A 144179-nucleotide genomic window follows, 5' to 3' on the forward strand; every position below is an offset into this window, starting at 1 on the left:
TGATGATGTACCTGGTCACACACTCATTTGTATGACTGGCACATGACGAGCACCTCTTTAATTAGCTGCAATTTACTGCTATGACTTACATAATTTCACCAACTCTGGAGCAAAAGCCCAACATGATTCTAGCCATTTCATATAAGCAATAGCCCTAAGATCTGTTTTTCTCCAGCCATTCTAATCCTCTGGGGAATGGAGGATTCTGGGAGCTGTGGTTCCAAAAATTAATGTTCTGAATTTACCAGGGATTAAGTTCCATTCAGTTTCATACACTTGCTATCAGTAGATACAAGCAGAATTATACTGTACATGGAATTAATTCCTTGTTGTGAGCACTAGCCTGCTGAAGCTAAGAGAAAACAACAAAGGAAACTCATACTTTTCATGTCCTGCCAGAGAACCTTTCTTTGATCTGAATTCCTCCAGATGTGCTGGACTACAATTCCCATCACCCCAGGCCTGGGCCCAGAGTGGATGAGTGTTGCAGGCCAAAACATCTGGAAGTATCCAGCTGGCCCTTCTTGCCAACTAAATGCTGGACAAGATGGTTTTCCGGTTTGGCTGGATGAGGTCCTTTTTATGGGCTTAAAAGCTTTCTTTTTTATTATGGCTATATTTCAAAAGGATGTTCTGCAACACTCTGATGGGGAAAGCGACACATCCAGAGCCTCTCAAAGGACATACTGTGCTATTTTGCAACATGGTCGTTCTTGCTTCTTGTTCCCAAGTCACTTTGGGCCCTGCAACTGATCCTACTCCTGTGTAAAACCCCTGCATCGTATGAAAGTATTGACGTTCACCAAATCTGTTTAGGTTCCCCAAAGACAGGGTCTAAACCCTATGGTTGGAATAGATTCAGTCGGTCAATGAAACGTCCATTGGTTATGGCTCACCAACCTCCTAGTGGGTCTGATTCAGTGGGACTCACAATTGGGCTTGGGTTTAAGTGCTCTTCAGAGGCCCCATGAGAAAATTCATGCAATACTTTGAGACCACCACAAAACCTTCGTGACAATTCTGGGCAATTCTTCATGAGATCGCTCTCTAAGGCAGTGGTCCCCAACCTTGGGCCTCCAGATGTTCTTGGACTTCAACTCCCAGAAATCCTGGCCAGCAGAGGTGGTAGTAAAGGCTTCTGGGAGTTGTAGTCCAAGAACATCTGGAGGCCCAAGGTTGGAGACCACTGCTCTAAGGGACAAACAACATCTTAGAATTGCCAGTCGCCTAAACCACTGAGCTATCCACAGCATGCTGAGTTATCCATAGAAGGTATTTAAAAATACCACACAGTCATTCATTTGCTTTTAGCTTTGGTTTCATGGGTGTTTCCCCCCCCTCCCCAATCCTCTTCTAACAGTTTGCACAGCAGAGCCCCAAGCCGAGCGGAATGGCTGCAGGAACCTGCCAGAAACCTCATATTTTCCTAAATCTCACAAACCGTTTCCTGCACCTGCTCGCCTTAATTCCTCATAGGGCTTCTCGCGCACCAATGGTGGGCAGTGAGGTGTGACAGGGAGCCCCCAAAATACAAGGGGAATGTTGAGGAGGCTGGGGTGGAGTGAGCGAGGATTTCTCAGCTACATTATGTGCGCCCTCTTCCTTATGTAGGCCCTGCAGATGCTCGGCCGGCTGTGTTCCAGATATTTCATTTATGCAGAAGTTGGCAGCTTCTCATGCTGATGGGAAATGAGCTAATGACACAAAAAGCAGCTTGTCCCAAAGGATGGTATTCTTTTTCCTGGCAAGCTGGGCACTCATTGTTAAACTGACTGCATTCCTATTTTGCACTGGCTCCTGATTCAAAATCCCCCCTCCAATTCAGTCAGAACCCAGAGATCAAGAATCCCAGGCCTCAGTGATGAACTGGGCTGTCCCAGAGCCCTAGCGATGCCTTAGTATTGTCCTTGGGTTTCCCTTGATAGCCGCACCCTCTTCCCTATGACACTGTCCTAGGTTGGCTTCTCGTATTTTCTAATGTTTTCCATTCCGAAAGATGAAATGCCTCTTCCAGAGCTTACCTACTGGCAGAAAGAGCTTTGGTGAAAAATGCTGATGTATTTGGTTCTACCCATTTGCACTGGGTGGTGCCCACCGACTACTGGCATGCCCTTCAAGCTGATATATCCAGAATGACATTATCCATTTTTATGCTGATCAATGGCATCTCAGATTCGTAATGGATTTTAGGGCCTGCCTTCTTGGATGGTAATATGTCGTATGTCATGATGGGAAATATAACTTTAATGGATTTTGTCTCCAGATTCCCCTGCTGTTCATTCTCTCTATTGGGACCTTGAACACATGCCTCCAAGCCTTCCCTTCATAGCATCATTATGAATCATCTGCATGGTGCATCATAATGGGAACCATTCTTGCTTGGATAGGAGGAGGTAAAATAACGAACAGATGCACTGCCATAAAGACAAGAAACTTGTTGTTGTTTAGTTGTTAAGTCCTGTCTGACTCTTTGTGACCCCATGGACCAGAGCATGCCAGCCCCTCCTGTCTTCCATGGCCTCCTGGGGTTTGGTCAAATTTATGTTGGTCACTTTGATGACACTGTCCATCCATCTGATCCTCTGTCATCCCCTTCTCCTCTTGCCTTCACACTTTCCCAACATCAGGGTCTTTTCCAGGAAGCCTTCTCTTCTCATGAGATGGCTAAAGTATTGGAGCCTCAGCTTCAGGATCTGTCCTTCCAGTGAACACTTAGGGTTGATTTCCTTCCAAATGGATAGGTTTGTTCCTCTTGCAGTCCAGGGGACTCTCAAGAGCCTCCTCTAGCACCACAATTCAAAAGCATCAATTCTTTGTTGGCCAGCCTTCTTTCAGCTCTCACTTCCATACATCGCTACTAGAAAAACCATAGCTTTGACTATGAGAACCTTTGTCGGCAAGGTGAGGTCTCTGCTTTTTAAGATGCTGTCGAGGTTTGTCATCACATTCCTCCCAAGAAGCAAGTGTCTTTTAATTTCGTGGCTGCCGTCACCATCTGCAGTGATCATAGATCCCAAGAAAGTCAAATCTGTCACTGTCTCCATATCTTCCCCTTCTATTTGCCAGGAGGTGATGGGACCAGTGGCCATGATCTTGGTTTTTTTTTTTTTTTTTATGTTGAGCCTCAGACCATTTTTGGTGCTCTTTAAAGAAAAAACAAAATTTAGCACACAAAATACACTTCTGTTCTTTTTTTATTCTCTCTTGGGACTGCAGAATACCAGCAATGGGGACTCATATTGCAGGACTGGCTGTCAAATTGGATTTAAGTCACACCTAGTAACTTGACTTGGACTCAGCTCAAGAATTTTTTTCAATGACTCAGTCTTCACTTGCAACTCAGAACCCATCCACTCCTCTCTTTCTTCTGGATAAAAAGGCTGGTTTTTAATAGGGACACAGACTTGGGGCTTGCGACATGGGACATGGTACCACTGACTTGGAGTCAAACTCAAGACTTGGTACCAAAGACTCGGACTCAGACCCAAAGGCTTGCCGACATCCCTGCAGCATGCCAAGAGATCAATGGGCTCCAGTTTCAACCTTCTCTTCTAGCCACTCTGGAAAATTATTTTTTTTCCTCCTCTTCTCTACCTCGTTGTCAACCGGAACCCAAGCTTGACTTCTCTAGAGTAAAACCGCTGCACATTGAGTTTGAGTGTCATTGAAATGGGCAAGGAAGCCCCAATCTGAGAGTCCACAGACGTTTCTAGATTATGGATGAGGATTACACAGCATCCCAGAAGCTCTGAAAATGATTCGTGGAACACGCGGAAGACCAATCATGCTCCAGGCCTGCCATCGTTTATGGGATAAATTCATGCTGTGCAGACAGCCCCTCTGAGCTGAAAGGCATGAAAACCGATGCACTTTTTATAGTTCTGTTGAAGGCTGTGTCTGAGTGGAAGGGCAGAGAGAAGCTGAGCTATGCACAGCCTGTAGCATGTATGACAAACCCGACTGAAACCATAAAGAAAGCTTCAAAGTCCTGCATTTCCAGATCAACAGTAGAGTGTCTCTCCCATATGCAAAGTAAAAACCATATTGTTTGAAAGGAAAGGTTCGTTAGCCTTTATAGCCCAAATCTGAGAGCCCATTGGAGAGGGACATAAAGCTGTTTCCGTCTTCCATAAATCAGCCAAATGTTTTAAAGCTCCCTCCAAGGATCTCAGAATTCAGCTTGTGGCTTAGTAATGCACGTGGGCAGCTGGTTCCATGAATCAACGGCAAAAACCATGTATAGCTTCAGGTTTTGAGTGCTCGTGTGGATTGGTTTCTCTGCATCAAAACATCACGCTCCTTTCCAACCAAACGTTTCCATGAATGGAGACCTTGCGTGCAGTGAGGAGGACTTTGGTTCTTATCATGTTTATAGGCTACTGCCTTCAGTAAAAGGACTGCATAGAAAGATATTCAAGGTGATGGTTCTTACCTATGAAGCCCTTCAAGGTTCGCGACTTCAGTATCTGTGAGAGCATCTTTCCCCAGGAACTTCCACCTGCCCCACACCTTCAGGTTGCAACTCCGAGGGAGGCCAGGAAGTCATCAGCTAAAAACAGGGCCTATTTGGTTGTGGCCCCATGCCTTTAGAATGGGCTCCTGGTACAGCTGCGTCTGGCCTCCCCCCTCTCAGTTTTTAAAAGGATGCTCAAAACAAGACTGTTTAGTGAAGGCTTTGAGAGCATTCTTTCTCAAAGAAGCACAGATTGACCACCATTATTTTGCCTGTCAGCTCTTAATTGGGTTTTTTTTTTTTTTGATTCATTAGTTCTGGGCTGCTTTATTTGTTCACTTGTGGTGTGAATATTTAGCATATTATTTAAGATTCATTTTATTTTATATTTGTTTTGTTTAGCATGTAAAACACCCAGTGCTAACACTTCATGTATAATTCATGCAAAAGGGCATTTTGAGAGCTGCAGAGCTACACCACTAACAATGTGTGCAATCCATGGGGTCCACTAAACCATCTTCTAACATCACATTTCAAACGAATTGAATTTTGGTTAAAGCTGCGCAGCAGAAGTGCAGGGACTCACAGAGCAGAATTAGCTTCAAGTGTCCCCAGAGCAGACCACATCTTTTTGTCTCATCAACTGTTCCTTTAAAGTCTCTGTAACTCATTCTGAAACATTGGTAAGAGAAAGAATAAAAAGATTTTGTTTACTCACAGTTGATCAGAACACCATACTGGGAAAAAAAATGACTGCTTACAACAACAGGCCTCAAAAGACTGACTGCTTCTAGCAGAGGCTTGTAGGCTACATCCTTATAACTGCATACTCTAACTGCTAACAGACTAAAAGAGAGGAGAAAATACTCTTAAGCAGAGAGGTATGGCTCTCCTTGTAATCAGAGGCAGGGAAGAACAACTAGTTACTGCTGAACTGATTGACAGTCAACCCAACCCAGAATGGTCCCTCCCAGCCAAACCTAACTAAAGGCAGCCTGCAAGGTTGCCAAAACTCCTTATTTCTAGCAATGTTGCTTGATAGTACTGTATTAGTTGCCATGTTCTTTGCTCAGTGCTGCTCTGCAGGAGCCAACTTTATAGAATCCCTTTAATGCTGCAACAAGCAGAGTTCTTGCATGCTCATCTTCAGACTGAACTGTGTTATTTCAAAGCTGAGCTGAGCTATGTGATGTTAGCTAAACCCTCTTCATAAACAGCTCATTCTCTGAAAAAGGATGTTTGTGTCTTTATGCGAAAATCATCAGCTGAAAGGGCTTAGAGGTGAAAACACATGTTTTCCCAAGAGACAAAAGAATTTTTAAAGAAATCAAAGTGGAAGAACTTGATACCAGGGGTCAATTCTACCAGGGCCAAAGTCCTTTTTATAAAGCTGAGCACTTCATTATGGGCTAGGGTTTAGGAAAGCTTTGTTTAAAAACATGCCCAAATTCAGCAACTATAAAATTTGAATTTTCTTGTTGGAACAGTGAATGGAAATTATATTTCTAAAATATTTTCCTACGACATGAAGGGACAATCTTTTCTTATTTCACTGATAAGTAAAAGATATTTTCTCATGCAACATTCCTCTGAAAGGATGTTTCTTGAAACAGCTTTGATGAGTGGTGAGTATTAAGTATGACGTACCCTAGCTGCTGAGATTGCCTTCGCTTTAGAATGTAGTGGGTTCCTGCATGTACAACTTTTCTACCTGTACAGATATTGTAAAAATCTCATGCTCCCAATATTCTCTTTATTAGGGCTATCATTTTATTTATTTACAAATATGAATACTTGGTGGCTTCACAGTCAGGCTGTATGCATAAATAGAAATTAAACCACTCTTGATTTAATATAACAGAGCCCTGAGATGCATTATCAGTTTAAACTGACTGGCTGCAAGAGAACAGGTTAGCTGGACCTTTATATGCAGTGGGAGATGGTGTTCTTGATCAGCCAATGGGCCACTGGGCAACTGATGACCACATGCCATTTCAGCCCAGAACTTTAAGCTGCCACTGCCTCCCATCCTCAGGTCCCCATCTGTAATACAGAACGAGGAATGTGAGAACAGAAGAACAGCCCCACTAGATCAGAGCAAAGGGTTATCTAGTCCAGCCTCCTGTTTCCTACAGGATGTTGCTGGGAAGGCCATAAACAGGACACAAGGAAGGGAATAATCTAGACTTAACATAGATGCGAGAGGGGTGGTAACAACAATCTGTTTTTAAAACTTCACTTGGTAGCCATTTACTGGATTCACAAGAAACTGATACATATCTTTTGAGGTCTGTTGTTTGTTCATGGTGCTTTGTTTGCTAGACATGGGCACGACCCCATGTTTGGAGGTTCGATGCAGTTATAAAAAAGCTGATCTGTGGTTCAATGGTGGGTGTCTGCTCAGTCCCTGCCCATCAAGATGGTGCCTCCAAGTGGGTGCCCACCAGAGAGGGTGGGGTGTCAAACTACGGACAGGTTCTTTGGCCAGTAAACGAACCACGCCGAACCTCCGAACTGCCAGTTTGTGCCCATCTCTCTTTGAGACTGCAAGCATTGTTCAAAACTGCCGTCTGCTGTGCCCTCTCCTGTGGGTCAGGCCTCTTGAAGCCAGTGGGACTGACCTCTGTACACACATGCATGGCATGATAGTGTAGCTGTGTCACTGCGCTGTATTTACCCTATCATATCAGCGTTGCTAATTTCCCTTAACGGGCACTGCCCACTTTTAGCTCCAGAGTCACTTCACCCTCACTTTAACGGCAAACTGATTTATTGGCTTATCATTGATTGCTTTTCTTTCCAACATGGCCCTCAGACCAATGTACAATAAAAATTTAGTGCAAACAGGCTTTGGAAACAGATTGAAAAACCATTTAAAAAAAACAGGGAAGGGAGTTCCTTAAAAAAAAAAAAAGAACATCTACACAGAAAGACTTGGTGGAATAATGTAATTCTGACCTCCTTCAACAAAGAGAAAACCAGAATTTCCTCCTTGCTCTCTCTCTCTCTCTCTCTGTGTGTGTGTGTGTGTGTGCTCGCACGTGTATTCCATCAATTGCTTTATACTGCTGTGGTGGGAATATGTCTCCACATACTGTATGTGATTAAAGTCGGATATGCAATTTTCTGGCCCCAAAGAAAGGACCATTTTTCTAGAGGCTTTCCAAGTGCCTGACACACCCTCTCCAAACTCAGTGCCCCTCTCCCACTCAGTTACACCTGTGTTTTGCTAACATATGCCTATTTTAAACTGCCCCCTGCCCCCTCCCCCAAGAATGGGATGGGAAAGGTGGAATTTCCTGACTCACATTAATTCCCAGGCTCCTTATCTTCATCTCTGTTGGCATTCTTAGCCCTTGTCCTCAAAGAGCAGTGGAGAAAAGCTGCATTCCTGCATTATCACACTTGTACATTCCCTCCCTTCCTCCTCCCTGTGGTGCACCAACGCTAGCGAGCCGGGTTATGCAAAACCTCCCTGAGACCAGTGGGAACGGCTCCCGGAGAGAATCCGAGCCATTTCGGAAGCTTATCGTCCACCACCTGTTCTCCCAGGGAAAGGGGAGAGGGAAAGAGAAGGAGGAAGCAGAGTGGTTGAAGGGGGGGAGAGCATGGAGGCAAAAGCAACAAGAGCACAGGAAGGGCTCTCGATCTGTCTCATCCATCCAGATGCTGTCCCTCAACAACCAGGGTCCCTCTGTCTCTACCATACCAGAGAAACTGATGGAACTGAGATGCTGAAAACCCTTCCCTGAATCCAGCAGCAGAGCTGTCATTAGGATGGAGGCAAGTGGGTTCTGGCCAAGGATGCTGGGATTTGGAGGGCACCAAGATGCAAACCTGCCCACTCAAAGGACATGAACCCACCTGCCCTGAGTGGGTGCATAATCTCTAACTCCCCCTCCCTCGCTGAAGAAACTAAACAGGCATGGTTGGTGCAGAACCAACATTGGCTGCCATGTTCTCATCCTTAGGCATGTAATCGCATTCCTCTGTCTTCTTCTCAATTATGCTTCTCCCATGTGACCCAAACTCAACAAAGAAGACAACCCCACAGGCAGATACCTAACTCACCAAGCTATCCAGCCAGCTATTGGCACCAAAACTGGTAGGTATGTGACTGTTCTTAGGTAGAAGGGAAAGCCATTGGATAGTTAGGCTTTGATCCTAAGAATGTAGGAATATGCGGAGTAGAGTATTGGTCCATTCATCTCAGTGTTGTCAACATTGGCTGGCAGCAACTCTCCGAGTTTTCAGGCAAGAGTATTTCCTAGCCCTTTCTGGACCTGTAAGGAATTGGATCTGGGCCTTTCTTCATGAAAGGCATCTGCTGTAGCCTCTCTCCCTAATTTTACACTCATCCCCCCCTAGAAGTTAGCCCCACTGAATTCAATGTGATTTACTTCTAAACCGCTTTCCAGGACCGGGCAATCAAACATCACTTTTTCTTATTGAAAGTAGAAGGGATGTTAATCATTTACTTTATGGCTATTCGCAGACCTGCAATATACCGTGATTTATAATCTCCATAAGGTTGAGTTGTAATCTTTAAACATTTTTTCATTTCAACTAAAAAAGAAAGAAGAAATTGGCTGCCTTAATGCACTGTTGTAGAATCTGATTACGAGTGGTTTTTTTTTTTTTTTTTTTTTGCTTGCAATTCATACAATTCCATGCAACATTCTTCCAGTAAAGTGCTGGTTAGTTTCCCCATAAAAGTAAGCTCAAAATCAGTCAAAATGATGGTGTTTCCTCTATCTGCTCTGCATTTGTTCTCCATTCAGGAAAGCCCTCTTCTGCAGAACAAGACAAATATAAGGAAAATCTAATAAAAAATTAATCAAAATGCATATTTTGTTGATTGAACCATGGATGACGAAGACTCTCTTCCCTGAGATTTCAGGGCTGTGCTGACTTAGATTTCAGTCTGAGACCAAAGGAGGATACTTGTGATGTTATAAGAGGAGACCCTTATAGAATGGGTATGCGTGTGTGGTGGTGTAGCTACTCAATGATTAATTTAAAGGCTAATGCGCCAATTCTAGCACCAGGAGGAGCTTCAGACAATGAGAATGAAAGAGGCAAAAGTGATTCTGAGCATGTCTAAATGGCATGCTCTGATGCCATGAAGAATAAACTCTTAAAATTTAAGGTCACCAGGCCAGCACATCATTGCCTGAGATTCCAGGCCCAAAGTCTGGGACCTACAGAAAGGGCCTTAAAACCTGAGTGTCAGGACTGAAAGCAGAGATAACCCTAGGTTGAGCACTCCTCTTGTGGAGAAACAGACCCTAACAGACACAATTTGAATGAATATGCAAAGCACAGGAAATCTTCCCTTGAAACACAGATTTCTTTAGGTATATGAGGATGTCACAATTCAGGTAATGAGTGATCCCCAGGTTTGGGATCTGTGTCTTTGCTTTTCTACTGGAAGCAGGCTTTCGGGTCACACTAAAGGTTTCTTTGGGAATTGTTACGAAGGCTGGTTGTGGAGCCAGAGGTTTGGAGTTGGATTTCCCACTGTTCCTTCAGGGAGGAAGGTCTGGCCTGTGTCGCCTTGGGCAAGCTCATGACATGCCAAGCAGAGCTTGATAAAGTTGCTTTCTTTGACTGCAGCTCCCACAATTCTCCTAACCAGCCTAGCCATTGGTCAGAATCCTACAATGTCATAATGAGGTCACAATCTGGTCTGTTTCTCTGTAAACTGAGAGGCATTTAACAGTCAGGCTGAGCCTTCATCTGGTCAGGATGGATCTTCCTGTAAGGTCAAGTTGTGGGTTGAAGGTGGGTTATTATATGACATGTTTACAGCTATGGTGTCATAGTGGATAGAGTGTCAGGCAGGAATTCAGGAGGCCTTCAGTGAGGATCCTAGAGGAGTGGGCAGGAGCTTAAAAATATCTTTATTCTGAAAAGCTTCAAGGCACCCTTGTATTAATAGTCAGCTACCCATTTTCTTTAAAGATGCTCCTGAAATGATTAATTCCTTATTTTCAATTAAGCTATTGGTAGGGAGCCGTGTAGGTGGGACTCGTCAGCCTGGGAAGGCAGTCCATGTAGGAGAAGGAAAACTCTGATCCCAAACCTCCACTGCCTTGTGGCTATATCCACCGATGGAAAAGGCTTCAGGAGTAAACCTTGAAGCAAAATCCAGAGCCAGAGTCCCGGAGGCAGTTCGTGTCGTTCTGGCAACTCCTGTGACATCGCTGGAACCAGTTGTATTGGCTCTTGCCTTTCCATTGGATTATTTCAGTGATGTGGAGAGGGGGGATTTGCTGCTTGGGTAACAGCCTATCCTCCATATTATTTTACCCAGGCTTTGTGCTCTGGAGAGGACACTGCAGCTTTGCATACAGCATCAAAGTCCTCCATACAGAGCACGTTACCATAGTCTCTCGAGACTGAAGGATGCCTATGAATGAAAAACGGGGAAGAAATGCAGCTGGCCATGTCGTGATACCAAACTTCATTTCCTTGCTTTGGGTCCTGCTCACTTATGTGTGTTATGTGACCCTGAGTTACTTTCAAGTTGCAGGAACCCTACTGTAGAAGGTTCCATCGTTAATAGTTCTGCTCTGGTTGTATAGACTAAGGGCCCCACCCATCTCATGTTAGATCTTCCGCTTTTCCGATCACCTTCCAATTTGCCTAATGTTACAGTCTTTCCCAGTAACTCTTATCTTCTTGGAAGATGCAATTGCGATCGCAAAACAATGATCTGAATGGAGGAATTTCGCTTTGCGATGATCGGTTCCCTGCTTCGGGAACTGATTCTTCGCAAAACAACGTTTTTTGAACAACTGATTGGTGGTTTCAAAATGGCCACCAGGTGATTAAAATGGCTCCCTGCTGTGTTTAGGGATGGATTCCTCGCTATACAGGCAGCAAAAATAGCCGCTATATGGAGGATCTTCACTGGACGGTGAGTTTTTACCCCACTGGAACGCATTGAACGGGTTTCAATGCATTTCAATGGGTTTTTTATTTTCGCTTTATGATGTTTTCGCTTAATGGCAATTTTCCTGGAACGGATTATCATCATTAAGCAAGGCACCACTGTATGGGTAATAACACTGCAGGTCAGTCCCAACCTGTACACAAAGTGGACTCTTTTGGTCCAGCTCAAGGCTACTGTTATTGGGGGGCGGGCTGGGTAGGAGTGATTCCCAGATGTACAGAAGGGTGCCTTTAAGGGAGGTCATTCCCAGAAAAGTGATCCTTCTTAGTAAGATCAGAAGCAACCCTTAATCCTTTCTTGCCACTTGATCACATCTTCTTCTACCCAACCACAGTTGGCAACTGGACTGCAGACTCAGGAAGAATCACAAATCACCTGCTCAGAGGTAAGTTACCGTAAACTTCTATTTAAATTTTGGGACTCATTTCTCATTTGGTATTTCTACCTGTTATAAAGGAGTGTATGTAATTTGATGCAAACTGGTGTTCACTCTTCTCCATTTTTAGTCTCAGCTGATGACATGTAAATGGCCACCGATGTCATCCATATAAGAGGTTCTAGAAACCACCCACTTACCTTGAAGCTGGAGATGTATCAATAAGGCGGAAAAGTGGTTAATTTTGTTTAGCTTTCCCAGATGGAGCATAGAGTACTTTCTTGAAGGAAGCCCGGCATTGAGGGAAACATTTTCCTTTTTAAACCATTATAGCTGTGGTTCAGATGAACTGTAACGGGTGACTTTAAGTCTCCAGAACGAAGGATTTCTCGCTTTCCGGTAAACGTCAGTTGCTATGGTGAAAGGCCGAAGAACAAGCCAAATGTGAAACACTGGAAACTACACCCGGACCGACTGCAGCCATATCAAACAGCTAATTAGAACTGCTTTGCCATCTGTTTCCCATTCCCTGGAAGGGTTTGAATCAATTGCCCTGTGATTTATCACCTGTTTTCTGTGCTAACATTTCGACTCTGTTCTTGGTGCATTTGTTGGAAAAGGGATTTATATGGCTTGAGAAAGACAAGGAAGGGACAACAGAGAAGGGAGCTCTTAACTTTTTAATGATCAAATTACCAGCTCCCACCTCAATCAAGATTAATCTGTCCACAGTACAACGTGTCAATGACAGAACATCTCGGGATCCCGACTAGGCACCAACCGCGCTTTCATCATAGCTGGAGATGCTTTGATATCACAGTTATATAGAACTTTGTGTCTTGGGAGACATTGTAAGGGAAGTGGATTACGGTACCAAGATGGAAATTTCAGGTGGCCACTTTTCCTTTCTCAATGCTGATTCATTTTTCACTATGCCTGGAGCTTGTGCAGAGCTGGGATTTGTAGGCAAAGGGTCCAACTTTCCATCTCAACATCTCTCTGTGTGAGGTAGTCCCCCCGCAAGCTGCAAACTCCTTGAGAGCCAGCAAAATAGTCGTGGGGATAATGCAGTGACATGGATTGGAGTTAGAAGGCCGTTAGAGGCAACATGGAGCTGCCAGGTTTGGAATCAAATCAATATTTCCCTAACCTGTGAAATGAGAGCGAGACCTTTGCTAGTTTTGAAAGGAGTCTGAGCCTGCTTCTGCTCCCCTGGCTTCTTCTGCTGTCCAGATTCAGCAGTATTGATCCTCCATGAATGGGGTGTTATGGGAATGGAATGGATTCCCTGCAGGTGGGCATAGGAGCAAGAGCACAGGTTTCCATCCTGTCCCTTCTCAGTCTAGCAGCAGTGTTCAGTAGATGTGCTAGATGCTATTAGCTGTGCCTGTTCCATGTTGCAAATATTGCTTATATAAAGAATGCAGAACCTCTAATTTGGGGTCCAAAGTTGGACCTCCAAACCTTTCTATCCACAGCAGTAGATCCTTCAAAGTCCATGCTCTTGCTAGACCTACTCTAAGCCATTGAAACCATTGGCTACATTCTGCCCTACCTACTGAGTACAAAGCACAACATGGAGAACCAGAATTCCCAGATGCAGACATGGAATGCTTATGCTTTCCTGCACATTCTGCAGCTGTAATTCTGTCTGCTTTTGCTTGAGTGGGTGCTTTATTGAGCTCTCTACCTGTGTGCTTGTAGGACTGAACTCATTCTTCTGGGTGCCCACCCAGATGTTCTTCAAAGAAGGAAGAGAACTGCTATTCTTTAGGTTCTCTGGCAGCAGAGCTAGAGGTTGGAAGATCGATTCATCACTGTGCCTCCTTTACGATCCATAAGATCCACAATTCTAAAATGATGGTGATGATAAAATCATTGTACTTCTGGTGGCCGGCTAAACCAGATCTAGAGCTGGGAAATATACTTTCGGACCCCTTCCACCAATATGACCAGTGGGCATCATGACTGAAGGCTTTTGGTGGTTACAGTGCACTACCCCAAAAAAGGAAACTTTGCAAGTGTTCTTATGGCCCTGCATTCCCCCCCCCATGTCTTTGTAGTGTGTGGGAAAGATATGTGCATTTCCCTAAGGACAACCACTTCCCCAGGACAGAAACCAGAGAACAGGCTAATATTCGCCTTATATTATGCGAATATATGCCTCTGTGATGACCATAGCTGAAATCTTGTTGTGCAGCTGCACAAAAGGTGTAACTTTTAAATGCAAATTGCTGAAAGTTAAGAAATCTCTGTAGACATGATGAGTTATGTAGCTCAGTGCGCAACAGATAATGTCTGCTGAGATGTCTTAATCCACATCTATACGTGTCTGAAAGTTATGCCAGCTCTATAATTGCAGAACAGGATTTCAGCCACTGTAGTGTGTTCATGTCATATATTAATGTCAATATCCATCTTAACCAGAGGGTAGCTAAAGTGGTACAATTCAGAGCTATATCTTAGTGGAAACATGTCAAGATTTCCAGAGCTGAACAAGGGAACTCCTGCCTAAGTGCTGGCACTTAGCCTACGAATGGCTAATATCACAATGTTTAGCTCTATATAGTATTTTCTCTGGTGCCCCGATATAGCTATAGCTGTTATTCTCAGCTTAATGGTTTAGCTATCAGGTTGCAGAAACAGAGGTAGGGAGTTTGATTTGCCTCTGGGAGAAAAGCAAGCCTGTGTGGCCTTGGGCAAGCTGAATAGTCCCAGGGCACCCCCAGAAGAAGGAAATGGTAAGCTACTTCTGAGTACTCTCTACATAGAAAATGCTCTTGAAGGGCCACTATAAGCCAGAGTTGACCTTGATGGCCTGAAATTATTATCATGATTATTCTCCTCTCTCACTCTTGCTCTGTTAAAAGTTTGTTTTGATTTATGAGCAGAAATGTGCTGGTCTATTTTTCTGCCATGATAAACACTCGAAGCATGGATTTAGAGAGGAGAAAATGAATCACTTTAATTATTTTATGTTCCCACTGCTTGCATATCTCTAGAACAGTGTTTATATCTAGTAAACAGTCATTACAGCTCTTGAAATTGCTAGTTCCTTGCAGGCAAAGACTACGTACCATCATCATATTTAAGCGACGCCAGCAAGTTGATTTTACGTTTCTCGCCGTCTCCAGCCTGTTCTCTAGTGTAAACATATGGTGTTGCTAACACTGCCAGATTTTGTAACTAGCCCTGGGTCTTGTGCTTTTAACAGCCACTTGATCTGTAGACATGAGCAGGAAGTAACATTTCTTTCTACAGTGTGGAAACACCACTTGCCAATTTCTGCATTGCAAACTTCTGCTGATAAATGCATGCATATATTTTTCTTCTGATCACTTGGCAAACTCAAACCATACTAGGTAGATGTCTAGGAGAACCCAGGAGCTAGCAACCAGGTTTTGTGTCACTTTAAAGATTAAGAGTTTTATTGGGTGCAAATAATAGGAGGTCAAGAATTTGATTCCTCTTCATTTTCTGTTGATCATGCTAGTAACTAAGTAATCAAGCGTTCATTTGAGGTAATGACTGGTAGAACCAACATTCTTCACTGGGTATTACCGGATCATTAAAAAAAAAAAGAATTAAAAAATAAAGAGCTTCAGATTTCTCCAGAGCTGTTCTCCAGGGGTAGATGAAAGGAAGTCTGAGATAGGGAAAGACGCCAAAAGCCCAGAAGAATCCAGCCTGAGCTAATGGCCAGGGTTCTTGAAGACAACCTGCTTCTAATGCAAAACAGAGGTTGCAGATTCAGTGAAAAATGAAATTGCCAACATATCAGTTTACTGCTCTCCATTCTGCAGATAAAAGCCTGGCTTGGACTCCTGTAGATTATACCATGAACAAAGCATACGGATCCCTTGTGTTGGCTTAGTGCAGAAACATGGAATTGATCTCGGCCGACATCAGCTTGGGGAGCTTCCGCCATTTTGAGATGGAAATTAGCCTTTGAGGAGGGGCAAATGAGGACTTTAGAACTATTATTATTATTATTATTTATTTATTGTATTTATACCCCGCCTATCTAGTCATTTCGACCACTCTAGGCAGCTTACAACATAAAACATAACAAGTTCAAGAAAAATTTATAACAATTAATTAATTAAATGATTTTGCAATGGGAAAAATACAAAATAAATCAAACTCATGCCGTCCCCTGCCTTAGACCACTTCTGGACATGTATGAACCTCGTCGTTCCTGCTAAAATGAAGCCACACCTTCCCCCTCTAGCTAAACATGGAACCAGAGGATAAGACTGTAGGGTCCCGACATGAGGCTCCCAACTGGTCATTCCATTTTTGAATCCCAATTCCTAAATTTGTCTTATTTTTGAAGAAAGAACTGATCACAAACATCCTTTATGTGTGTACGTGTGTGTGTGTATATATGTATATGTATATATATTTAAATGAATAAATCAAACTGAAAGCCTGTAGTGCTGTCTGCTCTGAAGCATTGCTGGCTGGGGATGTGGTAAATCAAAATTCCCTGCTACGCCTCTGAAGTCTTGAGGCTGTGTGTAGCTTTTCAGTTTATTAAAAAAAGCTATGCGGGTTTGGTGTTTTATTAATTTTTAACAGGGTATTATGTGCATCCCCCGCACCCCACCCTTTTCGGCTGTTTGTTTCTGAAATCACTCCTGGGGGACCGATCCATTTTGGAGAGTTTGGACGCCAGACAGAATGACATCAGATAGAAACTCAGAGAACCAGTAAAAAAAAAAAGAGAGACGTGGAGGGGCATAGGCTTATCCTTAATAACATTCTCTGGCAAAATGTATCTTGTGAAATGAAACACACTGCACAACACTGATCAGGGAAGAAAATGAAAATGGAGACTTTTTTTCCATTTAAATCAAGTGACCAACACACAGAGAGAGTGAGATCTCACAAGTGAAATGATTTGCCTGTGTCTTTTAGGAAATCTTCATTATTCCTAATACGTTTCTAGGACTCCTGAATGACCGGAACATGTGGTAGCTTACTTTTTGGTTCACTGTAACTCTTGACTTATGGAGGCTCTCACAACTTGTGGACAGTATGTGTTTGAACAACAATTCACAGAATCCTCAGAGGGAGTTGCAGTGAAAACCATAACTTTGCAATTTTTTTTAAAAAAAATGTTATTTATTTGTTTGGGCTTATGCCCTCATTTAGTGGACGAGCCTCTAAAAATAACAATAATATACAAACAGAATTAAAAGGGACCATATCCTTCCTCATTGCTCCCCCAATCTCGGAATAAAGATGTGAGACAAATAATATGGGTTAAAACATGGGCCACATTTTATTGATTGTAATTCAAAATCTGCCAATCATTTGGCAAAGGGGGGCCTGCTGTAGTGTGGAAACAGGTAAATCACAGAGGTATCCAAATACCCCTTAATCAACATATGAGTGAGTCCCTGGCCCCAGGTTATTGCGGTCTTAAAGACAGCAGGAACCTGGCTGGCCACTAATACACAACCCCAGACCTTGACCCATCTTTACTTGATGAATGTTGGTCTGGTAGTGGCTCAGTGCATCTTTCTCCCCCAAGCACTGTAATCGCATGATCCACAGCACTGGGAGGTCCGATGCGCTGTTAGCTTACCTGATCTTACAGTGGGACTCACCGGAAAATACCTGTTTTTTCCATACTACCCACCAGTGTGACCAAATTTCCACCATAACATTGCCAACGACCCGTACTAGTGTAGGATAGGCAAAAAATCCCCCCCATCCTAAAGCCAATCAGGATGAGGGTCAAAAATTCCTATCTGGCCCCCAAAGGCGAACAGAAGAACTCACACTAGAATTAGGGCTGGTGGGTGGGTGCCGGGTAGAGGGGGGAACACCTCTTATATAACCTGGCATTCCCGCTTCCAGATACCGTAAGGTCTCACGCCATCCGTGGTGGGGGCAAAGAGTGAGCCGTGCTGCCCGAAGCCTTAGCTGGGCAGTGACTCCAGCAATCTGTTCTCAGATAGCTGGCACAGTGTATTCTTGCTTATCTCATCCACAAGGATGGTGGTTCTCAACCTCAAGGCCCTTCACCACCACCTCTCCTGGCCAGGTTTTTTGGGAGTTGTAGTCCAAGACCATCTGGGGGCCCGAGTTTGGGAACCATTGCCCAAGGACACGGAGTCTTTCAAAGATGCCTCCTTTCAGAAGAAGACTGATGGACTGGATCAGGCTTTCTGGAAAGTAAAACTGGAGAAAGCCGCCCTTAACCCAGGGAACTTTTATTATTGGAAAAGAAAAGGCTGTTGCCCATGGGATAATTTTGACCGTATGAATGGAAAGCGGGAACAAAGAAGACTTTCTCCACATGGATTTGTTCATGGTTCTCATAGAAGTTTCCTTGCAGACCCCTTTTGTTTCCGCAGGCAAGGATCACAAGCGCTTACGAGCCCCCAAGCTGCCATTCCCAGTTCCCTATTTAAAAAAATCATGACATTGCTATCTTATAAATAATACGACCATTATGTAAGCAATCGTAAATCAGAGCAGGGGCGAAAGTTTGATCCAGAGAGTGGAGAATGTTGGTTCTTACTTCTTAAAATTATTATCCCTCTTTTTTTATATAAAAAACACCCTTCTCTTGTTTTTTTGGCACATTTTTTGTTCCCAGCCTTCAGAGAGGGAAGAACGAAGCCCGTTTTTGCCAATCCTGCATTATCACCACAAGTGTCCATTTGATACAGTGTGAGCTCAGTGTGGGAACTGGTCTTGCAGCTTGTTACCGTCATGGAAGTAAAGGAGAGCGGGCGTGAGGGTAGACACGACCTTCCCAGCAACATATTCTGGCAGCTGGAGGGATGATTGGAAATGCCCTCCTGACTTCCACGAGAGCTGGAACCAGACTGGATGGATACACTGACAAAACCTTATCTGTGTTCCTTTGAAGCAATGAGTATGTGAGGAGAGGGACTTAAGAAATACATGAACACTTGGAGGCTGTTCTTGTTGGGGAGAGTTGTTTGTTTGTTTGTTTGTTTGTTTGTTTGTTTGTTTGTTTGTTTGTTTGTTTGTTTGTTTGTTTGTTTACTTACTTACTTACTTACTTACTTACTTACTTACTTACTTACTTACTTACTTACTTACTTATTTAATATGTCACCTTTCTCCCCATAGAGGACCCCAGGTTGGCTCACAACAACTAAAACTACGAAACAAATATTTTGAAAAGATTAGATAAATGTAATATTTTAAACCTAGCAGTTCGAAAGCATGTAAAAATGCGAGTAGATAAATAGGGACCATCACGGTGGAAAGGTAACAACATTCCGTGTCTAAGTCGCACTGGCCATGTGACCATGGAAACTGTCTATGGACAAATGCTGGCTCTATGGCTTGGAAACGGGGATGAGCACCACCCCGTAGAGTCTGTCTGTCTGTCTGTCTGTCTGTCTGTCTGTCTGTCTGTCTGTCTGTCTGTCTGTCTGTCTGTCTGTCTGTCTGTCTATCTTATTTATATAAAATAAAAATTTATCTTCTAATTGCAGGGAACCTGAGGCAGTTGACACCAACTAAATTTATAAACAAACTATAGTTTTTAAATACTATATACATATTATATATAAACCATTCAATATATTTAGGTTAAAAACAATTTGAAAAAATTCAGAAATCTGTAAGTTGATAAACAAGCATTCCTGAGACACCTACTGCTTAAAAGCCTGCCTGAAGAGGCTTCAGATCATTACCAACTCATATTTTACCACACAGATTGCTCAATTATTACACCGAAGTCCTCTGCATGTCATTTGGAGAGTAAACCCCATAGCAAGATTTAGTCCTTTGTCTATAGGCAGTAGGCATATCCACTAATTCATAGGGTCACCACCACTGATGATACATAACAACAACATATATTTACAAAATGGTTCAGAGTTCTTCATTTATGTTCACTCCCTAAAGAGGAGGGGGGAAGAAGGATCAAAGCTGGGTTCCTACTTGCTACACTCAGCACTTCTGACAAGAACCCAGTTACATGGGTGGGTGTGGAGAGACCCCTGACATCAGAGCGTGGCTACCGTCCCTGGAAACATGAAGCTGTAGAGGGCTGCCAGCTTGGCACCCAGAAAAAGTTCCCTACCCATGGTTCATATCTATGTTACATGAACATCTTACCCCTTTGCTATGTCCAGGCATTAATTTCCATACCAAATTCAGTATACAGTGGTGCCTTGCAAGACGAAGGCCTCGCGGGATGAAAAACCTGCAAGACGAATGGTTTTTGCGATTGCTGTGGTGCCTTGCAAGATGGCTTCTTCTATGGCCGTGCTTCACAAGATGATTTTCCCCCCAAGACCAATGGCTTGCAAGATGAAAATAATTCATTCATCTTGCGAGGTTCCCATAGGAATGCATTGCTTTTCGCAAGATGAAAATTTCGCAAGATAGCGATACTCGCAGAACGAATTACTTTCATCTTGCGAGGCACCACTGTATTGTGAAGGAGGCAGAAACAATGGCTTGACTGGAGTTTTAATTGTATTTAGAGTAGATCCATTAAAATTAATGATTTGTATCCTATTTCCAGCCCCAACTAGAGTAGGCCTCTTGACTTAATGGAACTTACATAAGTGTCGATTTACCAGTCAGCAGCTGATCCCATGGGCCTTGGTTGGAACTAGCAAAGAACAGTGGTTAACTGATTTAATTAGGTATGCATGCCTCACTCTGGAACCAACACACATATTTGCCCAAAATCTGTGAAATTAGCATAATGATCTGAAAAGAAATGGTTTTGTCAAATGTTTTGCTCAATTTTGTTTTAATGAACAATATTTTGACCCTTGCCCAATACACATAGTTGTGAGTAAAACTCACTGTTAATTTCTACATCTATACTGTACTCTAATTCTTTCTCTGTCTTTGTAAAAGATTTTTTGTTCTTCAGGTGCTGGCTGAAAACAAATTTATTTGCACAAGTTTTTTCAAACAAACAAGGAAGTGTTCAATTTTTCTTTGCTGCTTATTTGTATTTTTTTCTTATTGCATTTTAACCAGACGATTTAATTGGTAGCTTCAGATAATTTTATAATACAGATATTTTTGAAATTTTAGATGCGTCTCATTTGAGATTCCAGGTGGAGAAAACTGTCTTGTCCCTAACTGTTGTATTTGTTAAAAAAAAAAAAATCAGGAGCTTCTTGGAAAAAAGAAACATCACCTCTATTCCAGCACTAAAACGTATGAATCTCCAGGGATCTAAACAAATCCAAGCTTTTCAGAGTTAAGCAGTCAATGATAGACAAATCTGTCAGCTGTGTCTTCTTTCATATATGATTTTCTTTGGCAAATTGAAATTCTTTCATTCTCTTTATGAAATTGAGAGCACCTAGAGACACCAAAATCAGAGAGAAGCTTCCCCTGACTCTCTTATACAACCCCTCCAAGTTTGGTAAAGTGTAGACTTTGGATGACCAAGTTATACACCCTCAAAGCAGGAAAAAACCCTCCCAGGAAAGTACCATTTAACAGCTGGACTGGGAAAAATTCCATCAGTGGAACCTGACACAGGGTGTTGCTTATTGAGAGGTGGACTGAAGAGGGACAATGCCCTTTCCCCAAGCCCCATGGACAATGCCATGCTGGAGGTCTGCGCTGAGGTACAGAGGTGGTTGTGTTGTCAATGGGGGAGGGGGGGAGAGAGAGACAGGCTACCTGACAAGGGAAGTGATGTGTGACCGTAGATCTGAGCTAACCTGGTTCTCAGGTAGCAGGGTTCCTTTGACTAGCAGAAGTGGCTCCTGTGAATTGGTCTTATCAAGAAGGAGAAGCAACTCCCCCAGAGACCCTTTGGCTGCTTGACCTGCCAATCCCATAGTCTCTGGGTCCCTCCCAGGGCTACCTAGTTCTTATGATTGACATGAGTGACATGTCAGGGGTGAGGTGGAGTAAATGGGCAAACAAACCAAAAATCACTAAAAAAACTTGTCATTTCCTTTTGGTTTGTCCCTTTTGATGGGTTTGCTTTTTGGATTGTGTCCATCTCTAAAAGTGTTCTTTTTAAAACAGTGGTTCCCAACCTGGGGTCCCCAGATGTTCTTGGACTACAACTCCCAGAAATCTTGGCTAGCACAGCTAATGGTGAAGGCTTCTGGGAATTGTAGTCTGAGAACATCTGGGGACTGAAGGTTGGGAACTATAGTACTTGTTTAAAAACATACTTTGGGGCAGCTAAAGGTGACAGGGGTGGGTGTTCCTGCTATCCAAAACATCACGCCCAGTTTAAGATGTCACTAAAAGACCGCCGACAGTTACACCTCCATCCTTTTATAGAGCAAAATAACTGATCACATGGGGAAAAAAGATCCTTCCAGTAGAAGCAAAAAGGGCTGGTCTTATTTGAATCGGTCTTTGTGTCATGTGATCAGTGAAAAAAAGATGAATTCATCCGTTTTACACTCACAGCAAATCCCACAGCATTTGACCATGTAGTCTCTATTGATTAAGAGATTCTTAATTTTTTTAATGCACCTCTGTGTGAAGTCTTTGGTTGACAGATATTTGGCAAAATTCTGATGTTGCAATGTGTTTTCTGTTTTGCGGGGAACTGTATATTTTGATAAGATAATCTCAACAATTCATTATGTGGGACATCTTCCTGGGTCTTCCCTGGAGTAAACAGAAGATGCTACTCACTACAGCTGCTTATTTTCTAAATGCCCCAGATGATCATATATGATTATTATTATTATTCAGTATTTCTGTCAGATATTCCCCCACTCCCTGTGTATATACAATATTCTTCCCAAACATATGAAAACCACTTAGTCTCAATTCCATTATATTTTTCCATCCTCCATTTTCTTCTTGTCCTTGTTTTGTACCAGTTTGCAAGATTTCATTTTTCCTTCTCATGTTGATATTTATATGCAATTTTATTTTATTTTTTAAATGTGCATTTATTGATACACAACTCTAGCTAACATAGACTGCTCCCCTCCCCACTGAATAAATCATTAGTACATATTTTTTCCTATCAATTGTATGCATATTAAGCTTTTCACATTTAAGCTTTTCATGTTTTGTGCACACGTCCTTATTTCGAAACACAACCTCATCATTGTGCACGCCGCTAAGGGGGCATTGATCATCCTCATGGGCCATGGGAGGTACCAGCAGTGTGTTTTCACCAATATGGCTGATTCAGACAGAATTCTTTTCCATCCTAATTTTCCCAGACTTCTGTTTGCTGGAAAGGACAGTGTTCCAGGCTGAGACAGGGTGAGGATGACCAGTCCCTTGTGGGTGTGGGTTCCTAGGACTTTAGCCTGGGCATCACCTGATTTATCGGACCAATCACTGAAGGAAGATCAGCCACAGCAACCATGGTTGGTTTTTTTACATCCAATGGCCATGGCTAGCTCTAAGTGCTGCTTGGTTGGTTTGCAGGGTGCCCTGGGGAGCTTTCTTACTGGTTCCTTCCTTCCTGACAATGCCTTGGAACTTGACTGAAACTCTGAAGCACTGTGTAGGGTTACCACTGCTATAAAAGCCTTACGGAAGGAAGGAAGGAAGGAAGGAAGGAAGGAAGGAAGGAAGGAAGGAAGGAAGGAAGACCGACTGACCGACCGACCGACCGACCGACCGATTGACCAATCGACTGACTGACTGACTGACTTGCGGTTTCTAATTCTCATGGATGAGAATCAAAATTTATAGCCCCAATGCATAATGCCTAAAGCCGGCTGAGTTATTTTGGCCCTTGCAGCAGGAAATCTCACAAACACCTTTCTCCGTGCATTGCAATAAAATAGCAAATGAAATAATTAACCCCTGCAGGATATCTGCTGCTTGTATCATGCACTTCATTTTGCCTAACGGTAGTGCCGGTCTAGGCACTGAGTATCAAGTTAAAAATGTCTCCTGAGGAATATTGGCCCAGCTCTAACATGAACACACGGGGCATGTGTTAGGGAGATGTGAGATTTCTGCTATGCAGAAGGAATGGAATCTCTTCTTTTGCATGCCTCTGCAAATTGTTATTTTTGAAAACATCCCGTTGTATAAGGAAGCTTAGGAGCAGATCATATTCCCCATTGAGTCTGTCCCACCTTTCTTTCTAGTGGGCTTTTAAAGGACAGATGAACAGGTCTTTATTTGGCTGCTTGGAAACGAGAAGGAATTCTCAACCTCAGAGTCTCTTGGTTTTCATGTCGACTGCTGTCACTCATTCGTCCAATGCCAAGAGGGAATAACAGGAATATTAAAAGACAGGGGGCAGCCTCTGAGAGGCAGGAGTGGGAGCCCAAAAAAATCACTAGTGGCTCCAGCCCAGGAATAAAGTTGTAGTTTACACTGGTACATTCTACACAACACATTACAGTGGGCTTCAGACTTCCAAAGCCAGTCATTGAGGTTTAAAACTCCATTGCTCTGTGAGCCAGGGAGAAATCTGACATCTGCTTTTTTCTTAACTACCTCCTCTTTTCAACTGGCTCATAAACTGTTCACATTAGATTCCTTTGGGGGCAAAAAGTTCTCCATGTTTGGACTGTAACCAAGAGTGCATTTTATTGTTTGAACAAAGTCAGTCCAGCCGTTTTGGAGTTGTCTAAGATTTCCTTTTACTCTCTCTTTCTCTCTCTCTCTCTCTCTTCCCTTTCTATTTTTTGAGACGTATTAAACAGACTAATATCCATATTGAATCTAACTCCATTTGTAACCCAGCCAGGAATCAAATGTTGTCATTTCTTTGCTGGGTGGGGGTTGTAAAATATGTAAATAGACAGCACACACACACACACACACACACACACACACACACACACACACAGCAAAGCAACCACACACACACTATTGACAGTCTCACAAACAGAGCTAATATATATATAGCATGGAGTCACTCACTATACAGTGGTGCTTCGCTTAACGGGCGCTCTGTTTAGCGCTGAAATCGCTTAGCGATGACTTTTTCGGAGCGTTTTTGTGCTTCGATGGTCCCTATGGGCGATTTTCGCTTAGCGATGGTTGGCACCATGCTTCGCATAGCAATTAAATTTTGGGTCCTCTGTTTCGCTTAATGATGGTTTAAACAGCCTCATGTTTGCTGTTTTTAAAATGTTTTTCTTTTATTTATAAAGTTAAAGTTTCCTGTTTAAAATGTTTGAAATCATAAAGTGCACTTAATAAACCCTTTGTTAACCAAATTTGACTTTGTTCTGACTCTTTTTTAATTTGTTGTTGTATTTTTTCCCCCTATTGAGATGCATTGAATAGGTTTCAATGCATTTCATTTGGGGAACCGTGTTTCGCTTAGCGATGTTTCCTATGGCGATTTTCGCTTAAGGATGACAATTCGTTCCTATTGGAATGGATTATCCGGTTTTCAATGCATTTCAATGGGAAACCGCATTTCGCTTACTGATGAAATCGTTTAGCAGCAATTTTTCGGAACGAATTAACATCGCTAAGCGAGGCACCACTATACTGTATATCTCACAGCTTATGACCTGGCATATTGTAAGCTAAAGGGGCAAAGGACTTCCGCTGGAAAGGGTGTGACCTAACAAACCAGGACGAAAAAGGACAGGAAGAGGCCCAGCCTCACAAGAAGAACTGATCCTCTCTGCCAAATAGGTAACCCCATTTTCTGGACAATTTTTCTGCACCATCCCTGAAGGGCATGGGCTTAGAGCCTGAGGAAGTGGATTTCACACACAAAAGCTTGCTCTTTGTTTTATTTTGAATAGCGCAATAAAAGGTATCACCTGCTCTTGTCCCTGGAAAAGGTCTGCCTGTGGCTAAGGCAGAGCTTGGAAACATTTCTTTTTTGGACTACAACTCCCAGAACCCCCTGCTAGGACAATGGTATGGGGTGGCTGGGAATGGGTGATGTAGTTCATGTATTTATTGGATTTGCAGCCTGCCTTTCTGCAAAATTGGTGCTCAAAATAGTGCTATTAACATTTGTAAAAAGAATTTTAAACAGAAGAGCCACTAACGTATTTCTCTTTTCCTTGATTGCTTTCTTTCTTCCTCCTTCCCTTCATTGTCACCATCATTATTTATCATTATCAAAAGAGCATAGATTAAGTTGGGAGGCCAGTGCATGTCCTCAGTGTTCAATCATGTCTGGGAGGCTGAATGCTTGTAGCCACCCCTTTCGTTTCTGCCTGGCTGTTCCTCTTTAACACGTGAAATCTCGTACATGCCAGAACTGAATTCAACCAGCATAGAAAAAAAATAGTTTCATTCATTTTGCTCAGCACTTATCAATGTCTTTGTATTTCTTCATGAATGGGATGGAAAGAACATGATTTTTTTTAAAAGCACAGAGAAAGCGAAACACAAATTCATCTGCCCTTGATCCGCCATAAATACTTCCTCACCAAAACAGCGCAAGAGGACAGGTGCCTTCGTGCCATTCTTCCAAGCATCCTCGGAACATCTGGGTGGCCACTCCTGTACCTATGATCATTGACTAGATGGTCTTTTGGCCTGACCTAACAATGCTTTGTTTGTGCTCCATTCAAGTGCTTTGCACACCCTGAAGCCTTCAGCACATAAAAGCTTCACTGTAGAGGCAACAAAGGGCGTTATTTGGCATTCATGTTCTGTACTTGTTACACAGTGAAAATTCTTGACCTTAGGGGTTCTCAGCTGATAGTACCAGGCTTCTGACTGTTTGCTGGGCAGGCGGGAAGAAGCCGTGCATGCACCCATTGACTTTCCACTCCATCTACCATCTGCAGTGATTCCTTTGGGAGTGCGTAGTGCAGGCTACCCACTTCAGCTAAGAAAGAAGAGTTACTTATAATTGCAATAGTAGATAATCTAGTGACAATGACACCCAGGCAAAATGGGGCTTATTAGCACAGGGATGTCTACTATTTTATGTATTCCACCCGCTCTGACCACCAGTAGTGAATAATTGGACAGTGTTACTTAGCCTGTGGTGTAGATATTTGTATTCTTAGCGGGGATTTTTAGTGGGTGGGGAGTGTTTTTATGTGTGTGCATGTGGATCTGGTCTCTGGGTGTCTGTGCGAATTTCGTTGTATGGGTATACTATGTACTGTATATACTTACGATGACAATAAATTTATTTGATTTGATTTGACAATATGAGGTTCCCAAAGTTTTGAAAAGTTCTGAGAGATGCTGTTTTAAAAATGCTTTATTTCTTTTAAAGTTTCCAGAAGGCCTTTCAGCAAAGTCTTTCCTCTGTAGGCAGAGGAGAAGAGACTTAAGACTGAAAGTCTCATGGGACAGGAAAAAGTTCCCAATTCAATAATCAGGTGGTGATCTTTAGCTCTTGAAGGTTCCCCCACCTCCTGAGGGCTTCCTGAGGGGAAAAGGGAACCTTAGGGAGCCTCAGAATCTGAAAATGGAAGATAGGAAGCTTTGGATTTGTTCAAATTGATTGTTTCTGGTGCCCAGATCTAGTTTATGTGGTGTAACTCTGTGAACAGGATTTTCCCCGTTGAATTTCAGGAGGGCTGCACATGACATCCCTCCTTACTCTCTGTCATCCCTTGCTTCTCACTACTACTTCTGTTCTTTTTTCTTAACAGGAAAATTCATTAAGGAGTAAAGAGGCAAGTGCACTGTGAAAGGTCTCCTAACTGCTATCACAAGGAGCCCTTTGTCTGGAAATGACTACAATAGTAAATGTGTTGTCCTCATACTAAATAGCAACGGCATGCTACTAACATTATCTTCCTCAACCTCCTTTTTTTAAATGTCAAAAGCAGCCCCAGAAGGCTATATAATTTTGAATGTGGGTTCATGTCTTGTCAACTTAATTCTGACCTATGCAGAATTAAGGGTTTTCCAGGTACTCAGAAGTGGTTGACCATTCCCTTCTTCTGGGGGTTCTCTGGGACTCTACAGCATACTCAAGGCCACACAGGCTGGTTCTTCTCTTCAAGAGAATCAAACTCCCAACCTCTGGCTCCACAGCCAGATACCTAAACCACTGAGTTATCCACTTAGGGAATGTGGGTTAGGGATGTAAAAATCTCTCTCTCTCTCAATTTCATTGAATTTCTTTGAATCCCACCTTGACTTTCTTCTTATTTTTGTTTTATATCGGGATACAAGAGATTGTGTTTTCTTCCTGAACTGAAACCTAACTATATTTCAATTCATTTTCCTAGGTAAAGGTAAAGGTTCCCCTTGACAATTTGTCCAGTCGTGTCCGACTCTAGGGGGCGATGCTCATCTCCATTTCCAACCCGTAGAGCCAGCGTTTGTCCAAAGGCAATCTTCCGTGGTCACGTGGCCAGCGTGACTAGACACGGAACGCCATGACCTTCCCACCGTGGTGGTACCTATTTATCTACTCACATTTTGCATTTGCATGCTTTCGAACTGCTTGTTACATACAGCACTGATGTTACCTGTCTGTCATGGGTTTGGAGGGAAAGTTCCATCCTATGGGGAGTGGAAGGCGGGACATCAGGAGGAGGGGCTGTACTGTATAAATATGTGGAGTGTGTGTGAAGAGTTTAGGAGATACTGAGAGATGCTGGGAGACACTGGGTTGTGACGAAGCAGCAGCTGGGAAGAAGAAGCTGTTGTGGGAGTCTGTGTGTCAGACAGGGTACTACTGTGTGTCAGAGTACCAACCTGATAGGTTCAGGTGTCTGTTGGTTAGCCAGAACTGATAGGTTCAGGGTCTGTGCTTCAAGTTAAGGGTTCTGTGTGAACCAAACTGTATGCTTGTATGAATGAGACTAAGCCACGTTACTTTATCTTATTCACCTGATGGTTTTATTTTTCCCTGTGTGTATTTAAATAAACCTTATTCTTTTATTTGTTTGAAAATCCATCCCTGGTCTGTGTGACTTCTTATAGGGAATGGTTGGTGGCAGCTTAGTTAACGTGTGGCAGATCCCAGTAGGTCTGGGTTTGTCACATTGATTGGTGGCAGCGGTGGGATACGACTGGTCCAGTTGTCCAGCGGTCCAGCAAAGCCTTGGCAAGTGTGCCCAGAGCAAGGGGGGTCTAGTCAGGGACAATCTGAGAGCACGTAGGTAATCTTCTAGGTGTACCTCAAGGGGAGGTGCGCTAGTAGAAGAACGTGTAACCTCAGATTGGGGACTAGATTAGAGTGCTCTGAGGCAGCCTGGTTTTGGCGGGAAAAAAGCTGAGGCAAAACTGTGTAGTAGCAGTGATTTAGCCTGCCAGCTGAGAGGCCTAGCAGAGGGGGGTAGGCTCTGGCTCGCAACTGTTGCAAGTTAAGTGCTGAAGGACAGCAGCAATCTCTAGGGAAAGCTGGTTCTGAGGCAAAAGGAAAAAAAAGTGGTCGTTTTATTTTGAGGCTTGACTTTTTAAAGCAGCTTGTTCTGAGGGGGGATTATGCCCTTGACTCGAAGCCAAGTAGCAGAAATGAGTGAAGTGAAAGACCCCCAGATTGACCAAGGTTCTGAGGATGAATTTGGCTCAGTGCAAGGTGACAGCACAGGAGAGCAGAACCCAGAACTTAGAAAATTGCTCATAGCCCAACAGCATGAACTGAGGATGAGGCAATTTGAAGTGGAGGAAAGATTAGAGAGAGAAAGAAGGGAGGAAAGGGAAAGGCAAATTGAAATGGAGGAAAGGGAAAGAGAGAAACAAAGGCAATTTGAATTAGAGAGAGAGAGAATGGAGAGGGAAGAAAGAATGGAGAGAGAGAAAATTGCTCTGGAAAAAGAAAGAATGGCGTATGAGTTAAGAAAATTGGAAATGATGAACCAGAACAATAATAACAATAGGGATTCTGAGGGAGGCCAACTGTCTAAAGCTGACCTGAAGAAATTCCCTGTGTACCACAAGGGAGATTGTCCTGAGGTATTCTTTTCCTTAGTGGAAAGAGCGTTTGTGGACTTCTCAGTGAGGGAAACTGAGAAGATGACCATCATGCGATCTTTAATCAGTGGTAGCCTGGCTGAGGTTTATGCCGAGATGCCTGAGGAACTGATGAAAGATTTTGCAGAGTTTAAAAAACTGGTCTTTGCCAGACATGGGATAAATGCAGAGCAGCTGAGACAAAGATTCAGGTCCCTCACCAAGAAACCAGAACAAACTTTTACCCAAGTGGGGGCCCAATTGGTGAGGCTGCTTGAGAAATGGCTATCGCAGGAAGGGACAGAGACCTATGAGCAGCTTAAAGACTTGATAGCACTGGAACAGTTCTATTCAGTCCTGCAAGGGGAATTGAAATTCCAGGTGAGGGAAAGGAAACCGAAATCTGTGGCAGCAGCCGCAGAGATCGCAGATTTTATTTCTCAAATAAGAAAGCCCTTGGGTGAGGGGAAATCTGTAGGTAAACCCAAAGAAACCTACAGCAAGTACTCTCAGGGACCAGGGAAAAGCCAGCAAGGGGGAGGGGCCCATGGTGAAGGGAAGCCCTCAGACATGAAACAAAGACCTCAGATTTTGGAGGGAAAACCAAAACAAGATGAGAGAGAATCAAAATACACCAGAAAATGTTATTTCTGTCAGGGAAAGGGTCATCTAATCTCAGAGTGTGAGAAATTAAAGCAGCTAAAAGGAATGGTGCCTCAGAATTCTAGCGGGACCAAGCCAAAAGCTGTGTTCTGTGTCCAGAAAGAGCAAGGCTCATTGTCACAGAGGGAGCCTGTTGCTATGGCTACTCAGTCTGGAACAGCTATCTCTGCTGATCAGGCTGAGGAAAATGGTCCTCTTGTGGAGGTAAAGCGCTGCTTGCTGATAAAAACAGATTCTCAGTTGTTTGAGACAGCCGGGGTGGACGTAGGAATACTTGACCGTCAGTATAGGGGGCTGCGGGACACTTGTTCCCAGGTAACCCTGTGCCATCCAGATATTATTCCTAGGGAGTTTATAATCCCAAATGAGAGCATGAAGGTGGCAGGGATTGAGGGGCAGGTAATCTCTCTGCCAGTAGCAGAGGTTCCTGTCAACTTTCAAGGCTGGAGGGGGGTTTGGCGGCTAGCAATTTCATCGACTCTGCCAGCAGCCGTGCTCGTGGGAAATGACCTGGCTGAACATGTGAAACGGGTGCTAGTGATTACACGCTCACAAGCCACCACAGGGACAGTTCAGGGGGGTAATGGTGAGCCAGAGACGGAAGCAGAGGGGAGTTCAGAAGCTGTGGTGGAAACCTTAACCACAGACAGCAGATTTGGACAGGAGCAAAAGGCAGACGCCACTCTCCAAAAGTGTTTTGAACAGGTGACTGACGCCCAGCTAACACCTGAAACCCCAGTGAGATTTCTGGAGAAAAAGGGGATTTTATATAGAGAAACCCTGAGGAATGTCTCAAAAGGGGGAGATGGGATCAGAAGTCAGCTGGTGGTACCTGAAAAGTATCGCCCCATGATCTTACAAAGGGGTCACTCTGACATGTTTGCTGCACACTTAGGGGTGAAAGGGCCCCTTGATTTGATCAAGCAAGATTGGGAGCAGATCACCCAGGATGACCCACAAGACGTTGTGACATGCATAGACACCTTGATGAATGACCTAAGGAGAAATCTAGAGCTGGCAGCAGAAAACCTGCAAGCTCAGAAGGTCAGACAGAAAACATGGTATGACCACAAAGCTAGAGAGAGGCACTTTGACCCAGGGGAGGAAGTGCTTTGGCTTAGGCCCTGCAGAGAGAATAAACTGCAGCTCAAATGGGCAGGACCATATAGGGTCATTTCCAAGATGTCAGACCTGAACTACCTAATAGAGCAGGAGGAGAACCAAGCAAGGAGGGTGGTTCATGTGAATGCCCTAAAACCCTACTACAGAGGGGAACAGAGGGTTTTATTCGCGATAAAAGCAGCTGAGAGTGAGGAAGCTGAATTGCCCTTCTGGGAGGGTAGAGGGGAAGTAAAATACAACCCAGAGGAGGTAAAGATCAGTCCTGCACTCACCAAAGACCAGCAGCAAGAACTAAAAATGCTGCTTAGTAAATATCAACAGGTGTTTTCCAACAAGCCGGGGATAGTGAAGGGAGTGATGCATCGGATCCACACAGGGGATGCACCCCCGCAGGCAGTATCCCCATACCGAGTAACGGGACCCTATAGGGACAAGGTGCGAAAGGAGCTGGACGAGATGCTTAGGGAGAACATAATCGTCCCCTCTTCTAGTCCTTGGTCCTCTCCGATAGTCCTTGTGGACAAGCCTGATGGGAGCATTAGGTTTTGTGTCGATTACAGGAAATTAAACCGTGTAACCACTCCTGATGCCTACCCAATGCCCAGGCTAGACAACCTGATTGAAACCATAGGGGGTTGTCGGTTCATCTCATCATTGGACCTGGTAAAGGGATATTGGCAATTAAGAATTGATCCCAGGGATCAAGAAAAGACTGCCTTTTGCAGCCCTTTTGGTCTCTATGAGTTTCGAGTCCTGAGCTTTGGTCTCAGAAATGCACCAGCCACATTCCAAAGGCTGATGGACCAGACCTTGGCAGGGCTCAGTGACTTTACAGTGGCCTACATTGACGACATAGGGATCTTCAGTAATACCTGGGAAGATCACCTGATACACCTGGAGTTAGTGCTGCAGAGGTTAAGTGCAGCAGGGCTAACAGTAAAGGCCAGCAAGTGTCAGCTGGGTAGCCCAGAAATAAAATACTTGGGTCACATGGTAGGGGGAGGAGTGATAAAACCCCTGGAGGCCAAAATAGAAGCTGTTCGTGATTGGCCTAGACCCAACACCAAGAAAAAAGTCAAATCATTTCTTGGGTTGGTGGGCTACTACAGAAAGTTCATCCCGAGGTTTAGCGAGATTGCGGCTCCGCTGACCGATCTGACGAGGAAGAAGGCTGATGACCGCATCCCGTGGACCAGCGACTGTGAGGCGGCGTTCCAGAGGTTGAAGGAGGCGTTAATCAACTATCCTGTCCTGCGTGCTCCAGACTTCGACCGGGAGTTCATCATCTACACAGATGCGTCTAACAGCGGGGTAGGAGCAGTTCTGTGTCAGGAGGATGAGAATGGTGACCAGCATCCAGTATCCTACCTGAGTAGGAAACTTCAAAAAGGTGAGAGACATTTGGCAACCGTGGAGAAGGAGTGTTTGGCCATAGTCTACGCGATCCAGAAGGCCAAGCCTTACATCTGGGGAAGACATTTTATTCTGTGTACTGACCATTCACCATTGCAATGGTTAAAGACTATGAAAACCCACAATAGCAAACTTATGAGGTGGGCTTTAAACCTACAGGACTATGACTTTGAAGTGAAGGTGGTCAGAGGGTCAGTGAACTGTGTTGCTGACGCCTTATCAAGAAGACCTGAAGAATGAAGACGGCGAAAGAACATGGACTATGTGTATATAATGATGACAAAAAGTAAAATGTACCTGTTTTTGAATTGGTTTGTATGAATAAAGGTAAATGGATGTATTGTATATGGTAAATGTTTAAATGCTTAATTGCTATGGTTAACTTAGAGTGTAAGGATAAGTAAGTATAATATGGTATGTATAACTGTTGTTGTGTGTTTTATCCAGGTTGTTTTTTGGTGAAAAGCACCTTAGCTTTCCCCCTACAAAACAACTTATAAAGAGGGGATTTTTTAAAAAGCCTCTGAATGTTGCTGAAGCTGTATATCGTGGTGCTATTTCAAACCCCAGAATTCATGGTGGTGACAATGAGAACTGAAGACCGTTATGCTGAGTGAAAGGAAAACGACTGCTCTTCGCTTACTTGGGTGCTTGTGATGGTGTACTTTATAGCAGAGGCTGTACAAGCTGGCTGGGATATGTCACACTGCTAGGTTGGCAGGAGCTGGGACAAGTGACGGGGGCTCACTCCGTCGCGTGGATTCTTAATAGGAAAAGAATCTTCTGCAGATCTTCTGACCTTGCAGCACAGAGGCTTCTGCAGTTTAACCCACAGCGCCACTGCATCATTTTCCTAACAGATGTATTAACTCATGATTTTTACCTAATCTACACCCCTTGACCATAGCATGTTTGAGCATATTCCACCCTCCATTTATGCCATTTGCAACCATTATATACAAAACATGCACATAATTACATTTCTTTTAAAAGGTAAACATAATCCTTATGTGGGAAAACAAAATCCTTGACATAGCTGGAGGTATAGCTCTAGTGGAGGGATAGAAATGGGTTTCCCTTATTTGTTGTTGGTGGTTTTTTGCTGTTCATCGTCCCTTTTTGCTTTTTCGTCCCTTGAAGGCCCAGCTATTTTCCCAAAGGAGAGAAAAGCAACTGAGAATTGAGAATTTTAAGCAGAGAAACATGGAGAGGGCGGAAAGAGTTAAGAGACTCCGTCATGGTCCTTCTCTGCTCCTCTGTTCCAACTCCCATCTTCCCCGTTCTGCTTTTAGTTATAACAATAAAAAGAAAATAAAACACCAGGAAGAAGATCTGTGTGACTGCATCTCACACCTAGTTTGAGCCTTAGCTCCAAAGCTGAGTGCAAGAGGTGTGCAAAGATAATGCATGAACACGAGATTCCAAGAAAAGAGTGAAGACAGGATATTACACACGAGTATGACTTCCAAAGAAAGAGGTCTGGAAAAGGGGGGGGGGAGAGTTGGCAACTCTGGAAACAAAGCATCTGGCTTTTTGTAATCTATTGACTGTGTTTGTGAAGGCTTCCAGGGTAGAAGTGCAACAAGGCATGTCCATCTCATGTGCTTGTAAGTCAGAGAAAAACCCTTGAAAGAAGAAGTGGTCTAATTTGATAGAGAAGTAGAGAATCCCTAGAAGACTACAAAGGAAAAACAAGGTAGGTTAGATAGCTATGGCTTCAACCCTACACAAAAGAAGAACGTAAGGAGAGTCATGTTGGATCTGATCAAAAGCCTTCCCAGCCTAGTCTTCTGGTCTCCTATACTGATCAACCAGTTGGCGATAGGGAACCACCTAAGCCCACATCCCAACTGAGGGTTTGCAGACCAGCTTCAGAACTCTTGCCCCATTTCCCGATTTCTCTTTGCTGACTCTGCTTTCTCACTTGTCCTTTTCAGGCACGTGAGCAGCGAGGGGAACCAAAGAGGTGAGGAATGAAATGGAGAGCTCATCCTGCCTATACGGCCAAGTGAGGCAGCTTAGGAAGCTGATTTTGGTTGTCACAAAAGGGCACCACACTGTTTGCTTTTAAAAAAATAGGTTCTTGTTTCTAATGTATTTTAGTGCTTGTGAGAAGGAGGAGAACATATCTTTTCTGCCTCAGGTGCCAAAATAAATTGACCTCCATCACTAAAACATCTCAGACCAGACATGCCTCCTGGTCAATAAGAACACAGCTCGGACTACAAGTCCCAGGATTCTGTGGTTGTATCTCGCAAGTATAATCCAAAAATTAAGTTTCTAAGCTCTGGCTGAGAGGAAGAGGGTGGGTGGTAGTGAACGGAGGAAGCCCCACTGTGGAACTGGATCCACTAAAGGCATCTTGACCAGCGGCCAACAAAACATGGAGCTAATGTTGAGTGGAGGTACTGTGCAGAAATGTTGCTTGGCTCCTCCTCTTCCTCTTCCATATAGCTCACCTAATTTTTGAGAAGGATAAGAATGGCTGCTGATCCAGCATTTGACTTGCTGGAATGTATGCCTGCAAAATAAATTGCTAATCCAGGCTTATACCGTGGCTGAAGAACATGTTGTGGGCCTCCCCTTAAAATCTTCCATCTGTCCTCACCCTGGGTGTTTCTGTCACACCCCCATTATTGATGGCACTGGCTCTCAGTCATGATGACACTTCTAATTAGCAAGTAATTACTTCCATATTGTATGAAAGTATGTCTGCACTCCAGCTCCTTCACCTCAGCGTACCCTTTATTACTGCCATGTTACCCAAGATGGCCTATCATGGAGTATGATTGATTAGGGCTCTTTGAGAACCATGGAATCCTAAACTCATGGGCTCCTAATGGCCCATCAGGGCTGGTTCTATTGTGGATGTTTCTGCCATTTATAGATTTACTGTGCTTGTAATTCAAATACAGGCAGGCTTCAGTTAAAACAGAGCTGCAACCGGCTCTCTCCATGGTATTCTGTCAATGATTTTACAGTTTGCTGGCTTGCTTTCACACAAACTGTAAACTCACAAAGCTTTTGAACCATGACAAGCACAAGCTGGACGGCTTAATTACCTTTCAGTCCCTTACCTTAAGGACCTGTCAAGGCAGCATCCAGATATAAGGTCCTGCTTCTTCTCTCCCTTTCTCCCAAAAGTTTGTCAGGAAGACATTGTGATGGCTTTGAAAGAGTCTGCTTTCCATATTTTTATACTCTACACAGAAGATACTCTTGGGAAGCAGAAGCTGTAGGAATATAGCAACAGCTGTCTTATGCTGGGACAGACCTTTGGTGATTTAGCCCTGTACTGGTGACACAGACCATCAGCAGTTCTCCAGACCTTTGTGCAGGATAGAACCTGGGACCTTCTGTAAGTGAAGTGTGAGCTATGGCACTTCCGTAGGTCCCTCCTTTCTAGGTTTAAGGGTTAAAGCTATAATTGGTGGTAAGCTTTCAGGTACAGATGGAGAATAGTTGACTGTATGGCCTCCTGCTCTGTGCCATTTTTGTACGATTTTACAGATTATCCAATCCCACTGAATCTATATATTTTAAAACAAGTTTAATGTGTGCTTCCTCTCAGTATACTTCCTGGCTAAAACCCTGTTGCTTAGTGTGGTAAATCACAGTAGAATAAATTAATGGGGATTTGGTGAGTCAGCTCCTCCATAAGTTCCACTGATTCCAACTCTAGTGTGACATGCTATGCTAAGCAACGGTATTTTCAACTATTGTGTTTTGAGACATTTTATAGAAATGCTATACTAACAGGAAAGGTTTACTTTTAAAGAAAACACACCTGTTGCACTTTTTCTCTGGCTAAGCATCTTACATCAAAATTGCCTCGCTGTGCACCTTTTCAAGCAACATTCGCTTATTCCCACAGATTGTGGGGCTAAAGCCACCTGCTGTTGTTGCTTTTTGCCTACCAGGCGCCCCCTCACTTCACGTGGTGTTCTGGCTCGATTCTTGTTGGCTTCCTCCAACATCTGCACAGATAATAACCGGGACCTTAATCCCATCTCTTCCCTATCGGAATGTGCTAACTCAACAAGAAAGAGACACAGAGATATTGTGAAGATTTGGCCCGGGGCTCTAAGAAAGGCAAGAGTCATCCCCTAACTCGCTCAGCAACTCCAATGGGATGAGAGGAGCTTGACAACAAGAGAGAAGAATGTGGGGGCCTTAACCATATCTGCATAAGCAAATAAGGTGGGTTAGGAAGGGCAAATCCCATTCCTCTTCTTTGCCCTCTTAGGCCCCAGACAGGAATACCCCTCCATCTTCACTTATGGGTCAGATTCAAGCATCATCACATGGAACTTACAAAATCTGGTGACAGAGCCAGAAAGTGAAACTTGAATCCCCACAGTTCATATATTAGGAGCCTTCTCACAGTATGTCACCCTAGAAGATCTGCATTGCCGTCTGAATCTGGACCCATGATTTATTCTCTCTCTCTCTCTCTCTCTCTCTCTCTCTCTCATTGCAGAGCTGCCACGATGATTTAGGTAACATTATTCACTCGGCTGATAGGGAAGGAATGATTGATCCCCACTGGCAAAGCAAGACAAGGAGGAAGTGAGCCTGTCCAAAAAATATGAGATCAAGAAACTCTTGTCTGTCTTTTGCTGGAGTTTAATCAGAAACATGAACCCCGTACATTCAACTTTCTTCATTTGTGCCGGCGGTATCACGATCCTACACAGACTAAATCCAGCAGAAGGTCTAGGAAATTAAACAGATGGCTTTGATGTGAAAGGACCAGGCAGCTTCTCTCTGTTATTACCTCTCCCTCTTGCTCTTTCGTCTTATTTGCCAAATAAATTTAATATGGGCTAATCCCTTAGCTTCCATTAAAATGGGCAGATGGATTCACAGAAAGAGAGAGAGAGAGAGAGATGCCTTGAAAGATAAATGAATTACCTGGATAAATAACACCACCAGCCACAATCTAAAAAGGTCAAAATAATCTCACATCTAGGCATGAAACAACATGTATTCAAAACATTTTTTTAAAACGCCCTTTCTTTTGGCCACAATTACTATAATAGCCAAGTGATTCCAGGAATTGTAAGCCACCAGCAGGAATAAGACAAATTTCCAAAGATCTGTATACTTCTCTCTCTCTTTCTCTCTGTGTGTTATTTGAGACAAACAGATGATTTCTTGCAAAAGGGAGATCTGATCATAGACCCTCCACTATCTTGTCTAGTTCAATTGAGAGAAGCTTGTCTCACAATCTCAGGTATCCATACCTTGAATGTGTGTTCAGAGGACACAAGCAAGCCTTGAACACACACAAGGTTTAAAAAGAGAGAGATTGAATTTATCCTGAGCAGATCTTTGGGAAATAGCTGTTGGTTGGCCAGTCAAGCCCAGCTGAGAAAGAAAGGAGAAAGACTTTTGTAAAACATAAATTTTTTTCTTTAGATACTGCCTTTTCCCTGTTAAAATACAGCACTTTACTAAGTAAATGATGGCCTGCAGTGAAGAAAGACAAGTAGGAAAGCTTGTGGCTGTACACTAACAAGGTCTCTTGACTCCTCCATTTGGAAAAGATCTGGAATGTCTCATTTTCTGGGCCAAGTTTGATAAAGATGCTCAGTCTCCAAATTCCACCAAGCACCAAGCAACTTTTCAAATATTGGATTTTTAAATCTTGTTTTTTTGCTGTAATTTTTTTTAAAAGATCCACAAGCAGCTAGATAGCTCAGTGGTTTAGGTCTCTGGCTGCAAAGCCAAAGGTTGGGTGTTCGATTCCCCACGGTGCCTCCTTGTCGGGAGCTGAACTTGATGATCCACAGGGTCCCTTCCAGCTCTACAGTTCTAAGATCATGATGATGATGATGATGATGATGGTCTCCCCCCAATATTCTGGTTCATATGGGGAGCCTAGTCAGAGTCAGCAGCCTCCCACTGTTCAGACTGTCAGTTTGTAGGTTCAAAGCCATGAAGTAAGGCTATCAAACTCTCCATACAAATTTTTGCAAATATTTGCAAATTTTGGAACCACTTGCAGAAGGGTTATGTTAATGAGGAATCATGGGCTGCCACTTTTTTTTTCCCTAAGAGGCTCCTCGCTTTTAACCCATGCATGGCAGCCAGGGACTTTATATGAGGATAGCTATAACTACTTAATTTAGCCAGTGCAGAAAGGTGGAAATTTGATTTAGCAACATTCATAAATGAAGTATCTTGATACTTAAAAAATGTGAATGTGGAAGAAAATGAAATGGATGGATTTTCACCACCTGTTGGCTAGATCTTTCATCTTTAGGATGGCAATGTAGCAGCACCCAAAATTAAGATACACAGAACAGTTTGAAAAATGAGGAAGTTTGTAACATGGGTGCTCTTTTCAAACAAGGCTAACCTATTAATGAGGAGCCTTGACATGGGAGAACTAGTTGATTACTGGTCAGAATTTAGTGATATAGCAGATATTTTGCATGGAGAAGCAGCCCAGGTATCTCTATGATGTAACATAAGAACATAAGAAGAGCCCTGCTGGATCAGGCCAAGGGCCCATCTAGTCCAGCTTCCTGTATCTTACAGTGGCCCCGGCAGATATAACAAGTATCCAGATATACTCTAGAGAGTGGCTGCCAGTCAAAGCAAACCATCATAGATTAGGTGAACAGTCTGACTTGCTACGGAGCAGATTTCCATATTCTTATCTTGTAGAAAGTGTTCTCTTGGTGAGGACGTGGTTGAGTCTCTGCTTAGTCATAAAGCTCACTCAGTGGCCTGGGGTGAATGCTTTTCACAGGGCCAGCCCTATCATTGGACAGAGTGACACAAATGCCCTGAGTGCCAGGGACTGGAAGGGACAGCAGTGGCTGCTTCTCAGATGTTCCTCCCAGACTTTCAAGATGTTTTCCCCAGATTCTCTAGTCTTAGAGAACAAAGTGTGCCACTCAATGTGTCCTGGGTCTCTAAACCAGACCTGGGCAAAGTGCGGCCCGAGGGCCACATACGACCCGCAAGCCACTCTTGTCCAGCCCACCGGTCGTCACTCCAGTCCGGTGTTCAAGCACTTGTTCAAGCCCAGGACAGATTGGATTTCTCTCACTGAACAAGTTGAACATCAAAACCATTCATAGCTTTTTGTCTAAAGTTGATCAGTGCTTATGTTTAACATGCCGCAAAAAAAACCAAAACTCTTTAGTATTTGTCATGATTAATAAGTTTAAAATAAAAACAATCACAACATTACTGTTTCATTTTATTTTTAAGTAAAGTTGGTTCGGCCCCCAAACATGGTTCAGATTTTTCATGTGTCCCCCTATAGAAATTAATTGCTCACCCTTGCTCTAAACTAACTTGACACCTTATTTATAATGGAGGATTCTGCCCAGCCCCACTCTTAAGAGAAGCTGGCTTGTAGACCGAACATGGATGTGCTTTACCCCAAATCTGAAGAAGGCTCCCAGTGTTATTCACAGTATCAGCATTTCCATAATATATACTTTAAAAAAAAAAAACATATGCAGCGTCCCGTAATGTTACATGTCCAAATTTTGAGCTGAAATGGAGCTGAGATTTGCATTTCAAACTTCAGAGAAGGGTACAGTTGGAAGCAAAGCTACTGCCCAGTCTGCACATACACCCGGAAAGTAGAAATTAGGTGCGTTCACTTAAAAGTGGAGACAACACCAATTTTCCCCTCACCCCTGGTAAGAGCCTGATTGACTTTGTGAACTGACACGTAATCAAAGTTAAGCTGCATTTCCTTGGGCTCAGAAAATGTGACATTTGCTTTACAATGGCCAAAAATGATGTGTAGACCTACTTATTTTAAAAGAACCTTCACTGCGAATCAAAAGGAACCAATGACCAAAGCAAACCCACACCTTTCACCAGGTTGAGATTCATGAGCCAAAAGTTAATGCGCTCTCCCTTCTTGTTCAACTCAGCCACCCGCTTTACTTCAATGCATCCTAAAGTGCTGGAGAAGGGTGAAAAATCAAAGGCCTTTTGAAAGGAAAAGAAAGACTTGTTTTCTGATGGAAAATACAGACAGATTGGCCTGGCCCGGCATGGAAACATGGAAATGCTGATGCCTGCAAGAAACCTAATTAGCGTCTCCAAAGGCACCCACAAACTGTGTTGTGCTAATTGCCCTGTAAAGCTTCTTCCACTATAAAAATGAATTCTATTAATGTATGGATTGATTTAGAGCTGCTTAATGAAAGAGCTTTGCTCCTAAGCATAGCCAAGAACAAGGAAACGGGTTGTTCTGACGGAGCCAAACGTTCTCGACAAAAGCCTTTTCAATCAAAACTGGGGACATCAGAGGAGTTGGTCTAGACTTGACCAAATGGCTACTTAGCCCGGATTATGTTCACAGAGTGCTTCGTAAGATGCTGCAAGGAAGTTCAAAAGCAGAAGAGACAGTAACTAGTGCTCCCCAATGAATGAATGAATGGTGACCCTAACTGAAAACCACTGGTTCGATATGTATATTCCAGGTAAACTGTCACTGGAAGAGGGAATTCCTTAACTCTTGGTTGTGGTTGATTGTTACAGCAGGAGCCTTCTCTTGCTCTGTAGTCTGTGAGTTAACCTGGTTTGTTTTGTGATTGGTCATCAAGACATCAACATGTTCTTCATGAACAAGGCACTGATTTCTCTGATATGGAAGTCTGATTGAATCCTCATCCCTGGAAAACCAAGTGTGATTTTAGCTGATCTATCATTTGGCCCACTGACAGCTGAAGCATCAATAAAGATGAGAGTATTAATGAGGTAACGGTGTTCCATGTCCAGTCACGCTAGCCACGTGACCATGGAAACTGTCTTCAGACAAAGGCTGGCTCTATGGCTTGGAGATGGGGATGAGCACTGCGCCCTAGAGTTGGACACGACTGGACTAAATGTCAAGAGGAACCTTTACCTTACCAAATGAAAGTGAGCCTGTAACATGTGCTTTCTTGCTCACACTGTAGCCTCCATGACATTATTTACTTACTAACAAGAGATAATAAAAATGGTAGGGTTTCCTCACCAAGAGCTGAAGTCTCTGCAGCATCTCTGTGTGTCCTTTAGGCATCTGTGAAGAGAAGGGTAACGGGAAGAGCTCCATTAACACTCTTTTAACAGAAAACACAGACCCAAACTTATTCCCCTCACCAGCAGCATTTTGCTCAGTAAGGGTATGTTTGTGTGCTTTTATGGGATGGAAAACTCATAACATGGAATCGGTGGGCACTCTAATGAGGTGCAACCAAACAATACAACCTCTCTCTCTATAAACTTTCACAAGTGTACCGGCATATTCTCCATCCTATAAGACTGGAGAAGCAGCTCCAGATTTATCCTGCTAGGAAACAGGGAAAGAAGCATACATGCATTTATTTAGAAAGTCTTCATCTCTTTGATAAAATAAAACCTTGTTCTCTTTCTTCCCCCATTAAAATCACCACGTACAGGTCTATGGTTCCGAGTCCTCCATGTACTTCTTCTAAAGCAGTGGCTCCCAACCTTAGGACCCCAGATGTTCTTGGACTACAACTCCCATAAATCCTAGCCAGCATAGCTAGTGGCAAAGGTTTCTGGGAATTGTAGACCAAGAACATCTGGAAGTCCAAGGCTGGGGACTAGTGTTCTAAAGGGTCTCTGTGAGATATTTGTGAAATTTTATGTTATCAGACTACTAGGATCTCCTGACACCTAATTGTCACTACAACTTTCACAAATATTGAACTCACTGTGGCTCTTAAGTTTGGACTAACAGTATGAAGTGAGCCTGAAAGAAGCTGGTTCTCCGATTTCTAAGAGCTGGCTATGGAATGTGCAGACTGGGTTTTCTTGTGTCTGTTCCAAAATTATTACCGGTTTCCACCAGGCTGTGCGAAATTCTTCTTGGCTGTCTCTTGCGGAAGTAGTGATGCCACTCCCCCACTCCATCATCCCAAACTTTCCATTTCCTTTTAAGGTCTAACCCCCAACTGAGCAAGTTAACCTTAGGGGGAAAACAAGTTAGAATTAAAGCAGACCATGGAAATCCAAACACCTCACAAATCTCACAACAAAGAAATGTTTTAAATAAAATTAAATAAATAAACAAACTTCTATTTATGGCACAGACCCTAAGAAAGGAGTCCCAATTAAACTGTCTGCATTTTATGGAGAAAGTAACTACACCAGTTTTATCCATACATTACCAGTTCTGCTTGTTGGAGTTTTTACAACCTCACATGTTGCCAGGAGAAGGTGTGGCCGGGAGGGACTTTTCTGGATGGGATGACTTCAGTCCGTCCAGCACTAACCAATCACGCTGTCCCTGTCTCCGAACTCAAAGACAGCCCCGCCTCTCTACTCTAGGTCTCTTTTCTTCTCTTTAGTTTGTTGAAATCCATTGTTGGAAACAGTCCATTTGTTTGTAACTTTGCTGTTGACTTCTTCAAAGCTGTAAATAAAGAAAAACAATTTTAATTCTTCCTACTATTAATACCTCAGGGTGAGTTATTGAAAGTGTCAGTTAATGAGAAAAGGGGTGGACTACTTTGGGTTACTTGAAGCTATTCTGCTTTGGGAAAACCCAACACTTCTGCGGTGCATCTAGAGAAATTTAACCCAAATTCAAAACTCTGCAGCACCACCTTTCTCCTCCTCCTTTACTGCCTTGTAATTCTTTTTGTATGGGATTTTTTAAAAAAACCTGCATGTTTCCCCTCAGGTCAGGACTGTCTCCCTCAGTTACACCCACTCTAATTTTAATCAGAGGAAAGTATGTAAGCAGAAAACAAGCCTCCATTTGATTTCCCTTCACTGGGGGGGTTTACAGTTTTATCTTCCAGAGGTCTGTTTGTTGACGCAGCAGATGTTTCATAGGTTGAGGCAATTTTATAGCTTCACTCCCCCGCCCAGCCTGTCTTGTCTTTTTGATTTCAGTGATCTGGGAGCAGACAGACAGACGTGAAGAGCCTGGATTCTGGATGCAAAGTCTTCCGGGGTCATTAAGTCAGAAGCAGATTTGGAAGTCAGAATACAATGCATTGCTCAAAGGTTACACTTCATTGTGTCTTCATTCTGCCACTCCAGCGAGGGTCCCAGAACAGTATCTTCACATGAAGTGTGACTTTTAGAAGAATTATTATGCATAAGACCGGGTCTTTAGTACTGCTTGTGTTTACCATCTCTCAGAGTGGTATTTGTTTGCTTCTTTTAATATTTGTATGCTTGTTGTTCTTTAATACAGTGGTGCCTTGCTTAACGGCAATAATCCGTTCCAGGAAAATCACTGTTAAGTGAAAACATCGTAAAGCGAAAATAAAAAGCCCATTGAAATGCATTGAAAATCTTTCAATGTGTTCCAATGGGCTAAAAACTCAAAAGTGATTGCAAAAACATCGTCATGAAGCGGATTCGTCGTAATGCAGGGTAATCATAAAGCGGGGCACCACTGTATTGTCTATTAAGGATTTAAGCTGCCTCTTTATACTCATTGTTCTTAGCTTTAAATATTATCTTTTAATTATGTTAACCGCCGCTGTATACTCATTGTTTTCAGCTTTAAATATTGTCTTTCAATGGTGTAACTCACCTTGCATCCTTTTTTTAAGGAGAAAAGGTGTTTTTTTAAAAAAATACTTACAATAAATAAATTACATTATTAAGAATATTAGCCTGAGTGATGCCCAAGAAAATTTCATTAAGCCTTACAAACAAGCAGAGATCTTAATTTGAGTGCTTCTGGTCTCAGTTGAAATCTCTAACAGCTATAAGGCCACATCAACGTGCCTTCTTGCACAATTGGCTGGAGGCACAAGGCACATCATCCTCAAGAAGAAAAGAAACAAGAAGGAAGCAAAATCTTGTGGCACAGTTAAGATTAACAAATTAATTTTCTCATGCACTTTAATGGATTACAACCCACTACTTAAGATGCACTTTCAGCATTCAAACCACAGTTTTATATACAATTGGCCCTGATTACAGGGGATGGATCAGAGTGAAATGGGATATATATTTTTTTCCAAATGACAATTGCTTTATGGATGGGGACGAGACTCTGCTACACTAACCCAGATGTTAGCTCTGTTTCTGCATCTACTCTGGCCACACCATTACAGTTCTGAACAATGTCACCCAGGACATCAGAAATCCATTCTTTTTCTTTCTTTCTTTCTTTCTTTTTTTTTTTTGATTTTCCAGTTTCATGTATCCTACCTTCTACCTTCAAAGACCCGCAGTGTTCTCTATAAGGCAAATAGGAGAGAATACATGGATGCAAATCTGACAATACAGACCATGTGATATTATGCATTAGTTTTTCATTGGGAGGGCACCTTTTGCGGATGATAAGAAGGGGCCTCTAAGGCCATTGGGTCCAATCCCCCGCTCAATGCAGGAACCTGAGTCAAAAGAGATCTGACAGGTAGTTGTCCACTTTTCTCTTGAATGGATAGGGACGGCACAAGGAACCTCCATCTCTGGAAGTGTAATCAGGATTAGGGGTGGGACTTTGGTTTTTTTTTTTTTTTTTTTTTTTTTTTTTTTTTTTTTTTTAACTACAAATCCTGGGTTTTTCTCCCAGGCGAGCCACATTTAGGAATCCACAAGATGTCAGGCAGAACTCCCAGAAGTGAGAATTACAGGATTTGCAATCTGAAAAATCCCAACATCCCATCAGAAGAACCAGAGTATATTAAATGGTTTCATTTCAGAGCAGTTGTTGTTATGTCTACCCACCATACCGCTGAAATGATTGCCCACCTTATAATCTAGCATTGTCCCCCAGATCCACAAGAGTGGCTTCCATATTTGCCAGGTCCAGATGGACCTGTGTGGTTCAACTGGGACTCCTCGCTAGTCAGAACCAGTGGCCTGAGCTAGTTGGCAGGTTGCTGTTGGTGGGTCAACATCATCCCATTTGCTTAGATTCGGGGACCAAAAAGCATTTCCCCATTGGAATGCATTGAAACCTGTTTAATGCATTCCAATGGGGAAGAATCATCGTTGTCTAGCGAAGATCGGCCATAAAAAAGCTGCTTTGCAAACCACCAATCAGCTGTTTAAATCGCTGTCTTGCGAAGCTTAGGTCCTGAAAACACCTGTTTTGCGAGTGTGGAGGAATCTGCCAAAATCGTCGTCTAGCAAAAAGGGGTTTGCGAAGCAGGGACCAAACATTGTACAGCAAAATTCCCCCATATGAATCACTGTTGGTATAGCAATCGCAAAAACTGTCTAGCGAAAAAACTGTCATGCGGGGTAACTGTCTAGTGAGGCACCACTGTATATACAGCACCCATGTGCTATGGAGCTAAGGCTCACAAACGGCATGTCCATGTGAGTAGGGTTTGGCTATGAGTCTCACAGCAATCTCAGGTCGATAGCACCTGTCGTCTGTATCCCATCTCAGAAGAACATGTTCAGTTAAGTACAAATGTGCATCCTCAACCTCCCAACGCTAGTCCAGACTTGGTTGTTCCCATTGTTAAATCAATTTCAAAAGCATCTTCTCTAGGCAGAGACTGGCAACTGAAGCCGTTTTGTGGCTGGGAGAGAAGAATGAAGACCTCGTCTATGCAGAGAAGATGCAGCAGTGAAGTCGTCAAGAAGAAGAAGATTGTCTGGGTTCTCTGTGGGAAGACTGCCCAGCACTCGATGGAATTCGATCCTGCTTCGCTAACATTGCCAAGGTCTCCATCTTTTAAAAATGCATCACCTTCTTCATTCTCTTGGCAAAAATGTGCATGAAATAAGCCAGAGCCTGGAGGCTTTTGTCTCCTCTAAAACACAACCTGCTCAGCTTCCTGGGGGCTGGGACCACTCCTTTTTTTTGGAAAGTAACATGCTTTCATAGCAGACTTGCAAAAATCTAGGTGGGCCTTGAACTGAGAGGATTTGTGTTTGAGAAAGGGGGGGAGAAGGATAAAGGGGGGAAGTATATATGTATATGATTTCGCCAAGTTGCCATGTTTGGGTTGGCTGCATCCTTCGACGAGGAATTAACACATATGACATGAACCTCCAAACTCACACACAGGAGAGTGAAGTGAATTAAACAAGGTGGGCGGGAGATAAAATGCTTGATGCAGCTCCAGAGAAATTCAATATGTGCGAGAGAAGGGCTGATGGGTCTTTGACTTAGTGGGAAATGCACATCCTTTGGAGGTTGCTGCTCTATAAATCCCATGAGCTCCAGACAGTATAACAAGAGGTGATGGATGACAGAGGTTGCAGTCCAGCAGCATCTGCAGGACCACAGGTTGCCCATTTCAGATGGAGACAACAGGGTGGCCAAAGTCACCACCTTAAGGTGAGTCTTGCAGGTGTTTGACAAGTGAATGCCGTTTCTGCAATAAACGTGGCTTTGGATGTATCTCCAATAGATACAGGATATGTAGATGTAGGAAAATAACAATAATTATGTACTATCTACAGAGGAGGGGCAGGATCTGTTCTTGATCCTTACAGAGTACAGGACACATAATAATGGGCTCAAGCTACAGGAAGCCAGATTTAGGATGAATATCAGAAAAAACTTCCTAACTGTTAGAGCAGCACAACAATGGAACCATTGTACCTCGGGAGGTGGTGAGCGCTCCAGTGCTGGAAGCATCGGACCACCATCTGTCAGATCTGCTTTGATTTGGATTCCTGCCTTGAGCAGGGGGTTGGACTTGATGGCCTTATTGGCCCCTTCCAACTCCATGATTCTATGATCCAGTCAATTCCAATTAACAATTCCAACTCCTCAGGGTTTTCTAGATATAAAGCAAGTAGAAGTGGTTTATCAACACCCCCCGGCGATGCTCTTGGAATGTGCAGCTTGCCCAGTGCTACACTGATGGAAGAGCACATAAACCCATCATCCACGCACATTCTGGGGCATTTTGATTGGCCCTCTCTCCCAGAGCGCCCACAGGAAAACCAGACTCCTTACTCCTGGCTCCTCAGCTAGATGGTAGTTCAAACCCACGGAACTATTATCAGCTTTCAGAAGTAGGGCGGACTTGTTATGTAGCCTCATTTCCACCCTGTTATCAGAATCATGTTTGCCTCTTTGTCCTCCCCTCCCCCCACATAATTTGGAAAAAGATTTGCAAGCTTGGAGCATTCCAGAGGCTATAATCCTCCAAAGTAACTTTTCTAAGCACTCTGTTTTCCAATTTTAAATAAATAAATAAATAAATAAATAAATAAATAAATAAATAAATAAATAAATAAATAAATAAATAAATAAATAAATATGACTGCAGCTTTCTGCTGCCTTCTAACGGTCATGATAATGTCCCCTGGAAAATGTGAGGAGTTCTGCTATCCCACCCAACGTTTCTCAAAATCCCTGCCCTTTTGCAGGAGATGGATGTCCAGGCAAAACTGTGGGAAGGCATTTTTGGCCCAGCACACAGTTTCTTAGTATTGTTATTCTGGGAGAGAGAACTAAAGGAAGAAACCAGCTTGATTTGCAGCCTGTGTCCACCGCTACCATCATCATCAACACCTAAAGGTCTGATGTGCCAGTCAAACAGGAACACCGGTGAGAAATCTTAGCTGGGAAAGGAATAGCCACCAGCATATGGACTCATCCTGTTTATTCAGATGAAAACAATTTTCTCTCACTTGCACTTTTCACGAATTATGAGCTGGAGGCCTCTGCAACTTCATTGCCAACAACAACAAATGGGAGGGTCTGACTGGACAAAGAAAGGTATCAGTTTCCAACAGGTTTTGGGATGAACCAGCATGGACACTGAATTCCCCTTCTGCATTTCAAGCAATAGTTTGCAGATTTTGGAAGACACACACATATATATAATCTCCAACATCTCTCTAAATAATTATTAGGTGGTCTTCATGTGTATTTTTCTTGGAAATGGTAAGAATAGGAACTTCCTTGAGAAGTGATTCAGTGGTCCTACAGTGCATTGACCATCATCCACACCCTATGATGTTGACAAATGTCAAGGACCTCTCCCATAATTTGAACCAGATTGGGCTGTGTGGACAGGATGAGTTGATGGGAGGTCCTACCTACAACTTGATCTCTAATATATGGGGGGGCAGAAGAGACAAACCACTGATTTAGGATGTACAGTACAGTGGTGCCTCGCTAGACGATGATAATCCGTTCCTCTGAATTCACTGTTTAGCGAAATCATTGTCTAGCGAAAAGCATTTCCTCATTGGAATGCATTGAAACCTGTTTAATGTGTTCCAATGGGGAAGAATCGTTGTTGTCTAGCAAAGATCGGCCATAGGAAAGCCGCTTTGCGAACCACCAATTAGCTGTTTAAATCACTGTCTTGCGAAGCTTAGGTCCCAAAAATACCTGTTTTGCGAGTGCGGAGGAAGCTGCCAAAATCGTCGTCTAGCGAAAATCGGTTTGCAAAGCAGGGACCAAAAATTGTCCAGCAAAATTCCCCCATAGGAATCACTGTTTTGCGAATCGTTATAGCGATCACAAAAAGCCAATGTCTAGTGAAAAAACTGTCATGCGGGGTACCTATCTAGCGAGGCACCACTGTAATTAAAAAAGGAGGGCCCTTGAGGTTAAATTTGTGTAACCTATTATGTTTTTCAGCTCTTGTGACTGGGAAAACATTATGCATTTTTGTGTGTGATTAGCCATCAAGTAAACCTTTTGTGTGTAGGTGTCATAAAGGTATGCTAATCCTCATCTGTAGGAGGGAAAACATTGTCTCCTTCTGGTTACAGAAGATATGGTCCTATTTGACTTGCCCTCAGAGCTGTAACTTGTCATTTTGGCACCCCTGGCAAGTAATACTGCTTCCCAGCCACTTCACCCCGAGCCATGGGCCTGAGCCACCCACCTGAAAAAAGAAGGAGGAGAATATGATAAGGATGTTTCTTTGACCCCTACATTTTAGTGCCTGGGGCAAAACCTGACTTGTTTCACCTAGTTACAGCTCTGCTCAGCATGGACTAAGAAGCAATAAATCAATCATTCCTCTGCTCCTTTTCTCCCCCCCCCCGCAACAAAACTAGAGACCACTTGTGTTGGAATTTGGATTGGATTGTTAGCCTGAAATACATAGCTTCTTCAAGTTTTGAAAGCCCCAACTGGAAATACTGTGGCCTGGTATAAGTCATATTCCTCCTCCCTGAGCAGTTCAAAGGTCATAGGGCTTACCTCGGTTGATTTCCTTTGGAAGGAAGCCACTAGACGCTTTATGGCAGTTTGTAAAATTTGCTTTATTTATAAATATTCAGGTTGAGAATAAATGAAGACACACAGCTCCGACTTTCCAGAAGATAGTTCGCATGCATTTGTTTGCTGAAAATGTTTATACATCACCCGGGGTGACATTGTAAACCTCTGAGTGACTTACGGATATATAGAAACAAAATTAACTGATAAATATCACTATTGTAAATATGAAAACAAATCAGTCAGAGGATGTAAAGATGTTAAAATATTAGAATGTTGAAGAGTTCGGTGCTCCAAGTCTCAAGGGAAATAATCAGCCTCCTAAGATGCTTATAGATGCTGAACTCAACTCTTTATGCCTGTTTCCCTGGGATTATCGGCATTCAGCTAAATGTGTGATGGTCCTAAATGTGCACGGAGTATGAGGTTGCATGCATTACTTCAGAGGTTATAAAATTCTCTTGCTTTGCTACACTGGGATAAAGCTGGTGGTGTGCGTTTTGTGGGCATATTGCCTCAAGTTAAGAAGTCAATATAGACATTATCTGTCCGCCCAAATCCTGTTGCTTAGCATAGTAAATCATACTAGGGTGCATCCATTGAATCAATGGGAATATAGTGAATCAACTCCTCCATAGGTTCCATTGATTCAAATGGAACTTCTCTAACTGAGACTTCCGTTAGCACAGTAAGCTGCAGTTAGAGAAGGCCCATTTGAATCAAAGGGAATTACAAAAGAGTTAACTCACCAAATCTCCACTGATTCGATGAGCCTGTTTTAGTGCAATTTATGATTGGGAGCAAGAAGATTTGGGTCACTGTGTACTAAGTTGGCTTTAACTAAGCAAACAGATTTGGGCCTTTACATTTTTGGACTATAGCTTCCACAACCCTAATTTGCACAACAAGAAGGCAGCTTTTTCAGAAAACTCCACCAGTGGAATATTACACATCACCCATCATCAGAAGGACACTAACCCCAAAATCTAACTCTGTGGGCTTTTAGTTGCAAGAGAACATTCAGCCTCTTCCAAGGACTGGTGATGGGTAGGCTTTCGAGCCACACATGGAAATGTGTATGGCACATTTATTTTCAGTAGAGCAGCCAAGAAATAAGCTTTCCCTCGAGAATAGCCCTAAAGTGCTCCCAACACTTTTTGCCTAGATGACCCCAGTCCCAGATTTGAATATTTTCCGTGATCTCAGATAGCATCAATGCCTAGAATGCTGTTGCAAAGCCAGGGACCAGTACATTACGCCTTTTCTTTGAATGGGATCACCGTCTTCCTTAGTGGATCCCATGATCTTTGGCAGTTTTTGCATATATACAGTATCCAAGTTCTCGAGACCAACCTAGCCTTTGGATTCAGAAATCTTACCACCTCATCCTTACACCAGTGGCTCCCAACCTTGGGCAATCCAGTTGTTCTTGGACTGCAATTCCCAGAAGCCTCCACCATCAGTTGTGCTGGCCAGGGTTTCTGGGAGTTGCAGTTCAAGAACACAAAGGTTGGGAACCACTACCTTACACCGAAATCAAAATCTCCTCTATATTCTTCCTTGAAACAGACACATGCAGACACACTGAAACACATGCACAAATGCAGACCTCAAGTGCAGTATCTCGGCTGTTAAGAGACTGTTCTTGTATATTTGTTTGCTTGCTAAAGATCAGCGGGACTTCCAAAATTCTGACTGCATTTTGACAGCTGATAGTGGAACAGTGGATCTGAGATGAGTGTTGTGTGTGAAGGAAGGGAAGTGGGAGGGAATGATTGATATTTAGAATGTAAATTCTGAAGACAGGAATAGCCCAAGACACATTGTTGGCTGAGACAAAAGATAAGAGAACTTGGATTCCATGTTAAGCAGTTGGTTGGACTTCCCCTTGGAGGATGATTATCCCAAAGCTGTGAGAAGTAAAGAATCAATATATGGTTTCAGTCCAAATTTTGCAGGATTCATGCAATGTGTGGACTCTGACCCCCAAAATTTGGTTTGGAACCTTGGGGCGCTGATATGAATCTGGGGCAGATTAGTTGACTCTATAGCATTGGAGGTCCCAGTTCCCAATGAGGCTGTCCTTCCTTCTGAAATTGGTCTAATGCTTTCAGATGGAGGAGGGTCGTACAACAGTGCTGAAGAAAGGTCACCAGTATCAAAGGAAGCCAGTCCAGTTCATTTTTGTATAAGGAATAGGAGAGATACTATCTTGTTTTACATTAGGAAAGAAGGTGCCCTGGGCTACCTCTGGCATAACCTTAAGTCAAATTTTTAAGCCAAATATGAGGATGGTGATGCACAAAGAGAACATCAGGCAATGTTGTTGTTTAGTCGTTTAGTCGTGTCCAACTCTTCATGACCCCATGGACCAGAGCACGCCAGGCCCTCCTGTTTTCCGGTGCCTCCCGGAGTTGGGTCAAATTCATGTTGGTTGCTTCGATGACACTGTCCAGCCATCTTGTCCTCTGTCATCCCCTTCTCCTCTTGCCTTCACATTTTCCCAACATCAGGGTCTCTTCCAGGGAGTCTTCTCTTCTCATGAGATGGCCAAAGTATTGGAACCTCAGCTTCAGGATTTGTCCTTCCAGTGAGCGCTCAGGGTTGATTTCCTTCAAAATGGATTGGTTTGTTCTCTTTGCAGTCCAGGGGACTCTCAACAATTGCCCTGTTGAACTACGAGATCTGGGCCAAGGTTCAGGTGCTGGGAAATCAGCCTTCACCACCTCAATGTGGAGTCATGCCAGAAAGTTGAGACATATTCATTGCCCATCCTTAAATACTGACCATGTATTGTGAAGGGCCCATCGCATCTATATGCCCTTTGATTGACTTCTGCATCAGTGACCTCCTTGCTTGTGTGATGTTTTTGTGAGCAATGTGTGCAGCAGGATAGACAGGGACTGGAGAGATGCTGGAGAGATTTAAAATACACTACAGATTGAGAATAACAAACAAAGGCAGGAGGCCACTCAGAGCTCTAGGCCATCTTGGTTGAAGCCAAGCAACTTCTTCCCATGAGAAAGGGTTTGGATGAGCTTAACAGAAAACTCCCCCACCCCACCCCTTTTCTTTCCCTAGGCACTGGGGAAGATAAACATAGTTCTGAACAAAGCTGAGGATAGAATAGGCTAGTTCCCAGATGGACGGGCCAAAACTCCCAGGAAATGGTGAATATAGTAACTGTCTTTGACTTTGATTACAAGTCTCTGTGGAAGAGGTTTTGCAAGTTGTAGATGGGGCATGTGAATTAGAGGCAAGTTCATGTCTCTTCTGAGTACCATTGTGGTTCTGAAATGGGTTCCCAAGGCCATGAAATCCAGTTCCTGTGCTTCCAGGTTTCTACTTTCCGTAGCAGAAATGTGGAAGACCTCTTTCAGCCCAAAGACTAGATTCAACAGCAGAGATGGTGTCTGGGGGCCCTATCGCAGTGGTGGATAAACCCAAAGGGAAAAAGGTGGGAGGAAAAATATCAGCAAAATTTAGTTTGAGGCATCTACTTCAAGCAACTCAATTCTGGGAGAGGGATTTTAAGTTTTTATAGTGCACAAAAGCCAGGGGAACTGCATAGGACATCCTCATGGGGAAGAGAACATGGCCATCTAGGAAAATCATTCAGGAAGCCAGACCCAGCCTGCAAAAGGGCCAGATTTGGTCCAGAGTTCCCCATCCCATTGCTTAGAAATCAAGTTTCATGGTCTCCAGATGTTTTGGACTATAGGCCCCATCAGCCATGACCATTAGCAATGTTGGCTGCAGCTTGTGGGAATCACAGTGTGAACTACTAGAAGTCACCAACAATGAGGTGGCAGACAAGTGAGAGCTTTTGAAAGAATAAGTAGGCAAATTTTAAAGAATCACACACACAAAGATGGTCACAACTCCTAAATCCATCCCCAGGAATTAGGTAAATTCTAGAGATACTTTCCAGACCAGTGGTGGAAGGCATAAATAAAGAAGGCTCCCCACTCCTCATCTACCCACAGCTGCCGGAGACTTCCATTGGAATCTGTTACAACTGTGAGAATCAGAACCCAGGCATACAGGGTGGAGGATGGGTGGGAGAGAAGTTGTAAAGTTTGTGGGTGGCCACAGGCAATCGAAAGCCAGAGGCGGCTAATCTGAAGCAGAGAGAGTGCCCAACCCGCATTCCAGACTCCAGGGAAATGAAAACATTGCCGCTGCCAATTAGGAGATGGGAAAGTCTGAATGGGCTGGAGGAGTGGGTGATCCATTCCCCATCCTCCATGGGTAATTAAACACAATTAAATGTACTTTAAGGCTTAACAGGTTCCGCATTAGTGGGAGGCCTCACACATACACACCAATGCACAGAATATTTGGAAGACAGCTTTCTATGAAGAAGTGCTGATCAGTTGCAGTCATCGCCCAAGGCCCATTCCTACCTAACAGCTCCAGGGATAAACTCCCTCCATGCACTGGGAAAGCACCTTGCTTCTCTTTCACACATCAGCTGTGCAATTTTAGCCTATACATGCTGAATTTTATGAAGGCCATAGGAAATGTCCATATATCAAGATAGATCACAAGCCCATGTAACTCAAGAGTGGGAAATCTTCTTCAGCCAGAGGCTAGAATTTAATTTAGAGATGCTCTTGGCAGGGTGAAGTGGGGGATGCTTCAGTTGCAGATGGAGAACAAAGGCAAAGAGTTAGAGCCAAAAATGCCTCTATAGTATAGCTTAAAGCTCTGAGTTGGCATGAACGGAGTGACCAAAGAGGCAATTTGTTCTGTTCAGAATAGAGGAAACAAGTGAAAAATGATGGGAAGCCATCAAATAGTTTCTTGGAGAAGGAAACGTGGGTGTCGGGAAATCATTAGAGGCCTAGACTGAGATGGCCATAGATCGGAGTTTCCCCACTCTTGATCCAGCTGAGTTATACTGCCTAGTTCTGCCTCAAGACTCTATAAGGTTTCCTATGGGATGTCCCTTTTTTATCCAACTCTGCACCCTTGGGATTAAGCATGTGGTCTTTAGTATGAAAAATATTGTCTCTGCCTGAACAGCTTGCCTAAAGAGTGTTCAAATATGACCTTACCCTGTAGACATGCATAAACACTGCTGGTCTGTCACAAGAATGCTCAGTGTCCTATACACAAGGGATCCGGACTGAGGGGGTGTGTTCTAAGCCATAGACACAGTACAGAAAATATCTGAAAGAAAGACAGAGCAAACCTATTGAGTCTGTGGAAGTTACATTCGGATTTGTTTGCTTGTTTCCTCATTTGTTTATATTTTTTGTTTGTTCATTTGATAGATCAATCGATCGATCGATCAATCAATCGGTTGGTTGGTTGGTTGGTTGGTTGGTTGGTTGGTTGGTTGGTTGGTTGGTTGGCTCTTACACCACCCATCTGGCCATGGGCCAATTGGGGCAGTTTACAAAATAAAATAACAACAACAATAATAACAACAATAAGGGGATCAGGACCAGCCTTTCCTCTTAGAAATGATCTCAGATGGCAGATGCTTGGGGTGACAGCATATAGGTACCTTTTGAGTATTCTTCTTAAGCTATCTGGAACCATTGGAGCACAGAGGTGCACATATCTCACTGGTTATAGCCCTTATAATCTCCCACTGCTCTCAGTTATGATTGTCTCATTGCTAGTGTCAAAGGTTCAACTGAGCGTCCGGTCATTCATGGAAAGATGTGTGCCTCATCTTCTACTTTACATCAGAGAGAAAAATATCTTGGGTCTTTTCTGATGGGGAGGGTTGTTTGCTTCTTCTAAGAAACAAATACCATGTGATGCAGCCACTCCAGGGGTGGACGGGAAACCTTCTGATATTTCCACTGATTCAAACAAGTCTGTTCCTACCTGGGACCATCATGAAGCATGGCTCCTTTTGCTTTCCAGTGAGCTGGGGAACTTTGGAGGGATTCCTGAACAACACCTGCTTCCTGCTGCAATTAACAGAGCTGCTCGTCAGCCCTGTCGGTTAGCACTTTTCAAGAAAAGATCTCTAGTGCTTCATAAACCCTAATGAGACCCAGGCTTCAAACTTTCCAGCTGACTTTAGTCTTCCTATGGTAGCAAGAGCCATACCTTATGGTCAAAGAAAAGAGCCATTAAAGGAAATGTTTCTCCGTCAGTTGATTGGTCCCCTAATGCTACGATGCTGGTGGCCCATCAGACATGGGAGCAAGGCTGAAATTTGGCATGCAGAACCTGCACAGCTGCCGTCGGTCACCCCCATGAGCTGTATAATTATCACTGCTTCCACCACCTGCACAATCCAAGAGCACCACCATGATGGTATGTCAGCCATGGCTATGTTTATTCGTTATAACACCACCTTTGTCCACCTTTAATCATAAGTGGATAGGTATGCTTGCTTCTCATCAAGGAAGGACACTGGTTTTTACACAAATTGCATAGACCATGATGATATACATAATAGATCTCTTGACTGGAGTTGAGGAATCTTGTGGGTCTTGGAAATCCTCCACTTAGGTGTCTTACTGTACCAATACCGCTAAAATCAAGTGGGTATTCTTTGCATCTTTCTTGGCATTGTTGGCTGGTCCTCATTGTGGTTTGTGGAACAAAAGGCAGATCAACTAATGGCTGGAGGGAGCAAAAGTAGGAGTTTGATCTCTCTCTCACAGACACACACACATACACAAACACATCAAATTCACACAAATCCACAGGGAGGCAGAACATCAAGCAAATATTCACACCTACAAAGATCTTCTGCCTCTGATAAGGAGGCAGGCCAGAGTCGGAAAGATGGAGGTCGCCTGACCCTGAAGTCAGACAGTGAGTGGTCCACTTGCTTGAACAGGTGAGCCTGCACCACTGAGAGGTTTGCACTTCAAAGAGAGGACTGCCTTCTGTAAAGGGAGACAGATGACCACCATCTCTGGGTTGAGACTGTTTGGCAGTTGACAGTATGAAAGGTGTTGGGAAAGTTTGTAGCTGGTAACTTCATCCTTTATCTTTAAAGCAGCCAAGCAAACTTGCTTGCTAGACAAAAAGCAAAACAAAACACAAAACAAACCAACAAAAAAATCCACTAACCGTGTTCATCTACTGCGCCAGGAGGCTATGGGTAGATATAATGCCTCCTTCGTGAAGAATGTGTTTGGATGTCTTTATGTCTTAAGTATGTCTTTGCAACATGTGCGTGCTAAGTAGCCAGTTCTTTCACACGATTAGCCCAGCGGGTAAGGAAGTGGGGAATGTTTACAAGGCGGCATTTGGAAAACTGAACTTTGGCTGTCCAGACGATGTCTGTCTCCTTCCAAAACAAGCATCTCTCCTTCCAAACACTTGTTCCCAATCTTTCCCCCACCCTGCAGAGGACATTTGCCGCTAGACGCATGCAGCAAATTGAAATAAGGCGGAATAAAACTCCATGGAAAAAGGCAGGAGAAAGAAAGAAGGGACCCATTTTGGTTAACTACACAAATGATGACTATGGTTGACCTTACCACTAGGCAGTGTAAGGCTGCTGCCTTCTGGGGATGCTGAGGAGAAAGCAACAATCTTTTAGATATTCCCCGCTCATTAACCCCTACCTCTCCCATCCACTGCCAACGGAAGTAACTGCCTCACCTTGTCTAACGTTAAGGCCACCCCTGTTAACTCTATATTTTCCCATCCATGGTGTCCAGATAGACTGGTTGGAACTAAAATAAGCTTACAAGTTGAGCTAGCTACTGTGATGAACAGATTCCTTAGACTGTACAGTGATAAATGGCCATTGGTTTAAATTGCTTAAAATGATATTAAACTAAATCAGAGAGAACAGGCCTGTAAACATGTATGAGCTTTGTTGACAGCTAAAATGCACTTGTAGGGCTTCTTATGTGTAGCTGGATGGATTACATTTGTTGCGAGTTGTCTAGAGCCCTGTTCATTAGAAGAATTGTGGGATTTCCATCCATTTTCATCCATCCATCCCACAATTCCAGAGCCAGCCAACGATGTTCAGCTATCAGAGAGGGAATAGCATGCATCATCCACCCACCCACACCCCTGCTGTCAAAAGAAATATGAGCCAGGGCTGGTCAATTTATTTCTACCACCCTTTCAGCCTGTACACACCTGATCCCAGCTGATTTCAACATCTAAGCAGAGTCCCACCTGGTGAGTAGTTGAATGGGAGACCACCATGGAAAACCATGGACCTACAGGTTGGGATAGGAAAGAAGGCTACCTAGAAAACCTCTTCTGGTCAGAGATGATGAGTTAAAGAGATGACTAGCTCAAGAGACGATATACGTCAGAGGTGAGGTATCTTTGCACCCCCATCCGGATGACTGCTGAATCCCCATTCCATTTAGCCTCAGACATCATAGCTGATGGCCATGGATGATGGGAGTTGTGATCTAACAACATCTGGGCAAGAGGCACATGCTTTATGCCCCCCAATGTGCTGTGCTAGTTTATTGCAAAGCTATTCTTCCTTTGCATCCTGGGACGGAAGTCGAAATAGGTGTGATTTCAGGAATCAAGCCTGACATTCTTTTTTTTGTTTGTTTGTTTTCTTTCAAGTGCTCACTGATGTACTATCATCTAATCCTGCCAATGGTGCCAAAAATGTTCTCAACCTCGTAGAGTGTGCAGAGTTAATGCAATTTACACAGGTGAACGGGGAGAGGCTGCAGGCAATACCCTCATCTCTCGGGCCTCCCCTTCTGCTTCATTTTTGAAGCCACCCAGCCTTGAGCAAACAACTCTGTCTCCAGCATTCCTGGCATTCAGTTGAGAGTGAGGTGCCTACCAAGTTGCACAACGTCCTGGCACTTGGGGGCAGGGGGCAGGTGGGGGAAACTGTAGAATCAAAATGTGGTGTTTTCCCCTGAAAAAGTATGAGGCACACATGTCATGGGCATGCGATCTCCACACTTCTCATGTTGTTTCTGTGAAGGCGGTGGATGCCCCACTGTAAAAGGGTAACCGCATTGTCCTTAATTTCAGCCTTTTCATGCGAGAGATGGGCACAAACTGAAGAATAAGCTGAAAGGAGCCATGATCGGGGGCTGGTTTGTGGTTTTGGTTCATAATTCAGTTTGGGGACTATATTTTGCTGAAACGAAATGAAGCACCAAACTTTTTTCTACTTGATGGTTGTTGTGGGTTTTTCGGGCTCTTTGGCCGTGTTCTGAAGGTTGTTCTTCCTGACGTTTCACCAGTCTCTGCAGCCGGCATCTTCAAAGGAAGAGGAGTAGGAACTCTGTCCATGCTCTGTTGAAATGTCAGGAAGAACAACCTTCAGAACACAGCCAAAGAGCCCCAAAAACCCGCAACAACCATCAGATCCTGGCTGTGAAAGCTTTCGAGAATACATTTTTTCTACTTGGTGCTTCATTTTTGGCAAAATGGATGCCCCCATCCCCTTCCCGCTGTCCTGTTGCCTTCCAACCTGGTCCTGCCATTCCCTCCTCTACCACTGCTATCTTTAGAGACAGTGGCCTGGCTTCCCTTTCTGGAGCTGGGTTGGCTGCCTCTGCTCATGCACATGCGCATGATGATAAGGCGTTAGGTTCCTCTCTCCCAGGCATGACCCAGAAAAAATGAACCATGAACCAGTTTGCTTTTCTGGGGCTTGTGGGTGGTTTGTGGTTCATGGGTAGCCATGAACCACCCTGATTCATTCTTTTTTTTCTTTTCTGGTTTACGTCCATCTATAATTCATACTTAGTCACTCACAAGGAGACAGAAAATTAAGCCACCCTTAAAATGTCTAGATTTACAGAGTTAGGGAAAAGAATCAGAACTGAAATTTCTTAATGACAGGTCTCTCCTCCCCCCCCTTCTATCCCTGTACTGTACCTTTAATATTTTCTTTTCACATTGTCAAATTCTGCAGCTGTGTGAATTAGAAACTTCTTGATTAAAAACAAAAGTGAACAGTCTGAGGGACTCTAACAAGAGCTTGCATGAATGCTCGCAAATAAACCCAATCTGTTTATACAACATACCAGAATACAACATAACCTCGTAACAGATTGTTTTCCCAACTCCACTGTGTTTTCTTTTGTTTTTTGTTTTTGTTTTTTTGTTTTTAAATTTTATCCCCTCCAATTAGCTTTTAGGTAAAGAGGAAGAAAAAAAGTCCTTGTAATGTCTTATTTCATGGTTGCCAAAATGTACATTTCACTTAAAAAGAAGACAGTTCTGCTCTATTAAGTACAAGCATGATTAGAAACATATTTATAAAGGATTAATGACCCTGTAATGGCTACACAATTGCTCTGAAGTGGCTGCATTTTGGAGAATATGTTTCTAATCAGTGGCATAGAAACCCATGTAATCAGTCAGAATTAAATGCATGTTGAGGCATGTGGCTTTCAACATGCACCTGGCACATTTGGATTTTGGAATGGCTTCATGGGGAATGTTCAATTTTTTTTTAAAAAAAATGGTCTCCTGTAGCGAGGCTCATAATGCTAGCATCCCTTGCAACCAGGTACCATCAAATGACATTTGAGACACCTTATTGAGGATGTTCAAGACTTGATCAATGAACACGTCATGTATATTCATTTGTTACATTTCTCTTACAGTGAAAGATTGTGACCGTCCTGAAGTCACCCAGTGAAGTTCATGACCAAGTGGGGATTTGAACTAGAGACGGGCATGAAACAAACCATAAAGAAAAAGAAAAAGCACCCCATGAATTGGGCTGGTTTGTGGTTTGTTTAGGGACACTTCAGGGAAATATGCCTGCCTAGAATGAAATGAATTGCTGAACTATATCAGTGTTGGCAATAGTTACGCTCCGCGGTTCATGCAGTTTGAGACTTCCAGGAATGGTAGAAATGGGCCCTGTGCAACTTTAAGACACCAAACTCTTCAGCTGACTCTCCTCCCCATCCCTTCCAATTTTAATGAAGACTGGATTTGGGATGTCTGAGATATAACCCTCCAAAAGCAGATCCCCAAGGAAAGTGCTCTTTAATGACAAAATAACATTTTTCTGGGGGGTGCAGGACGCTTTGGGGGCCCAAAACTACAGACATCCCAAAACCAATATTTGCCAAACTTTAAGGGGGTGGTGAGAAGAGGCATTTGAAGATTTGCTGTGATTTTGGCATCCGTAACTTATGCAGGAGCCGTAATTCTGAACTGCACAAACTGCAAAATTTTGTCAGAAAGTTCGTGAAAGTTCGCGGTTTGTGGTTCATGAATAGTGATGAACCACGAACCATAACAAACCACTGTTTTCCTGGTTAGTGTTCATCTCTTACTTGAACTTGAGTCCTTGTAGTTCTAGTAGAATACTTTAAGTACTACACTACATTAAACATTTCCCTCTCTGCGTGTGTGTCTTTCCAAAATGCAATCTATATGCTTGTATGATTATTCCCTCCTAAGTCCCCTGCTTGTCACCCTTACCGCTCTGAAGAGTTGACCTCAAGCATTCAACAGCCAGAATATTCAGTGGTTGTGCCTTCCATTACCACCTCCTTTCCTGATCGGGGTGGTGAACTGCCAACACACTGCCTGGCGTCTGCTACACTTTGACATTTTCAAAGAAGCCTTTCTGTTGTGTGCGTTCTTTGTTGACTGCCAGCCCCTGAATGCCAGGGTCATTGAGCCTCCTTTTTCCATTCACAGCCTGTCTGCTGGGGACACCACAATGTGTTCTGATGCATGGACATTTGGATATAATTGTTGGAGGATTTAATGCCCCAATTTCGAGAAGGAAAAGATGCTGGAAACAGAATGAGGGGGACAAAATTAGGTTCAAAGAGGAGGTCATGTTAGAGCTTCGCTAGAGGACCTCTCTAGGCATCCCAGAAGATTTAAACATCCTTAAGAAGCTGGGAATCTATGTCCCTGGAAAACTGTGGTTTACTTGGTACATGGACATTAGATTCAGATTTATTCTGGCTTAAGCCCTTGACCATTTATGCTAGAAAGATTCCTTGCAGGTCTCTAAGAAGACCAATTGTACATTGTGTGACTGCCAGGAAACAGCATTTGTTTTCTGGCCACTTATTTTGCTCACCTGTTCATTTCAGGAGCATAAATCTTTAGCTGTTTCATTCGCCTACATAACAATACATTTCCCCTTCCTTATACAGTGAGATATTTTCTGCTCATACCCACAAGGGTTTAGGGAATTTCTGAAAATAATTTTGGTGCGAATTAAGCAAACTAGATAAGCTTAGCAGCCTTTGTTGTGTGGTGTTTTGAAGATTCAGAAGCACCGGATGGTTTTTTTGTGTCATTGTAACAATTAACCTATTCTTTTCTTCTTTAATATGTGTGCATGCACATTCTTTGATTCATTTAGAGAAAAGTCACCAGTTTCGTGTGCAGTTGTTAACATTCGTTTCAGCTGAAATCATTACTTAGAATAACGACGGTGTCATCAAGTCAATGTAAACCCTTGCCAGGGTTACCCAACCCCTCACATTTGAACCCATGTACTTCAACTCACTGAAATATTACCCCAAACAAAATAGTAACACTCCAAGTCTCCTGAGTCTTAATCCAACTCTTTAAACCACATTGGCTTTTCTTATAAGTAACAAAAGTGATAATTCATGAGTAACAAGTTACTTTTTAAAAAATAATAATAATGATGTTCCTAGCTTCACCTGAGCAGTATCACAAGAAAGAACATGCAATAAGCATTGAGAAGTGACCCCAAATTCTTAAAAGAAAAAAAATCTTTTTATTGGTGCTCAGCAAGAGCTCACAATTTGCAGCTCACTTAGGATGTGAGCTGAGAAGAGCTCTATATTATCAGGATGTGATGTATAATAAGATCCTGTTCTGAAGGAAGAGATGGTCCTTTCGGATGATGAATGCTTGCTTGTGAGATAGGAGCCTAACAACAGAGTACACTGTACACATTTTGGCCAAAATCCACTCGCACATCCTTGATAGAGCAGACCCATCACATCAATAGGAAACTGGTAAGATGATGCTTGTGTACATTTCATTGATTCAAAAAGTCTACACTACTTGGCCTTAAGCTTTTGTGTGTTGACAAGTCAATTCTGACTAAAGGAGACCTTTTCTATGCTTCCCTACATAAATAGCACTCAGAAGTGGTTTACTCTTCCCTTCTCCTGGGGCCACCCTAGGATTCTGAAGCCAACCCAAAATCTCCTACGCTGTCTCTTCTCTCCAAAGCATCACAGCGGGGAATTAAAATCCCAGTCTCTGGCCACATAGCTAGGTATTCATCTCCCTGAACTATCTAACCAGCGCTTTGTGTGTGTCAACCATATTTCTGGGCTGTTGGGGCATTGATTCTGAAGATTCATTCAGTCCAGGAAGGTCTCTTTATGGGGCAGAGGTGGGAAGAAAAAGTTCAGTACTGAGGCTGAATGCTAGTTATAGGTAATGTTCCTCTCCCGTCCCGTCCTCTCAGGATACAGCTGGGTCTCATTGTGCCAATGCTTTAGGGTTCCCTGTAGCTAGATAAAATAATGAGGCAAAACTGAAATGTTCAGTTAAAATAAATGCTGGGGAATGAGTTTATTTTTCCTTGCCACCAAGGGCTTGTAAGGAGCCCCACACATTGTGATTACACTCATCTCACCATGTGTAGAGGGGTGCCTCTGGACTCACCTTTTTCATCCCCAGTTTCCACAATCACACACCCACTACCTGTGCAGGATGGTGAGACCAAAGAGGAAGAACTCTGTTGTCCATGGATGCTTTGTAAGCTGATAGGGAGCCTCTTTTTCCAGAGTCCCAACTCTCATAGAAAACCCTGACAGGTAGCAGAGCTCTCTCTTTTCAAACCTGTCATTGTTGTTTAGTCATTTTTGTGGCTGACTCTTCGTGACTCCATGGACCAGAGCACACCAGGCCCTCCTGTCTTCCACTGCCTCCTGGAGTTTGGGCAAATTCATGTTGGTCACTTCGATGATCCTGTCCAACCATCTCGTCCTCTGATGTTCCCCTTCTCCTCTTGCCTTCACACTTTCCCAACATTAAGGTCTTTTCCAGGGAGTCCTCTCTTCTCATGAGATGGCCAAAGTATTGGAGCCTCAGTGTCAGGATCTGTCCTTCCAGTGAGCACTCAAGATTGATTTCCTTTAGAATGGATAGGTTTGTTCTCCTTGGAGTCCAGGGGACTGTCACCCTCCATATATAAGAAGTTAATGGAAGAGATGAGGGACATGGCAAGGCTAGAGCACTTCCCTCCAGGTATGGTGCAAATGTCCAGATTATAATGTCTCAACAAGGGCTCCCCTTGTTCTTTGTATATGATAGGAAAATGCAGCCATCAAATCCGAAAGAGAAGGGGGCTTCTATGTATTTAAGAGCTGTGCAGAACAAGGAAGTTCAGCAAATGTGTCTTGCATGACAATTGACAGAAATTCTATCCAACAACATGGATATTAAAGGGTTAATTATTACTGGGCATAGCTCTACTGTAACTGTAACCCACATTCCACTTTGTTTCAGTGCAGATGGCTTCTAGCCAAAGAAACAAGAGAAATTAGATCTGCAAGGGCTGGAAACATTTAGCACACACTTCTCCCTGGATTCCCAAAATTCGTACTATGCCTATCTTTTTTTAGACAGCCTTAAGACTGCAAATTCCATGATTCAGAATGATTGCAGGTGAAATCTAGAAAGGATTTTAGCCTTGAACTAGAGATATGGGCCCTCACAAGGAATTTCACTCACCTGTAAAATCTGTAACCAGTAATTTTCTATGCCAGGAGTTCTATCTGACAGAAAGACAATACACACCTAAAGGTAGCTCACCTGGGAGAAAGGCCTCAAGTGGAAGGCTTTGAAGCCTAGCTAGGTCTAGCTCCATGTAGTGTGTTCAGAAAGAGAGGTTTCAGCTAGGACTGTGGAAGGAAAAGGAACATTTGGCAAAAACTAGGCACAGCTTAGAAGGCTGACTACCCAAGAATTGATGCTTTTGAATTGTGGTGCTGGAGGAGACTCTTGAGAGTCCCCTGGACTGCAAAGAGAACAAACCTATCCATTCTGAAGGAAATCAACCCAGAGTATTCACTGGAAGGACAGATCCTGAAGCTGAGGCTCCAATACTTTGGCCATCTCATGAGAAGAGAAGACTCCCTGGAAAAGACCCTGATGTTGGGAAAGTGTGAGGGCAAGAGGAGAAGGGGACGACAGAGGATGAGATGGCTGGACAGTGTCATCGAAGTGACCAACATGAATTTGACTCAACTCCGGGAGGCAGTGGAAGACAGGAGGGCCTGGCATGCTCTGATCCATGCCATGGGGTCACGAAGAGTCGGACATGACTTAACGACTAAGCAACAACAACAGGCCCAGCTAGGTCTCAAAGCTATCCAGCTGAGCCTTCTTCCCGGTGAGCCACATTTATGTGTCTGTTGAGTAGAACTTCCAGAATAGAGAATTATGGGACATATAGTCCAAAATTCCAAACCCACCCCCTAGTAAAAATAGAATCAATGCCACCCTTGGGACCTGAAACAACATTTTGCAGGGCAAAGTTGTTCTGTTTTCCGAGCCAACTCTTTTGCCAGCCTGCCTTCCCTCTCCCACAGCACACCCTTCCATTCCTTCACCCCTTTTCACCACAACCCAATGTTCCATGCCCACTTAACCTGTTCAGTCCTCAACAGGTGATCTGGGTCCCCACCCTAGGGTTTCAGTTTCCCCCTAAATATCATCTGCACACACACAAACTGAGAAGCTCCCCCAATACATTTTCTGGAATACAGAGCCTTCAAGCACCTTTTTCTTGAGCAGAGGTGCTGCCATTTTGGGTACAGAAATCATAGTCATGCTTGAACTTCAGAAGGGTAAGGAATGATTTAAAAAAACAACACCACAAGCTCACTATCTGGAACTTGAAATATGAAACTGGGAACTGATTTCAAATAAACAACATTAAACTTCAGATTTTACCTGTGCTTACTTTTCTGTGCCAGTACAGTAAAAAGGTAAAGGTTCCTCTTGACAATTTGTCCAGTTGTGTCTGACTCTAGGTGATGGTGCTCATCTCCATTTCCAACCCATAGAGCCAGCATTTGTCCGCAGACAATCCTCCGTGGTCAAGTGGCCAGCATGACTAGACATGGAACACTGTTTACCTTCCCACCAAGGTGGTACCTATTTATCTACTCACATTTTGCATGCATTCAAACCGCTAGGTTGGCAGGAGCTGGGACAAGCAACGGGAGCTCACTCTGTCGTGTGGATTCGATCTTATGACTGCAGGTCTTCTGACCTTGCAGTACAGAGGCTTCAGTGGTTTAACCCGCAGCACCACCACGTCCCTTTTTCTGTGCCAGTATAATGAGTATCAAATTGGAATGCATTAGGAGAAAAGTGACTTTTGCCATTAACATGTTCCTCTGCTCATGAGGAGCCCAAACTATCTTCATTGAATGCAAACAAGCAAGGAACAGGGAAATGAAATCTCCAGCTTCAGTATGAAGCAGGTCCACATAAGTCTGATGGTGACAAACCACTGGGCACCAAAAAGGGAACCATAAATGGGGAGCAACATGTTCAAATTCTATTGATGATAATAAAAAAAACATGTCTTGGTGTGATTGCTAAATGGGGCCTGATGGAAACCATCTCAACTTTGTAATCAAACAGTTCTTTTTATCACTCTCCAAAGAACGGCTGTACTGAGATTCATTTTGACACATCACTCCAGCACTGCAGGCGCAGACCGAGGAAGGGGGAGCATAGAAAAACAGCCTTCCATTTGTATAAAAATGAAAAAAAAAATAACCCATATATTATGTATTTTATTCTGATTCATCCGTCTGATATTTTGCTTGGACTCCAAAGCTGATGCACTCCCCTCCTCACAGATTTTTGGTTGCCTTCCACCATTGTTCTTGGAAATGATTATTTTATTCCTGACATACATTTTAGATATACAACAAGGTCTCTGTTGCATTAAAGCAACACAACCTAGTCAATCACAACGCAAAAGGCTGGCAGCTTTAGCCTCTCAAAAGACATAAGCATCCGGCGTTCTTTCATGGCTCGGTTTTAAGAATTAAAGGAGACACATGTTTAGGAATTTCCAGACCTTGAGAAAGTTACTTTTTTGGATGGTGTGTGTTCTGTGCTGTCAAGTCAGAACTGACTTATAGTTAACCCTATTAGGGCTTTCAAAGTACATGAAATATTTAAGGATAAGTTTTACCAATTCCACACACCCCCAAGTGAGTTTCCATGGCTGGGTGGGGATTTGAACCCTGTTCTCCAGAGTTCTCATCCGTCACTCTATCCACTACGACACATTGTATGGAGAAAAACAAACAAACAGACAAAGCAGGAACCATTTTTTTGCATAACACCTCTCCAAATCCCTCAGCTAGGGTGATTCTGGAAGTTGTAAAGCCTGGAGACATGTTTCGGTGTCACAAAACACCATTATGTAGAGTTCCAACGTCTGAGGTTGGCATAGCCATGACAAAGTCTATCTGTACGGAAAAAGGAAGAAGTAGTATGAGATCACAGAAGTTACAAGGGTTGTAGTTACCTGCAACTAGTTACTTATGAGGCAAGGAGGGTGACAAAATAAAGTACCACAGAATAGTACTGTAGTACTATAAAGTACTGAAAAGATTATTTACTGATGTAGTGGGTAGTGAACTGTTCAGCAGTTCGTGCCAGTTCAAGTTTTCCATACACAATTTTCTACATGTGTATTCTTAAAATAGATATGTAAAAATGCACTCTTTTGTTCTTATTAATTCAGGTTATATCAACACCTCAGCCAGGAAATGTGGGGGCATTTTTTAAAAATTTGGATTTATACTCTGCCCATCTAGACCAAAGGTCTACTCTGGGTGGCATATGAGAGTCTTTGCCTTCACATGAGAGTAAGACAAGGAATGTTATTTTAAGAGCTCTGTAATTTGTGCGAACTGTCTTTGCCCAACATTAGTTTTCTTTTGTTTGAGAAACAAAACATGGACAGAGAGTAAAATACAGTATGATTAGCTCGTTGTTTAAAAAGGCACAAAAAACCCATTCAGTGCTTCTAATCCTTAAAAGTCCTTCAACAAAACAGCCGCCGCCATTGTTTTGGGCAATATGTGTCATTTGCATTGAAGTCTTATTTGCACAACTTAATTTCCACCACAAATCATTCTCATTTTCTTTTCTTTCTGAGAGCATCACAAAACTTCTCAGCATCTTGTGGGGTGAGGAGAATATATTCGTGTTCCTTCCTCTTTTTTTGTTCATGAGGATAAGACAACTGAGGATTTCCATTCCTAGCTTAAAATAATACAAATAATGAGGTTTGGCGCAGGAAACAGCTCCCACGTCTGGGTGAGTCAATGCATTGAAGAAATGCGTTTGCAGAAGGCAGATATGGGCTAAACTAAGCTAAAACAAGCATATTTGATTGAGCTTAACAGGTCTGAATTGCTATCCAGTCCTACAGACTTGGAATGTCCTCTGGTAATGTCAAAACTGCACTGGTGTCTATTTCTGTATTGTGTCTTTTCCCTCATCCTTGTTCTGACCTGACCCAAGCCAGCTGAGTTTTCCAGACTGAAGAAGATCTGGTGCAGTTGGATCGGCATGACAGCAAGACTTCACTCCTGGGGACTGGAGGAACTTCTGAAATTTCCCCAGAATAAATCAGATTACCAGCTGGCATGCCTCACCCCAGCACACCACAAACATGCATCAAGCCAGAGAATGGAAATAGTTTCATTTTAGGGTGGAAACCCAGAGTGATCAGGTGCAAGATGTCAGGGTTTTATGATCCCTCTCTGCTTTGGGAATTGGTCTCTGCCAGATGAGGTGTATTATGATTAGAGGTACATAGATTTACTGTCCTCCACTTGATCGGGTTTAAGGAATATTGTGGAGAAAGAAAGGTGGCATTTGTAACAGGGATCACATTTAACTTTTTCACACAGACACACCATTACACCCAACAGTTGTAATGATTCCCCTGCCATCATGACCACCACCCTGAGTGAGCTCTGCCTCTTTCCAGGATGATGCTTGTTCTCCTACACATCCAGGAGAGGTAGTGGTTGTCATGGAGATACTGGGATACAGGACATTTTCTCGTGGCAGCTGAGAAGTCATTAGAGTGACCACATAAGTGTTCTCAGAGACTGCTGGCACCCTTCCTCGGCTGGAATCTAAACAGAGCTGGGCAATGTTCCTGGAGTAGACCACAAGCCCATTAAGGCCAGGAAACAAGCATGTTTTACTCCTGCAGGGAAAGATGTTACATTCCATTTTCAGATTATCCCACAGGCTTTCGTTTCTTATTGTCTTTTGCTCTCTTGCTCCATGGGATCGCTCGGTTTCTCATCCGGCCCTTTACTGCAGCTGCTGAGAATAAAGCATTCTTTCTTCACGGCAGAAAATATTTTCTGTTTCTCAAATGTGAGTCTTTTCCACTGTCCTAGGGCTCAGCCTCTGAGGTAAGGGGTGTACGGTGTGAACATTTACCTAGTTAGCCCCCCAAAAAACAGTTGCCACTGTGTGTTTTTTTAAAAAAATAAATCTTATTCTATTTGTTGTTGTTGTTTAGTCATGTCAGACTCTTCGTGACCCCCATGGACCAGAGCACGCCAGGCCCTCCTGTCTTCCACTGCCTTCCAGAGTCTGGCTAAATTCATGTTGGTCGCTCCGACGACTCTGTCCAACCATCTTGTCCTCTATCGTCCCCTTCTCCTCTTGCCTTCACACTTTCCCAACATCAGGGTCCTGGCGGCTCTGGTCCATGGGGTCATGAAGAGTCAGACACGACTTAACGACTAAAAAACAACAAAAATACTTGACTAGCCCAGTGGTTTTTCCTACTTTCTTCAGTTTAAGCTTGAGTTTTGCTATAAGAAGCTGATGATCAGAGCCACAGTCAGCTCCAGGTCTTGTCTTTGCTGGCTGTACAGAGCTTCTCCATCTTTGGCTGCAGAGAATATAATCAATCTGATTCCGGTATTGCCCATCCGGTGATGTCCATGTGTAGAGTCGCCTCTTGTGTTGTTGGAAAAGAATGTTTGTGATGACCAGCTTGTTCTCTTGACAAAACTCTTAGCCTTTGCCCTGCTTCGTTTTGAACTCCAAGGCCAAACTTACTTGTTCCTTCTATCTCTTGACTCCCTACTTTAGCATTCCAGTCCCCTATAATGAGAAGAACGTCTTTCTTTGGTGTCAGTTCTAGGAGGTGTAAGTCTTCATAGAACTGGTCAATTTCAGCCTCTTCAGCATCAGTGGTTGGTGCATAAACTTGGATTATTGTGATGTTGAAAGGTCTGCCTTGGATTCGTATTGAAATCATTCTATCATTTTTGAGATTGTATCCCATTACAGCTTTTCCCACTCTTTTGTTGACTATGAGGACTACTCCATTTCCTCAGTGGGATTCTTGTCCACAATAGTAGATATGATAATCGTCTGAATTGAATTCACCCATTCCTGTCCATTTTAGTTCACTTATGCCCAGGATGTCACTGTTTATTCTTGCCATCTCCTGTTTGACGACTTCCAGCTTCCCAAGGTTCATAGATCTTACATTCCAGGTTCCTATGCAGTATTTTTCTTTGCAGTATCGGACTTTCCTTTCACTTCCAGGCGTGTCCGCAGCGGAGCGTCCTTTCGGCTTTGGCTCAACCACTTCATTAGCTCTGGAGCTACTTGTACTTGTCCTCCGCTCTTCCTCAGTAGCATGTTGGATGCCTTCCGACCTGAGGGGCTCATCTTCCAGCATCATATCTTTTAGGCTTTTGTTTCTGTCCATGGAATTCTATTTATTAGGGGTTATTTTATGCAGAACAGCTGCATTAGTCTGATGTAGCAAAATCAACAAATAATGCTTTGACACCTTAAAGACGAAGTAAGTTTTGTTTAGCATCACTTTTTATGCACCACTACCAATAACTTTGCCAGAAGTTAACTGGTTGCCTCTGAAGAATTCAGAGATGCTCATGCCAAAGGTTCTTTGCTATTACACGTGAAGAGCTTTTAGCCATAGAGTCTGGCTTGATAGCTCAGGGGTTTAGATATCTGGCTATGGAGCCAGGGGTTGTGGGTTCAATTCTCCACCTTGAGTAGGACCAGTCTGTGTGGCCTTGGGCAAGCTGCACAGTCCCACGGCACCCCCAGAAAAAGGGAATGGTAAAGCGCTTCTGAGTATCATCTACCTGGAAAATTCTAGAAAGGGCAGCCATAAGTCAGAATTGACTTGATGGCACATTATTATTATTATTTAGCCATAGAAGGCGTATTACTAACTTTTTAGAATAGTGGATGAAAAGGTTATGTTGTCACATGGCCAGCGTGACTAGGGAATGCCATTTTACCTTCCCACCAAGATGGTACCTATTTATCTACTTGCATTTACATGTTTTCGAACTGCTAGGTTGGTGAGGAGCTGGGACAAAGCGACGGGAGCTCACTCTGTCATGTGGATTCGATCTTAGGACTGCTTGGTCTTCTGACACTGCAGCACACAGGCTTCTGTGGTTTAGCCCACAGCGCCACCATGTCCCTGAAATTTGTCTCCCCCTGTGGTGAACTGGAGAAGCACAGCATTTCTCTGAGATGCCATCCTATGACATAAGACATGTCAACTCTACAGCAGGCAAAGCATTGTTGACACGGGCAGCTAAGGACCACCAAAGGACTGCAGGTGGGGGCAGGCAGAGGGACACCCATGGGGCCATTATGGCAGCCAGCTCAAGAAACAGAGATGAAGCCCCACACCTCCTCCTATTGCTCGCTTGCCAGAGGTGACTGCCTCCATCTGGCCAATGGTAGGGCTGGCCCCACATTCTTAATCCAGCACGACCATGTTTCCCCGAAAATAAGACAGGGTTTTATATTCATTTTTGCTCCAAAAAATGTATAGGGCTTATTTTCAGGGGATGTTTTATTTTCTTCATCTACAACAATCTAGGTAAAGGTAAAGGTTCCCCTTGACAATTTTTGTCCAGTCGTGTTCGACTCTAGGGGGCAGTGCTCATCCCCGTTTCCAAGCCATAGAGCCAGCATTTTGTTCGAAGACAATCTTCCGTGGTCACATGGTCAGTGCGACTTAGACATGGAACGCTGTTACCTTCCCACCGAGGTGGCCCCTATTTAATCTACTTGCATTTGTATGCTTTAGAACCGCTAGGTTGGCAGGAGCTGGGCCAAGCAATGGGAGCTCACTCCATCGCGTAAATTCAATCTTACGACTGCTGGTCTTCTGACCCTCCAGCACAGGCTTCTGCGGCTGAGCCCATAGCGCCACCACGTCGCTATGAAGCATCTCCTACAACCACACAGATTTATTTTAGATACTTGAAACAAACAAAAAAAACATAAGGATGATGACATAGATCTCCAAGCTTCAATTTAGGCACTCAGAAAAGTTACTTTTCTAGAAGATGACTGGTGATTTGGTAGAAAGGACAAAAATGATTCCTTACTTTCATGCACTCTCTCTTTCTACCAGTTCCAGGATCACTCCTGCCTTTCCTCTGTTCTATTGATCAGTTCTTCTTTCAGTTCTGGATCAGTTGATTGGATATCACGTAGTGATGTCATAATGCTACCCAGCCAATCAAATTGGGACTTGTGAAAACAACTCTGATGGCCAACAAAGCCAACTGAGAGGGAGGGCAATTCTTCTTGAATTTCGTTTTCAAATGATCACTTAAAAAAAAAACCTTTAAAAGAAACTTTTCAATAAAGCAGAAAACTCTCTACTACATCCTCTCTCTTTTTTAAAAAGGGTCTTTCTCCCCATCACTGACCTCTTTCTCTAAAATATATTACAGTCCTCATTGTTGGCCCTCAACTCAAGCTGTGAGGACAAAGTACTTCTTCCCTCCGGCCTCCATGCTGGGATCACAGTTCTTGGCAGGAAAATTATTCGTGCATTAGATGGATTTCATTAAAATAAAACAAATAACTATATTTTTTTAAAAAAAATCCTGCCTGTTCTTTTTGCCACACACACAAGTTTTAATGCCTTTAAAAGGCAATCATGGTCAGACTCTGCAGCTTTATCGGGCCAAATATATCTGCTTCAGCATGGTGCGAAAAAAAGGTAAGGAACAGTTCTGACGAAGCAAAAGGAGGAGAAAGTGGTGACAACTCTTTATTTTCGTTGTTGAGAAACAAATACCACAGTAGGCATGCCATTTTAGGCAGAAGGATGCCTAAAACCATCTCAATATTCAGTTGAGGTTTTCCTTGTGGGAAGGTCAGTTTGTTGGAGTTTTTCAAAACAACATGGCTGTTTGGCTTCTAAGCTGGAGCAATGAGCAGTTCATGACTGAAGTCGGGTGTGTGTGTGTGTTTGCTGTGTGAATTTGTGTGTGTGTGTGTGTGAGAGAGAGAGAGAGAGAGAGAGAGACTAACACCCCCCCCAGTTCATGAAACACCTTGAGGGTCAGGTCTGCATTATTTACAACCAGCAACACTGTAGACCTCATTTGTCCATTGGCACCTGGGTGTTGTGGTCCAAAACACAGCTTTTACTGTCTTTTCTTAAGAAGACTCTCAGGTTTAAAGGATCACCACAAAACCTTTCTCAAAGCAAATCTAAGGGGGTCAACCATCTCAAAGCCCCCACCAATCTGATAGGAACTGAGCATGCCTGGAGCCACCTGTTTTGGAGGTGTCTTATTCTCATGAGCATATACTATGGCATCACAATATCTTGTCATTGTTCTCCCTTTTTCTGATAGAAGTTGGAAGAACTTTTTGTCGAAGCTTGGCATGTCCCAAACCCAGATCATTGCTTCTCTCTCTCTTGAGAGTCTCCATTTGCTGAGAAAGACCTTCAGTTTTCTTTGTGGTCCTGTGATTCCATATTGAAATGTGATTCCACTTTCCACTCTCAATTCCTGTGTACACTTGAACAACACGACAAGGTTAATTTTCAATGTGAAAAATGGGCTCTTATTTATCTATTTTTTGAAAAACCCATGATTTTTACAGATGATCTAGTTGAGGGAAGAGGTTGGGTGGGAGGGGACTCCTGGATTTCATGACTAACCCCCAAGAGGACATATTACATTAGCACTAACTGATCAGCCACCGAGGAGTCCAGGAAATGTTTTTGTGCCGGTTTGTTCTCTTGGTGTCCACTCCCTGGCTTCATTTTCCATCCCTCGATCCTTCCACTCCTGAAAACATATACACTGTTGTCATGACAACGGAGAGGAGATACATGTATATGAGAAAATGAGACAATCTCTTTCCTCGGCAATCCCTTGCCTTGGAAGGTGGAAAGAATGTAAACCTCTGTCTTGCTTGTAAAGAAATGTTCACCTTGGACCAAGCCTGACAGACGCATTGCTTTCCCACCCTTCCACAGTGAAACACATGGCTCTGCACACTTCTTTGGGAATTTTCCCCTGGACCACCTCAGAGGAATGAACCAGCGTTTGGTGCTAGCTGAAAATTCTGTTAGACCAAGAATTTGAAGAGCTATCTTTGAATCTCCACTTGATCATGAGGTTCCCCTGTTTTAGTTTGGACTAGGTGATTTCTCTCTTGGCGTAGGGTACCTCACAGAACTATTAGGAAAAGTGTATACCCTTGCAAGATGGGTAGGATGATGAGGAGGATGAGGATGAGGATGGCTTTTCATAAGTCATGCATGGGTAAAAAGCTGGGCCCAGAGATTAGCACTGATTATTGTATTGTAAGGTTTCTGTGAAAGATCACTCCATTCATTCTTCGCACAGGATACCATCTTGAACTCAACCAGTACTGTCTGATTTTGGAAGCCAAGCAGAGCCTGACTCTGAATCTTACCTGATGTCCTAGAGAGCTGCTGCCAGTCAGTGTTGGTGACATAGGATTAGAAAGACTGAAGGTCTGACTTAGGATAAGGCAGTTTCTATGTTTCCATGTTGCTGTGAGGATGATTCCATGATACAATGGTAAAAAAAGATGGACCCCTTGGTCCCATGTAGGGGAGCCTCAGAAGAAGGACAAGGTTATAATTCCTTGAAATAAAGGCAGTTGCAAAACAAGCTACACTGGCTAAAATTCCCTTCTTACACAACTATAAAAGCTGTATGATCCCCTGTCTTTTCTTCACATGCAACTCAAGTGCAACATGCATGCTAAGGGAAAAGCAACCTTCCAGTCTAACCCCCTACTCAATGCAGGAATACAAATCAAAGGATATTTCCCAGGTGGTTGTCAATTTCTCTTGAATGTCTCCAGAGTAGGAGCAGGTTGTTTCTGTTCAGTTTTGTCTCATTCTCATTTGGAGAAATGAGGTCTTGCAGGGCTTGAAGACTGAGGTTCCTTGTCAAATTAACACCGCTTATATAAATGAGAATTAAGCAAACTGGAAGTCTAGAATTCCATCATATATATGTATATATACATATACAGTGGTGCCTCGCTTGACGACGTTAATTCATTCCAGCGAAATTGCTGTAGAGCGAAAATGTCATCAAGCGAAATAAAAAAGCCCATTGAAATGCATTGAAAACCATTCAATGCGTTCCAATGGGCTGAATACCTGCTCATCCAGCGAAGATCCTCCATAGGGGTGGCCATTTTTGGTGCCTGTAGTGTGAAAAATGCCTCCTAAAAACAGTGGGGAACCATTTTAAGCAGCTGGCGGCCATTTTGAAAACCCGATGATCAGCTGTTTTGATCATTCTAATGCGAAGAATCGGTTCCCAAAGCAGGGAACCAATCATCGCAAAGTGGGAAAAAAACACATTAAAACATTGTTTTGCAATCGCAATTGCAATTGCAAAAACATTGTCATGAAGCGGATTCATCGTTATACGGGGTAATCGTTAAGCAGGGCACGACTGTAGACACACACACACACACACACATACATATATACCTGCATACACACACACACACACATGTATATGTATATTTATATGAATGAATGATAACTTATGTAAGTGTTAAATTAGTAAGTCCAATTTATTCAGTGGGTCTACTCTATTTGGGCCGAACAGTTGGCTATAGTCCCCTTTGTCCTGTATGTAGAAGCACCCTATTCTCCACGCCTATCTTTGTTATACTGGCAAGACTAAAATAAGCCAACTGTCATAAAATCTGCCCATCCCATTATTTTTGGAGGGGGGGGAGTGTAATCTAAACTAAGAAAGCTATTTTTGAAGACTTGTAAGTTTATAATGTCTTACAACTGAAAGTTTCATTACTTTAGAATTAATCAGCCCAGGGGAAGGCTGAAGAATGCCTTAACAACCTGGCAAAGATGCCAAGTATCTGCTCTGTCAGGGAGATTACTGGTGAAATTGACTAGGAAATAGCTGGCGACAACTGAGGACTATTTTGTTTTGGAGGACTGAGGGCTATTTTGGCAAATAAGTCTTTCTCAACCTATCCTACACTCCTCTCCCAGCTTTCTGCAGTTTGGTGAGGCAAAAAGAGACAGAGAGATAGATTGGACAAAAAAAATTGAAACTAGAATTCTTGTGGCATCTTCAAGGCTACCTCATTTTTGTCGTTTATCACAGTGGTCCCCAACTTTGGGCCCTCAGATGTTCTTGGACTTCAACTCCCAGAAATCCTGGCCAGCAGAGGTGGTGGCAAAGGCTTCTGGGAGTTGTAGTCCAAGAACATCTAGAGGCCCAAGGTTGGAGACCACTGGTTTATCAGATGTATCCAAGCTCCCTCCCTCTGCTGCTACAACATATGACTACGGGCTAGGTGGTTTGAACAAGGTATGTATTTCATGGCATTAGCTCTCTCCCTAGAGATCTGATAGGAGAACATTCCCCATTGTTTGTCTGTTGGAGTGCTTAGTTGTGAACCTCCACCTGTGCTCAACCCCTATACTTTGGGTACCATCAGATTACTTCCGTTTTATGGTGACCCTCTGAATTCATGACTTTCCATAGGTTTTGTCATTCACAAGTTTGACAAACTCGAGGCTGGAGCTTCCTTTATTGAGTCAATCCACTTCATATTTGGTCCTCACCTTTTCCTGGTGCCTTTACCTGCCCCAGCAATATTATCATTTGCAGGATATCTTCTGGTGAGAATATATTTGCTGGAAAGTGCAAACTTCGCAAAGCCCCAATAATCTTCCAGAGACTTCCACTTGGAAAACCAAAGCCCCAGTAAGCACTGAATTCCTGTCCCAGGTAAGGTTTGTACCTGTTCCAAAGTTTGCTTAGGGCATTTCTGTAGGGCTGCCCACAAGTTTTACACTGCCACCTACAACTGTGTAACCGACAGATCAAATTGGAATGCCTTGTTTAATCACTCTCCAAAATCCTTTTTTTTCCCTTTGAAAAACTCTGCCAAAGTGTTGAAAGAATTTTGTCAGGCCATGTAGTAAAACACTCCTGGTTTGCACACCGCTTCGGCTTTGTACTTCTGGAAGTTCTTGCTGTGGGTTGGGCACCTAGGGAGTTGTGATCCATACGGGCTCCGTTGATAAACATTGGCCCTGGGCTTTTATTTTGGCTATGTTTCAATTTGCCAGTTTTTAGTTAGAAAGAAAGAAAGAAGGAAGGAAAGAAAGAAAGAAAGAAAGAAAGAAAGAAAGAAAGAAAGAAAGAAAGAAAGAAAGAAAGAAAGAAAGAAAGAAAGAAAGAAAGAAAGAAAGAGAGAGAGAGAGAGAGAGAGAGAGAAAGGAAGGAAGGAAGAAAGAAAGAAAGAAAGAAAGAAAGAAAGAAAGAAAGAAAGAAAGAAAGAAAGAAAGAAAGAAAGAAAGAAAGAAAGAAAGAAAGAAAGAAAGAAAGAAAGAAAGAAAGAAAGAAAGCTAGTTAGTTTTAAGAGTTATTTTTTTTCTAATTTGGAAGTCATTTCACCCTGAAATCTCCTGCCACAGTTAACAGCTTCAGGTGCAGTCTTGAATGAGTCACAAAATAAGGACATGTACTGTATGTTTAGCCTCCGCTGGGATTATTTACAAGACACAAGAGTTCCCACTGGAAGCAGAGTAAGAATGAGGTGGGGTGGAGCATTCCTTTATTGAGTGCTGAGCAATAGCCATTCCAGCTCAAGGAAGGACTTATTCCATCTGCTCTCTGTTTGCTTCTTGCTTCTTTCAGTTTGCATATGTTTTTAATCTACCTATAAATACATGATACAGAAGCCTACACACACACACACACACACAGAGAGAGAGAGAGAGAGAGAGAGAGAGAGAGAGAGAGAGAGAGAGACTCCTGCCACTACTTTTTTCCATATGACACCCTCCTTTCTTGTACAGATCATATCAATGGGTTCATAAAGAACACTCTCTGCATCCCTTCTCTTTCCTAACAATTTGTCAAACATAAAACTCGATTCATCATGCTTTCACCATGGGAATGATCACATGCATGCTAGATGAACTTCAGCACTTTGGCCATGAGGTGTTTATGATGATTAACATGATATTTGTGAACACCTATGGACCAGACTGTGCCATACTGGGCTTTCTTATTTAATGGTTGTCATGAGCTCAACCAAAATGATGGTTCTGATGAACTTTGCAGAACTCATCAAGAATGGTTCTTAATCCCTGTATGCCTTGAATGCCTTCTTTTTGTTCCTCTCCTGCTACAGAATGGATCATATCACAGCTGTGGATTTTCAGTTGGCGCATAAGCTAAGATAACCAAGAGCCTCATGGTGTATGCCTTGGTATTCTGTAAGATCTAGAGGGCAGCATCTTCAGACCCATAATTCTTTCTTCTCCAAAAGTGGGTCTAGATACCCTTTTGAGCTGCTGGACCAAAATATTTGCCAGGAGGGAGGGAAAGAGAGAGAGATGGGCAATGCCCTTCGGAGGACAGGGAAACTGAATTTCTGTTCACACTGGCAGAGAAGGAAGTACCTTGAGCATTAGGTGAGGGTTTGCTTTAATTTCTGTGTGCGGCCATTGTTTTCACATCTGGTTGAACATCTGGAAGGAGGTTCGATTGCATTTTCATTAAAAACTTGTGAGACTTTTCCCATCCTACCTACTGCTTGCTCCCCTCCACCCTCCAGCTCAACATGGCCTTGCATATTTTCATTGTTTTGTTTCAGAGTTTTCCTGGGGGAAGAACTGTATTTTTAGTTCTACACTTTTTCTGTGTGTGTGAGCTGTGTGCAAATGGGTATCTATTCCTCTTCCTTTTGCCTTTCTCTGTTGGCTTTGGCTGTCCTTTTTGGCAGCTTTTGGGTCTGAGTCTTGAGACGAGTAATTGTAAGAAGGCTTTGATTAGGTGGGCGTTTCCCACCATCTTGATTTCCCCTTAGGAGGTGTCCAGTTTGGGGGTTCATAGTTCATAGGATAACAGAACTGCATGTGCTGTAGATCTAGATATTCTACCAGGGGTTTGCTGTGATTTGTATTACATTGCAAGCATTCTTTTGCTATCCCAGCCTGTCCCACAGCTATATATTCACTCCTGCTTCCAGACCACACTCAGCTTCTCATGGCTTTGGACTAAATCCTCCAAACAGGTATATATGAGTGATGCCCTACTAGGCAGGAGATGAGGAAGGTTAACTTGCTAATGTCGCAGCAAAGGCCAAAGGGTATGACTTGTTTAAAAAATGATATTGGATATGCAGCGAATGGTAATAATGATGGTTTTTTTTAAGTCAACTGTCTTGACTACAGATCTTATGGGCCCTTCCATGCAATGGTTTCTTCATCTGCAAGTCAGAGCTCACTCCCATGCAACAGCTTTCCAGCCTCCAAACCAGAGGTGGCTTGCGTGCAATGGGTGGCAAGGCTGCAAACTAACATTCATTTCCAGGAAGCAGCTTCTTGGGCTGCAAACCAAACCTCACTCAACCAAAGGAGCATCCTGGGCTGCAGACCAGAACTCATTTCCTCGCAGCTATTGCCCAGCCTGCAAACCAAGCCTCACCTCTCTGCAACAGCTTCCTAGGCTTCAAAATAGCATCTTACACCTCAGTCTCCAATCACTGACTGGAGATGACAGTAGAATAAGCTTATGCTGGATGGAGACACACACACACACACACACCTAAATTACAGAGTTTTTCAGCCATCTTCTGGAACTTTTAAGTTTTGTGCTCTATTACCATTTAGTATTGAAGTATTTATAGATCACTTACAGAAAGGCAGCCATTCTACAAATGAAAGAAAATACTGGTTTTCATCTGGCCACTGAAACAAAACCCCATTGATTGTACAGGAAGGTGTGCTTGAAAGCACAACACTAAATGTGGTGTCCTGCTACTTTTTCCCTTACCTTGACTATACTGATCACCTACATGTTATCTGGAACATTTTGGACTTCCCCTGCCTACAAATACAGGTACCGTCTCCTTATAGCTTAGATTCTCAAGATTCCTCCAGGCCGCATTTGAGCCATGCAGATGAGAATCCTCAGGGTTAATTTATCTCATGATGTCAAATAAAGTTGACCCTCTTTGCTCAGCTTATTTCAAATAAACGCAGTCCCCCTCGCCATAAACATGATTTCCTGGTTGGGTCCCCGGCCCCTTGCAATCCCCATGAAGCTCATGAATACACCTGCTTGTTCGGGATTTCCTTAACGAATAATCCTGAATTATCCATGAAATATTTAAGTGGCACCATGATCTCATCAGGCATTAACCATGCATGAGACAAGCTTAGCAACCAGCAAAACATCAACAGCTCAGGCTGGGGAAAACACATGTGTGCCTGTGCGCACGCGCGTACACACACACACACACACACACATGGAGAAAGAGGGAGGGAGGGATACATATCTGAATATTCAGCATAGAGGGAAACAAAAAGATCATTTTCTGTGATAAGAACATAAAGAGCAGGGAGATAAAAGCCTCTGGGACTATAACAAGTTGTGTTTGCATTCCATTCCCACTAACAAGCTGTGTTCTTTTCTGCTGAAACTTGACATTTCTTTCCCAAAGAATTTGCCTCCTTCTTGTGGTCCATTTTTCTTCGATGTGTTGAGTCCTTGCAATAAAACCAACTGTGCTGGGTTTTGTCTGTTCATTCGTTTTTTTAAGCCGGCTTAGAGTTGTACATGGGTGATGATGACCTTCCTCGAGGAGGACGCATCTTAGCTCTGTTATCCATGCTCTAGCCATATTCCGGCTGAATTATTGTAATGCATTCTGCATGGAACTGGATGGAACCATTCAGAATGTCAAGGTGGTAGAAAATGCAATTGCTCAAGCAGTGGTGGATCCTTACTGATTGCATCGTGTTGCGTCTGTATTGCACCGTAGCAGTCGCCGTTATCACTAGCAGTTCCTAGCTATCGATGTGCAACTTGAAGGATTTTCATCTGCCTTCTTGTGTTTTTATTATTTTTATTATTATTATTTTCACATCAGACTCAGATTGGGCTGCCGTTCAAATGGAGAACGCCTTCAAAACTAGGATTCTTCTCCGTCAGCTCAATCAACAGAATACTCTCCTCCCGAAATGAGAACAGGCTAGCCTAGGAAGTCGTTTTGCCAGGTGTGAGAGACAGGGCTTTCTCTTAGCCCTTTATCCCAGTGGTCTCCAACCTTGGGCCTCCAGATTTTCTTGGACTACAACTCCCAGAAGCCTTCACCACCACCTTTGCTGGCCAGGATTTCTGGGAGTTGGAGTCCAAGAACATCTGGAGGCCCATGGTTGGGGACCACCGCTTTATCCTGCTCCAAGGGAAGTCAGCAAGGTCCCCTCCCAAGATTAGAGACCTTTGTGTAGACCTGAAAGAGATAGATTTAAGTTCTTCCACAAGAGGACGGCTATTTATTTATTATTTAAATTTTTTAAAAAAGAGGGTGGAAGAGCAGATCATTTTCAGAAAGGGAAAAAGGGAGCAAATACTTATATCGAATTTCCCCATGCAGACAGAGAAATACTGTTCAAGACCAAATTAAAGGTATAGAACACTTTACCTTAGTGGGAAAAACAGGAATTATCTTGTTCCACCTGTATTTGAGATGCTGTTAATGGGACACATCAAGGTTCCAGAGCGCTCTCTTACATGTGATCTTTATTTTTGAACTGGACTTTTGCACAGGAGAGCCAGATAATGGATGCATCAAATGGTATACTTGCCTTTGGGAAATCTTCAAATGGAGGATTGTTCTTTAGAAAGTCGGACACAGAGCGCAGGGAAGATCAGCCCAGTTTATTCTTTAGAGATCTGACTTGGATTCCATTTTAAACCAATACATTGACTTTGGGGGAGGGGAGGTGTTCCTGCTTTGATGTGCGAAAGAAAAGGCAAAAGAGAGCCGAGAAGGTCACACGAGGGTATAAAAAGACACACCCAACTCGGCTTGGCTTTTAACCTTTTTCTTCGAAATCGCTGGCCGCCTTCTCCTCGCCTCCCAATCAAGGCCTTGCGCAAGAGCAATAAATGCCAACATGTCACAGCTTTTCTTTCTTTAAGGGAGAGAAAACTTGGGAGGGAAGAGACAGAGAGCAATTTTGAGCAAGAGAGAGAGAGAGAGAGTTGAGGAAGATGATGCCATGTTTTTGAATTAAATTTAAAAATAGAAAGGGAGTCAATGAGGCGATGAGGGCTGGAGAGGCCATTCCAGATGGCAGGAGCAATAGAGGAGAACGGTTTGGCACCAACGGCAGTGAGAGGGTTTGGTGAGCAATGGGAGGACCTGGTGGAGAAGAGCCAAACTGCGCTTGCTGGCTGGACAAGATGAGGAGAGGACACACACACACAAATGCAAAGTTTCTTAGGAGGTGTGGACGGGCATACTTCGTTCAAACTACAGCCTTAAAAACACATCTAAAGCACTGCAAGGGAATCATCTTTTCCAGAGCTTGGAGGTTGATTGTTACGCATAACAAATGCCTTCTGTTTCCAGCTAGTGTTTGGAAAAGTTACTTTTTTGGACTATAACCCTCAAAATCTCCACTCCTCGGCCAACACGGTCGATGGGGATTGTGAGAGCCATGGACCCTAAAAGGAAGTTTTCTAAGCCCTGGGCAAAGTGAACTTATTTTGTGGCTATGACATGAGCAATAACTTTGTTCCTTTTGTGGCATACGTGTAACCTTTCGTTACTTTAATAGTTACAAGGATGTGGCTCAGTTAAATGATGGTAGAGGAAGTGTCTCATAGGGTTCAGTTCCAGCCCTGTATTGCATGTGCTTTGTAGTGGGTGCCAAGGCAATGAGGGCATGTTGGAGTTTTTTACCAGTAACTAAAGTTTTTAAGTAACTAAAAGAAACTAAAATAACTACAGTGGTGCCCCGCTAGATGCTTGCACTGCATGACGTCGAAATCGCTTAACAATGGTTCAAATGGGGGAAATCCACTTTATGTTGATTAGGAACCTGCTTCACGAACTATTTGTTCACTATACAATGATTTTTCCAGTTCCGCAAAATGGCTTCTCTCTACAAAATGCCTTCCTTCCCTTCGCAAAATGGCTGCTTTCCGAACCCCTGCTTCGGAAGACAGCGATTTTTAACAGCGGATCGGAGGTTCTCTATCAGCAATCTTCGCTGGACGATGAGGTATTTCCCCATCGGAACGCATTGACCGGTTTCAATGCATTCCAATGTGGTTTTTTGCTTGACAACGATTTTGCTTAACAGCGATTTTCCTGGAATGGATGATAATCGTCAAGCGGGGCACCACTGTATTTTATTTACTTTTGAAATTTGGGACATTAAAGTGTCACTTCAATAAATTGTAACAAATTATGGTAGCCAACTGTGGCATCCACCCTCGTGCCCCTTGCTTGACCATCAAGCCTCACTCTTGACTCCACCTGGCAAATGGTTTGCAGTTGCTTCCTCCTGTCCTTCCCTTGCCTGTGTCTTTATAAAACTTCCTCCTTCACTACCTCCACCTCCTCTTCCTGCTTCCTTAATATTTAAGGAGAAGTGAATTGCTATAAGCTTCTTATCCACAACCCAAAATGGCTGTATTGGGGTTTCTTCATTTTTGTATTGCTCTCTTCCACAAGAAGAACAATGCTGAAGATCTGGTTTCTAATATTGCTGCCTAGATGCAGGTTTATGCCCTAGGTAGGTGGTCACCCAGATCTTACCAAATCCTGGGTCAGTGTGGTGGTCTTTGTGTGGTGGTGCAGGATTCCATCCAACTGCAGTCTGGAACCATGCTTTTTATATCTCGGAAGGAAATATACTCCAGTATTCCATTCCACTATCCAGTCTCAGATTAATGGTCTACCGATATGCCTTTCATTTTAGCTTAATAAAGTGGTTGTTGTCTGTTCATTAATAGCTGCTTATTAGAACCACATTGACCGCATGCGGTGCTGAAAGGCTCTCACTGAGTGCTCCAGGCTGCACGGGCAGGAGATTTTTCAGCATCCTGCAGTGTGTGTCTAATAACCGCTTGTTATTTATTTATAGTACCAAATAGCTAGAGCTTGTGAAATGCAAATGGAACAGGTCTTTGGAAAGCTTGTTCCATGGATTCCACTCCTTGACTGGGAACTAGCCGTGTGTTAGAGCCCTCACAAGCGTCTTTCAGTCGTGTAACAAAAATATGATATTTTTCATCAAATGACTGAGGGAGGAATAAGACATACTTATCACTACTGTTCTCTCAGGGTCTTTTTTTTTTAATTCTACAAACTTGATAGCAGCATATTTAAAGTATACAGAGCCCATTCAGAATGAGAGGAGCACACTAGCCACCACTATCCATGTTTTGATCATGGAGACATAATGAACTGAAGAATGGGAGGATTCCCTGTCTAGAGCTTAAAGTGAACGAACGAACAAATGAATGAACGAACAAATGAATGAACGAACAAATGAATGAACGAACAAATGAATGAACTAACGAACGAACGAACGAACGAACGAACGAACGAACGAACGAACGAACTAACTAACTAACTAACTAACTAACTAACTAACTAACTAACTAACTAACTAACTAACTAACTAACTAACTAACTAACTAACTAACTAAATGACTGAGGGAGGAATAAGACATACTTATCACTACTGTTCTCTCGGGGTCTTTTTTTTTTAAATCTACAAACTTGATAGCAGCATATTTAAAGTATACAGAGCCCATTCAGAATGAGAAGAGCACACTAGCCATCAGTATCCATGTATTGATCATGGAGACATAACTAACTAACTAACTAACTAACTAACTAACTAACTAACTAACTAACTAACTAACTAACTAACTAACTAACTAACTAACTAACTAACTAACTAAGGGTTGCTGGCTCAGTTGGAGTCTACCCCAACAAAGCAATCTGGCACTCTGCAAGCTGTTGTACTTCCCAGGTTAAAACAGTAATTCTCAACCTTGGGTTACTCGGGTGTTTTTGGACTGCAACTCCCAGAAGCCTTCACATTCAGCTGTGCTGGCTGGGGTTTCTGGGAGTTGCAGTTCAAAAACACTTGAGTAACCCAAGGTTAAGAACCACTGGGTTAAAACAACAATGGAGATGTGCAGGCCCAGGACATGAATGTGGGGTCTATATATATGCTTTATATGTGCCAGGATAGAGCTATGTCATATACCATCAAGTCAGTTGTGATTTATGGCAACCCTAGAAGGGCTTGTATGGTATGTGAAGTTTTAGAAGAGGTAGCCGTGTTAGTCTGAGCAAGCATAACAGGTAAAATACAAAGAAATAAAACAAAACCAGCATAACTACAAGCGAAAAGGATCATGGAATTGTCGTAGATCAAAAGCTAAATATGAGCTAACAGTGTGATGTGGCTACAAAAAAGGCTAATGCTATTTTAGGTTGCATTAATAGTATAGTTTCCAAATCCCGTGAGGTGCTAATCCCCCTCTATTCAGCACTGGTTAGGCCTCACCTTGAGTATTGGGTCCAGTTCTGGGCACCACACTTCAAGAAGGATGCTAACAAACCGGAACAAGTTCAGAGGAGAACAACTACTGTAGGATGATGAGGGGGTTGGAAACCAAGTCTTATGAAGAAAGGCTGAAAGAATTGGGCATGTTTAGCCTTGAGAAAAGAAGGCTGAGGGGAGATATAATAGCACTTTTCAAATAGTTGAAAGGTTGTCATACAGAGGAGGGGCAGGATCTGTTCTTGATCATCCCAGGGTGCAGGACATGTAACAATGAGCTCAAGTTAAATGAAGCCAGATTTTGGTTGGATATCAGGAAAAACATCCTAACTGTTAGAGCAGTACGACAGTGGAACCAGTGACCTCGGGAGTTGGTGAGTCCTCCAACACTGGAGGCATTCAAGAAAAACGTAGATAATCACCTGGCAGATATGTTTTGATTGTATTCCTGCCTTGAGCAGGCTGTTGGACTTGATGGCCTTGTAGACCCCTTCCAACTTCACTTTTCTATGATTCTGTGATTCTATGAAAACAAAGAAGACAAAAACATGTGGCACCTTAAAGACTAATTATTATATTTTAATGCGAACTTTCATGGACACATCCACTTTGTCAGACATATGGGGAAAAAATGAAATACTAGATGAAAGACCAACTTCACAAGTAAAGCAAACTTAATTGTGAAATTGGTATTTCATCTTGTATTTCATTTTTTCCATATGTCTGAAGAAGTGGACAAATCCACAAAAGTTCACATTAAAATATAATAATTAGTCTTTACGGTGCCACATGCTTTTTTGTCTTGTTCTGTTCTGTTCTTTTGTTTCTTTGGATTTTGCCTGATATATGGTATGTGAATTGTTTGAGGAGACACTTTGTGTACCATGTACAATACTCCACATATGGATACATGTTGTGTGTATGCTAAAATTTGAATCTTTTTTCAAAAGTAGAACCCAGTATAACTGTGGGTTTTATTGTCAGAGAGATCAAGCCCTTAGCTAGGTGGTCTAATCCAGATGGCCTGGCTTGGTACAGTGGGGTCTCTACTTAAGAACTTAATCCGTATTGGAAGGTGGTTCTCAAGTTGAAAAGTTCTTATGTTGGATCTGCATTTCCCATAGGAATGCATTGAAAACCATTTAATCCGTATCTGCTCTTTTCCGTCCATAGAAACTACAGTGGAACCTCTACTTAAGAACTTAATCCATTTTGGAATGGTGTTCTTAAGTTGAAACGTTCTTAAGTTGAAGCAAAATTTCCCATAGGAATGGACTGAAAACCAATTAATCCGTTCTGGCTGTTTTTTTTTTGTTATGTAGAGGTGCGTTCATACATTGAAGCATTAATTCCCATAGGAACTAATGCAAAGCTGGTTAATACGTACTCTACCACTAGGGGGAGAATTTTTTTTAACCTAAGATGACCTAAGGTTAAAAAAAGAGCAGGAAAGGTTTTTTTTTCCTGTTCTTATCTTGGATTTCTGTTCTCAAGTAGAAGCAAAATTTAGCAAATGGAGCTGTTCTTAAGTTGGATTGTTCTTAAGTAGGGACGTTCTTAAGTAGAGACCCCACTGTAAAAGGAAGTTTCTTGTATTTCAAATGGTTGGTAAAAAGCTGTAGCTGAACGACAGACCTCAGGAGAAGATCTTAAACTCAATCCCTGAGTGTGTTATGTGCTGTCAGGTCGGAACCAACTTATCACAACTCTAACAGGACTTTCAAGTTAAGTCATATCTTTAAAGAGTAGTTTCCCCTTTTCCACCCCACCTCCCCCTCCATAAGGTTCCATGGTTGAGTGAGGATTTGAATACAAGTTTCCCAAGGAAGCTGAGGCTCCAGTACTTTGGCCATCTCATGAGAAGAGAAGACTCCCTGGAAAAGGCTCTGATGTTGGGAAAGTGTGAAGGCAGGAGGAGAAGTGGACGACAGAGGATGAGATGGTTGGACAGGGTCATCGAAGCGACCAACATGACTTTGACACCAAACTCCGGGAGGCAGTGGAAGACAGGAGGGCCTGGCGTGCTCTGGTCCATGGAGTCACGAAGAGTCGGACACAATGACTAAAACAACAACTCCCCAGGAACCTAGGTCTCCTGACCTCTCCTTAAGATCTCAGTTACTAGATCTCAGTTGAAGACTATTGGTTAAAAAAAAGTGGGGGATTAGCAGTGGAAAGTTTAGAAATAGCTGAAGGAAATTGAATTTTTAAAAAGCCCCTGAGACATCTGGTATTATTCTAAGCTTACCAGTGAGGACCCAGCACGTGAAAGTTTATTTCCTTTAACCTCGCCACTTCCAAAATCTTCAGTAGGGGGGTGTCACCTAATCCCTCACCAGGAACGTTGGTTCCGACGTTCAGATAAGGAACACATGCCGCACAACTTTAGGGCAAGACTTCTGGATGTGTCCCCTTGAGTGAGGTTCACGGTCAGAGAAGCACAGAAAGTGGAGCCAGATCGAAAGCAAGTGACTTGCGGTAGAATAGCTCGCTTCGCCCTCTGCCCTGAAGCCATCCACTCCACCTGCCCCACACGGACTTCCTTACTACACAACGGATTGTTGTGTCTTCCAGTTTGGGGAGAGAAGGGAGACAAAATTCAAAAGCGGCTTTCGGAGGGGGGGAGCCATTCAGAGGCAGGAGCGATTTTTCTCCTCCCTGGGTGACTGAATCTCTTTTGCTGTCGAAAGGCCTTTACCAAATGCATTACAATGATGGAATGAAAGGAGAAGGCTAACGAGGATGAGGAGCCTTCTGCCAGAAATGTACCTAATTACCCTCTTTGGGGGAATGGATTTATACGTTCAGCTGTCCCCTGTAACCGAATCTCTGTGTGAGATTTTTCCCAAAGCACTCAGTTCACTACTCAGCTTTCCTCACACAGCAAATATGCAGTGTGTGTGTGTGTGTGTAATATACAGGACAAGAATGTGTCTTTTTTTTTCCTTTTCTGCTGCTGCTGTTGCTGAGCAAGTAACAGTGAAAAGGCAAAAATAATAAACTTGCCAAAGAATTTAGGAGAAAGGAAGGCAGGTTGGGCGAGGGTGTCGAGGGCCTGTCATGTGCTTGTCATGTGTCCAGGGACACATCATGGGGTTTTATTGGTCAACATACAGCATCTCCTGCCTCCCGGGTTTTTGCCTGTCACCCCTGTGTTTGTTACCACGGCAACATCACAGTCCACATGTATAAGAACAACTGGAAAGTGGGGGAATATTTGGAGCTGGGTTTGTTCACGTTGTTAGGTTGCCAACTGCAGGTTCTCCAAAATGAATGTGTAGGGGAAAGGAAGCCCGACACTCACCCTATGTTCCTCTGAGCCCATGCAAAGTGCCTTTTTTTCTGCAAAGGCCATCTGTTTCATATTGGATTACAAACTTCTAAGAGCAAAAGGGCTGATTCTCTTATGAAAGAATCTCATAATTGATAACAGTGAAAACACGGAAAGTAACTATATGGTTCCATTTGGCTTCCTTGACCTGGAGAATCTAGATCCGGGTGGACCAATAAAATGTTAGACAAAAGACATATAAGGCAAGCTAAGGCACTCCAGATGTTTTTGGGACCTCAACTCCCAGGATTCCTCATCAGGCTAAGGCTGATGGGAGCTGTAACTCAGCTAACAGCCATACAACAAGGGTTGAGTTCAAGAAGGTCTTTCTCTTTCCTTCCTTTAGCTAGCGATCCCGTGAAGTGGGACTGGGGATTTCTGTGCTGAAAGCCATGGTCCAACCATATCTCTTCTTGAGTCAATGAGGTAAAGGTAAAGGTTCCCCTTGACAATTTTTGTCCAGTCGTGTTCGACTCTAGGGGGCGGTGCTCATCCCCGTTTCCAAGCCAGCGTTTTGTCCAAAGACAATCTTCCATGGTCACATGGCCAGTGCGACTTAGACACGGAACACTGTTACCTTCCCACCGAGGGTGGTCCCTATTTATCTACTCGCATTTGCATGCTTTCGAACCTCTAGGTTGGCGGGAGCTGGGACAAAGTGACAGGAGCTCACTCCATTGTGTGGATTCGATCTTACAGCTGAAGATCTACAGACCTTACAGCATATAGGCTTCTGCAGTTTAACCCGCAGCGCCACCATGTCCCATTGAGTAAATGAAGTTGTTTGCAAATTTGAAAGCCTTAAGAACTACAAGGAGCACAATGGCCAGTGAAAATGACTAGAAATCTCCTGGCACCTCTATGGTTTACAAGTTTTATTAAGCATCACCTTTCATGGGCACATCTCACTTCTTCACTTGTGTGGAGTACAACAGGGTGCCAAGCAGAGGTGCACCATGGACATTCTTTGGGGCCATAGGTGGCCCCCTAGTGGTGGGTTTTTATTCTTCAAGGCCACACCAAATTTAAAAAAAAACATTTTAAATAAAAGCATGTGTTTTTTTGCTCCTAGAGACTCCTCCCCTTCTGCCTCTCAAAACCCCAGCATGTACAAGCAGTTCCTGTTTGTTGGTTTATTTTAAAGTGCCATTTGCATCCATTTCCAGACCTGGTTCTTCCCTCAACATGGGCTGGGTGCTTGAATGTGGATCAAATTCTTTCTCACCCTGTAAAGACAGGTGAGATCTTAAAAGAGAGATGCTGGAACCACTTCATTAACATGTCAGAGGATGACCGATATGTGTAACTGATCTTCTTATCACAGGAGTTCCATTTTGTATTGTCTCACAAAAATCCCATCTTGAGAAGGTCTGTTACCTTCTGAGATGTTTTTTTTTTTTTTTGCTTACCAGAGAGGATCCGGTGAGTGTTCTCTGGGAAGGAGAAATCAAATTTGCGAAATAGTATGTATAATTTGGTTCAGTCATCCATCAAAACGGTAGCTTTCAGCAAAGAAATGTGAAGAAGATTGAGATTTGGAAGCACAGCAACAATCCAGAAAAGATCCTGAAAGGTTAAGGACATTAAGGTCAAGATAATCCATCCTAGAGAATTTCTGATTACAATGTCTGGGTGTGAAATGTGGACAATGAAAGAAACTGAGAGGAAAAGGAGCCGATTCATTTGAAATGAGGTGTTGGAAGAGAGCTTTAAGGATTTCACAGGCTCCCAGATAAATAAATAAATGGGGCTGAGCATGAATCAAGTGTGCACTTTCGTTAGATGAAGTAGTAATGATTGTACTTTGGTCATGTCATGGAAAGACAAGACACACACATACCCTGCTCCAGCCTGGATTATGGGACCAGGAGCCATGCAAATGACAGGTGGTGAAACAGCCCTATTACCTTCAGTATATGGAGGCAGCCTTTTCCATAGGGTGCAAGGAACCTACACAGGAGTAGAACGGAAGCTTGGAACCTTATGCCATGTTGATGCTTTCCTGTCCCATAATTGGACCTGGGGAGCCCCTACCAGCTTGTGGGACTGGAAATTATTTCTTTCCTGAAAATCCCATCCTTAGCTATAACTCACTGAAAAAAAATAATGCTAGAAAAAGTGGAAGGTAGCAGGAAAAGTGCATGACATGGATAGACTCAATAAAGGGAGACCCAGTCTCATTTTGGAAGATCTAAGCAGGTCTCTAAATGACAGCACTTTTTAAAGGGATCAGTGAATCATGGTGTAACCCTAAGCCGGAAGTTGCTTGATGGCATATAACAACAAATTGACCATAATCTTGCCAGAATCTTTCTGGAAAGCCATTCTTTCAAAGTTTATCACCTTTTCATGTGCACTTGTCATTTTCCGAATCTGAGTTCATTCTCTCCCATCCCCATGAACAGAACTCGTGTGCATATAAATCTGTGACTTGGACACTGTGTCCCATATTTCTTAAGAGGAAGGCTGTGTTAATAATGAACTCTCGTGCCAAATGAAAATTGTTCGTGTTCAAGGTGTCAGAGTTCTCTTTGCTATTCTAAAGACAGTGGAAGCCATACCTCTGAACTTGGAAACACGACTTTCGGGGGCTTGTAAATGTCACCTCCAAAATGACCCTTCACTCAGAGCACTCATTCTCATTGATCTGCACTTGGGAGTTTATTTATCCCTCATTTTTTTGTCCCAAGGATTTTTTTTGTTAGTTCTATATACCTCGGGGTTCCATGAGACTAGAATAGAGATGGGCACAAACTGTTTCCTCCCAGTTCCTCCCAGTTTGTAAAGGTGGCAGCACAGGTGCTGCTGATCCCCTCCCCCACCGCCTCGGGCTCAGTCGGCCCCTCACCAGGCCCAGCTTGCTTGTTTTTTTCCCCCCACCTCCTCAACTGATCTTCCAGTCTTGGCAACAGCTCAGGCTTCTCTGCCCTGCCCTCTTGGCCACTCAGATAAAAGGATGGAGCAAAGAAATCTGTGCTCTTGCTTGTGACTGGGAGATTAGCTGAGGAGGTGGGGATAAAAAAGCAAGCTGGGCCTGGTGAGTGGCTGACTGAGACAGAGGAGGCGGGAAGGGGAGCAGCAGCACTGGTGCCTCCTCCTTTACGAACTGGGACGAATCAGGACGAACCGGTTCGTGCCCATCTCTAGACTAGAATTTAGAATTCCACAACACATGCACGTACACACACTGCAATTCCTAGAATCCTGCAGCTGACAGGGCATGTGATAGTAGGATGCTGGGTGATGCAGAGGGGAAAAAGTAACTTTTCTAAGCCCGCACTGCACGGATGATTTGTTTTCCAAGCACTACCTGAGGCTGGCCTCTCCTGTATCCACGTGGGTGGTGCTGTTTTGGCTGTGTAGCGATTGGAACATGCCCAGAACATTGCTAAATAATACAAGGGATGATGATACTCGTGGTATTTTGCTTTCCAAAAGTGTGAAGCTACATGGTGCTAGATTTGTAATAGAGTGTGACAATGTGTGAGGGGGGTCCCATTTGTGCATGAGGACATACTTCCTGTTCACTGACCTCTGCCTAGAAAACAGATTGACTTCTGAGAATACATACATTGCCTCTCCTCGCTGTGGGCTTTGGACACCACCTCTCTCTCTCTCTCTCTCTCTCTCTCTCTCTCTCTCTCTCGGCATTCAACAACCCTGTTACTGCCGAGGCAAATGTGAGCTGCTGCCCTTTGCCCAGGTTGGTGCTGACATCCAGGTGATATATGAGCATCATTACTCTCTTGCTGGAGCAGCAGCCCTCCTACAGGCCCTCCAGAGGTGTCTGGGCCTGAACCCAAAAAATGGCTCTCCCTGAGCGAATGGAAACATGACATACGTGTTGTTGGCCTACCCCCAAAGTCACGCCTGTCACAGGAATGGAGGTGCTGGTTGTAAGAATCAGGGTGGAGATTACTGAGGCCACAGGCTTCCCGCTCTCCAGGGGCTCGCAAACTCACACGTTTTCCTGTGAGGTCAGACGTGTTTCATCTTGGCACTTTCTTCTCTTCGGGCACATCTACAGCACAGGCCAAAACTGGTGGAGTAATCATCCCCCCCCCATCTCCTCTGAGAATGGCAGTTCTGTTGGGGCAGCAGGATGGGTAGACGTCTTGAGTGGAATTTGCAAAATCCTCATCAGCTCCAAGAATCATTGCAGTTCCAAGGACTCTTTGATGCCAAGACTGCAAAGCTGGAATGAAGAAAGCCAACTGAGAACTGAAACATAGATTGGGCTAGTTGTGTGTTCCCTTGGATCTGCTTCTGTATTACAGCACGGAACTGTTCCTTGGTCTTCCTGTTCACTAGCAGGATGCAATGGGGGCAAGAAAAAGAATGTTAGAGAATAATGGGGATAAGAAGAATACTAAGTTCCTCATTCTTCTTCATACATCATAGGCTGCCTTGGCATGAAGGGACATCTCAATGAAGAAATTTGAAGCTTCATGAGGTTCGTTGTCTTCAGCACAAGAGCAAGATATGGAACTTTTTTAAAAAAATTTGGAATCTCTGCAATCTGGACCACCGCCTAAGGATGAGCCAGCAGCGTGCTGGAGCTGCCAAGAAAGCCAACACAGTCCTAGGCTGCATCAAGAGGGGGATAGCATCAAGATCACAGGAAGTGGTAGCACCACTCTAGACCATGCTGGTGAGGCCACACTTGGACTGCTGTGTCCAGTTCTGGTCACCACAATACAAAAAGGACACTGAGACCCTAGAAGGGGTGCAGAGAAGAGCAACAAAGATGATAAGGGTACTGGAGGCTAAATCCTATGAAGAATGACTAAAAGAACTAGGTATGTTTAGCTTAACAAAGAGAAGACTGAGGGGAGCCATGATAGCAGTCTTCCAATATCTGAAGGGTTACCACAGGGAAGAGGGCATCGATTTATTCTCCATTTCACCTGAGGGTAGGACAAGAACCAGTGGGTGAAAACTCTTCAGAGGAAGATCCAACCTGGAAATAAGGAAGAATTTCCTGTGGGCGAGAACCATTAAGCAGTGGAACAGCTTGCTTTCCGATGCTGTGGTAGCCCCATCGCTGGAGGTTTTCAAGAAAAGACTGAACAGCCATCTGTCCGGGATGGTATGCGGTCTCCTGCCTTGGGCAGGGGGTTGGACTAGAAGACCTCCAAGGTCTCTTCCAACCCTATGACAATTCTATGATTTGCACAAAATGTCTCTTGTTCAAAACTAGTGTTCTTTCCTTTGAGAAGCAAAGTGTTTGCACAGCAAGCAAAGGTGCCATCTAGAATTATTGAACAAAAATTACATCAACCCTTCCTCTCAGGCATCTAATCCTTAAAAGCCCACGAAACAAAGCCCTAGCTAGTTTCGCTTTGGATTATTTGTGTTATTTGCATGAAGATTATTTATGTGAATGCAAAAACTCTTGTTGAAATTGGCTGAAAATATTTTACTCTCCAGCAAGCAAGAAGAAAAGTGTTTTTTTGTTGTTGTTGTTGTTCAAATGCATGAGGACAAGATGAAGGAGGATTTAAATCCCTACGGAGTAGTTAGAAAGTATTCTTTTCCAAAAAAATTTGGAATCATCCAAACTTATCAGAGTGTTTTTGAGATGGAGACAAACTCTGTGCAGAACCTCCCTGCTTGTAATGATGACAGCTTAGTTCTAATGAACTTATCCTCCAGTTTGCAAGCCATTCCAGTTTCACCTTCCCAATTTCGTGACGTCTGGCAAAAGTCTGAAAAAAATACATGTGCTCATTTCGCGGAATAGTTATTCCTTTATTTTCTACCTTTTCTTTGCACTGAACATGAGGATGATCATAGCATGACTTGGAAAACCAAAGCATACAAATTAAGCCAAACCCACAAGATGTTATTCCAATATTGAAAGATAAGTGATTTGCCATCTTAAAGCAAATACCAAATTAAAATAATGTAAACTCTGTTTAAAAGCACAGGAAGAAAAAAAGAAAGAAAAAAATCATATAGTACCCACTCTTAACAGAGCTTTCTTTAGAAGACAGTCAGTAGTCAAAGAATTTTTGAAATAAAGAAGTACAGTCGTGCCCCGCTTTACGATTATCCCGTAAAACGATGAATCCACTTCACGATGTTTTTGCAATAGAAATTGTGATCTCAAAACAATGGTTTGAATGGGGTTTTTCCACTTTGCGATAATCGGTTCCCTGCTTTGGGAACCAATTTTCGCTTTACAACGATCAAAAACAGCTGATCGTTGGGTTTCAAAATGGCCACCGGCTGAAGAAAATGGCCCCCTGCTGTGCTTAGGGACGGATTCCTCACTGCACAGGCACCGAAAATGGACGCCCCATGGAGGATCTTCACTGGATTGTGAGTTTTCAGCCCATTGGAATGCGTTGAACGGGTTCCCAAACTTTTCCACAACACACCCTCTCTTTGATACCTGAGAAACCCTTAAACATCTCATCCTCTCTGATCTAACTGCTCTTTAACCAAAACCAAAACATTTAAAAGAAATTGGTGATTTAATATTTTTAAAAAAATATATTTAAAAATTCTAGTTATTTTTAAATTAATTTAAAAGCAGAATGCTTTGCTTTTAAATTAATTTTGTGGCATGAAATAGGAACAATGTTTTAAAAAGTTATACCAATTTTAAAAATATGTTATGGAAATCTCCCCCAGATGCCAAATTGGCTTTCCTTCAAATCTGCCCACAGGGGCATTCTCCCCCCTCTGCCATTTTAGGAAGAAATGTCCAGGGACCCCTCCCCTTTTTTGACCAATCAGTTGCCAAAGCTACAACAGTATCAGAACCTGACAGAGGTGCTTTTTTAGACTACAACTCCCAAAACATCCCAGCCGGCATGATTGTTGGCTATAGTCTATGGCGGGAGTAGGGAGCTGGCCTGTGGGGAAAAAAAGTAACTTTGCCAAACTCTGGATCAGATCCTTTGCTTTCCTGCATGTCAACCTCACCTGGCCTATTAATGCCACAAACTGTGCTATACTTTGTGTGCGAATGTAATGGGTGGAAAGAGGGCCTGGCTCTCTGTGAGCGAAACAGTTCTTCTGGCATGTTCTTTTTCACCTCCAAGAACTGAGAGGGACCTATAACCCAGGCGATTCCACAGGCTCCCTTGAGAACAACACATATGAATGTGGAACATTTTCCCCCCCTAAAATGGTTTATATGCGGATAAAATGAACAAATACAAAGGTGTCTTTGAAGCCTTGAGAGCTGGTATTAAATCTTGACATTTTTGTGAGGAGGCTGGAGGAAGGCCTTAGAGGGCAAAGCACTGACTGGGGAAAACAGAGGGTTTAAAAAAAACACACACACAAAACCCACACACCTCTATATTCTTTTCAAGGTGGTGGAGAGGTGAACTCATTGTGACATTTTCTGTTTACTAGCCTCAGGCAACACACAGCTGTGTTCCATGCTCTTAAAAACCCACAAAAAACACAAGGCAAGGCATTCAGTGGCAACCTAGAAATGTCACAAATTCCTGCAACAGCGGTCTGTGGGTATAAAACAGGATCCTTCATACTGTAAACTTTTCCTAGAAAGTAGGAAAATGGGCATGGCCAGGGAAAGTGACCTTTTTCGGACAACAGCTCCTGGAACAACCTGGCCAATGTGGACAGGAGATGTGGCGGATGGCTTTGTGAGTTTGGGAACTGCAGCTCAAAACAAGAGTGACTTTTCCAGAGCGGTAAAAACTGATCTAATAGTAAAAGGGAAGCAAGTCTGACAGTTGCAAATGGACAGTCTTCAAGGCAGAACTGAGGCACTGTCAATAAGGTCAACAAGATAAGTCTCATGCCATTGGCTACATGACAAAACTCTTGTGTTTAGCGATGGTCACGAACCAGACCATGAACCAAAAGAACCCATTAATCAGTTTGTGATTCGGTTCAGGAATCCGTTTTGCTGAAGCGAAATGAAGTGCCATTTTTTTTCTGCTTGAGGTTTCATTTTGCTTCAGCAGCAATGGATGCTCCCACCCCCTTCAATGTGTGTGTGTTCAGAGACAGCAGGATCTCAGAAGGGAAGCCCTCCTGCTTTCTCTGAAGATGGCGGTGGCAGTAGAGGACGAGGTGGTGGCAGGACCAAGGATGGAGGAGGTGGGGGCAGTGGGAAGGGGGTGGGCAAACATTGGAGGGGGTGGAAACATTAGGTTCCCCTTCCCCACAAATCAGAAAAATAAACCACAAATGAATTTGTTTCTCCAGAGTTTGGGAGTGGTTCATTATTCGTGTGTAGCCATGCGATACAAACTACCCTGATTCGCTTTTTTTCTTGGTTTAAGCTGCCTCTATCTGTGTTCAATAGTCTCTTGATAGACTAACCAAAGAGGGACGTGGTGGTGCTGCGGGCTAAACTGCAGAAGCCTGTGCTGCAGGGTCAGAAGACCAAGCAGTCGTAAAATCAAATCCACGCAACGGAGTGAGCTCCCGTCGCTTGTCCCAGCTCCCGCCAACCTAGCGGTTCGAAAGCATGCAAATGCAAGTAGATAAATAGGGACCACTTCAGTGGGAAGGTAACAGCGTTCCGTGTCTAAGTCGCACTGGCCATGTGACCACGGAAGATTGTTTTGGACACAAACGCTGGCTCTGTGGCTTGGAAACGGGGATGAGCACCGCCCCCTAGAGGCGAACACGACTGGACAAAAATTGTCAAGGGGAACCTTTACCTTTACCTTTAGACTAACCAATCTTAGGAAGCCCCTTCATATCAGTTCATGCTATTTATGTATGAACCAACTGCTCCAGTCTTCCATCATCTGTTAACAGGTCTTTTTGGAACTGAAGACATTAGAGAGAAATCTCAGGTCCTTCTTCATGCCTAGCAGGCAGACTACCACTCAACAATGACAACGAAGAATCTCGTTATCAGTTTTTAATGGGTAGATGATTCTTAGGATTGCCTGTCTCAGCAAAGACATCAGTTGTAGTGAGCTGAAGTTCAGAAAAGTGTTGAGTCCAATGTAAATGGTCAGTTTTTAAGGTGCCACTAGACTCGTCTGCCAAAATCATGGTATAAAAACCATGTGTGTGTAAGCCAATCAGACTGTCGTGTGGTAGCTTTAATGCCTGGGTCTCTCTTCCCTCCCTATTCCCAAGTGACATCAGCACACAGGTGTTTGAGGGCATGCATCACACATGATATTTAGGAGATACTGTAAATGTTCATTCTCTTTCTCTTTCAGACATGTGCTCATGTGCATGCACAGAAACATTATGTTTCAATTCGCAAACAAGGGCCTGCACCCTGGGCAAGCACAAAAATCTGTGACCTGAGAACTATCCACTCCTTGTCTTAGATTTTGGCCCCCAAATCTTAAGGAATAGGAAAATCCTAGCAACACATGCCTTGATCCTGAGCCAAATACCTCCGTAAGTAACTGTATGATCTTTTCTGCCTTCAGGTACAGAATTAAAGCCTGGAGCAGGATATAAATATTTATATATATATACACACAGTATAATGAGAGTAGACAAGCCAAGCAGGGCCATCTCCAAAGAGTGAAGTGGCTGCCTTTATCAAAATAAACCTGGATTGCTTACAACTTCATGGACTCTTAAAGGTTGGCTCAAACATACCGGGCGTTGCCTGGTCATTTAGAAGACTGTGTGGGGCCAGGATTGGCAGGGATGTGGGGCGATGTGAGCCAAGAGGTGAACTGCCCTGGCAGAGCTGTGGAGGGGCTCAGAACTGGGAAAGCAAGCAAGCTTGCAGGCCAAGAGTGAATTGCATTCTTGAGAGACCTACAAGATGAGGTCTGAAATTGCTAAGGGTGGGTGGAGGTGCTCACGGCAGAGAGACATGAATTAAGAAGGAACGAAAATAGGGAAGTAAAAAAATTCTGCTCCACATCTACAGAGAGAGGAGTTCTGGATTCATCCCTGAGAATGCTCGGATGGACATACCATCAGGGGTTTCTCATTATCTCATTTCTTTCAGAAGCACTTCTCCTTTTGGACTACTGCTTTCAGAGGTCCTTAGGCAGGGAGGCTTCTAGCCATGCTGGCTGGGGGATTCTGGGAGTTGCAGTCCAAAACCAGATGGAAGTATTTCCTATTTCTGTTTTACTTCTACTTGGGTGTGGGACCTATATTTTAAGACACAGGCTTTGGGAGAAGTGTTGCTTTTAGAGAAGAGATTGGACATGAAGGAAGAAAGATGGAGAAATGCCATTGGTTTATTAAGAATTTGTATACATATATAAACTACCTTAGAAACCGGAGAGAAATAAATAGGTAGTGCAGATAAATCATTTGGGAAAAATGATCACAGTTCAGTCCAGAGTCAGTTTCACTTTCACTGTGGTCTTCTAGTCAATGATGTCAATTAAGATCAATCCAGATCAGTGGAAATTACTAGATCAAAGCAGTTCAATGACACCGCTGGCTGCTTGCCCTGTGGCTGCTCTGCTTGTTGATTAGGACACCTTTATTCATGCCAGGTAGTTGAGAAATGAGGTTTCACACCAACTCTTTTAAGGCTGTTGATACGAACTGTTCCCCGGTATGAATAGAGAAAAAATGGTTTGGCTCACATTTCGACATGAACTGAGGCGACTTACACTTTCTAAGCCAATTTAGAAGTGGAGTATAGTTATTCTTTTGGTTTTGCACTCCCCCCAAGTGTTGTTGATATCTCTGATCAAAAATTGCACACAAAAATGGATAGGTCTACAGGAACTGTACGCTGAAAGGCATATGTTTGCCAGAATCCTTATCAAGTCCCGTTTAGTGTTGAGGCTAAGAAGAGGTGGGTTCTGTACAAGTTATAGCGGGGGAAAGTAAATTGGTCTGATTCTGCCCTCCTTTCCTTTCCCATGTTTAGTATATATAATTCTGGTTTATTATGTTTCCATGTTAATATGTTATTTTAAAAAGAAATGACACATTTAAAATATAAATACCACATTTTTCCATGTATAAGACGCCTCCATTTTAAACCCAAAATTTAGAAATCTAAGTGGGGCTTAGCAACTGGAGGGGAATACAGGGATCAAAGGATCACTTTGATCCCTGCTTTCCACTCCACTTGTTTTTTTTCTCTCTCCTCAGCTTCTGTGTATAACACGGCCCTCAATTTTTAGTCTAAAGATTTTAGACAAAAGTATAGTCTTATACATGGTAAAATACGGCATATGCTGTCTCTGTATACGAATTACTTAGATATATACTTTGTGTCTCCAGACATTTATATGGTTTAACTGCTAAAACATGTGTTGTAACTGGAGATGGGCATGAACTACCAGTTTAGTGGTTTGTGGTGCTTTATTTATCGTCCAAACAGGTTTTTGGCACTTCCCAGCCCTGCCTCCTCAAGTGGATGCCCACTCACAACCAGTGGCCTGGCTTCCCCGCCCCATCTCCTCCAGGCACTGCCCACCTTTTTGGCCAATTAACGAACTGCCACGAACTGCCGAACCATGGTTCATGCCCATCTCAACATTCAGATATGTGTGAACTCCAGTGTAAAACTTGATTCGGAAATCTGTTTGATGGGTGTGGATCGGAGCATTTTGTAGAGGAATTTGCAGTCATTAGAACTCAGACATCTTTACATTGTGCTGAATGTGATGGAAGAACAATGCATTCCTGGTTAAGTCCGCATCCTGTGAGGCACAGTCCTGTACACATCTTTCTTCCTAGCAAGTACAACTAGAACTGCAACAGGTGATGTTTTGGGATCACAATATTTCCAGAGAAGACATCCACAATATTTCCTGCTAAAGAGACAGGAACATTTTGGATCTATGAGTTCTTGATGCACTGCTGCGGTGACTTTGTCAATTTTCATTAATTGTCCAAGGATAAGCCTTGTCCTGATAATGCAACTCCTACCACTGATTTAGGAGTTCCCAGAAGATACATGTGATTCTGCTTTTGCTTGAGCTGTTTGAGATCATTGTATATCTACTCTTTTTATCATGCCCTTCCCAGCCCTTCTGTCTGTTTATATTTCTCCTTGCCCATATAATTTTCTAGAATTGAACACCAAGAGTATCAGACCGTCTTCATATTGCAGCCAAAGTTGTCCTTTTCCAACTGAGCTTTTTTTTTTTTTACATTTTTAAAAATGTTATGAATGTTTGCTGGGCAGTCAACAACCCACATACAGAGATGAGACAAGCAATGATTTTACTGTAGGGCTTGAGACTTTATTGCTCTCTCAGCCACTGTTCTGTACTAGATTCCTTAACTCTAGAAACTTGAAACTGGTTGGATTTTTTTTTCCGGCACATAAGGATTGAGTAAGTTTACTGAAATACATGAAGAGTGTAGGAAGCTTAGCACCATAATGGCCACATCTAGGAGTCTGGGAAAGCACAGGTAGTACTGATTTCCCAACAATTCAGCTCTCTTTTACACCAAAGAAGTGCACAGAAAGTACACATGAAGCAAAGGATGTGAGTAAACTTGAGATGGGCATGAACTGACTGTTCAGTGATTCGTGCCATTTCATTTTTTGGCCAAAGAGGTGTTTTAGTTCCCAGCCCTGCCTCCTCCAGCAGGCACCCACTTACAGGCAGCACCCAGAGGAGGCAGGGTAGGGAAGCCAGGGTACCACCTCTGAGTGGGCATGCACTAGAGGAGATGGCAATGAGAACCGTCAAACACTTGTTCAGCTGAAAAACAAACCAGCCGTACGTGCCCATCTCTAGTGTAAACTACAAATTGTTTCATATGTTTCATGTGTTCCTGGACTGCAATTCCCTGAATTGCACAGAACATGACATTAATGGCAAAGAGATAGCCCGCCGCTAAGTCCGCGGGCTTTGAGCGAGCGGGCGGGGTTTGCCATCTACCCCGGAAGAAGAAGAGACGCGCGGGTCCGGAAATGGTTGAGGGGCGGAGGGCAGGCTTTATAAGCACTGCTCCCCCCCTCGAGTCGGCCTCTTGATCCGGAGGCACCCACCCGCCCGCCCTATAATCTAGTGTGAATTTTGGTCGCCTATTTTGGGGCCGGATAGGAATTTTTGACCTTCATCCTGATTGGCTTTGGATGGGGGGATTTTTCGCCTATCCCATACTGGATTAGGGTTGTTGGCATTTGCGGGATGTTTATTCTGGTCACACTGGCGGGTAGTGCGGAAATAACCGGTATTTCGGTGTGTCCCAAGGGGTAAATCAAGCAAGCTAACAGCGCATCTGACCTTCCGGCATTGCGGATCGTGCGATCACAAGGCCTGTGGGGGGAGGATGCGCTGGGCCACTCACAGACCAACAGACATCAGCTAAAGATGGCTGGAGGTCTGGGGGTGTTTATTAGCGGCTAGGCAGGATCCGACGGTTGGTTGACCGAAGGAACTTGGCGGCCGGGGACTCGCCCTTTGTTTGTTTCGATGGGGTATGATATACCCCAGCATCTCGGTTTTCCGCACTACAGCAGGCCCCCATATTTATCTTGGTTGGCCGAAAGGCAAGTTAATTGAAGTTATTAATTTAAATAAAAGTGTGGCCCGCATTAACCCAAGCTAACGTCTCGTGTCTTTATTCCGGGGTTGGGATGGCAAACAATTCCCTTTGGTCAAAAGGCATGAATGAAATTTTAAAAAAAAAGATATGGCCCAACTCCCGACTATAAGGATTTCCCAATGGTGAGTAAAAAATCTAGGTGTGATTAGAAATAAGAATGTGCAAGCTTGTGGAACTTGAGTTCATTCTCATTCTTATTTTCTCGGTGCAATGTTTGTTCTGTTAGGCTCTTTATCACAAAACACAGTTTTGTTAGTACATGCTGGGGTATGACATACAGTCATACCCCAGTTTTGTGATAGTTTTGTGATAGAGACCCCAGTCCATACAAAGCTTCATGTCTTTGAGATTTTCAGAATAGACACATCTCTGAATGCATTTTAGCATCATAAGCTACATAAAAGTATGGATTTCAGTATCTCAGTGTGTTCTGCATCATCTTATAAGAATCTAAATGTGTTAAGTCTGCTTTGAGAAGCATATTGAAATAATTTCTCATCTATCTCTATGAAGGAGAGAAAGGGAATGAGCATTTAGGATCATAGAAACAAAAAGAGCCAAATATATGGTTGTCGCGACTGCCACCTCCACCTACGTCACCACTAGAGATGACAGGCCACGATCCTTCACACACACACAGTACTTCGCTGCCACCAACCACACATAAACCTGACACTTCAGACTTATTGTGGATTTAAAATAAAAATGAAGATTTATTGATTACAAAAATAAAAATGAAATCACTGATTAAAAGAATTACTTGTCATACTATATTAACAGACCTTCACCCTGCACAGTTCTTTATTACTTTACACACAGTTACCTAACCTATACCTAACCCTGTCACTCTCTAATTCCCCCAACAACAACTCCCTCAACAACCTTCTCTCTCCTTGTACACCCCCCTTATATACACAAGCTCCACCCCTATAAGACCCACCTCCTGCCTTGCCATAGGCCAGGAAACTCCAGCCTTAGCCAAGACAGGCAGGTGACGTCATGGCACACGTCACATACCTTCCCCCTTTAATAAGTTGTTTTGTGGGGGAAAGCTAAGGTGCTTTTTCCCCAAAACAACTACCACAAACATAAAGCATTACATTTTTTTTCACAAGTTAACACAATTACCAATATACTTACACTTCCTTCAAACAGCTAAATGAAAACATGCAATGTAAAACATTTATCATACACAATACATAACTTTCCAAACACTTTACAATGCCATATACTATACACAGAGTCCATAAGTCCTTTAGATGTCGTCTTCCGGTCTTCTGGATAAGGCGTCAGCCACACAGTTTATAGTCCCTCTGACCACCTTAACCTCGAAATCATAGTCCTGTAAAAGAAGCGCCCACCTCATCAGTTTACTGTTCTGTGATTTCATAGTTCGCAACCACGATAGAGGTGAGTGATCAGTGCACAAGGTAAAATGTCGACCCCAGATGTAAGCCTTCAGCTTCCGGATCGCAAAGATGATCGCCAAACACTCTTTCTCGATGGTAGAAAGATTCTTCTCCCTGGGAAGCAACTTCTTGCTCAGGTACGCCACTGGATGTTGGTCTCTGCTGTCATCCTGTTGGCACAGTACCGCTCCCACACCGGCATTAGACGCATCTGTGTAGATGATGAACTCTCTGTTGAAGTCAGGAGCATGCAGCACTGGATGGTTGGTTAGAGCATCTTTCAGCCGTCCAAATGCCATCTCGCACTCTTCCGACCAGGAAACGCTGTTGCTGCTCTGCTTCTTTGTCAGGTCTGATAAAGGTGCAGCAATCTCACTGAAACCGGGTATAAACCTTCTGTAATACCCTGCCAGACCTAGAAAGGACCTCACTTTCTTTTTAGTGGTAGGTCTGGGCCACTTCAGGATTGCTTCTACCTTGGCCTCTAAAGGTTTGATTAGGCCTCCTCCTACTATGTGACCTAGGTACTTCATCTCTGAGTTACCTAGGTGACACTTACTAGCTTTAACAGTTAAGCCAGCATCTTTCAACCTTTGTAGCACTAACTCTAGATGATGTAGGTGATCTTGCCAGGTGTTGCTAAAGACCCCTATGTCATCGATATAAGCTACTGTGAAGTCACTAAGCCCTTTCAGAGTATGGTCCATGAGCCTTTGAAACGTTGCTGGTGAGCTTCTCAGGCCAAAACTGAGGACCCGGAACTCAAACAGGCCAAATGGACTACCAAATGTGCTTTTCTCTTGGGCCTTAGGATCACTTCTTCCTTCAATCATCTTACTTATGTCATCAAGCCTAGGCCTAGGATAAGCATCAGGTTTGGTTACTGAAGATAGCTTGCTGTAGTACACACAGAACCTGACACTGCCATCCGGCTTGTCTATTAAAATTACAAGGGCTAACCAAGCGCTAGATGAGTGTACAATAATTTGATCGTTTAGCATTTCGTCTAGCGTTCTGCGAATATTGTCAAAGTAACAACCTCTTACTCTATATGGTGTTACAGACTGAGAAGCATTCCCTGTGTCAGTCCTGGGTAGCATTCCCTTGTCAACACCAGGTTTGTTTGAGAACACTTCTTGAGGTTTTGTAACCAGCGCTCCACAACAATTCTGCTGTTCTCTGGATAGAGCAGGGCTGATCTGCACCTTTTGTGTATTGAACTTTTGTGGGCCCCTCCCTTCCCCGAAGGGCAACCCATGTTCCTCCTTATCAGCCTCTTTTATTGCAAACTGCACATGGATGGTCTCTCTGTAATAAGGCTTCAGGGCATTTATGTGAATGACCCCCCTGCCTAACCTTTTCATAAGTTTGGATATATGAGAGGTTCCTAAGTCTGTGATTGTCTCAGAAGGAGAACCCATCCTACTCATGTCATTCACTAAGGCTTCTGCTACAGTCTGGGTCTCTATATTTAAAATAAATCTGTTCCCCCGCTTAGTGGCGTTGGGCATTGGACCTATGATATCCACCCCTAGACGTGTAAAAGGAGTTGAAATCACTGGTAATGGGCATAGCTTTGCTCTGGTTTTATCACAATTAGAGCCCTGTCTCTGACAAATATGGCATCTTTGACAGAAACTCTTAATATGTTTACCCATATCAGGCCAGTAAAAGTTTTGGGCTATTCTTTGTTTGGTCTTGTTGATCCCCATATGAGCTGAGAAAATGTCTGCATGTCCCTTTTCCAGAATCATAGGGCGATATTTCTCAGGCACCACCAACTGTCTCTTAACTTCAGGCCCCCCTTTTGAAATATTGTTCAGTTTTTCCCTATACAGTAAACCACCCTTGATAATAAAACGTTCAGGGCACTCAGGTGATAAATCTTTATCAGTCACCTTTGCAAAACAATCTTTTAAGGTGGGATCTGCTGTTTGTTCCTTGACAAAGAGGCTTTTCTGAGGTATTTCAACTGAGAATGCCTCAGGTTGTGGTACAAATTTCTCTGGCTCTTGAGAGTCATTCCCACTACTGGCTTCACTTTGTACTGATTGTGCACGTGTTACCACTAGGGCACTCTTGACATGCTTTGTTAAGTCATTACCAATAAGAAAAGGGGTAGGGATCTCAGAAGATACCCCCACTCTCCACAGTCCCTTCCAACCTTGATATTCAATTTTCAAATCAGCTACAGGTAGTGAAACTAGTTCTGACCCAATCCCTTTCACAGATAGAGTCTGGTCAGCAATCATACAACTTTGTGGTACTATGTCTGAGTGGCATATGGAAATTTCAGAACAGGTGTCTCTCAAAGCTGAATAGTCATTTTCAAAAACTTTTATCCTGTCCCCAGCAGATTCCAGTAAAGCAGCATTGGTCTGTATGTAATAACAATGGACAACTTCAGCGAGAGGTAGCTCCTTCAATGTATCCAATTCAGAGCTCCTAACTGCCTCTGCCTGGGTTTCCATGACAACAGAGCTTTCACTAGAAGAAGCTTGAGGTTTACTCTGAACACAAAATACAGCCTTTGCTTCTTTTACATTAACTTTCTGAGGTGGAATTTCTTTATTTTGCCTTGTATTAAAACATTGTGAAGCAATGTGGCCTTTCTTTTTGCAAATGAAGCAGATTCTCTCCCCCCATGAGCTTTTCCCATCAAATCTCTCAAGTTTCTCTTTTCCCTCCAAAACTTGTTTACTGTGCTGGCCCTGTTCTGAGGGCTTTTCACTAAAATGGCCGCCTACTTTAGTCTGTCTCTGTGCTTGTTCTTTAGAGAACTTTGGGTCCCATGTTTTCCTCACACTTCTCCCCTCATAACAACTAGGACCCCTTATTTGAGAAATAAAATCAGCTATTTGAGCAGCGTTTCTAACATCAGTTGGTTTTCGTTCTTGAACTAAAAATTTAAGTTCCCCATGGAGTAAGGAATAAAACTGCTCCAGGCCCACAACATTTTTCAATTCCTGAAAGGTTTTTACATTCTCCTGTTCAAGCCACCTATCTAAACACTTTTCTAAGTTAAAACCAAGTTGGGTATAAGATTCATCTGCTTTTTTAGAAAGTTTTCTGAACTTCATTCTAAGATGTTCTGAATTAATGCCAAACCGATTATAAACCATCTTTTTGAACTCTGAATAATCTTTACTGAGCTCAACTGGCATATCAGCATACACATCAGCCATTTTTCCACTCAGGAGAGACCTCAAAATTATCATTTTCTCTGTTTCCCTCACAGAAAAATCAGCACAACTTCGTTCAAAGATTTTAAGGAAATTTTCAGGACAATCCCCCTGTTTATATGTAGGAAATTTCTTCAAATCTGACTTTGATAACTGGCTTGGTTCAGTACCAGAATCTCTGTTGTTGTTGTTGTTTTGGTTCAGTATCTCCAATTTCCTAAGTTCAAAAGCCATCCTCTCTCTCTCCAATCTTTCTTCTCTTTCCATCTTCTCTTTCTCTAGGGCAATTCTTTCCCTTTCTATTCTTTCCTCCTTTTCTATTTGTCTTATTTGAAATTCATGTGCCTGGGCTAATTGAATTTTCTTAATTTCTGATAACTGTTCACCAATAGCTCCTTCCTGCACTGAGGCCACTCTTCCCTCACCATTTGACTCATCCCCAGACCAGTCTGACATTGCTTGGTCTCTTTGTTCACTCACTTCTGCCATTTGACTGCGCGTGAGAGGCATTTTAATCACACAGGAGGCTCTTTTCTATTTTCAAGCCTCTGTTTAAAACGTCACTTTTTTTTTTCTTTTCTGTGCTAAGGTCTGACACTCTCTAACAGGGTATATCAACAGATATGGCTAGGCTTGTTACTGTAGTCTCTAATGGCTTCTGCCCCTTCACTGGGCCTCTTGCCAGATTTAGAGCTACTTTAATTTTTTTTTTTTTTTTTTTTTTTTTTTGCCCTTGGCTCTGCTTTCAAATCCACCACAGCTTCACCCTCTCTCAGGTTCTGTAGTTCACTAGGGAGATCCCAAATCTTCGCTGCCCTTGGTCTGTCTGTCCCTTCCGAGTTCTCCCAACTCTGGACTCTCAGACCAAGTCACAACAGCCTTCTATTTTGGGTCAATCTCCCTCACAAAATGGACCTTCTAGAGCTCATAAGTCAGTTCCCTCACTCTGAAGTTTAGGTGCCTCTCTACTAGATCTGCTCCCCCCTGGAGACAAATCCTAGAGAGTTACCCACACCCCACTTCAGGTGCTCCTAACTGAAATCCTTTTGCTCTGGTCACACTAGCCAAGGCTTTTCTGGGCAACTGGGCAACTGGACAACTCGTATCCCACACGCTGGCACCAGTTTTGTCGCGACTGCCACCTCCACCTACGTCACCACTAGAGATGACAGGCCACGATCCTTCACACACACACAGTACTTCGCTGCCACCAACCACACATAAACCTGACACTTCAGACTTATTGTGGATTTAAAATAAAAATGAAGATTTATTGATTACAAAAATAAAAATGAAATCACTGATTAAAAGAATTACTTGTCATACTATATTAACAGACCTTCACCCTGCACAGTTCTTTATTACTTTACACACAGTTACCTAACCTATACCTAACCCTGTCACTCTCTAATTCCCCCAACAACAACTCCCTCAACAACCTTCTCTCTCCTTGTACACCCCCCTTATATACACAAGCTCCACCCCTATAAGACCCACCTCCTGCCTTGCCATAGGCCAGGAAACTCCAGCCTTAGCCAAGACAGGCAGGTGACGTCATGGCACACGTCACAATGGTCATCCAGATGTTCTAGACTGCAATACCCAGCATCTCTCAGTATTGGCTATAGTGAGAGGGACTGGTGGAAATTACAAACCAACAATATTTGATGGGCCACAGCTGCCCACTACTGTTGTACACAATGATAAAAAAATCATTTTGTTGTTTTTAGCTTAATCTACAGGAATCATTTAACACATTTTGCACAAACCCCATATTCTTTACATCAGAGGGCTTTACCAGATGGAGCCATGGACACTTTGAAACTCAACAACTTGTTCCAGAGCGTATTTGGCAGCAGTTCAGTAAAAGAATGATTAGGTTCATGATGGAATAGCTGGTTGCCTGATCTGTTCAGAAATCTCTCGGTTTGCATCGCTGAAGTGCTACTGAGAGAGCAAATGAAGTGAGACCTCAGGGTATCGTATCCCTTGGATGCTCTCATTTTATGGAAAACTCTGCAGATGCCATCATGTTAACCGAACCGCAGATCTTGACGAAAGAGTTGATTCTACAAAGGGCGGGTCTGACTCTCAAGAAATCATGTTTCTCCAGGGAAGTGATTAAAATGAGGTGGAATCTCTGTAAGAAAAAATATTTGGTTTTGGCCAGGGTGATCAACTAAATATTCGCCTTAACTCTGTCAAGTGTAAACCACTCTGGCCTAGATAAGACTGGAATGTGAGTTGCCCCAGAGACCAGCTTGCAAAAGTATTATCGCCAGAGATCAGTGAATTAATTCGATGGAGCTGGAGCCACAGAACAGACCACAAAAGGTCAAGCTGACAGCCATAACAAGCAAGATAATGGCATTGTAAGCAGATTCATAGTCGGGAGGGAAAGGGTGGGCTTTGAGGATTTGGCCTACACTGCAGGGCCATAGGTCAATCCCCTACATTTTCTACCTTTGTTTTATGTCTTTCAAACTTCTGTACTCTTGAATCCCAGAGAGAGGAAGGGGGGAGATCCATGTAATAATCCACACAACGTCCGCTGGCATTTGAGTTACATGTTAAAGTAAATGCTTATTGTATTTTCAAAGGCTTTCACAACCAGGATCTGATGGTTGTTTCAGCTTTTTTGGGGCTGACTGGCAGTGTTCTTGAGGTTTTTTCTTCCTAACATTTCTCCAGTCTCTGTGGCAGGCCTCTTCAGAGGACAAGAATCAGAACTCTGTCTGTGCTCATTAAGCATTAAATGCTTATCGCCTGCTCTTTGGTAAGGAAGACCCCCTTCAATATGACTAAGTAAAAGTAACTAGCAGGTCTCTCTCTGGTTAAGATCCTTGCCATTGAATAGAATTCAGAGTACATTTGGATGGCCTGAGGCAAGATCGGAGCCTGACATTGTACCTGGTATACTGAGACACATTTTTGCATCTGCAAATTTCTATAAAAACCATGCCCACGTTACCCACTACAAACCTGCAAAAGAGTAATTGGAAATATCAACTGCTTTTTTTTTTCAGAGTAGCTTGTATTCTTGTTCTCTCTGGTGCCATAAACATTTGTCTCTCCTCATTTGTTGTATTTTTATTTTATTATTTGGCAGCCAACTTTGCCTCAGGGAGCGGAGGGGAGAAATCCTAGCAAGGCATTGTCTCCAGCTGCCTTTAAAACACACTTGATCAGCCTCTTGCCGCTTAGCATCTTGTTAACTTACTGGAGAAGCCAAATGACATCACAAGCCTGGCTTATGAGATCTGTTCCCTTCCTGGCTCCTGGTACAGTGAGGCTGCGTGTGACACAGAACATAAAACAACACCTTCCTCTATGGACCCCTGTGAGGTTTCCTTTGGGACTTTCTCCAGGGCTAGCACGCTACATCCCAAAGGTCATGATGAGGTCAGCGAGCGCATCGTTCACCCATCACTGTCTGCTAAGTGAATATAGATGGAAGAATAATCGCGGCTGCTCCTAGGTGCCGAAACCTGGCTAGAAATGTTGGCTTCCTTTGCACATTATGCGTTACGCAAAATAACGCAGGTTCAAATCCCCATGCATCCACAAAGCAAGCTAGATCAGTGGTTCTTAACCTTTGTTACTCAGATGCTTTTGACCTGCAACTCCCAGAAACCCCAGTCAGGACAGCTGGTGGTGAAGGCTTCTGGGAGTTGCAGTCCAAAACTCCTGAGTAACCCAAGGTTAAGAACCAGTGAGCTAGATGATTGTCTGATTGGTCAGCATCTCTCAGACTGACCTCCCTCACAGGGCAGATAAATAAGATGTGGGAAATCTCATACGTAAATTATTCTAGGTGAGGTTCTCGAAAGAGAGGCTGTTAACAAATGTAGAAATTAATGTACTCTCTGCTTCCTATCCCTTGCATAGTCCCTACGTATCTATTTTTCCTCGCTCTCTCTAGACATTGAGATGCATTGATTATAATCCTTATGCTTGGATTTTGTAAGGAGATCTGCTTAGGACAGTGCAGGAGGAAAGAAGAAGCTTAAATTCAGATAGAGAATCCCTCAGGACTGCCTTCTTGCTATTCAGTTCTGCCAGCAGTGATTTGCTGAACCAAAGATGAGCTAAGAAAAGCAGGTATGGATCTCAGGGAAAGGGAGAGGAACAGAGTAGCAAACTGTACACAAACTCAGGGAAGGATATGAGGGGGGAGATAGACCCAAACTATCTATATCAGCCTCTTTCGCCCTCCCAGCAACTCTGCCCCCCCACCAGAGCAGATCACTTGAAACATGAGCTATTGATTCGTTTCCAGCAAACCTGAGATGTACCAAACTGGGTACATCTTGGTGCCCGGGGGCAAAGACAGGGTGGGTCCCACACTGTGGAAGCTCACATGGAAAGGGACATGTTGGAGTAGACCTCTGTAGCCACGGCAAAATCCATAGGTATCATTTTGCATCTCTCCTGGAACAATGCTTTACACACCTTTTGTTGTGGACCTTGGTGAGAGATCCAGTGATACACGTGCGGGGGTGAACTGGCTGCTCACTCGTCATTACCTGCTTTACCACTTGGGATGAGACACAAAGATTCCCTTTCATTTGTGCAATTAAACAGGCCCAATTTCTGCTTTTTCTCAATGTACTTCTTTTACTCTGAAACACAGGGAAACTCCTCATGCCTTTCTGACAAGATTTCACAAACGAGCAGTGTTCAGGGCTGGACGGCCTCCCTTGAGCTGTTTCAGATTTTGCATTGGCCCATTTTTGTTATGCCAGCTGCCTTAAGTCAACACACCTGTATGCAAGATGGGGCTCGGGGGTGGTGCAGGCAACTGGGCAAGCATCCTAATTATTACAGGGGTGACATAAGGGTTCTTGAATGACCTCATGGGTTTACTTTAGCTGGACAAACTGCCGTAAGGGAGGATGCTTGTTTTCACAGCTGTCAGGAACCTCCAGCCAGGAGGACAAAACTTACCTGTATCATACCTTTTCGGACTCAAAAGGATAGGCATCTGTGAGAGAGGAGGAGAAAGAGATGCCCTCAACGTTTTACCACAATGTTGTGATTTCTTTCAGGGCCAGTTGATGAACATTTTGTTGTCTATGGCAGAGGTGGTAAAAAGGTAAAGGTAAAGGTTCCCCTTGACATTTTCAGTCCAGTCGTGTCCAACTCCAGGGGGCAGTGCTCATCCCATTTTTCAAGCCATAGAGCCAGCGCCTGTCCGAAGACAGTTTCCATTGTCACGTGGCCAGCGTGACTAGGGAACACCGTTTTACCTTCCAGCCGAGGTGGTACCTATTTATCTACTCACATTTGCATGCTTTCGAACTGCTAGGTTGGTGAGGAGCTGGGACAAAGTGACAGGAGCTCACTCCATCGCATGGATTCGATCTCATGACTGCTTGGTCTTCTGACCCTGCAGCACGCAGGCTTCTGCGGTTTAGCCCACAGCGCCACCACGTCCCAGCAGAGGTGGTAGACTCCCCATTTTATGTACATTCTGATCAACTTTCTTTTTTTGAAATAAATTTATTTATTTATTTATTTATTTGCTCTTACTTACTTACTTACTTACTTACTTACTTACTTACTTACTTACTTACTTACTTACTTACTTACTTACTTACTTACTTACTTACTTACTTACTTACTTACTTACTTACTTACTTACTTACTTACACCATTCATCTAGCCTAAGGCCACTCTGGGCGGTTCACAACATAATCAAACAACAAAGCCTAATTACAATTCTGCAATAAAATTCATCATCACAAAATTTAACAAACAGTTAAACAATAACACATCAAAACATTAGGTCTTTGAATATTTAAAATGGTGGTGCGGTTGTCTTGAGGCTGATCATTTCAACGGGGTTGATCATTTCAACCAAGTTTTTAAACATTTTTTTAAAAGTTATCAACAAGGGGGGCAGGCAGATCTCTGAGAATAGCTAATTCCATAATCTTAGGGTGCAACCACTGAGAAGGCCAAGCTACTAGTCCTCACCCTCTGGGCTTCTCTCTGGGTCAGCATCCTCAGACATCCCACCAGACATACATAAGCAAGAGATGAGATGACAAGATAAACTTGTTTGAATGCAATAGTTTCCTTCCTCTGCTGGAAGAAGTCTTCCTATAAGAAGGACTGTTTTTCTATCGGGTTTCAAAAGCCATAAAGAGAAGAGAAGAGAAGAGCAGAAAAGGAAGGAAATAAAAAGAAAAGAAGGGGACAAGCAGAATTACACCAGAGCAATGGGTTTGAGCAGTGTAAGCATAGCTGATTTAAATTCTAGAAACAGATCTCTTAACTGCTGGCTTTTAAGCATCTCTTCTGTCTGCATTCTTCTTTTTGCATAACAGCTAGGATAAACATTGCAAGGGCAATCAATCTTCAGGCAGGAGGGAATAACTTGATCATCAGCTGAGCCCAGGAAGAATTTCCCTTTCACTCCCTGACCTTGATTTAATATTGTTTTGTGCCAAAAGTATGACATTTTCCTCTATAGCTCAAGATCCTGGCCGGAGGCGGGAAAGCATAATTGCAGAAATTAAAATTAGAACTCGATGCAAGTCATTTTCTCCCAGATGCTCAGCTCAACTTTGTCCCCTTTGACAAGCACAAAACTTTGAATCTACACTCTTTAAGAAAGAAGATGTCAATGACTTGGCTTTTGAGAATGTGACTTCATTTAATTTGATTTCATACCTCTGGCGAGACTTACACAGTACAGCTGACACATGGTTTCTAGTGAAAGTAAGAGACATGTACAACAGGAACATAAGAAGCTGCCTCATACCGAGGTTAGCTCTACTGTGAATGGCAGCATCTCTATAGAGACCCAGGCAAAATTCTTTCCTAGTCCTAGCAGGATATTCCTCCTATTCTCTGGTGGCCTCCCATTCAAATACTAACCAGGCCCTTCCATGCTTAGCTTCAAAAAACAGTTGTGAATAGTGTGTGTTCACTCTGGCATGATCAATCTTCCTTCACCTCCACATCCACTTGCTTCTTCTCCTTCTCCTGGAGAACTGGATGATGCAAAATACGTAATGGGATGAATGTAGAATGCATGGTGATTTTTTTCTGCTCCTGTAAAGAGAAATCATAACTTCGTTATGTTATGCCTGGACTTAGATCAAATCAAGCCTGAACTATCTCTGGAGGCAAAAATGTTTAAACTGAGGATGTCCTGCTTTGGGCACATCCTGAGAAGGCAGGGATCCCTAGACAAGACAGTAATGTTGGGAAAGGTTGAAGGCAGAAGGAAAAGAAGACCAAATATATGGATTGACTCCATAAAGGAAGCTACAGGATTGAGTTTGCAAGAGCTGAACAAGATGGTTGAGGACAGGACGTTCTAGAAATCTCTCATTCATAGAGTCCACCATGACTTTGAGGCAACTTGATAGCACATAACAATGAAGAAAGGTTGTTGAAATGGAATGAGAACTTTAAAAAGATACTATGGACTACAGATCACAGAAATCTCCAGCCAATGTGATCACTAGTCATGCTGGTGCAGGAATTCTGGGAAAATGAATGTTAGTTCTCCAAACTTTTGAGAAAGGACATGGCTCAAGTTCATGCAAAATGGAGAAGATGCTTTGACTCTCTATAGGGTTAAAAAAGGTACCTCAAGGACATACCTTCCCCTATAAACCCATGTATGCCTTAATATCTTGAAAAGACTCTTCAAAATCCTCAATACTTTAAGCAGCATCTCAAGACATTTTACTGCCTGAGGCAAAAGATTTGATGGCACCTCTGCCTTATACTCTTCTTTATAGGAAAGTCTGCTGAAATAACCTTTCCGGTTCTGGTAACAGTGGAACATTTTCAGCTCAATTTCAGGGCAGAAAGCTTGCTCAGGGGGCATAGCAGTGGTGGCCCACGTTTCTGATTTCACAGTGCATTAGTTTCAGGTTTGTAATTTACAAGTGCTACCCAAGGGACTGAACCCTCCGCCCCAAACCCTGTTCAGCATCTTGGATAGGACCTTCAAAGTTTGGACTAAAATACAGAGCAAATAGCCACTGCTCCTGAAGTGCTGTGTTCTCTAGTCTTCAGAAGGGCACAAGTTTCAAGACACACACAATGAACTCCTTGGTGTGTAGACCTCTGCACTATCCCCAGGTAGAGCCAGCTCTTAGATGCCAGGGTGGTGGTGACTGTGAGAATCATGTTTTCCCAATGGGGTCTCCTTTGCTACAGAATTAATTTTCCAAGCAGATCTGCCAGGCCTTCTCTCCCACTCACTTTCAAATGTATCTCTCCAGCCAATTAAAAAAAAATGATTTTAACAAAGAAAAACACGACCTTTTCCTCTATAGCTCAAGAGCCCAAACAGAGGCAGGAGATGTTGGGTGGGGGGTAGCTGCACTTTTTATGTTTCTTTCACTCTTGGAAACCACCAAGAGTAGTGGCAATGCCACTAGATGGCACGCTCTGTAAACAAACAAACAAACAAACAAAATGAAAGATTCTCGAGAAGTGAAATTATGCAGTAAAAATAGCACTCATCTCTTTTCTCTCTCTTAATCTCTAGCACAAATTGCTTAGGAAACATCCATGCTTTTCAATTAATAAGTGAAACTTGACACAGTGAGATTTTAACATTAACAGCAACAGGAGCAGCAGCAGCAGCAGCAGCAACAACAACAACAACAACAACAACAACACAACAATGGGGGGGATGTTCTTGGCTGTCAGTATCAACTCGTACTCTATTTCTCCGTTTATTCTCTCTTTTTTAAATTACACCCAAAGCCCCAGACACCCTAAAGTCCTTTTATTTCTTTCTCCAACCCCCTCCTTCCCAGAACTCAAACCATATCCATCATCGCTTGGCTTCCACGTGTGCAATTATTCTTAATCAATAACGGCATGCCCAGCATATTTAGTGATTAAGAAAAGCTGTTTTACAATGAGCTGCAATTACAGAATTACTCTCGGCTTATACCAGCAGGAAGCTTAGTGGCTGGAGAAGAAAAGGGAAGCAAGCCGGAAAACAAAACAAGAGCAGGAAATGGGTAATTTATATTGCTGGCACCCTGAGTCCTATTGCTAACCTGCAAAGCCAGGTGCTCTCATTATCCCTGAGGTAAAAAAGCTACAGATCAACCCGCCATTCTTTTCAGTCAAAGTGTACCAGTGTTAACACAGCTGGAGCAGTCACACTGTCCATCCTTAAGATGTGCCTCTGCTCTCTGCAGAGCCATCTCTCAATGCCATAAAACAAAACCATCACCCCACAGACCTAGGGGGTGGGGAAGCGTGACAGTTTTACAGATTTCAAATTAATTTTTATGTCTGGGTTCCCCCCTAGAGGAGTGGTTCTCAACCCTGGGCCCCTAGGTATTCTTGGGTTACAACTCCCAGAAATCTTGGTCAGCACTGCTAGAGGTAAAGGCTTCTGGGGGTTTAAGTCCAAGAACAGCCAGGGACCCAAAGGTGGGAACCACTGCCTTAGAAGGGCCATCTCATAGAAGGCCCTAAGTCAATTCCCTTACAGCTCCACCAGGAAAGCTGAGAAGGGTATCTCCAATCCAAGATCTTGAACATCTCCAATCAAATACCAGTCAAATGCTATTGTTGTGGTCCAGCAAGCCTTTCTTAGGCTTTTGGTTGTTCTTGACAAGCTCCTGCATGGCTGGACTGACAGGAGCAGGAGAAGACACCTTACGTGCATTGATTCTGCAGGTGTTTATTTGGAAAAAAGGATGCACCTCCAAACATTTTCCCACCAAAGCTGGTGTGGTGGGCATGCTAAGTGGAGCAAGCAGTGTTGTAATTTTTAAAAAGTTATTTTTCTCACACTTTACCAAAGTGAGCATATCAGTCTGTTTCCAATCTGTACAAGTTCAGTGCAGGTTCATTAATAAATCCCTTCCACCCTTTTTCAGTTGTATGCACAAAAGCTTTGTGCAAACTGCAGAGGTCTTGGCAGAAGAAAAGAGTCCTTTGTCTCAATCTCGCACTGGAGGCAAGGAATCTTACAGGGCTTCAAAATTCCTCACTGAGATGGTTTATTCTTCTGAGGAAATTGGCTCATAGTCGTCCTATCCCTGGCACAGGAGCATCATCATGGAAACACATGCCCCAGTATTATAGGGTAAGAGCCACTTGTTGAGAAACAGCTGAGACTTTCTGGAAGGCTCAGAAGGACAGCTCATAAAGACCAAGCTGATTCAGAATTGCAATAATACAAACTGAGCTATCACAATTTCTCAGTGGTTGCTGGAGGAATCTGCTTCCTCACATACTAGATGCACTTATGTCGGTATAGTGTTTGGAAGCCTCTTGTGAAAGAGAAGGCAGCATTTTCTGATCTCCAACAATGGGCAAGACAGCCTGTGGAAAAACATCTCCTTCCGTCTACTTTCTAACAGATTCTTGAATGGAAATGACTGTGTATTTAAACTGAGCACACCACAGGAGGAAAATCTGAGCCATACCTAGTCTGTGGGGCATAATTGTGGCTTCTAGTCATTTGGCAGAATCTAAATTAAATGGCCCATTTGTAGTACCCTCGGTGGCCTGGCTTCTACTGCCATCCATGTATGTCAACGCATCTGCTCAGATCAAATTCAAAACAAAGAGCTCTGATTTCAAAGTTGGGTTGGTTCGTTCTGTCAAGATACATTTTTTCCACCATAAGTCTTGGCTGTCAAGGCACCTCAGATTTTGTTTTGTTTTGGTTTTTGATTAATTCCTGCCCAGGGAATTAGCAGAGGGAGCTTTCTGCACAGTGGTGCTCCCCTCATTTTGTGTGGATGGAAACTGTCACTGCTGCTCAGTTTCTTGGAATCGGTCTTCTGAGAGACTTTTCGTGGAGTCCTTGACCGGTTGCCAAATCACTGCTAATTGTACCCAACGGCTAAAGTGACACTCAGCCAATGACAGGGAAGGCAGAATGCTGGGAAGAACTTTGTGTGTGTGTTTGACGGATAGAGTCCCAATGGTAATTGGTGGAAACCACAAAAACAGCTTACAAATCATCTACAGAATAAAGACTTTAAAACAAATTTCAAAAGAAAGCTCTGGAAATGCCCCCTGCAAACTCACATGTTCATTGACACCATGCCCGTTCATTATTGTTATTATGTTGTGGTCCTCCTTCCTCATTTATGATGAACTCCATATGTCCACTCTGCGCGCCCCCCGTTTCTTTAGTGCTTCTATATAATTTTTTTGATTTATGCTCATCCCAGCTTATTATTTGATTATTCAGAGCGGCAGCTAATGGGAAAACATGATACACAATCAAAAAAACAACCTAGAGACAATGATAAACAGAAACAGAGCCGGGGGGAAAGGAAAAGAGAGAGAGAGAGAGGAGGAAGGACTCATAGCCAAGTATTGCACTTTGGCAGAGAATTTACTATAGGGAGGTTTGTGTGGTGGTGGAATATATGAAACTTGTTATTATAAAACATTGCGGTAAACCAAAATTTGTAGGGATGGAGATATTAAGAAGAAAATGCTTTGATTTTGCGTCCACTAATACTCACTTTGTGGGCAGACCTCTGCATGTATCAGAAATTAAGAGCTTTGAAAAGTTACTTTGGGGGGGGGGCTACCACTTTCAGAAGCACCCCCAGAGGCATGGTCAATGGTTGTGCCAGGTGAGGGATTCTGGGACTTTTTATCCAAAAAACGTAACCATGCAGAGCTCTGAGAATAATCTGAGAAGGGAAAGATGAACTAGAACCCCGAGGTAATGAAAAGAGTAGTACCATTGCAGAACTGAGTGGCCATATGACATTTCCTCCACTCGTAGCAATGATGGTGAACCTTTTTGAGCCTGAGTGGCCAAGCTGCAACACAAAACCAACTTTTTTATTTCAAAGTGCCAACACTATAATTAAACCTGAAAACTGAGGTTTTAGTTTAGAAAAAAAAAAAACCAACTCTCCCTGCACTACAAGGGTTAAATGCTTGCTCTTTTTTTCCTTAGAAATGGTATTAACAGAGAAATACTTACTGGTCCTCCAATCTCCCATCGGGCTAGACCAGTAATGGCCATCATTGCACCCCGGTGCTGGACCACTGCACCAGCAGATGGGAGTGTTGAAATCCAGAATCTGAGGATGGGTAAGTATTTCTCTATGGTGACTTATGGCACGTGTGCCCATACAGAAGGCTCTGTGTGCCAGCTGTGGCACATGTGCCATAGGTTCGCCATCTCTGACTTGCAGGAAGGTAAAGTTCTTCCTCAGTGGTGTGTTACATTTTGCCACAGAAGGAGGTTTGGACATTTCTTTGTTCACATAGAGAAATAGGCAGTAATGAGTAGGGGTGGAAATTTTGTGTTTCTTGGATGGCTAATTCAATAATTCCCTGTTCTGGGAGCTCCACCAGGCTTATACACACCTTGCAGACACCTTTTCTCTTTTTTAGCTAGGACTAGCTGCACCCAGGCTTACTGTTCCTTCCCTAGTACTAGGTAGAATCTTTCTTTCTGAACAGGAGACTACATGGAGCTAAGCCTAGCTAGCTGTCAAAGCTTTCCAGTTTCAGCTTTTTCTCCTCGTTGAGCCAAATTTAAATGTCTGTAACATGTGTGTAAATCAGGTAGAGTTCTCAGGATGGGGGCTTTTTGGATTTCTAAATCCTCGCTTGTTTCAGTCTTATGAGTAAGAACAAGAAACAAAGGTTTCTTACCAGTGAGAGAGTGAATCTTTTTCTCTTGGCCTCAGCAAGACTTTTGATATACCGTGAGACTGAATTTTGTGCAAATAATGCAAATTGAGTAACAGCTGTTGCTTTGTTTCACAGACTTTCTAGAATTAGAAGCATTGGATTGGTTGCTCACCTCTTTTCAAAGACTCAGCTAGTCATTCTGTGATTCCTGGGGACACGTACGCTTTGCTTTCTAATGGGAACTCACATTTTATAGATTAATATTTTACATGAATTGCAGAGGCCTTAACAAAATAATAATCTGGTTGGATTGTTCAGTGGTTTAGATATCTAGCTGTGGATCCAGAAGTTGGGGAGCTGGTTCCACACTGTATATCCCAAAATAGCCAGAATGTGTGGCCTCTGGCAAGCTGCAGAGTCCCAGGATGTCCCCAGAAGAAGAGAACAGGAAACCACATCTGACTATTTTCTGCCTGGAAAACCCTGAAACAAGGTTGCCATAAGTCAGAACTGACTTGATGAAGACATATGATTACCATTATAATTGATAAAAATAGTAATTTTAAAAGAGTTCCTTGTCACACTGTCATGCTAGAGGCATTAATGTTCTCATGAGTTTGAATGTTCATTACAGATCATCTCAAAACAGCCTAAACCAGCAAATATATTCTTTACATTCCTAACTGCCACTAAGATTGCTTAAAAGTGAAATCCCAACAAATTTGAAGATGTACCTAGCTATAAACCTACTGACAAATTTGAAGAACAGGGGAAAAATGGGGGACTGCTTGGTAAGACTAATGTTTCTTGATGTGTCTCCATACATGTGTGTTTCAAGTCCATAACTTGAAAGGAAGAAATGTGTGAGTCATCTTTAAAATAGCATCATTATAACGACTTCTATTGAGGTAGGATTCTGGCTGCTGATTGATCTGGACAACCAAATGAAACACCTTCTCACTTTTTTTACTGTACTATTACATAAACCAACTAACAAGCCCTCCAGGCTTTTTTGAGCCCCTCTAAAATGATACAATTCTATGGTGCATCCAACGTATGGAAGCTAGAAATAGGAAAAGTTACTTTTCCAGGCAACATCTCCCAAAATGTCTTTCCCCAGGGACCCTGCTGGCTAGGGTATTCTCTCTGAGAGCTGTAGCTACCTGTCACTGATGATAACTTAATCTACGCCTCTCCTTCTTAGCCATCCATTTCCTCTGTTTCTGCCTCTGCCTCTAGATGCTGTCCAGGAAACATATTTCTGTAACATGTTCAGAAAACCATTCTGATATCTCTCACATTGTCTCAGTGGAGATGGCAGCTAGAGAGTTGCCTGTTAATTTCTGGCAGGCTGCACTGACAGCGTTTCCTAAATCTCTTTTGACTTAATGCAGAACTGGGAAACGTTACCATCCATCATGATGTAAAACACAGGGTTCACACCAGCTTCTCCCCACATGGATTTGCTGAAAGGAGAACAGCTCTGTGGATTGCAGACGGCTGACATTCTGTGTGTCCTATAGCAGACACTCCTTGGACTTTATGCATGACATTTTGGATAGGATTTGCTTTCTTAAAAACAAAAAAGGTCTAGTGGAACTGGTGGAATAGGGTTTCTGAAAACTCAAATTTAGTTTGATAGTGACAGAAGTGGGTGAGAGAGGCAGTTCTCAGGAAAGAGAACTGTTTGACATCAACTGTGACCTGATTTGTTTACTGCATGGAGTTTTACTGCTAGTACAGAGCAAAATGGGCAGGCTTTAAAAAAAATCAGCAGCAGCATTACCACAAAATATTGGACTTCTCTCTCACACACCCCTAAAATAAATTCTGTTATCTTGTAGAAACTACATTTGTTTTGAGAAGGACTCAAAGAGGTTGCATAAATAACAGAACCTCACGCAGATGAAAGGTTCTTTGTGCAAGCTTTGGTGTCTCTGTCTGCACGCACACAAAAAGTACTTCCACAAAATACAAAAGAAAGAGCAATGGGCTAAGCATGCACAAAAGCCTCTTATAATTTTTCTCAGTGTGGAAGAAAGTTTTAAGATTTTTTAAAATTCTTATCTGCAAGGACCAAATAAATGAAGATTAATATCCTACATTCAGAGTTTTGTGACTCCCCTTTCCAACTCCCTGGCCACTTACACATACAATATTGTGGAAATGCAAAACCTCCTTCCAACCATCCTCTAGCCTTCCATTGTGTCTGAACCTGGTTGCACCTCTGCTCCAACCTTGCTTTAGGTAGAATTCCCAAACATACTCTTGACTTCTTATTGACATCTGCACCGGCTTCGCCCAGTTCAATTTGTGATATGAATATGAATCAAAGCAAACTGTACAGTGAGCCCATCATTAGAAGTGGAGACCTCTGAAGATGCTAAGTTGATCTATTCACAAAACCTCTCTAATTGCAAGTAAGCTTTTGTTAAGCACCTCAGAGACTTCCCATGAGAAGATGGAAAGGCTGAGACAGGTGTATCTGGGAAGAAGGATGTACGCATCAATCTGTATGTGGTCCATGTGGCCAGCCAGCTCTCCTGCTTCCTGAACTTACTGGAAATGTAGGTTTTCCCCTCTGCTTTGTTTGCCTTAACCGCTTTGCCAGCTACTGTGATCACAGGTACTGTTCTATCTCTCTGGAACCAAGTAAGGTCTAAAGGTCATCTCAAGATGGCCTGCAGTCTTTTGCTCATAGCTGGCTTCTTCTTCATTTGCTGAGTCGTATTTGCAGTGCACCTGTTCCTGCCAGCGCTAAGCATCAGAGGCCTAAAGGCAGAGGTGGCTTAGGGTCAGAGGGTCTTCCTCACTATGGATCAGCTGCTTCCCTTCTACATGTATTTTCAAAACCGAGCATTGCGCCATGCACAAAGAAGGGATGGCTTCCCTTGCGAACTCCCTCCTGTTGGCTAAGAGAAAGGAAATAACTCCTTAACATTACAGCTCAAGCCTCCATGGCTAATCTAATGAGAAACAATGTTTGACAAGAGCCAAAAGATTATTAAATTGCAGGGAAAAGTCCAGTGCCGCCTATTGCAGTGGAGCCAAAGGTAACAGAAGTGAAGACTGTACAATCTCCATGGGGAAGAGAACGTGGATTGGCAGGTGCTGCTGCCAGCAAAACCCTTACAATCTTAGGGTTGTTGGACTAATACATGAAAGGGAACAGAGTGCAGTGGGAAGGGGGCATGTTTTGAAGGTTCAGACTCTGGAGGCTACAGGTCTGTAGTCTACTCCTACGAGTGGGACTGGGAAAGACCCCTACCTAAAATTTTGGCTTGCCGTTGTTGTTTAGTCATTTAGTGGTGTCCGACTCCTTGTGACGCCATGGACCAGAGCACGCCAGGCCCTCCTGTCTTCCATTGCCTCCCAGAGTTTGGTCAAAGTCATGCTGGTTGCTTCGATGACCCTGTCCAACCATCTCATCCTCTGTCGTCCCCTTCTCCTCTTGCCCTCAGACTTTCCCAACATCGGGGTCTTTTCCAGGGAGTCTTCTCTTTTCATGAGATGGCCAAAGTACTGGAGCCTCAGCTTCAGGATCTGTCCTTCCAGTGAGCACTCAGGGTTGATTTCCTTTAGAACTGACAGGTTTGTTCCCACATCAATCGGTGTTGACAATATTGAGCTACAGGAGAAGCTAACCTGACCTGGTGTAAAGCATCACTCCAACGTTCCTAAGTAGGTGGACTTTTAATACATTTTCAAGCTAGAGATGCTGTTCAGAAATCCATCCTTCAAGAGGAGACTTCCATCATCCTTTCAAACTACAATGAAGTGGGAATGCTATCACCTTTTAATGAGTATGATGAACTACAAAGTAGAGACAGAGCTTTTGGCCCATAATCTCATGCTATGCCCCATTCTGGGTGAGATTGGTAGGCATCAAGGACCAAAACATCTGGAAAGTCAAAGGTTCCCTACCGTTGGTGAGCAATGGTGTGCTCTTGGATCTAAACTACTTTCCAAGCATCCTTTTGACCTCCAAAGAGAAAGCATACAGGTGTTTGCATCTTTTGCCCTTCCATTACAAAAACGCCAGGGATATTTTTCTGGCGACGTCTCTATACAAAGACAGGAAGTTAGACTGGAATGACTGCAGAAAAACCTACAGTTGTCTCAGAAATAAAAGAAGTTCTGCTGCTGTATTTGATCACTCTACTCCAGGCATTTGACTGATGATGTGTGACTTGCCTTAAGTGTTTTGAAATGTTTAAAGGCATGGATATGATTCAACTTAATTTATGTGTATGTGAATCTCATTGATATCAGTGGGAGAATGAAGGTCAAAACATTGTCACAGAAGGCCTGCTAAGCTTTCACTTGTTCCCCTTATGATTTTTTTCTCTGAAGAAAAAGTTGTGATTAAATTCCTAATAGATGAGATAATGAGAATGTCTTTTTCATTATCTCTTAGATATCTCTCTTTGAATAATACTATGTTGTGATTACCCAACTGATCTTCATTACAATATGGATTTCACCATAGATTGCCCTAACAGACTGTGTTGGCTGATAGCAGAAGAATTGCAATTCTTCATTTCAATTGCTCCTGGGTTAAAAATCCCATGGGACCGCAGTTCATTTTGGTGGGCACGCTTGCTTGACTGTTCCCCTAAAGTATCAAAAAGAATGGGAAAGTTGTGTCATTTGGTCATAGCAGACAATGATTTCAAAACAAGTATTTTGGAACAATGTGTTCTCCTGTTTTTGTTTTAAATTGCTAATAAATACAAAGATCTTAGCACTCCAACAGCCTGTCTATTTCTTGGTTGATTTCTTTATTTTGCTATTTCCAGGGTTTGGTAATGAATATAATTGCTTCAGGGAAACATTTTCCTTCTCTTATGGCATGCTGAGTAATTTCCTGTTTTTACTCCTTCTTTCAGAACAGTGCAACACATTGTAGAATTCTTTTACACCTCAAGCTCTCTCATCAATTCAGCCTAGTAAAACTACAGGGCTACAGACCAAAATAGGGCCGCTGATTCTGAATCAACAGGCTACAACTTTCCTCCTCCTGGCTCTGGGTCAGAACTTTATCTAGGTTTGCACGTACCCCTTAGATTACTTCTACCTGTGCCATGGTCTCTGCTTCTAGAACGTTGGCCATGGGCAGCAGCAAGAAGACCTTGGAAAGAACATGTTACAAAGAGTGAGTTATTTCTGATTAGTTCCTGGTCTCAGTAGTGGAGATGTATTACACTATCGAACCAACCTAATGAGATACACCATCACTGTAACCACTGCATAGCTGTAACTTTGTAATTACATTCAGAATTATGGTCAGGTGGCTCTGCTATCTGTGTTCAGTTGGTGACAGAGGTCATTTTCAAAAGGCAGACAAAGTTAGGAACTCCATAACAGTCTTTGGAGGAAGAAACACAAGAATCAGGACACGGACAGTGTTCTTCTTACAGCCAAGCTCTGATTGCCTTTTGAACACCCACATGCCTCAAGAGGGAAGTGTTAGTGGAAAGGAACAAAATGTAAGCTATGCACAATCAGGCTCTCGTCCCAATCTTAGCTGCAATCCAACCATATCAGCTTGATTTTCAGCATTTGGTCTGAATGCCAAAAATCAAGGAGTAAATGCCCAATTGCTGAAAATCAAGGAGTAAATGCCCAATTCAACAAGCAATGCGTGCACCTTTCTGTGCCATTCCCATAGTTAAGTTTTCCTTTTTCTCTTCCCCTTCCCCCTTCCCCTTTCCCCCTTTCCTCCTTTCCCTTCCCCCCTTTCCCTTTCCCCTTTTCCTTTCCTCCCTTCATTCCTGTGTACCTTAGTCTTCTTTCCTTCCTCCGTCTTTTAGCATTTCCATTTCTCCTTTCCAAAACATGTAAAGCAACTAGAGATGGGCAGGAACCACTGCGTTGCCCAGAAGAGGCAGGTCAGGGAAGCTGGAGGCGATTTATTTGAGTGGGTGCCTGTTGGAGGAGATGATACATGAGCCGCCTAGAGTGGTCGAAATGACTAGATAGGCAGGGTATAAATACAATTAATAATAATAATAATAATAATAATAATAATAATAATAATAATAATAATAATAATAATAATAATAATAATAATAATAATAATAATAATAATAATAATAATAATAATAATGGGAAGTACCAAAAACCTGTTGGGACAAAGTAGGAACCAGTACAATCCTGTGGTTTGGCGGTTCGTGCCCATCTCAAAAAGCAACTAACAGAAATGAAACAGGGCAATAAAATTGTCATGCACATCTGAAAACACAGAGACAATCAAAACAACAGATATTGAAGACGTCAACCAAAACAGAATACCTTTATCAACATTTATCAAAGGAGCCCAATGGCAAAAAACCAAAACAAACAACTCATTACCCTTAGTAGCAGATAGATAATGCCAGTACTTGCCATCAGAAAGAGCATCATCATTGGAAGGCCATGAACAAGGGGGGCAGCTACACTCCCTAAGTGTGTGCCACAGTAAATCTGTGCAATGGACAGTGTTCTTGTACTCTGTATAATGTTAAGGTAGGCTAAAAAGTTCTTGAATCTCTGGTTAGGGTTTGTTAAGACCCATGGACAGTGCTAATACTCTTAGGACTATGTCAAAGTCAAAGCTGAAGGTAACAAATTACAAATAACTAGTACATCCTTGCTATAGTGAACATATAGTGAAGGTATAACATCTTTACTATTCTGACTTACTCCTTTGGTGATGTGACTGTAATGTTTTCACTGTTGACTGCAAAGTTTTTGTGCCAGGCGAATTCTAAGTGCCTTGCCCAACTACAAATCTCAGGAAATGTAGGATGGAACGACTGCAGTTAAAAATTGCAGCAAACTTCCAGCATTCTATCCTATAACTGTGCATCTTAGACACCTTCCTAGTAAATACAAATGACCAATGCTTTCCTTCCCTTTAATGAAACTCCAAATCTAGTGCCTGAGCCAGTTGCCTTCCTTTGTCTAGCACTTAGAAAGGCCACAGCTATCAGCCAACGTGAAACCCAGGAGACCCAGAGAGTGCCCTGAATCTGTAGAAGAGGCATCCAGAAATGTCCGAGCATCTTTTGCAAGGCCCATGTATTTCTCTCCCAATGAGCCAAGGCACTCAGGGTTCTACAAAAGTGAGAAAAACTGCCCCATAAGTGACTTCTAGTCAGAGAACCTTCATTTTTCCCACATGACATCTCTGAACATGGGATTTCAAAGGAAATTGCAAGTCATCTCTGTTAAGAACTGAAGAGCAGAGCTTTTTTGTTCAAATGCACATTGCTTAGTAACTTGCTTATCTGTGTCTGGGGCCTTGGCGGTTTCTAAAATCTTCCTTATCGCCTAATGAAGGCCTGTTCAAATCCCCCGAGAGCTCTTTACAAATGTTTCAGGAATACCTGCGGCAAACAGCACATCACTCAGTTTGAGGCCTCGTACATCATTCCTGTCTTTTGCTAATGTTTGCATAGGAGATGCTGCAAGCTGTCCTGGAACACATCATTAAAATCCCACGGGGATCCTAAAACCATTACACTGGAAATGGAAAGCCTTTTAATGCTTTCCAAGAAAAATTAAAGATGTTTGACTAAGACATTGCCCAGCAAAGACTTTGCGATATATCAACTGATATGTTTCACAATATTTGGGTTATTCTATTCTCTACCGTGACATGACTATACTTCCACATTCTTCATCTAGTTTATGTTCGGGAGAAAGATAGCCACGGTAGTCCCTGAGTACATGGACATTTACCCCACTGTTTGGGGTGTAAATACCCATGTACATTCTGGGAATGGGCTGGTCCACTCCTTTTGCCTACAACCTGACAACATAATTGTCAGTGTGAATGAGCCTAGTCCAAGAGAATTCCTACCTGCACCTTTCTGCTTCCTTGGCAGTGGTTACTGTTTTTTGGGTGTGTAGGTAGGACTGCCAATTTTTTTGTTCTGATCCAAGTGTGTGGAATCACTGGGATCAAACCGGTGATTGACTGGCGGTTCCTCTGGAGAATTCGCTTAATTGAAAACTTCCCCAGCTTTAACAATCTTGAGAAATGGAAAGCTTTCTCATTAAGTTTTCTTTGCTGCTCTCCTTTGGAGGAGGATGGAGAGGAAGTTCTGCATTGGAGGAGAATGGAGAGGAAGTTTTGCATTTCTTTTTAATGGTTGCTAACTTGTACAGTAAATCAGTGAAAACCTTTCAGATGAATGCTGGTGCCCTAGCAATTATGAAAAAGAAACTTTATGAAGACATCAATAAGATCTGAGCCAAGTGATTAGTCAAGAACCAAGTTGGTTCAGAACTTATTGATGTCTTCATAAAGTTTCCATAATGTAATGTGGCTAATTGTAGCTTATTGACTGGATGCCAGGCTAGTTGGTTGCACAATCAGGTGAATGATCAGCTGTACAACTGAGATATGCACTGGCACATATGTATATTTAAGCACGGCGGGAGGCCACACCCAGAACTCACACAAACTTAACAAAAACCTGGGAAAGACCATCTTTCAAAGTGCAAACAACAGGTACAACCTCCATGCATTCAGTTGAAGGAGCTGTGGGCACAGAACTATTAGGCGAGTGTTGAGTGAGTATGAGAGAGAGAGATTATCCTAGTGCTGATAATGATGTTATGTGGGCCTATGCTTCAAATGAGCAATGAAGATACTCAGTGACAATAGAGTTTGTCATTTGAAGCTACATTGTTTCTGGAGTGTACATGCTCTTTTGGAGTTGTGAAGGCATGCGGGGTGGGGATTGTGCAATGATCTATAGCCCTAGAGAAGTCTGCTGTTTTAAGAACACCAGTTGAAGCTATAGCATCCAATTAATCATTGTTTCCTTCTCTATTGGCAATTCACACACTCTCTGTCAGGCACTAGGACTTTTGGGGGAGAATAGGGAGGGAAATATTGTAAACCCAAAGGAAACCATTTAATTAAAAATATATATTTAAAAATTTATCAGTTGCCTAGTTGCTAGTCATCCTCTTAGGAGCCATCAAGAGTTCAAAGGCTACTTAGCCATATACTCAGCAGTTAAAAATTAAGCTGACACATTTCCTCCCTATGGCTTTTCAATAAAAATTGACTTCCACATAAAAAAGAGAAACTTTGACTTCTGTTAATGCATAGTCATTCCTCTTGAGGCCAGTAACAGTCATAATGGGGGCATTCCACGTGGGTGGGCTATTATATAGCGGGGAATTTTTAAAGTGTAGCTAATACTCAGGATAGTTTTGAAATCTCTACAATGTTATTCAATTGGCGGCAGCATGGCATGCGTGAAGCCTGCAGTGTGTCTTGAAAAATAAGAGTGTTCTCCAGCTTTGCTTTGTTTCATGGGGTTTGCCCTTTCTAGAACAAGTGCATAGCCAGCTTGGAAAGACTACTTTCTGGACATATTTTTTTGGCTCTGGTATTCTGGGAACTGGAATTCTAAAAGTAACTTTTCTGTTTTCTCTGACTTGTTCCTCTTCCTCTACCATATGACCTTAAAGGAGAAAATCAGAAGCCTTCTGCCTCCATATTAAACTAATCAGAACTTAATGTTACTTCTGAGTTCTAAAATGGAACTATTGTTTATAGAAACCATAGATAGCTTTTTACTCTGTAGCTTGAAATATTTGTTTCAGTAAATGATAGGTAAGATAAACTACAGATAACCCAAAAGATTTAACCAGGTTCAGATAACATGGTAAACTGTGGTTAGTCAAGAATGGAAGCAAAATTTTTCAGTTTCTCTACTTATTGTGGTGGGGGAATGATGGGAAAGCATTTGAGAACATCCTCTATGCTCATTCATGTAACACAAAACAATGGTTTAGCACTATGTCTGATCCATTGGGTCTCCTTTAGTCATAAAAGGGAAGAAAGAAAAGCCAATGGCCTCTGTTTTAAGTCTAATCATGTGACTCACCTATTGCAATCGAGTCAATCAACAAACTAACCAATAACTGCTTGCTGTTGCAAAGCCCCATTCACACAGACCAGTTGCTTATATGGTTCATGATGGGTGTGTAAGAGTGAGAGTGCAAGAGAGAGGTCAGACTAGATGAGATAACACAAGCTGTGTGTTCAGACATGGAGCTCCCTTAGGTAGCAGGACATAACTGCCCATAATAATGGTCTGTTGTCTCATTTCCTGTGTCTTGAATATTATTTTGCTAGGTTTTGTGATTGATTATTCCAAGATACACATGGACTTCATTTGCAAGTCTGATTACTCAGGCATGCGACTGTTTGGAAATGGTGTCACAGGAAGAACATCCTATCAGCCTTTAAATACAAACCTGCTAGGAAGGGCGGACCATATCATTTCTATGACCCTATTTATGATCCCTTCTAAGGTAACCAAATAAAGGCTTTAACTTGGGCTTTATACTCTTGTTCTTGGCTTGGTGGTCAGGAGATCCTCCAAGCAGGGGAATCTTCACTTGCTATCTGACAGCTGCCTCTTGAGAAACTTTATTCTTTCAAAATAAAGTGTTTGCCTCCCTTAGTCCTCCCTCTGAAAACCTTTCTTGCCACCCTCTAAACCTGAGAACCTGGTGGCTGTTGAGATGTTCTTGGACTACAACACTCATCAGCATGTCCACCAGTGAGGAAGTTGCAATGAGACCATCCAGAAAGGGTCCCATGTTGCCCACCTCTATTCTCTGAACACTCCCTAGCTAACAAGTCCGTAGTCAGTCTCCTGGCAGTCATCCAAAGGGAACACAGGGCTCTCCCCCATTGCTTCCTGGGTGTGTCCAGCCCCAGAGCTATGGAAAGGGGCCAGAAGAATTCTCTAGCCTGACTGAGCAATTTCAGAGATTGGGTCATTGTTTTCACTCCTTGGTTGGCCATCAAAACAATAACAGAATAATAGCCAGGTTTTTACCCTATAGAATATAGATCCCTATGAGAGATAAATGGACTTCCTAAGAAAAAGCAGGGTTGGGGGCCAATTTTAGGAGAATTTATTTCATTCTCATACACAGTGTCTCACCCCAATATTTTAGGGAGAAACAAATTTCCCCCAAGCTTCCATCATGAACCAAACCACACCCTATGACGGCAACATTTTTTCCCCATATTTCAAAAGTCCTAATTATTGTGCATCTCCCTTCCTAGCTCTTCCACAGACTGTGTTTATCCTTCAAAGCTTTGCCAGTTGCACATGTGCTCCGCACGGGATCTTCTAGATATCAGGAAGCATCCAGAGACTTGTGGGTGCCAGCAATTGATTGGAATCATTTGCAGAAAGATTCAGCAATGCCGTCAAGCCTCAAGTATGAACACAACGGCTTTGAGTTACTTAAGACAGAGAGTCTGGAGTTAAGAAGAGCATCAGCAGGCTGGGCTTGGAACATTGGGTGCTTCCTATTTTCTAGAAATGAAGACTTATTATTTGGAATGTCTATGAATACACAAACAACCCAAGACATCAGCTTGATAATGCACAGCTTGCCATGATGCCTGCCATTTCTAATTAGAGACATGCTCAAGCCAGTCTGGATGCTGTACACTCATCAGTTAAGAAGCCCTGTCTTCAACTGGCAGATAGATGGGTACTCTCTCAGGTTACTTATCACCGATTTTGAAAACACTCTTCCCATGCAGTTAGATACTTGCCCTGAAGAAGAGGATTTTCTTTTTCAGATTGGGAGCACCAAACTCCATGGAGCTCTCTCTCATCTGCTAGGAGAGAGGCTGCACATGCTTTCCATGTAGAAGGTCTAACATTCAATCCTTGACATCTCCAGGTAGGAAAGAATCCTAACTGAAGATCTGAAAAGCTAATGTTGGTCTGAGTTGTAAACACTGGGCAAGATGGACACTTGCTTGATAAAAAGTTACTTCATATTCTTTTGTTCCCATTAATCTCAAAACAGAGGTCAGATTTGTACATGCAAAAAGATCCACACTGGCATGACAAGGAAGATTGCAGGAACCTCAGCATGGGAAAGTTCCTTTTGGGGATGTGTAGTCTTAAAAAGTAACTTTTCCAAGCTCTGGCAGTAAAATTGTAGAATAATGGAATTGGAAGCGCGCTATCTGGCCAATGGGACGTGGTGGCTCTGCGGGTTAAACTGCAGAAGCCTCTGTGCTGTAAGATCTGTAGATCTTCAGCTGTAAGTTCGAATCCACGCGACGGAGTGAGCTCCCGTCGCTTGTCCCAGCTCCTGCCAACCTAGCAGTTCAAAAGCATGCAAATGCAAGTAGATAAATAGGGACCACTTTGGTGGGAAGGTAACAGTGTTCCGTGGTCTAAGTCGCACTGGCCATGTGACCACGGAAGATTGTCTTCGGACAAAACGCTGGCTCTATGGCTTGGAAACAGGGATGAGCACCGCCCCCTAGAGTCAAACACGACTGGACAAAAATTGTCAAGGGGAACCTTTACCTTTACCTTATCTGGCCATTGAGTCCAACCCCCTGCTCAATGCAGGAATCAAAACTAAAGCAGATCTGACAGATGGCTGTCTATGGAATCATAGAGTACCTCGAGATAGGATTGGTTGAGGACAATGTCCTTGTTTGTTGCTCTATCACATATCCCACGAATCAGTTTTGGGATTGAAAAATAGGTTCTGGGGTTCACACCTAGCTTGCTTCCTTGCTTGCTTTATTTATTTAATTTATATACCACCCCATTACTGCAAGCACTACTCCGAGAGGTTCGCAGGTCAAAGCTTAAAACCCTCAAGACCCAACAGAACAAGCATACAGTCAAAAAGAAGTTTGCTTTGGAGGGGGGGGTTGTTATAAAAGACGTGGGAGTTGTGCCCACATCCTTGTGAGCTGTTTGTTCCGGAACCCAAACATCCTGTAGGTCATTCCTTCCATCTCCACTGTTGCACAAGGCAAACATATCTCACTTTGTTTTGATTCCTTTCAACGCTTGGCTGTCTGGGACCAGTCCTCCCACCCCACCACTGGGATGGGCCTGGTATACATATCCTGCTCACCCCTCCGTCAAAGTCCTTAGCCAAACAGATGCAAAGTGCATACTGCAACATGACAGAAGTAAACAGGGTGGAGGAGATCCAGAAACATTCCCCAGATCCCACTCTCTTTAGGTCAGACCCCACTTCCTTTCGAACTCTCCTCTCCACTGGGGCTTAGGCTCCTTGCTGTCAGCCTCAACGAAGACTAGAGTAGAAGTAGACAAGATGCCAAATTTGCAATTCAGAAGTGCTCATTTCCCTCCAAAGATGCAACCCTTCAAAGCTGCTGTCTCTGCACCGGCAATTTGGGAATATAGCCCATTCATACCTCCTGATGAACCATCACCAAACAATGAATTTAGCCTCTTAAAGGGGCTCTGTTTCTAATGGCAGTCTCACTACAATTTTTGTTCTGACTGCTAGAAAAACCGATTGCACTTTAACCTGTGATGGATGAAACAGTTACGTTTAGTTTTTCCCATATTCAAATGTTGCAAATTTCAAGTTAATTCCAGCTCGCATAGGACTTTTTTTAAAAAAAAGATGAATTCATCTGAAAAATAAAGTAAAATGAAATTCTCGTCCTCCTTCATTCTAGCTCCACCAACTCCTAACCTTTACTGTGATCTTCACTCTTTCCTTACTGGCTGTCTCCAGGTTTCATCCAACATTAGTGGCTAATTCTTCAAGTACAACTCAAATATTTGTATAAACATCCTATTTGATAATCTAGCATCCTTGGGAAAAAAACCCCCAAGAATGGATGTTGGAAGCTCTGGAGCTTGGAGAAGTGGGCTTTCAGCCATCCAGCCATCTGACCATCCACCCATCTGCCTGCCCGTCCATATGTCTATCTGTCCGTCTGTTTTGCCTACCTGCATTTAGAGCAAGAAGCTGCTATTTATAGAAGCATATGCCAAATAAAACTTGCTATCTTTAAGGCAGTGCAGGACTTCTGTCTGGGTTTTTTTTTAACTACAATTCCCAGAATCTCTCACTTCCAAGAAAATCCCTAGCATGTTCTGTAGTCTTGTTGGCTAGGGACTTCCGGGTAGATAAGGCTCGTTAGCCTTGGAAGGCAGCCCATTTAGGAGAAGGAAAACTCTGATTTCAAACCTCCACTGCCTTGTGGCTATATCCATCAATGGAAAAGTCTTCAGGAGTTAACCTCAAGGCAAAATCTGGAGCCAGAGTCCCAGAGGCAGTCTATGACACTCTGGCAACTCCTGTGACATCGCTGGAACCAGTTATATTGACTCTTGCCTTTCCATTGGATTATATTAGTGATGTGGAAAGGGGGGATTTGCTGCCTGGGTAACAGCCTATCCTCCATATAATTTTACCCAGGCCTGTTGCTCTGGAGAGGACACTCCAGCTTCACATACAGTGCCTCTATTCAGAGCACGTTACCATAGTCACTTGAGACTGAAGGCTGCCTATTGGATAGGGACTGCTGGAAGTTTTATTCTTCAAAAAGTAACTTTCCTAAGTTCTAGTTACTCTTGGCACCATTCTTCTAGAGCATGAGGTGGACAGGATCAGCCCTGGAGGCCACCACCCTGAAGATTTATAGATGTTATTCAGGAGACCTTGCCATCACCAGGTGGGGACATGGCAGCAGGCGATCCAAAGGACTGTCATTCATTACAAAGTTGTTAATGTGGTCAGTAAACCAAGCTGTGAGGTCATTCCCTCTTCTCATTGAACCGTGATGGGCATATCTGCAGCCACAAGATGGACAAGCAGAGAGGGCGAAGTACGTTTCACAATCCCCTAGGTAGCTGTTAGCAGGACCTGCATGACTTCATCCCTTCTCATGAGTAGATGTGTTTTTCTTTGTGAGGAAAGAATAACAGAGAAATTTCCAAGCTGTTTTTTTTCTTCTTCTGAAGGGTGGGAAGAAATTCTCTTGCTGTGACTTATACTGGTATTTGAAAAACTTCAGTGTAGCAACAATGTGGGGGAGATTAAGCAATATAGGAATGGGATGATGACCAATATTTGCAAAATGTTCCTGGATTGTGACTAATTGATGGTTTGGGTGATGCTTCCATTTGCACTCTGAATTTAAGAAAAACTAATAGACATCAACATCAGATCGCTGAGTTAGAGAAAAGCATAACTGATACCAAAGTGACCTAGGATCTGTGGTCCTCTGCTGATCATTTGCTTTATGGGGCACAGAGGTGGCATCTTCTAACCCTGAGATGACATTGTTCTAAGGAGAGACAAAAATGAACTAATCAACAAACAATGTACGATCCTTACATAATGTTGATGTATTTCCTAACACTGTTGCACAGTGGTTGGGTGGCCAAGGGTTTTTGTGAAGCAAGCCATGCTCAAGAACGGGTGGTTGGTGAGTCAAGAGTAGATGGTGAGTGAAATTATGGATCTAAATGAGGCGAATCACCATTTCTTTTTGCCAGCAGAAGGAATGTATTCTTGTTGACAGCCTCTCTGCATCATTTTTAGTATTTAAACATATGTATAGGGTGGAGATTGTTCAAACATCCCTCATGTTAGCTAGTCTGTGCCAGTTCTTATGTTATGAGAGCTTGACCATAGAGTACTGGCAGAAAAAAAAATATTCGGTTTGGTTTCTTTAAGAAAGAGAAACCAGGAAATACCTTTAAAATGAAGGAAGGAAGATGGAATTCAGACAACAGGTCGTGAATGTGATGTGAGTTTCTTAATATTCAGTTTCTTGTTGCTTATTGGATTGGCTTTGAATTTACATTGTGATCACAGTCTAATTCAATAGGGTCTTCTGTTCTGTTTTGGCGGTACCTGGATGCCTTAAAAAGGTGATAAATGCATAGCTGTCAGGATTTCTTCCTCCAAATCTTATCATCATGTCTCTGAGGCTGTCTGGTTTCAGAAAGTTATAGCAATGCACATTCAAGGCCAGGTTTTTGGAAAGGTGTTCTGGCAAGCAGATGTCAGTGGAACAGCCATTAATAATTAGCCCATCATCCCTCCTGAGGAGAAATGATCTACTGTCAGGAAGAAACTCATGCTATGTATGTGCACTGGTATGCATCTGCACTGAGAAAAGCCATAGGTCTAAGGGTTCTCCATGCACAAAATGCTCTTATAATTATTACATCACAACCAAGATGAGGAAGATGATGGAGGAGAAGGAGGAGAAAGTTATTTAAGATGTTTGGCTCTCGTGAGGAGGGGTCATGTTTACCCCAACTCTTGAATAAGCCAGTCCATGAAACTCCTCATCAGCTTGGGACATCTGTTGGCTGACATCACCTTGAGTTTACCCTAGCAACCTGAGTTCCATTGCTTGGTCTTCTGATGTCAGCTCAGTGCCTTGGACCCCTCAGGCCGGCAAAGGGAATGGCCCCTGCACCTATACAAACACCTTTTCAACACATGCACAAGCTTCCTAATGTTTGCTGATGAGAAAGTGAGTGCATTACAGAAAGAGAGAGAGAGAGAGAGTGGGGTGGAGGTGGGGGGAAGCACTCCATAAAATGTGAAAGGGGAATACAGTTCTCAGGCATTAGTGATGATTTCCCTTGTCGCTAGGATCACCCAACGTTACTAAATGGCATCTCCTTACATTTGGCTGTAACGTCCAATTAGACAAGGAAAAGAACTGTGTATGAAGCTGTGGAAATCCCCAAACCATGTGATTCTGTTTGTTCAATTTTGTTTTGTTTTTAGAGAAGAAAACAAATAATTGTGTGAAACGCGCTCTTTGTTTAAAGTCACATCCAAATGAGCGAAATCTTTCGTACCTTTGCTAAAATGTGAGATGGCCTATGGAAGTCCTTGGATCTCTGTGGTTCTATACAGATGACTCCGGTTTAGTAGCAAAGTGAACTGATTGTTGAATTTGGATCCTTTTAGCGTAGGAAATACACCATCCTGTTTGAAAAAGGAGAGCCAAAATAAATAATTGGACACATCCTGAAAACTCACCATCCCTTGTTGGGCTAAGTGTCAAAACCCATGATAGTGAGAGTAGAGAAAGATGCCGGCATCAAGGGATAGTTTTTATCTTCTATGATATGTGCAGAGAATAGCACAAAAGTATCAGCACTGCCAGACTAAGAAAGGTTGAAGGCAGGAGGAAGAGAGGAAGACCAAATATGACATAGATTGATGGCTTCAAAAGAAGTCACACATTTAAGTTTGCAAGGGCTGGGCAAGGCTTTTGAGGACAGGACATCTTGGAGATCCCTCATTCAGAGAGTCACCATAAGTCGGGGGCAATTTGATGGTAGACAACAACAACAGCACCACCGTGGCATTATCCAGAATTCTAAATACAGTAGTTCCAGAAGGATTGTATTCAAAACCTAACAAATAGTGTTCACCCTCACCCCAATGGTTCCATGCTTCCTATAGGTGAATCCATCCATCCTTCCTTCTTTCTTTCTGACTACATCCTCAGAATCCCCCAGCCAACATGGCCTCTGGGAGATTTTAGGTTTGATAAACAAAACAAACAAACAAACAAACAAACAAACCCACAACCCAAACAAGCAACCCTTTACTGACTTTTCTTCCTGAACTGATGGGCTCCATCACTCTCTTTGGGCATGGACAAATCAACCTGTTCCACACTTCCGCAGAGGAGAGCAGCAGAAACTGTGGGTTAGTTCTTGATGCCTGGCATCCGGGCGCAGCCTGAATCCAAGAGTCCTGGACCGGATGGTGTCCATCTTACGCCTTCTGGGCGCAGCCTCATCTAAATGCCTCTTCTAATGGTTCTGTAGAACAAATCCAAGTGGCTTCTCAGAAATCCCATCTGTGGAAGCTGACCTAGAATGCTTAATTTTTTATTTGATCTTATTTTAAGATATAAGCAGCCTAGCACAACAATGACTCAGGACTTTTTCTCTCTGCCAAGGACAACTTGTCCCCGTCCACCAGCTGTATTTTCCCAGATTCCCCACCCCCAGCAACACCAACTTCACCCTGGTCATGTGCATGGTCAAAAGGCATGGCTTGGAGCCTCAGTTGCAGTAGCCAGACGCACGAACCACATCTGTAGCATGAAGCATAATTTCAAGAGATGACGCATCAGCACACATTATAAATGACAGATGTCACTTGCCACACACCACGAGAATTCTCCCTGTTAAGCCCTCCTCCCCCTGCCGTAACAGAGACAACTATGTTGTGAATTCTTCCAAAAAGCCTCATTTGCATCTTTTGCCAAATTTAATAGCTGCCACTCAGGCGAAAGAAGGAGGCAAAGAGTCTGCAGCCTGTTCCAGAAACAGATAGGGCTGTCAGATCTTGGGGAATGGCTTTACCTTTCCAGAGCTTCAGGTGGGGAGATGATTTGCAAGGCAAAAGATACTGGAGGGAGAAGAAATAAGTATGATTTTAGCATGTGAGGTAGCTAATGTTTGGGAGCTCATCACTTTCTCGCCAGGGCTCAGAGCAAAGGAACATATAATATACATTAGGAGGCATTGCAGGAAATCCACATTGTTTCTTGCACCCAAACACCCACACAAACATGCTCTTTTGATATCATTACCCAGGGGCCTTTTTGTCCCCTGCTCTCGGGCTTTGGCCCTGAAATCTGTGTAGACGGGAAGCAGCTGACCCAAAAATACAGAGCAATTGATGCAGGAATCAAACATATGCTTGGATGCTGTATCCTTTCCTACTGCTAGCAAAGAGAAGGTGCACAGGATCTACTTTGGATTTCGGCTGGGCCCCCGAGGCCAGCTTTTTCCATATGTGGCACCTATTCCCTTGCTGGCTGGGGCTGATGGGATCTGTAGTTCAATATCATCTGGAGAACATCTCACTCAGAAAGACCACCCAAGTGCCAATAATTCAGACCAGATGAGAAAATAGTAGCATCTGGATCAGACATACACTTAGATCATAGAACCGTCATAGGGTTGGAAGGGACCTTAGAGGTCTTCTAGTCCAACCCCCTGCCCAAGCCAGTATACCTCGTACCATCCCGGACAGATAGCTGTCCAATCTTTTCTTGAAAACCTCCAGCGATGGGGCACCCACCACATCGGGAGGCAAGCTGTTCCACTGTTTAACGGTTCTCACCGCCAGGAAATTCTTCCTTATTTCCAGGTTGGATCTCTCTCTGATGAGTTTCCATCTGTTGGTTCTTGTCCTGCCCTCAGGCGCAAGGGAGAATAAACCGATGCCCTCTTGCCTGTGGCAACCCTTCAGATATTGGAAGACTGCTATCACGTCTCCCCTCAGTCTTCTCTTCATTAAGCTAAACATACCTAGTTCTTTTATTCATTCTTCATAGGATTTAGCCTCCAATCCCCCTATCATCTCTTTTGCTCTTCTTTGCACCCCTTCCAGACCCTCAGCATCTTTTTTTGTATTGCGGTGACCAGATTAAGGATTTAGGATTAAGGAACAGGGTACCTGCTGACCTCAGCTCAGGAATGTCTATTGAGTGCCAGAGCTGAGGTCACAGTCCCCCAACCCACAAACTCACTCCTGCTATCTCCACCTAGTTGCCTCCTTCTCAGCAATTTGGTAGAGGAGAGATTTTCATTTTTTTGCTCTGTTGTTGAATAATTGGGATTCAGAAACCCTTCCTGATCTTCTGTCCTCCTTGTGCATCGTCTAACTCATCCTTTTTCTATAGCCTCTGCTTTCTCCATCTTTTCTCCTCAGTTACACGGAGACATAAGAAGTTTCCCTGTACTGAGATTACAGCCTTGGTCCATCTTGTTCAGCACAGGCAGCCCTGTCTAGCAGGGCCATCCCCTCCACCCATCAAAGATTTCCAAACTATACCTGAAGATCTGTTAACATCCCTAGCTGATCTCCTCTTTAAGTATTGATGAGGTCTGACCCTTCTAAGTTGTGATCACAAGGGGAAGCAGACCACATTTTGGACCATTTAAGGAGTGGTCTAGTGCAATCTATTTCCTGGTGATCACACAATGCACAGAGAACTGAACTCTAGACCAGCCTCAATTTGTGACCAAGCTGGAACTTTTTGCTCTAGCTATAGGAGGGCAGCTACTTCTTTTTAGGAGTATGGTAGAGCAATTCCCTGACAGACAGATGGGTTGCTTTGAAGGGAATTTTTTCCCCACCAATCAACTCTTTCTAGTGCAATCAGGGGCATGTCTTTCCAGCCATCAGATCTCATGCTTCGTTTCAACATCAGATGAAGTCGGTCGTATACGCTGTGAATTTTGATTTGGACTAATATGTATGTAGGGAGATCTGTCAGGAAATCCCTTATTAGCAGAGTAAATAGCAATGGTGTTGCTTGAGAGTTTTTAAAACCACTTTATTGCTCCATTTTCTGGAGCTGTACACCAATCAGAGGTCAAACGTAAAAGAAAAGTTATGAAGTTTGTTTAGAAAATATGTTTCAGGGGGAAAAAAATTCTGCCCCAAGTAGCTCGTACACGTGGCTCAGAGGGTTTAGCCCTCTGTAAAGAAAGAGGTGTTGACTGTTCAAAGGTTAAGAAAAGACTAAGGCGTGGAGACAAGAAGCAGTGAATCTTTATCTCTTTGGACAAGCAGTGAAATATAGCCAATGAAAAAGAAAGATATAGCGTACTGCTACTTCTCAAATGCCCCTATTGGGTATCCATAGAGAGAGATGGTGCTCCAGAAGATTCTCCCAACAGCTTGGTAGCACCACCGATGACACGGTCTCCTCTTCTCAATGTCCAAGGGGATATTAACAGACAGGACCAGATGACAGAATACTTGATAGTAGCTGTGGGGAAGCTTAAGCCTTCCTGATGTCTCAAGACTCCCATTCCCAGAAGACTGAGCCAGTGTGGGCAATGGGGAAAGGATTCTGGGGGATGCAGTCCAAATGTTCTGGAGGACCAGAAATTACAGGGGAAGACTAGGGGAGATAAATGGCAGCTTTTTTGGATACTAGATAAGGCATAAGGACTTGGTGGGCATCCCTAAGAACGTGCATCACACCTGTTCATTCTATGTCTGTTTCTAATCAGCAGGTTTTCAGCCTTCCTTGGTTAGTAAATAAAGAAATAAATAAAATCCATCCTATCCAATTTTCTTTTCTCCTCTTTTTCCCCATTCTGAGCTCATCTGTGGCTTGGAGTCCAGAGTAGCTGCTTAGCTGCCAAGGCCAGCCTTCAGTCCCTCCCAATCAACTCGGTGTGAGCCGAAGCTCAGAGCGGGACAATAGTTTGGCCAGCTGTTAGAAATCATTGCTGGACCAAAATCAATTCAAGCGAGGATGAAGGAGGCGAGGTGGGAAGCCCTTTGCTCCAGTGTCTCTGTCTGCCCTGTTTGTGGCTCCGTTTTTACCCCAAAACAAAACAAAACAGAACCACCCTCTGCAGTGCAAAGAATAATGTGCAATAATTCCAGATGATGGGAAAACAATACATTTCCAAAAGGAATGGGTGCAACTTGCAAAGCTGAGCCTCTACTTAGGATCACACAGATTTATGTGTGGCTCTGTCTCTGATATATTGTTTTTTTTTTTTGTTATGAAGCAGATGCACAAAATGACATTCCGCTGGCTCTTCACCATCGCTCAATTTGGAGGAGATTGTCATTGCTAAGATTGACTAAACTGGAAGTCATGTACATTTTTTGTGCAAATTCTATCTCAAGTCTCTGGGCAGTTGAAGACCAGCATTCAAGACCGATGGGGCTGTCCTCTACCTAGAGTGTCCATCTGCCTTACTTTAAGGAGAAAGGGCATTAAGAGGGTTGCTATAAGTCGATTCTGACTTGACAGCACATAACAACATTACGACAGGTAGTATCTTCCGATGTCCTGGATAAGACTATGAATCAGTTGTTATACTGCATGCTTTGTATGATCCTTAGCTCCTGAATCTCCAGTTAGCGTGTGAAAGATGGGGGGGGGGGAATCTCTGATGGAGCACCACTACCCATCAGGATACTGGCCTTGATGGAAGAACAGTGTAAACTGGTGTCCCTGGACATTGAATCTGGGAGGTTGTACCTGGGAAATCTATACTATCTCTGCCACTGGCTTCAGCCCTCTCTGTCTTTTGACATTCAACTATGAGTTGTGTGACTGAGTATGCAAAGCTTTTAAAAGTCACTTTTTATTAATATTATTTATTATCTGTTTTATTTATAGGCCGCCTTCCTCCTGATCAGGGGAACGACATTCCACAGAAGTTCAGATTCTTTTCTGAGGGATTCTGGGAACCCTAATCAGAAAATTAGCCATTCTAATCTCTCTCTCTCTCTGTGTGTGCTTGTGTGTATGTGTTAGTGTGAGGCATGAGGGAAGGAGGAGGAGGAGGAGGAGAAGAAGAGAGAGAATCAGCTCTAATAGGAAATGTTACAACCACCCATTGTCTTCTCGTGTTTCTGACCCATATCTGCTCATGGCTTTAAACCAGTCTCTCCGACATTTCCTGGCTCTCCCTTCCTGTCTCACTCCATTTCAATCCACCACTGGCACCTTTCCTTCTTCAACAGGAGAGAAGCCAAACATGACCTCCCTTTCTTTGTCATAAGCCTATGGCCATGCTTACTTATCACAATCAGCAGCAGGGGTGTTTCCAGAGCAGTTCTGCTGGTGCAGCCCAAAGAATTTTCCTGGGGTGGAGAGAGTTTGGGGACAAAATGCAGATGTGTGCCCCTGGATTGGAGCCTAATGGGGGTGGATTGTAAAATAAATTGTAAAATTTAATCAGAAACCTTGGTTTATTATAATATACTCTAAATGGAGAGAGAAGTGTTGGAGTTTTATTTGCAGGCTTGCATGCTGCCTGTAGGTTGAGTGACAGGGAGGGGCTTTTCCGGGCTGAAGTGACTGTCAATCTATTCAGCACTAACCAATCATTCCTTCCTGCCTCTGAATTCAAAGAGATTCCTATCTCTCTGCTGAGTGTTCTCATCTGGGGTACCTGCAACTCTTCTCCTCTGTGAATCTCTGTACTCTCTACTGAATAGTACAAGGGATTTTACCAGAAATTCAAAACTCTGCAACACAAAGATCCCAAATAAATACTCTTGAACAGAGAGTTTTGCTGATATTCCCAAGGGCGGTGTTAAATGCATTTTGTCCCAAACTTGAACAGCAGAGAAACCCAAACTATGCTCAAAAATCCAGATAGGAATCATAAATATCTAAAATGGGAAGAAGCAAAAAAACTGCCCACTTAGCCAGGTTCCTGAGAAATAAAATATGGTGTATTTCTTCCAAACTGACACCAAAGGGCAGGTTGATATTTGATGTCAGCATTTTCAGCATCCTAATACACAGAACAAATGGGGCATGGTGGTACTGTGGGTTAAACCACAGAAGCCTCTGTGCTGCAAGGTCGGAAGACCAACCGTCGTAAGATTGAATCCACGGGACGGAGGGAGCGCCCGTCGCTTGTCCCAGCTCCTGCTGACCTAGCAGTTCAAAAGCATGTAAAAATGTAAGTAGATAAATAGGTGCCACCTTAGTGGGAAGGTAACGGTGTTCTGTGTCTAGTCACGCTGGCCACGTGACCACAGAAACTGTCTTCGGACAAACTCTGGCTCTACGGCTTGGAAAATGGGGAGGAGCACCGTTCCCTAGAGTCGGACATGACTGGACTAAATGTCAAGGGGAACCTTTACCAAATACACAGAACAGAGGATGCATATTGGTGAAGTTAATTTTTGACACATACGTGACCGCTGTTAACCCATCACTGAGCATGTACGAAGTATGTTTTCTCATCAACCGTTGCTTTTGTTAGTCCAGAATCTGGGGTGTATGTTGCTGTTAAAAAAGCTGATGACATTGGCCTGGGGATTTGTGGGAAGAGGAGAGTAAGAAGTTAACTTCTCAGCATATCGCCTTTCCTCTTCCTTGCATCTCACCGATTCATTTAGAAATGCTGAAGCAAAGACTTGCAGCTGATTTCAATTTAAAAAACATCATTAGGGGATAATATTATTGTTCCTCTTGTGCTCTGGGTTTTTCCTTAAAAAAAAATCTTTTGTTTTGTTTTGCTGCTACCCTGGATAACATGAGCTCCGTTGCCATGGCAGCCCAGCATCATGACCTCCCATCTCCATCTTCCCAGCAGCTGATGAAAGTTCTTGTTAGACCCACATTATGGAAAAGGATACTCAATGGATGGGAAAGACTGCATAATATAAACATGGGGAGGGGAAATTTCCTCCCAAACAGCAGGATCCAGAGGGAAATTTTTCTCCAGGATCACAAAACAGAGAAAAGGGGTAAAGATACCCTTTCTGAACCTACTGCAATAATGGGAATGATCAGGCCAGCCAAAGGATTGGATTTTTTGTTTTAAATTGGCTACCTGTCTAATCATCATTAGCCCACTTTTCAGTTCCTTCCTTCAGTAGCTTGCATAAGATGAACAGTCTTGGAGTCTGGTCCTCAATGTGTTTTCACAACTTTAAACATGTGCTTTTTAAAGCTGCAAAAAGAGAGAGAGACCCCCCCTCCCCGGTTTGCTGTTCTCAGAGTTTGGAAAATTTGGGAGTTATGATCCAAATAACGACCACAACAATATTTCTCTGCTCTGACTAGTCCAGGTTCTACTCTGATCTTCCACTTTTGTTTTCTTCCTTGCTCCCACAAAACAGCCCACTGTGTGATTCCTTTGTTGGCTTCTTTCAATGTTTATTGTGTGTGGTTGTGAGACGGGCAGATGTATGGGCTAGTATAGGACCAAATACCTTAGGGAGATCCTTGTCAAAGGATTGATGCAAAGCAGAAGGAAATGGGCGTGCTTCTAAAGATTGGCAGGATGACATTTGCTCCACTTCCAAACACTCCAGTCAACATGTCCCATAACTG

This window comes from Pogona vitticeps, chromosome 8 (assembly GCF_051106095.1).
Source record: "Pogona vitticeps strain Pit_001003342236 chromosome 8, PviZW2.1, whole genome shotgun sequence".
NCBI classification, from domain to species: domain Eukaryota; kingdom Metazoa; phylum Chordata; class Lepidosauria; order Squamata; family Agamidae; genus Pogona; species Pogona vitticeps.